We start from the raw sequence: 144179 nt of genomic DNA on the forward strand, positions 1-144179 counted from the left end.
TTTATGCATCTTGGCATGTTCTCCTCCACCAGTCTTTCACACTGCTTTCTGGATAACTTTATACCACTCATGGTGCAAAATTTTAAGCAGTTCTTTTGATCAAGGTTTTCAATTTGGTAAAATCAAAGAAACTCATAATTGTTAAATGGTCTCTTATTTTTTCCAGAGCTGTATATATTAAAGTATTGTGACAGTTATTATTTTTAGTTTCTTCTGAAATCAAAGGTATTAAGAGTGTATTCTCTTTTTTGTTGGAGTAACGGTCTTTACTGTGCAGGAAAGACTTTCAACTAAACTTTTACTAAAATTTCTTTGACAATTTGATTGCATACAAGGGACAGCACAGTTACACTGCGCCACAACGCAATAGCAACTGCTGACAAAAGGTTAATGATTATATGCCTATTCTTTTGGCAATGATTCTCTATGTGAATAGACAAGCTGTGTGTGTGCAGTTGCACATCTTTGTCATTTATAGGTGCAACTTCAAGAATTCATTTTTATGGACATGAGCTTCATTTGAACAGTATTGAAAGATGGCGCTTATATATCTAAACAAATAAAAAAATAATAAGAAATTACTTTTAAATATAATTTGTATAATGTAATAAACAAAAAATTATTACTACTTGTCTACTATTTTTGAACATTGTTATTATTAAAGGTTTTCAAAGGGGTGTCCTTACTTTTTCACATGATTGTGTAGTGTATATTTGACAATATCTGTCATCTTGTTTGGTGGTTGTGTTGCAGAATATCAAAAATAAATTGACAATAAACTGATGTCTAGGGTTTGCCAGACATAAAAAAAAATCTCATTTTAGAAAGAAGATGCCAGTGTGACTTTTTTGCCAATGGTAATGGGGTCACTGTGTCATTGTGTCACCAGGAGCTCAGGCAATGGGGCAATAAACAGACCCTTAACACACATGATTCTGTTGCCAAAGATGCCAGATGCCCCTGGCACACCCACTCCTCAACCAACCAAACAGACATGTGGGCCACAAGCAGCGCCAGGCCTGGGAGGAATCCCACCCAGGAGAAATGAGGATATTCAGCTAAATTCAGAATACATGCTTGAGTATTTTCTGTATATATCCACTTCAGAAATGTAGCGTAACCCAGAAAGCTAGGCAGCGCAACAGTGTAAGGAACTTAGGTTTACTTGTTGTCAACAGAACGTCAGTGTGACTTTTTCTGTTCTGCCGTCTTCTTGCTGTTCATTTGTTTGGTTTGGCAAAGAAACTATGATTTGTCAGCCTGAGTTTAACATGTCCATGCAATGCATAAAATAGACCAGACTTTAGTTGAAAAAGTTAAATAAAAAAATTAGGGCTGTCAACGTTAAAGCGTTAACACATGCAGTAAATTTGGAATCAGTAATGCGACCCCGACTTCCGCCAGTGCAGATTTTTTCCTGGAGTGGTTCGCTTGTGGTGAGAACGTGATCTGATCCCTATCTGACATACTTCTTTTTAATTGAGCTAAACTGCTCATAACTGCTGACATTGGAGCCAGATAATATACTGCTATGAACAAACGCTCCAGGAACACAGAGGAGGGAGATAAACTATATTGCCACAAATATTTGCTCACCCATCCAAATGATTGAACTCAGGTTCTAGTTCCTTTCATAAACATAGGTGTATAAAACTAAGTACCTAAATAAGAAGACTGCTTTTACAAACCTTAGTGAAAGATGGGTTGCTCTCAGAAGCTTAGTGAATTGCAACTTTCTGTAAGAGTCAATCACTACAGACCCTCAAACTTCATGTGGTTTTCAGATTATCTCAAGAACAGTAGAGCATAGAGAACTTCACGGAATGGGTTTCCATGGCCAAGCAACTCTCTTCATTCAAGCTTCACATCACCAAACTCAGGGCAGGCGAGCAGATACTTAATATAATGGCAATATAATGTATATAAGTGTCAGAATTAGCAGTGATATTTAATCTGTATTTAAAAGTTATCCACATTCTGAAATAAAAACAGCTGAATAAAACTAATATTTTAATAACTAATAATATGTCACCAGAGTCTGTAAAAAGAGTGTCAAAACTTATGTAGTGGTAAAAATTAAACATGATAAAGTTTCCAGATTAATTATGTATGTTAATGCATTGATATTGACAGCACCAGTAAAACCTCTTTTATTCTCAATTAAGCTCAGTGTTTTTTCTATGTTGTCCATAACAAACCAAATGTAATTTATTAAACTAAACTGTTTGTAAATGGTATCAAATGGTTTAACCATTGTAACCAAAATACAATAAGTTATAAAAAAAACATTACATTTCCGAATTAAATAGAAAACAAATACCAATGCATGTGAGCCACACTTCAGATGTAAAACAATGTATGATAAATTAATAACTTTGAGACCTTTATAAAGAGCAATCCTGTTATTATCTGCAATCAGAACCTAGCACTCATAAATCATTCTTACAACTTATTGGTTTATTAGGTTTATTTACAATTATTTCACAATACAATAAGGGTCAGGGCAAGTATTGAATGATGAATATGGTTGTCTGGGAAGATCTGAGTGTCCCATTGATTTGAGACAGTAGCTGCATAGCCCCAGGCCACAGGGACAGATACACCGTTCACTGAACTGTTGTCCAAGTAAAAACAAATTTTAAAGGTCAATTTAAATGATTGATAAGCTTTTTACGCTGGGTAATGGAGAGACCATTACTTGGGCATTTCGTGTGATGAATCAGGCTGACATTTTTGTTACAACTGAATCATAAAACCCGATGTGAAAATGTGTCCCTTATTTTCTGTTGCACTGCATATTGTTGCCAAAGACAAATAGATACGGCATATAGATAATGACAAAAAGCCACAGCTGAAATGTGAACTGATGTGTATATTGTGAATAAACAAATTATAAACAAATAACCTTACAAATTCACACAGTGAATGATTATTGAGTTTATAAGTAGCAACACACTGACGTCAAAAGTCATGGGAAAGCAGTAAGTGAAAGCATGTCTTAGAAAAAGCCCACACCTTTGTTGTGAGGTGTTATCTTGTGAATGAGATGGTAATAATCGTGACTTGTGGTGTCTGGGTAGAACAGTCAGTACAAACAGGCAAACAATGTGATGGTTCACAAACATTTGACACTATCCTGAAGTAAACAGTAAATAGTAACTGTTTAAATTCCGATTGGGAATTTTGTACCACTTTTTAGGAGCTTGAAAAAAAAAAAAAAAAAGAAAAGCACTGCTTTAGCTTGACTGTCTTGTTTCCCTGAGGCAACAAATAAAAAGCTATATAAGCTATATGAAAACAAAACGGCCAAAATAGGCATTTAAAGCCTTTCTCAGTATATTTAAACAATAATGCACACAAGGTTCGTACTATAACAGGTAATAAAAGTAATAAGGCCTCGTGTCATATATCAGCACAGCAGTGCCGATATTACACATTATAGCACGAAGCTCCAGTGCATTATTACAATTATACCACAGTTCCATTATTGCTCTTTATTGAAAGATTTTGAGTTAAAGAGGACGAGAAAATACGATCTGACTGGTTATAAACACTCCGTTTATTTTAGTTCTTTTGCTGCTCTGTTTGTAGCTGCTCTGTTTGGTTTGTAAGCGCTGCATAGTTGTGAGGTTACCTGTATGTGGCGGAGTAATACATGGAGAGCTTCAGTTACAGAGCATTATCGGCTGATAACGGCACTTATAGAACATCTCTCAGCCAATCACACTGCAGGGTCGGAACTAACTGTGGTATAATTCTTGACATATTAAAACATGTAGGGTACAGTATAATAATAAAAATGTTTTTTTTTTACCTAAAAGCAACAGCATGCCATAGAAAGTTATAGATCATTTTCATGTATTAATGTTAAACTGTTTCAAAGTTATTAACTGATCGTCTGACTGACTCTTGATAACTCTGAACCTCCGCACTTACCACTGCAACTTTTTGACTCCCAGTCTGATGAGTGCCCTGTTTGGCACCCGTTTGTGCAAGTACAAATTAAGAGCATTGTCTTGGCAAAATGATACCCTACACTGCTATGCCCCCAAACTAGAAAACGTTTCATTCATTGTAATGCAAAAAAGTAACAGATGTTGCTCATATAAAGCTAGAAAAACAGCATTAGCATGGTAATTACTTCTCTGTATTGTGGTTCTGCACTCTGTGGTCCAAGAAATATTTTGAGTGCTTAGTTGTACAACATTATATTACAAAGCACTGATCGTATGAGTGCTATAAAATCTCCTCCTGCTGTAATAAGATGCACAATTAATTCATGCCTTTTCATCACATTTGCATTCAATTCTCTCTCCCCTCTCATACCGTATGAGAGATCTCGGACTAATAAACAAACATTAATTGTTTAACGTCTCCACATATCAGCACAATTATACTTGCCTCAGCAGTGCAGGCAAACACGCAAATCTATTATTGATCTCCGAGCATAAAAGAAAAAAGGAGATAGCTGCGAGAGAGAGAAAAGAGAGAGACAGAGAGAAAGTGTGTTCTCTCTAAAGCAGACTGACGTCCCTTTTTCTTACTTTCTTCTGCAGTTATTTTCATCATTTCATGACAGCTTGGCCAAAATTGTGTGTAGTTGCTAAACATGCTCAAGGTTTTCTTCTAAAGATTCTCATTCTCATGTATCATACCTAGTGCTTTTAGGCCTACTCACACTATTTTACCCCATCAAGACTCTAATGAGTGTTTCCCCAGACCATTAGGTGTATTTGGCTATTTTTGCAACATAAGGGATTTTAACAGGAATCTTGACTGACCTCAATACAGCTGAAAAAAAACAAATGTATTTTCTGTGTGACTGATTTCTTGATATGTGATAATAATTTTTTTTATAGATTTTTATTACTAATGGACTTTAATTATAAATGTATTTTATTGTCACTTTGACTGAATTCACAGAACCATATAGAATCTTTTCAGTTTTCCAATCCAAAAAATAACATCTTTAATTAGCCTTATTAGAACTGAAGAGTGTGGTTGGAGATAATCAAACCCATATATAGCAGTGTGTAAGACTGGTGGAGGAGAACATGCCAAGATGCAAGAAAACTGTGATTTAAACCAGGGTTATTCCACCTAATATTGATTTCTGAACTCTTAAAACTCTTTCCAGAGCTGTATCTGTATTGGGAGCTTAAAAGGTTGTCCCAATTCTTAGAGGGAGGATTTCACCTTGCCCCAAGGGGAAGTGTTACACTCGAAAACAAGGGGTAGGGGTATAAAAAAGAAATGGGATTGAGCCTAAAGTTGCTTTTTTGAAAATACATGTTTTTTCATTGAACAGTGGTGATATGTGAGCTGCAGTTAGAAGCGGGAACAGCAGAGTTTCTCACAAGAGAGGGATATTCTGTTCTGCATATTCGGAGGAATTCATCTGGTTAAGTGCTTTGGCTTTAAGGTATTCAACTGCTCTCACTTTAGCCCTTCTCTGCGTTTGTATAATCACTTCAGAAGAGGGCTGAAAATATCCCCTTTAGCATTTACCCGTTTCTGACCGGTAGGGCTGGAGGCATTTAGCAGTTGCTCTTCGCTCCTAGCGAGCTACTGGGTTCGAAAGAGGAGCTGAATAACTGATAATTACAGCAAAGCTCATTCCAGCAGCTCTTCACTGAAGCTAAAAAAGCAGCATTAATGAGCCTTAGGGTAGGAGATTTCTTCCTGCTAACAGTAGGAGGAGAATTAATCTCCTACTGCTTGGAGACCTGACCTACTGCAGATATGACACGACTCTCTGGGAGATATGAATCTATATCTGATGTACTTTTCCTCCTGACTCTGATTCTACACTATTACTTAGATAAAGTTCCAACAAAATAATCTCTTTGATGCTATCACAGGAACAGCTCTATGAATAATTATGTCTCACTGAATTCTGTCAAGCACATTCACACACACATCACTATTGAACAATAATTAATACACACACGTTTGTCTTTTTTTGCTGCTCTCATTCTACTGTTTGGAATGATGCACAGTGAACTTTAAGGTCAATGCTGTTTGAACAATAAATCATCTGAAACTTTACTGTTACGCTCCTTAGCACATCAACATCAACAGTACTAAGCAATATATTTATTTCTTAATCTCTATTGTTTTGTCTAGTTAATTTTAATGCTGTTTTTCTACTCATGTCTTAATAGCTTGTGTCATTGGTGGATTAGCACATGACACTTAAAACTCTTTAATCAATAAAACTCCTAAATGTTTTAATTCCATTTATATCTTACTGCTAAAAAAAAATCAGCCCAAATATGCTTGTTTGAAAATAGACATAAATGCATTAAGAAAATAAAGGTTTGGGGGACGTGAACTGTTTGATTTGTATTCAGGAAAATACTGATTTTAAAATGAACTTCAGGAAAGAGCCAATTTAACAATTTTATTCATTATATTTTGACATTGGCAGATTTACTTAAATATATATTTTTATATTTTCTATTACAATTACAATTGTTATTTTCAGTAATGTTCCTTATCAAACATGAAAGCTTTTTGTGTAATGCTTGAATAGAAATCCTCGAGATTTAGTGGTGTGATGTCAGGCAGACAACTGACAAAAGTCCTGGCCTGTTAAGGGGTTGTGTCGTGTTTCTAGACCAGCTGCCTGAAACACGTGCTGACCTAAAATCCCTGTAAACAGGATTATCAATGGTAGTTATGCAATAGCAACACATTTCTTGTTGGATTCATATACTAAATGATGCCACTTATACTAAACTCTCAATGATCATTCTCCAGTAATTAACTTGCTAACAACATTTGTGGTCTCATGAAAGAGGCAATTCATCTCAACCTTCACATAATTAAGCATTGCTTTTTGTCTAAATGCATGAAAACAGAAAAAACATACAAATATTAATGATTGGCACTATTCAGAGCTGGATTAGCAAACAACTTTTATTGACAAGGCGAGTCAACAATTCTTAATGCACCAGCAAGTAACAGAACATGGACGACATCTTGCCAGACAAAACTATGTTGTTTCTGATATAAAAGAGAATTCAACGACTTTCGACCCTGTACAATAATAGAAATCATTGACTTTGTTTACTTAATTTAAATGTGTACATCATTTTCTGATATGTGGATATTCCAGAGTAATGCACTCAACATGGAACTGTCTGTTTGCATGGACAGTTGTAGCCAGACAGAACCAGTCACAATCATTACCATCCATTATTCTGTCCATTGTTGGAGGTAATGACCTCAATGATGTAATTCCAGTGGATTACGACAAGACTTAATGCATGTTTGATAAACCTGACCCAAATTTGCTACTTTTTTTTTTTGCTAAATAAAACTGATGCTTAAATATATTTAAATCACCATTAAAAAGACAAAACAGACAGAAGTGCAATGTTTATTACAAAAATATACTGCATCATTCAGGCATTTACATTCAACAAAAGAAAGATGTTACACTTTAGGTACTGCTATCAAAATAGTAAAGGTGAAGACGCTTAAGATAAACATATTTAAATCAATATGACTCAATATACAATATACATTTGTCAAATATGGCAAATAGTTTTCTGTAAAAGGAGCACGGAGGATTCTGCTGTATGACCAGAAAGCGTAGTGCAAAACCTATTTTGGTCTTAGCTTTATAGAAACCTTAATCTCTTATTAACTGTTAAAGTAGTGGACATTCTACAAAAGAACAGTTTACAGGCTGGTTATCTAGTCTTGTACTAATGTAAAGTATACAGCCATTGGTGGAATCAGAATCTCCATAGTGTAAAACTAGACTTTAAAGTCTTCAACTGCACCAGGAAAAGTGTCTGAAACAGTAGCTCTTCTTCAAACAAGCTTTTCTTTTCTGTCAATGAGTAAACACTACCCCTTAAGGCCTCTGCACTCCATAGTGCAATTTCACAGCTTTAACACACAATCCAGTCACATTTCAGAAGCTTTAAATTTGGAATGCATTTAAAAAACCAGCAAAGCTTATGCAATCAGTCTCACCAAACAAGTTTAAGAAGCTGCTGGGTGACTGATGCAGTGCAGTGTTTGCAGTCTTTCTTGATTTTCTTTCATTCTTCATTATTTTACACATTTATTCAAAAGAAATTAATCATTTTTTGTGGACAGAACCTAAAGGGGGAAAGGAGTGCACATTCTCAGCTGGTCTCAGTATATTAATAACAGAAAAAAGAGACCCTGTCAACATTTTATGGATACATACACGTGTAGCTAAATTTACAATTTACATTGATTGATTTTTAAAAATGTGTTTATAATCATCATTCAAAAAATCATATTTTTTGCAATTATCTAAATATCCAGTCTCTTCTTTAAAACCTTTTCATTGTGCTACTGAATACGTGCTGCTAGGATGTATTAGTAAATCCCTGCTGACAGAGTCATGTGTTTAGAGTCATATCCTAAACATTTATAACACTGTAAATCATATTCTCCTTACTACAAGTTAGATTCTGCAATTTACCTCCTTAAAAACTATGATTTCACATAGGTCTTTAAATATGCTATCAGTAGGCTAGCATGATGGATATGCACCCCCATCATCATAATTATAATCATCATTATTATCCTCCTCCTCATTCCGTACCTCTTAAATACATTAGACATAAAATGTTAATCAACAGTTCAGACACATAAATGTATATTATGGTTCCTTTACACATTAAAAGGCTTAGCTTGGCTCATTTTCTGGTCAAAAGACCAGAATTGTTTTACACTTCTACTCTGAACTCTCTAATAAAACTAGTTTCAGATCAGTACCCAAAAGTAATTGTCCCTGAATAAAAATAAGGCTTCATTTGAAACTGATAGAACCTTACTCTGTATTCCACAATTTTCTCCATTACTCACAAATCTTCTAGAACAGAGCTTCTTAAACTTCCAACCATAGAGACACTTAACAGCCCCCACACTCTTAACTCAGCAGGGGACATAATAATTTGCTAACAGGCTAAATGGCGTGTGCGAGATTGAGGAAAGAAAAATCCTGCACAGCATTCTGGTATCTAGGAGTGAAGTGAAGAACCACTGTTCTAGAGCATTCTAGACTGGCTGACTGATTGTCAGGTTCCATCAATTTGGCCCCTTTCTGTTACACTTCAAAGTGAATTCAGTGCCTATATTTCCAGCCTCCTTTTCATTTATAAGGAAGCGTCACGACCAGTTGGCTGGAAAAACAAGGAGACAGTAACGTAACATTTTGTGATCTATCAAGGCTTGAGGCTCCTAACTAATACTGTGCATACCTCTAGCTAACACAGGTTTAGAGTGGACGGGATCAGCTGGTGTTCCGATTGTCTTTCTTAAGGTATGCAATACTTTCCCTTAATTTCTTGGTGAAGATGTGACTGGATCTTCCACAGTACGTGTGCGTTGTAGTCTTCAGCTTCTCCTCTAAGGGTTGAAGGAAGTAATTGACTGGATCTTCTCCAAATGGGTACTAAAAGCAAAGCACAAACAAACCCCCTGCAAGTCAGATTCATTCAATAATGCTCATCCAATAAAATTTTAAACCTAAACATAAATATAATACTGGTGTCCTTCTACACGAATAAAACACGCAGTCTTTACAGCCCTGTTTCTCTTGCTTTAACCCATCATTTGTAAGCCATTCAATGCAATTACCATTCTGTTGAAGGAAGGGTGCTTTTATAGCGTTTACAGTAAATAATAATCATAAAAAACAGACTTTATGGGGCTTCATTTGCTTTGTTTTCTGGCCTGGCATGAGGTCACTAAAAAGTGCACTTTTTATTATCACTGATGCAACACAAATCAGACCCTGATGAAGCTGCATTTACTGTCTCCTATTGATTTTTATGGGAAGGATAGGCATACTGGATGCTGCCTTGCATTCTGCTAGTCCCAAACGAAACAACGGCACTAAAGATTTTACGGCTCTTCCGTGGGGTTTGGCAGTGTAATGGTGGGGTCTTTTATTGCCAGCCAAACTCCTGCATCTGTGAGTGTGTCTACAGGGAGCAAATACTACAACAGGATGCTGTGGGGTGTGGTGGGAAGGGATTCTTCTCTGCAGCGGGCTGGAGTGGCCTGAGGCCTGGTGCAGTCAAAAGAGCAGAAGGTTGTGAGAGAGAGAGAGAGAGAGAGAGAGAGAGAGAGAGAGAGAGAAAGCAGAGTTGGTGGAAGAAAGAAACATCAAAGTTCATGTTTTACCATTGTGCTGTCTAGCAAGGCAGCAGTAAGGCTGCTCAAAAACAAAATATAACACACTATCAGACTAAACATGTCTCTGGTATAGACAACACACAACTGCTTGTGTTTTTCAAAGCAACTCACATCAAACTTGACTGATGCTCCTTTCTATCTTCACCCTTCTTATTTTGGTGAAGCTCTATGAAGCTGGTGTTTGGGATTGGTCTGCCAAACAGACAGCACCCAGTTGAATCATGGGCCTCTACTAATGACAGACCTCATTTAGCTAATGGTCCAGAATGCTTCCTCCGCTGTCAGGGGCAAAGAGGTCTCGCCTGGCCATAATGACCGGAGACACATAGGCACACTCTCTCCCTCCCTCTGCAGATAAAATGAACAAGGGATTGACTGCTCGCCACGAACCACAGAAAAAGGGGGAGGGAGAAAAGACAGAGCGAGGAGCAACCTCAAGCCTGATGAACGAGGGAGAGATGCAGTGAGGGAAAGATAAAGAATGGAAGGAGGAAGAAGGGAGTGTTGGGCTTTAAAGATTAGCGCATTAAGAGCGATCGTTGCGTCTGACGAAGACGACAGAGATTAAGTCCAGAACACGATGGCCCTGGCAGGCCGATGGGAGAAGTTAACAGAGCTATCGATTTCTCCTCGTCAGCTACAGAGCAAACTCTGCCCCTCTCTCTCTCTTTCTTCCTTTTTGTCTGTCTTTCCAAACCAAAGTCCCTCAACAAGCCTAGGATGATACAACTACACAAATCTTAACCTTGTACCCAGAGGCATCCACTGACCACCACCACCACCACCACCACCACTACCACACAGCTGAATTAAGTACTGCAGAGACTTCTCTTCAGGGGGAAAAAGGTCAAAAATAAACAGATGTTCAACACTTTTAATTTGCTGAAGCATCCAAAAAAACCCTTAAATGAATGTCAAAGTGAGAGAGACAGTCTGAGCTGATCATGTGATGTCCAGCGGGAGTTAACGTGGTAGACCAACAAAGGTTCACAGCACCACAAGCACAGGTGTTATGTCTGAAAAAATATTTGCGAGACAACGTTCCCGTCTCGTCGCTCTCCCGCACACACTGAGCCCCTGTTATGAAGAACGAGACCGCTAGCCAAATGTGTGTCAGCATGCGCCCAAAGGAACTTCAATATGGCCTTTTCCAAATTAACCACCTCTAATTAGATTTCAGTCTGCCCTAACGAAAACCTAGCATGATGATATTTAGCACTCATGTTATTAAGCAGTGCAGCCAATTAAAAAGTTACACCTGTTTCCCCCCAACAGACTCCACTCTTTCGCTTAAAAGTGCAGAAGCATCAGGTAAATAAACTAATAAACGTATTTATTAACAACACTACAAATTCTTACTTTGTGGATGGCGTCGTACACGGCTCGGAATGCGGGTTGCTTTTCATCATGGTAAACTCCTCGATTGCCGTGGAGAATGTAAACACCATGTTGCTCAGCTGCGGCACAGTTGCTGCCGTAGATGCAGTGGTCTGGACGGTAGTTCCAGTGGCACGGAAACACAAATAAGCTTTCTGTAAAACATGACGAAGCATCAAGTGTTAGTTATACAAAAAGAAAGTGACTTGATCTTGAAGTCACATTCATATTAACAGTTTTGCACACAAAAAATAACTTTTATTTACACTGAAAATAAGGTCCAGTGCAAAACTGGGTTTTTTTGTTAAATTCTTACCTATGCCTACAGTATCATTTTATTTATTTTAAATCTTGAATCAATAATCTAACTTGAATATGAAATAAAAAAAAAATAATAATAAATTAATAAAATAAAAACTATTTAAAATATTAAAGATATTTTAAAATGAAACCGTGAAAACCCTGTTTTATTCTGTACATACATTTCTTTTTCAAATGTGACCTGAAATATCTGAAATTTAAGCACATTGTTAAAAACAGGGCCGATTATTTGGCTGCTTCTTAGGTTTGCATCCCTTGTTTCTTAAACCTTCACTTTTAGGGCCTTTTAATTTAGTTTGAACAAAGACATCAGTGCAAATATTTATTCTTGCAGATCCGTTATCAGTCCTGCCACTGAAAATCTCCCTCACTGCTGCTGCCCACTTTCCCTTCTTCTCAGCAAATGTCTCTGATCTGGCTAATTTAGCCCTGCCAGCTTATTAAACATGCAATACCATATATAAAAGTAGTCCAAACCAGAATAACAAAAAAAAAATAATAATAATTAAATATGTCAGTGTTTTCTTTCTGCTTTCAGGTTCTGAAAATTGAATTTGGGCTAGTTAAACAAAATATAGAAAACGTATCCATTTCGTTTCACATCACAAGTATGCGCTTTTTTGTGTTGGTCTATCACTTAAAATCTCAATAAAATACATTTAAGCTTGTGGTTGTAAGATGACAAAATGTGAAAAAGTTCAAAGGGTATGAATACTTTTGCAAGCCACTGTTTAACAGTAAAAACCACATCAGTTCTACTTCTGTCAGCCAAGGATGGAAAGCTGAGGCTGCAGATGACAAAGGCTCATCAGAACTGAACAGTGGAAGACTGAAAAATGTAGCCTGATCTGAAACATCACTAGATCTTCTGCGGCTCACAGATGGTCGGGTCATAATTTGGCGCCAACGGCCTCCATTCGTGGACACATGGAATGCCTTGTGTCAACAGTCCATGCTAATCAAGGAGGTGTAATGATGTGGGAAATTATGTTTGGCACACAATTAAGTCCATTAATATCAATCAATCAATAAGCCATCACTTGAATGCCACAGCTTATTGGGGTGTTTCTGCTGACCATGAGCATCATGCTCATAATTACCCATCATTCAGTGGATACCTTCGGCAAGATTATACACCATGTCAGAAAGCAAGTTGTCTCAAACTGTTTTGAGGAACGCGACAATGAGTTCAGTGTTCTGCAGCGGTTTTCTCACTCATTAGATCTGAATCCAATAGAACACGACAGAATGCGATAGAACAGGATATTCACACCAGGAAAACGCATATAAATTAGGGATGTGCCATAGTGTATTGTACGCAATAACATCGCCAACATTTTTAATTATTGTGAATGTTTTTTTTTTTTACCCTAAACTATCGTGCCATGTCACCCACCCCTAATTACTAATTATCACATGAGGGTACTTTTTTGTTTGTTTTTTTTGCTGTTTTTAGCAAATTAAAAAATGTATACTGTTCTCATTTCCCATTATATATCTACTAGAGACAGATTATATCTCTCCAGTATAATTTCTTTACTTTAATCCTGAATATATGGAGATATTTGGAGTGCTTTATTAGTATCATGACATTCTGGATCATTGACTTCTATTAAAAATCTGATACATTTTATGCATTTTTTATATCTCCGTTAGAGGGTGTGTAATATCATATGGTATGCAATAATAAAATTTAATTTTCTTATGTTTCAGTAGAGCATTCTTGAAATAATTTTTTAGTTTAGTGTTTTGTCATATTGACAAGAGTATCGTTATCGTGAAAATACCATAAAATATTGTGATATTATTTTAGGGCCATATTGCCCACCTCTATTTAAATTGTCTACAGGAACTGGATAATGCAATCTTTTATAAATTGACCAGAATTTCATTGTACTATATCCACATTGTGAAATCCATGCCACAAGGAACTGATGCTGTACTGAGAGCATAGGAAAGCTCTACCCAACATCAGTATAGTGTTCCTAATGAAGAGCTTGTTAAGTAATGTAAATGAATAATATAAATAAATAAATAAATAAATAAATAAAAATAATCTACCTGGATTGTGATAGAATATGATGTTTAGAAGGTCTTGATCTCCCCAAGTTATGTTGAGTTTGTATTTTTGCAGCAGTGGCATAAGCAAGTCCTCCCATCTCAGACGAACTGGTGTCATGTCGTTCTGTTAACACAAGACAGGAAATAGACCATTAACAAACCTTAAGGGACTAAAATGTAGTTCACAAGGTTATTAAAATTTACATTACAGATATAAACTGCCCTTCTAACTGAACAGATCCCCTTATATTGGACGAGATCAACATTAGGTATGATTGGCACTGATCCCAGATAATTGCTCAAATACAGCTTTAACTGTGCATCATTAGTATTCCACAGTTTCAAGCTGTGACGGCCCTGACGAGACCAAACGTTTTAAATAAATATTGCTTCCTCCCATCAAGCAGAAGTAGGAGGGCATGATGAAACACTTTCACCAGTCTAGAAATATAACAAGCCAACTAATAGAATAACAGTGTCCTCTGCTGGTCAGTGCTGGTAGAGTTAAGCAGCATTAAAAAGAGATCTTTCTGATCTGAGATTAATTTCCTCTATGTAAATCCCAATCCTAATTATTTCATAAAAGACAAAACAGACTTCCTGCCTCTTACTACAGATGACATGAACGTTTGATATGTTTATAATGGGCAAAATGATCACAGTATCAGTTTTTGTCTTTAACACACAGCACAGTCTTCTTGTGGAGCTGCTTCTCTCAGTTTTGAATTTTGAACTGATTTTAAAGTTATTAAATATTCTGAGCTGTGCTAGTCTGTACAAACACTCTGACTCACTCTCTTGTGATTTTTCCTGTGGTTTACCGTAAATCTGTTAAACACATCTCTATACATCATCGTTATAAGAAGAGCAAATTTACAGAACAGTAAATAAAACCTTTTAGCTAGATGTCTTATTTTAATTCAGTGGAAAAGTTCCACTCCACCTTTTTTCAAATGCTGGCTTAATGAAGTTGTTTTATTTCTCTATTTGGGAAAAAATGGATACAGGTCAATACGCTCGTATTTGGGGCTTTTTCTCAATCTGAAGGTGGATATATAAATATTTTTTTTTTCTTTACTTCTTTCTTGCTTGTTTTTGACTCTGTATCTTTTACCATAGCAATGACATGTCCTGAGTGGTGACGGCAAGTAATAGGGTGAGGGTAGGTGAGGGTTACGTAATAAACTATTGTATAAAAATTAATCTATATAATCAATATCTGTTCTGTAACCTCTTTTCGTCTTGTTACCCTAATCACCCAAACAAAATGAAGAAAAAGAAGAAGAAAAAAAAAAAGAATAGTAAACAAAAATCACAAGAAAGACAGGAGTATGCACCCTTCTATTCAAAAACATACGTCCTCTACTTTACCCTGAAGTGCTTGGCTCTGATCCGTGTCATGTTCATAAGCATGACTCCAGAGTTGACTCCAGTCTTGCCATAGTACGGGTGGCGTGCAAAACGATTATACCAGGCGATTCGGGGCTCTTCATGTTCTGGCGCCATGGCTGCCATGTGACTGCTGTTGAACTGGGAAAGAAAGTTCCAAATCTCTTCTACTGGCTGCAGGAACAGGATATCAGTGTCCACATACAGCAGAGAATCCACCTCACTCAGGATCAGCTGAGAAAAAGAACACCAGAAACTGTTAACTGCTGACCTGAAACCATTTCTGTGTGAACTGATTTGCTAAACCAATTAACCCTCCTGTTATCCTCAGATTACCTGCACCTTTTATTCTTGTGGTCAGTAAGTGAAACATGCAGATTTTTAAAAAACTAAATACATAAACGTTTTAAAAAACTTTGTTGTGTGAAACAGACAAGCTGCTTTTTATTTTCTCATCTTAGCATTGACTTTATTACTGCACTTCACCGGTCAGACCTTACTGTTGAAACTAACAAGATTTAGTCCAGTGTTAAGCTGAGCTAAAGAAGTTGTTGCTATGTGGGTCAGGTAGACCTCTTCCTGTATCAGTTCTTTCCATAGGTCTTTTAAAGGTGTAGGAAACAGTACTCACTGCTCTCTGGCTTTATGTGTAACTTACTTAAAGAAAAGACTTTTAATATACTTTTAATAGAGATACCTGTTTCTTTGTGTCTTTTTCTAACCATTATATTAAAAGTCTGTGTGAGCTGTGTGTTGTTTTAAAGCTGCAGGAGAGAGTGCACTAACATGTTTTGTTCCATTGCTGTAAGCTGTTAACCAATTAATTGTTTGCTAAAAATCACCCCCACTTTTTGAAACTACATGGTTTTTTTTTACAATATATATTTATAATGCAAAATGTTGTACATTGGATGGACCAAATGAAGAGATTAAGTGACAAAAATAAAATAATTACCCAAGTTTATGTATCAGGTGTTTATGTTCCTTTGTTGTACTATCAGTGTATCTTGCATTAATGAAAGAATAATATTGATAGATTAGGGCCTGAAGCAGAGGCAAGTTTGCTGAAGATTAAAAAAAAATCCATGCCATAGTGACCTCAAACCTATCCAACACATATGTGGATAAATCTTTTCTATTTTTTTGCTAGTTATTGTGATATTTTTTTGTACAGTTAAAAATCTTGGCCCATCAAACAACACCAGTGTGTTCAAAGTGTGTACAGGATATTTTAAAAATGCATTACAATCTTCATGATTTGTTTAACTGATTGTCTACATAAAACTTAAAATTAGTCAATAAATATGAAGCATAAAACATATGTCAATAATTATTCCACAGATGTTAAACACTCACTGGTGTCAAATTGACCCTGAAGATTATGGGAGGGTTAACACAAGTAGCTTAAAAACATTTTCTATAATCCTTAAATTTAAATGACATGGCAGTTTAGTAATAGTTTAGTCAGTCAGTGTTTCTAAACACAAGCCAAAGCTGAGCTGGCCACCTACGTTTATCTGTGCAACAAGTGTTTGTGTTTCAGAATGATTTCTGCTCTCTGGCTTACCTGCCTAATCTTTTATTCACCTTACTTTGTCCTCCCTGATCAGATAAAATGGCTTAGAGTGACATAACACATTGCATGCGTTACAGATCCCGGACGAGCATAAGAGGATTGAGGGAATAAATGTGTACACACCGGCAGGAAAAGCCTCTGAGAAGCGCAGGGTTTGAATAGCTTCTTCCACTCTTTGGCATTGTCACTGGGGAAAGTGATGGGGTAGATAGTGTAGTTAAACTTGGAATGAAATCTCACTGGCCATGACTCCAGCTAGAGGAAAGAAGACATAAACTTGTCAACCACAGATCCTTATAAATATTATGAAAGGACACTAGTGGAACGGTCCTTGCAGATGCTACTGCTCTGGAAAAAATAAAAGACCACTTAACAATGATGAATTTCTTTGATTTTTACCAAATTAAAAAACCTCTGGAATATAATCAAGAGAAAGATAGATGATCACTAGGGCTGGGGCGACGCATCGACATAATCGACGTCATCGATTACAAAAATACATCGATTTGCATAACGTGCGTCGGCGCGTCGTAAACATGGCGGCGCCTGTGGAGAGCATTAGAGGTTAGATCGGGCCCAAAAATTCCAACTGGCTGTTTTCGGGCTGTTTTAATGAGCGAAATATGATCAGAATTATGTTAATTAACACGGTAACATAGAAGCATAGAACTATTATTTAATTAAAATGATTTTTAAGAACAGCTAAACACAGTGCTGCAGGTCAAACGCGGAGGAGTTCACGTGCGAGAGAGAGAGAGAGAGAGAGAGAGAGATTTGCTTGTTCTACTCACAGGTGAAGGTTCTCTTTGATCTCCTCGTGCTCATATTCTAGTCCCATTCATAATTCTGCAGCTCCCTCAGTGTTTTCTGCCGTATTTTGCGGCTAGCGCGAGCGCTTACAACTGACACCGCGGACCGCGAGGTGCCGCCGCGTTTGTGCCGAATCCGACTCTCTGCTGAATCTGACTCCCGCTTCGTGGACAGAATCGGCACAACACCCCCGCTGTAGAACTGCGGTAGTGAAAACAGCGCTTATAAATAAATTAGTTTAGTTTCACTTTCAGTTTTCGTTATTTTTTTTTTAAATAAAAATATAATTAAAAAACAGACGCCTACATCTCGGACTATTTTCTGGAGCCCGGGACGGATTTACGGGCGGGCCTCGGGTCATGTCGGGTTCGGACCAGAGAATCTAAGCTCTAGAGAGCTTGGACTCCGGAGAGCAATCTCCAGCTACAAAAAAACGCCAGCGGGCATCTAAAGTTTGGGAGCATTTCACGCAAAAGGGCAACAATGTGGTCCTCTGCCATACGTGCAAAAGGAGCACTTGAAGCGCAAACATCCAGGAGCACTATGTCAACAGGGTCACACAGTAAGTTACCGTTTACATCAGGGTCTCCGCGGGTGTCCTTAAAAAGACTTAAGGCTGTCTACCAAAGGTTTTAAACCTGCCACAGGCAGAAATTATACATTTTTGGTTTATATTTGTGCATGGCATTTCGCAGTTTCCAGAAACAGTAGCATTATTCATAAGTTCAGGTGTTTAGCTAAGCTAGCTGCCTTAAGTTATTTTAGCTAGCGCCGTCGGCGCTGCGGTGTTACACCGTTTTCTGTCACCGTCGGAATTTTGTGACCAGTGCTCACGGTTATGAGCGTTCATTGGCAAAACGGAAGCTTTCTATACCTACACCTTACCCTCAGCCCTAAACTGAACCGTTTTGGCCAGTCGGGGTAAACATTAGAAACGAACACGTTTCGAATCGGCCAGTGCACCGGTCTGCTGAGAACTACTTGCCAGTGGTCACAAAATCTAGCGGTCACAGAAAACAGTGCAACACACGGTTGTGGTGTATGGGAGCTTATCCATTTTTAGCGTTATAGATCTAAACAACGTGCTGTACATGTAAGTGATAAGTGTGGGGTTTGGTTTAGTAGGCTTGTGTTGTTGTTGTTGTTGTTGTTATTATATATAAATATAGTAATTTATCGTTTGCTTTAAAACGTAAAATAATTATTTAAATATGTTTCTCAATGAATAGATTAGTCGACTAATCGAAAAAAATAATCGTTAGAATAATCGTTTAAAAAATAATCGTTAGGGACAGCCCTAATGATCACAAACCATCAAACCAAATTAACTGCTTACATTTTTGACCAGAAGTTGCATTAAGTTATCCAAAAGCAGTGTGTAAGACTGGATGGAGGAGAACATGCCAAGGTTCATGAAAACTGTGATTAAAAACCAGGGTTATTCCACCAAATATTGATTTCTGAAGTCCTAAAAATTTGCATTATTTGTTTTCTTTGCATTATTTGAGGTCTGAAAGCTTTGTTAGTTCAGCCATTTCTCATTTTCTGCAAATAAATGCTCTAAATGACAATATTTTTATTTAGAATTTGGGAGAAATGTTTTTCGTAGTTTATAGAATAAAACAACAATGTTCATTTTTCGCAAACATTAACCTATAAATAGCAAAATCAGAGAACCTAATTTAGAAACTAAAGTAGTATCTTAATTTTTTCAGAGCTGTAGATACTTTGAAGAGTAGTAGCTAGTATAAAAGTGTATCATTAAGCTAACAATTAAGACTTTTACTTTGAATCTCGATAAGACTCTATAGCTGGGTTACAATAAGAACTGAGTATTCCAATGGGCTGCAGTCGAGGAGTGCTACATTTCTCTTGGCATGGATTATGCCAAGTCATGGACTAGATTTTGCTTTGAATGGAAAATTTCTATTAAAAATGCTGTGTATCCCTGGAGTAGGCTTAAGCCCTGCAAACATACTTCAGAAATCCAATAAGATGCCTTGAGGCAGTGTTTCACATTCATGCTCATAGAGTGCATCAGTAGTACACATTTCATTGTTTTCCTGCTCAAACACATATGCACATAAATTACCTTCTTAATTAGATTAGGTGTGTTAGAACAGAAATTACAACAATATGAAGACTATGATCCAGGGCTAGGCTGGCAGCTATTATTTAAGAGAAAGAAAATCACAAACTTACAGAATCTCTAAAGCCAGCATGGAGCTCGTCCTCAGCGAAGATGTGAAAATGTAGTGCTCTCTGGCTAAAAAGAACAGCAGACTTCAGCATAGTCATGGTCTCCTCCAGCCTTGGTCCACATGCCACCACTGCCAACCTGACTGGCTCGACCCTGTCCACATGACTGACCCCAGGCAATGTTTTATCCACAGCAGACCTGCAGAACAGCAGAGGACTTGTTAGCTATTAAAATTGACAAAGTGAGATCAAAACAAATGAAAGGGTCATGGTTTGTTCGTTCATTCCGTTTCACGTAAAGCGCTCAGGTCTGTGTAGTTAAGCTGAAGCAATGTGAGAACCTGAAGAAAAAACAGGATTTTAAGAACACCTGCAACCAAATCAGTTGACACGAATGCAAACTAAGCACAGTCCAGTCCAAACATTTCTCCACACAGCTGATGACTACAAACTACACTCACAACCAAGGTTCAAGTCAACCCGTCCTACCTAAAAGCCGAATCCATAAAGCAGCTCTTTCCACAAACATCAGGGGGCAGTCTCCAATAGGGATTCCAGTGTGTGACACACAATGACTTACACCTGACAGAACAAGAAAAATAAGCTCTACATGAAACACTCATTTCTTTAGTGAACCCCTCATGAGTCCTCCCACTGGCAGATCCATAAGATCTATGGCAAAGGTCAAAAAGTATCATTCCAGATCAGTAAAGACAGTAGTTTGGGTTACTGCAGGGTGAACTGACATTTTACACACTCCTTATCTTGGAAGAAACTATTAAAAACAAATATGGATGGTATGAGTAATAAAAAAACAATGACATAATGACACAGGTAACTGTTATGGCATGTGACTTGCAAGCATTGACTCCACTTCAAAGGACTATATGACAACTATACAGAAAAGAAGGCAGCACTTAACACATCAGCAGGTTACACATTCAAGGACCTTACGGATAGAAATGGTCACAGCAGTTATACTTGGAACATGTAGCTAGCTAGCCTAGCTAAGAGATTTAGATGGTTGATGTCATGCAAAAGCCTTGTATCTCCAACACAGCAAATTTACAAAAGATGAATTATACTGCCTTAACCCTTAAGAGCATAGAAACATTTCTATCATGAATATTTATACCAAATTTAAAATTAAATCAGATCAATTCAGTGAGTAGCTCATTCATGTTTTTTTTATTGTGGGCACATGACTGTAAACATTTTAAAGGTTAAAATCCTGATGTAACGTAAACAACATAAAGATAACCATGTCATAACTTTTTAACATACACTTCTCGAAATGAAGGCAGAACTAGTTATCCATCCATCCATCCATCCATCCATCCATCCAGAACTAGTTATATGGAATGTAAACCATTTCATTACTTAAGCAACTGAATTGTTAAAATGGTTGCAACAGATCTGAAGAAGCAAATACCCTTTTAAAAGAGCAAATTTTTTTCTCTCAAGCACTAACTCATCACTCCTACATTCTGTCAACAAGGTCAGATGAACAAACACACATTTACACAATGCCCTGCAGTGATGTTTAGTATGTGTCACATAGAGACTAATTATATGAGTTAGAGTAAAGGACAGAGTGCTGTAAGGAACATTACACATTACACAGGATCTGGGACACATACGTCACCATGGGCTCTTTGGGTTAACTTTAAACGGACCTCACTCTAAAATTACTTTTATTCATCATTCTTATATATAAGAATAGATTTGTTGTTGGATAGGGCTGCAACGATTAGTGAATTTAATCGACAATGTTGATTATTTAAATGTGTTAACTACAAATTTTACTGTTGACTAATCATTAATTTGTAACAAATTAATTAACTTACACAAAGATTAGTGCTGGGGACAGAAGCGCAATAGGAGACGGGTAAAAATCTCACTCACAGGTTACACTCAACTTAGTCTGTGCCTAAACAAAACAGATTACATGTTTACTTACTAAATATCAGTACATATCCACATTTAAACAACATTTTAACTTTTAAATACCTTTTAAATCTCATGTTCAGCTGTTTCTATCGTCTTTAGAAATGGAGTACATGGCAGAAATAATCATAGACTAATCGAAAAAATAAATAATCGGATTAGTCGACTACCAAAATAATCATTAGTGGCCCTACTAAATAGTTTTTTTTAATTGTGGCTTAAGGGCAACATTGTGCATTTAGTTAAGCTACATAAGCCAATACATAATGTTGAATCAACGGATCATATGTTTTATTCATACATCAACAGAGACACCCAAGCTCCTCAAACGTAGGCTAAAATACTTGTTTTTTTCAACGAATGTAAATATCATGCCACCGAGTTCAATTATTTTATAAAAATCTAAATTAGCCATCTTCTGTTACTTAAACAGAGCCAAAGTGACTTTAGCTAGCCAGTTAACCTTACTAATCTAGCGTTAGGTTAAATTAGCCAAGTTAATAAGCTGTCAGGAGGCTTGTCAAAAATGTAAGATTAACGTTAACAGTTACTCGTTCAGAGGTTAGACAAGCTAGCCAGCTAAGCTAGGTTAACTAGCTAAGTTAAATACTTGAGGCTATACTGCAATACTATTAGCTATCAGCTAAATCATTAGCTTAGATCAGCTATCGTTAGCTAATAGTACTATTAGTAACAGTACGTTAACTGTCTATATAACTAGTTTAGGTTAGTAAGCTAATTAGCTATGAAGCTAACCTAGCTAATCTAAGTTACATTGACTATCTCCCGCTGACTAATACAAACTAACAGCTAAGTTAGGTTAGCTACAGGTTTCACCCAGCGCATTCTCAGTCAGAACTTTCTTCTTACAGAAGGAACAGGCCCAGGTTCCCGGTTTTTAGCAGTTACAGAGATATATTACCCGCCAGGTCGGGACTGGCTGCTCTGTGTTTACTCTCGGTAGCGAAGTTAGCCGCCTCGCTAGCGTACCTGTCCCTCCAGCCGAGGCCCAGGCCCAGGCCTTCCCTCCCCGCGGTTTTCCTGGCGGAGCGCTGCGGGCCTCCCTCAGCTCTGGCCCCGGTCCCCGAGTTCACGGTCTCCAGAGAGGAGGCGAGCTGGTTAAACACATACAGCACCGAGAAGAAGAGGAGCACAGCGCAGGCGAACAAAACACGGAGATACCGCCGCATTTTCTACAGCGAATCTCCACCGAGAGCTGTCAAACCAAAAGTCACGTCATTTTCAGACGATTAGAGAGAGGCGCCCGCTCCACAGAGACGCAGATCAAGCGCCGTGTGGATCATCAGTGTGTGTCAACACACTCACTCACTTACTCACTCACTCTACACACACACTTACTCTCATTCTCTCTCTGTTCCTCTCTTACACACACACGCACACGCACACAGAAAGAGAAAGACAGGGGGCAACACTGCAGCCCTGATAAACCCAGCTAATCTTCCATAATACGGATCTTCACACCATCAGCACTGTTTTAAGATCCTGAGAGAAAGAAGAGTACAGTATAAATAAATAAAGTTAAACCCATAGTCAAATCAAATTATCAGTTCATATCATCTGTAATCTTTATGAAAGACAACATGACTTTCATGCAACCCCAAATTAAGAAAGTGTGAGACAGTATGGAAAATCCAAATAATAATAAAAAAAAAATGCAGTGACGCTTCATCACTTTTTTTAATGTCATCACTTTGGACTTCATGTAGCTGTTACTTCCCTACTCCTCATATTTTGTGTACTTATCTTATCTATCTCATTATTATTTTTATTCTATTTCATCTATTTTAAAATTGCTCTTTGCATGTAAACTGGACTGTGAGAATACAATTTCCTTCCACCTCATGTACCACGTGATATGAAATGACAAAGTTTTTTTCTAAGATAGTGTGCCCGGTAGTTTCCTTGCTCTGTGTAATTCTTTACCTATTTTCCCTCGTGGATCACTCTTGTGGATGCTTATGGATGGCAGAGCATCCTCTACTCCCAGCGCATTAGACGACTGCACCCATTCCCAAGGAGAACCTATTTTTTTTGCATTTATAACCGTGACCCCTTTAGTGCTTCCTCTATTTGAGTTTTTATCCAATTTACTGGTTTCTGTTTTCAGTCCAGACTGCTTTTTAAATCAGGCACAATTCTGGTTAGCCAATCAGAAAAGAGATTACTTACATACAGTTGTAAAGTCGTAAAGATACAGTAACAAAAAAGTTGCAAAGTGATTGTGTAAAAATGAATACATAAACTTTAGGAATGTCACAAAGATTTTAGAGGGAAAATACAAAAAGTCAAACTTCTGGAATTGTTACGATATCCATCAAAATGCCACTTGGTTAAAACAAAGGCTCATTCTGCAGTCATTCTTGACATCTATAAAACTTACACATGAATGGTTATAAATATTTAGGTTTATTTGGAAATGCAACACACACCTTTGAGCTAAAACCAAAATTGGAGAATTCAGATTTAAATTCAAATTTAAATTATTCCATTTCTCAAAATAGCATTTTCATACAAAATAATTTTTTTTATCAAAATACACACATACCCATACATACCCACCTGCTTTACTAAGGACATCAGTGGAAACATGTTTGGCTAGATGTTTCCTGAACATCTAGCCAACAATAAGCATATTATTGTAAAAATCCTTTAAAACCAAGAAACCGGTCGAATAAACCAAAGAACATATGTAGAGATTGCTATCAAGTGCTCTAAGGGATGTAAACATATGAGAAGATGAATGTTCAAATTGCAGAAGTAGGCTACATCTTTCTTTAAAAAAAAAAAAAAAAAAGAGTTTTGCAGTAAATAAACGCTTATGAAAAGAACGCTCCACCACTTTTCAACATCATGTTCCTGCATTAAGTCCAGCATTAATATTTGTATAATATCAGGCCATTCTTAAGATATACTATATATTTAATAGTATATGCACTATCATTAACAGTGTCTTTTTCCACATGACTGTCATAAATTCACATAAATGCTGGACATGATGCACACCATGGTGGAAAGACTCTAAGTGCAAACATGAATCTGTTAAGAAAACACAAATTCATTTAAAAAAAACTTTTCATATTATTAAATATATTTTTCTCAGTAAAGTTGTAGTAACAGGGAAAATGTTCTTTTAAAATTTATAAAAATCAGTGAAGTAACTTTGAAACTGTTTCAAAAATTATATTTCCAGATATTATAACAGTGCCTGTATCCCAGTTATTTAGGGTCTACTAATAACAGTCACTATACAAACCTCTTCACATTTATGCTCTGTAAACCATTCATGAGTAATAAAACTCATACCAAAATAGTCCTTAAGTAAAATTAATAGAAACAATAACTATGTTATTTGAACCTCACAATATTATGACTATACACTGCACTAGTGGTTCTCTGTCTCAGTACTAGAAACCCTGCTCAGTACATGTTTGTTTTTACATATGTAACACACCTGACCCACTAAATAATTACCTCAATTGAATCAGATATATACAGATCATACAGGCATGTGTAGTGCATGAGACTGAGAAGCACAGTAGAATCCATAGCCTTTAAATACATTCTTGAATCATCCATTACTTCCAGGAACTTCAGCAAGTGTCTCTGAGCCAAAACATCTCTGCATATAGTTCCTAATGCTTAGGAAAGACAGAGCATTAAGACAGAAGACAGAGTATTTTTTTGTTGTGACAAACAACACGGGCATTTCCTCCTACTAAGAACTGAGAGCTTCCTATGATGCTGGAACACTCAGTCCCATCCAGTCCAGGTGAGAATGAGTCAGAGTGAATGGAGCGACTAAAGTGATTCTGTCGGTAACATCTTTGACCTTTCATAAAATTTTGGAGTTCTCGGGGGGTTAGTGTAGGTCTCCGTTCACAGACGTGCCTTCACCTCGAGGAGAGGATGATCTGGACACTGCTTTCTCTGTGGTATCTGAGCTGGATCCGTTCTGGCTGTGTTGATCTGCTGACGTGGCTGTGGAGGATGTGCTGGTGGAGGAGGACAGGGGCTTTGTTTTTTCCTTAAAGTCTGTGATGGTGACTGTCAAATCTCCCACTGTAACTTCCAAGTGCTGTGCACTGCTTCTGTCGATGTTTTTTAACCGTGGCCTGTGAACAGTGAGAGAGAGAGAGAGAGAGAAAAAAAAACACATTACTGAGATTATTCTTTTAGCTCAGATTTTCTAAGCATATCCCTTTATACTAAGCCATCCAACAACTGTCTGCCTTTTAGGAGAAATCAGATGTTCTCTTTACTCATTTTCTATAATTTAGACATTTATAAAAACATTGACATTCAAAATCAAGAATCACAGTCAAAAGTTTGGACATACATTCTCATTTATTTCTTTTCTTCTTTACTTCATTAAAAAAAAAAAAAAAAAAAAAAAAAAAATATATATATATATATATATATATATATATATATATATATATATATATATATATATATATATATATATATATATATATATAAATAAAAATACATATGGAACTATGTGATAAACAAACAAAAAAAAATGTTCGGCCTCCACAACCCCCTGACCTTTACCCAGCTGAGGAGTGTGATTTGGGATGAGCTGGAGTACAGCGTGAAGGAAGAAGCAGCCAACTACTGTTTAGAACCTCTTCCTGGTAAATCTAACTCATGAAGCCACTGAGAAAATACCCAGGGCGTGCAGACCTTTCATCAAAGCTAAATGTGTCTGCTAAATCACTATTTATCACTTCAATATTAAATTTACAATGTAGAAATCATAAAAAGAAAGAAACATACAGAATGAGAAAAGATGTGTCCAAACCTTTGACTGATACTGTATATTTCTTCATTCAAAAAGGCACTTAAAAAAAAAAAGCTTGCAATAGTAATGAAAACAACTGATTTTTAATGGGAACAGATAAAAAAAACAAACACAAACTAAAGTAGTAACTGCATACAACAAAATTGGATTCCATTCAATTTCATTTCATACTTCAAACACTGCAATAATACCAGAAGACAGTACAATCTCCTTTACCTCATCTTTTTGTGACCGTTCTTTTTCACTGCTGGCTCCCTGTCGTTTTTGTCCTTCTCCGTCTTTTCCTTCTTCTCCTTTTTGGGTTGTGTAGGTGAAGCAAATTGTGCCGGTACTTGCTGAGCCACAATCTGAGAAACGGGGCGAGGTTTACTGGAAGAGAGTGTCGGATGAATAATGATGACATCATGGAGAACTTATAGCCAAGGCTAATGGGGTCATTAGTGGTCAGAACTAAATAAAGGGGTTGTGCTCAAATTCCTAAAACCTCAAGAGCTGGAATCTTGCTAAGCTGACCACTGCCCCATGGCAAAAGCAGAAGATCAGATCCCTGGCACTATTTATATATATATATATCTTAAATCACACGCATAGGCTGATACATGTATTTCTGCCAAAGCAAAGATGTACAGCAGTCATGGTATTATATACACAGACATGCCAAAGTCAGAAATCAATGCAAGATGCTGTTTTGTAAGTGAGGTTAAACACTGGCCAGTGTGCTTGTGACGGGACTTTATTATTTATGATATAATTACTTTCTTGAACAGCAGTATCGATTGTGTACCAGGAATTTGTCAGAATTGTCTATATGAACAGAAAAGCAACTCTAGCAGTAAATGCACCCACATTCATCGCAGGAGGACCGATTGGCCTTGGCTTTCAAAACACATAAAAGTCATAAGAAACACTACTATTCCCATGTCTCATGACTTTTGGCATGTCAGTGTATTTGATGATCAGTTTAAGTGTAAATATCTTGCAAATTATAACAAGAATATTCACACAATAACAGCAAAAAGGCTGTTATGTTCTTACTACTGAAGTGATATAATAGAAAACATGAATATTAAACAAGTTCTAACTTGTAAGATTTGAGAAATTATTAATAAATTAATAATAATAATAATTAGAAGTTATTAGTTGGAACTCACATGGTATTTAAATATTTATTATATCTCAATATTCTTAACGGACCTTAGATATATTTAGTAGATCTCTTATATTTCTTGTTTTATAACATTAGATATGTATACCTATGCGTTCACACCACTCACACAATCAGCCAATTGTCTGGCAGCAGAGCAGTGCACACAATTGTGCAAATAGAGGCCAACACTAACAGGTAATTTTCACATCAGGCTAGTGGACTAGAATTGGGAAAAAATATGACCGTTGTCATATTTTTTTTTTTTTTTTGAGTGAGGCATGTATTGGTGCCAGATGGGCTGGTCTAAATATTTCAAGAACTACCAATCTCCTGAGATTTTCAAAACAACGCTCTCTAGAGTTTACTCAGAATGGAGTAACATAGAGAAAACATCCAGTGAGGGACAGTTCTGCAGACAAAAATGCCCTATTGATGAGGAAGGTCAACAGAGTATAGCCAGGCTGGTTTGAACTGGTTCCTCATGCACCAAAAACTAATAGGAATGTTTCCAACATGTTGGTGTCACCATGAAGTAAGGCTAGTTTGAAAGCAAAAGCAGGCCCACCCAGTATTTGTACATGTAAGCAATCTTGAATTATTTCTTAATCCAATTAAGTTTTGTTAGCTTCCAGGGGTCCCTGTATTATTAATCCCATTGTTAAATAATATGATGTCATGAGGGATGAGTAATCTAACCTATAAAAGCCATATAACCAAAACAGGTTATTGAAACAGAAGTAACCATAGCTACCAGCATGAAAAGGTCAAAAACAGTCTCCAACAATTGTAACATGCAATTTCCATCTTAAACGTTTTAGGCTAAATAAAAAAGCAGTGTAAATTGAAAATGACACCAAAAATGCCCTTAAAGATACTGCTATCCATTAATCACCCGTCCACACATGCTGCATGAACTACTATGGAAGATGAGGAGCATGCTAAGGTTATCCTACACTTCAAGTATATTTAAACATCATTTAAACCAATATTATTTAAAAAGCACATTAAGTTTCACTCATTTAAGTCACAGATGTGCAAATGCACACACAGCTTGTCTAGACCTTTTAAACAAGTAATGCCAATAGAAAGGATTCTCTGAAGCAAAAAAATGTGAATGTATTAGCACCATGTCCAGTGATAGTGGTGGGCTAGACTAAGTTCTCTGGAATGATATTACTCCATCCGATACTTTTGGGATGAGTTTGGGAGTTGGAATGAGGTGGGGTGGTGATCATCCAACATCCTGACAAATCTCACAGCAATGCTTTCAAAATCCCTGGACAGAAGAGACTTAACCTAAGAGTTAACTACCCAAACAAAATTAGGGTAAGCTCTGTTTTAATACCACTGATTTTTTGATTTTCTCAATATCTTTTACACAAGATGTTGGAACATTGCTTTGGTCTTTTGATTGAATTAATCCACAGATGCATCTTTGTAACGCCCTTTATTTTGAAAGAAAAATGTATCCCACTACTTTTATCCTTTTATATTATTTATGTGTTTGTAAAATGTTTACTTTTTACTTTTGTGTGTAAGAAAACATAGCACAAAAATTAAGGAAATTTGTATTTGGTAGATAATTTCTTTGTTGTAACAATGCTTCTTGGCAAAAAATCTTATACCATTGGAAAGCCGGATAATTTCCTTCTTAATAGAGCTGAGCATGTGGGTTACACCAATGGAACATTTGCCAAATCCTCTCTGCCAATGCCAAATTTATTCTGCCACTGACTCATTTGGTGTTTGACGATATTCTTGGGGTGTCATCTTCTTGGAACGCCCACTTCACAGCCTGTCTCTGACATCCCCCGTTATATGAAACTTGGCCTTCAATTTAGAGACGCTATTAGGGCTCTCCTTATATAATGTCGCAATTTGGTTTAGCAAACCCCAGCTTGAAGTTGCCCTGTCACACGGGCCCTATCCAGATCAGTCAAACATGATGCTGATGGCATGATGCTGATTCTTGGAGAAGACACCTACTGACCACTGTCGCAGGAAGCATGTTCACAGGTGCTGCACCTGGGGGTACGAGAAGCTCAAAACAAGTGTGAATGCTGCTCATCCCACACATGCATGTTCCTTACAAATGTGGCAGCATTTAAGGGGGCAATCAAAATAAACCTTATATATTTCAACGATATAAGATTTTTTGTGAAGAAGCATTGTTACAACAAATAAATAATCTCCCAAACACAAATGTTCTTATTTTTGTGGTGTTTTATATTTATTTGCAGATACACTCTGACTTTCACTTAACCCTTTATGGCATGATGTTGCCCTCATGCAACAAACCATTTTTGGTTTTTGGTTACATTTTTGTTGCTTTTAGCTCATAAAAACATTTTTTTCCATGTGTTGCCTTTAGGAAACATTATGTAGATAGTTTTGTTAGGACCACCGTGATAAAGCCGCAGTGATTCAAATAATCAGCTTGTTATTTTAAAAAAATCTCCCAAATAGGGGCTCCGAGTGGTCCAGGCGGGCTAAGTGCTGCCACTATGATCAGGAGATTGGCGGTTCGAATCCTGTTCTTTTAGCTTGCCATCGGCTACCGGAGCCCTAAGAGAGCACAGAGGCCTTGGTCTCTCCCCTCATCACTCCAAAGGGTAATGTCACTGAGCATGAGGCATCTGTGAGCTTATGTTTCGGAACTGAGTCGCTGCGCTTTCCTCCGAGTGCACTGTGATGCTTCTGGAGTTGGGGCATCACTAGTTATAGGGGTAGTCCTAATTAGCGAGTTGTAAATTATGGAGAAAAAGGGGGAAAAATTAAAAATAAAGTTTATATATATATATATATATATATATATATATATATATATATATATATATATATATATATATATATATCCCAAATAGAAGCTACCTAGCCAGAATTCTAACTCTATACTTTCACTGAGTAAACTACTGTAGTCCACTCTGAGGGTCAGTGCTGTGCTGCTGTCACTTTTCCAGCGTGGGAGGGTTCTGTGGTAAACCTAAAGGCAGCAGAGCAGTGTGTGTTTGGGGGGCTTTGTGTCGGTGGTCTTACCGAGTTGACGTCCCTTTTCGTACGTCGCACATCATACATTTGAACGCCTCGGCTGTGTTCCTGAAAGTGCACACGCTGCAGTCCCAGTAGCCCTCGTCCGACGGGGGCTTGCAGTGTCTCTTCGGCCTGCAGAGACAACAGACACACGGAGAACTGAGCTTTAGAGACCAAACAAGTCAAACAGGGACACACTTCTCCTCACAGCTGAGCGGCTGAGAGCCGAGAGCTGCTGCTAATATTGTTGAAACAAACCCATCCGCCATGTACGACAACATGAGTGATAGAGAGAGAGAGAGAGAGAGACATTCAGACACAGCTCACTAACACTCTCACCGCGGCTTATCGCCGCCCCATTAACGCGTTAACTTCTTTACCTCGTCGGGCTCTTCTTGTCTCCCATTTCAGCAGGATGTTACAGTAATTAAAGTATACAGAAATTGGACCCCAAATCCTCCCACCGAGCAGACCTCCCTGTCCAGCTGTCGCGCAAACTCCAGGCGGAAGCCGGTCACGTGGTGCGAGCTGAGCCAATCACGAGGCAGAGTCGCGCTCGCTGGGAAAAGGTTAAACAGGGAAATTCCCTGTAGAGAGCACTTTTCTCAAAAACTACGTAAATGCTGCTTTCGCAACTTCCGAAGTTTTGTACTGATATTTCAGTTGTGTAATTTGTGACAGACAACACAATATTTAAGTGAGCAAAACTGTAGGTACAGGTAGTTTTAATGTATATTAAAGTCCATAACTATAAATATGTGGTTGAAAATCCCTAACTTATAATATCTGCCAGTGAACCACTGAGACCACCAAACTACTACTCTGGTTTAATTTAATTTTTATTTGCTGTGATTTTTATTTTATTTTAGAATTTACTTATCACAGCTTCCTTCTCTTTTTGGTGTGAGGTAAGGAGATGTCTGACCTGTTTTTCTATTTACAGTGACTTGACTTTTTTCCTCCACAGAAAACTCCCTGGCTTTCATAATGTTTTAACCTTTTTTAACTTTTATTTTTTTTATCCAATTTTCTCCCCAATTCACCCAACCCAGTCACTAGGGCACTTCCCATAATTAGGAGGGTGAATACTAGCGCACATGAAGTCAGTCACTGCCACTTTTCACTTCTCAGAAGAAAGCACAGCAACCCAACTCCAATACATCAGTCAACAGATGCCTGTGCTGACCGACATCACCTTGGGAGTGATCAACCGACCCAGAGAGAGTAAGGCCAACTGTGCCTTAGTTCACCTGACCAAAACCCCTGGTTTTAATCTCTTTTAACAACAAAAGAAGTCTTTACAGGTGAGACAGAGGCCCCAACCATGAGAAGACATTTAGCTATTGTTTAAGCTATTGTTTAAGTAGTCCACATAAGAGGTCGCATTTGGGTAATAAGCTGAAATTTGTGTCTATCATGTCAAGTTTACAGAGTCCTGTTTGTGACATGCCTCGGAAGTAAAAAATAAGTTGTGTACACCAACCCAATTTCTTTGAGTCTTTCTAGGTTTGCCAGTCACTCGCTTGGCACTTGGATAACTTGGTGAAACAGATTCTGATTCAAATTCAGATTTTTATTGTCATTGTATCAAGTAGGAAGAAAAGTAAGGTGCAAGCTTTTCAGTGCAAGTGTAAAATCTGTAAATAAACATAAAAAGTGCAAAACTGTGAGTATAAAAACTGCTCAGTGTTTAAAAAAAAAAAAAAAAAAGGATGCTGTGCTGAATAGGATTCTCCTCCAGATTAGGACCTATACCAGACGGCCTGTTTTTAGAATTAATATATTTTGCTTTTGCAGGAATGTCCACAGAAGCAAATTGATGTCATTCATTATAGTATTGTGTCCCCTCTCCACTAGTAATACTACTGATTTTAATTTCTTCAATTTCTTTTAAAATCTTCAGGACCGCAGCTTTAAACTTGCACCTATTCATCCTGTTATATTTTGGATTTCAGGAACTCCCTCTGTAATGTACAGGACACATCATGTGCAGTAGGTTCACCACTGGTTCAGTGTGCTGCAGGTAGGCAGTTCTGTCTCAGGTGTTTGATCTCTTTCTGTTCTCTCTGTGAGAAGTTAGTTGGTTTGGTTCGCCTCCTGGGCGATAGGTGGTGATATAAGGCCTGAAGTTTTAATGTCAGCGCTCAGAGAGGCGTGTTGTGGTGGGCGGAGGAGCTGTGGCTGAATCAGGGAACTGCTGGCTCTTCTACTTGTGGAATTTTCGTCTAAACCCTGGACGCGTTATGGTTTTAACGCAGGCAGTTGTGGGAGCTTTCCAGTGTTAAAGCAGCGTGGGGGAGCTGGTGGTCCAGTAGTGAGCTCGGTCAGTGTCTCAGCAGCTGTTACAAAACAACTATATGCATATTTAGCTTAGATATATAACCCAGTTCTGCTTTCCAGTTTGTATATTAATGCGGTTAAAGCTGTAGAAAACTTTAGCATGACGCCATATAAGTTGTGTAGTTTGTTAACTAGCTATCTTTGTAGCTCCCTGTTTTTGAACCCTGACCCTGAATAACTGAGTTTATTCACTGTTTCAGGTGAACAGAGAGGACTTGTTAATGAGCTGATTAGCTAGTGGAGTCAGCTGTGTTGGGAGAAGGGCAGGGTTCTTCCTGGAACAGGTTTAAAGAACACTGAGCTGTCTAACACAATTCAGTGTCTAACTAACTACAGCTTTGGGAAAAATAAGAGACCACTTGAGTTTCTGAATCAGTTTCTCTGATTTTGCTGTTTATAGGTCTATGTTTGAGTAAATTGAACATTGTTGTTTTATTCTATAAACTACTGACAACATTTCTCACAAACTCCAAATTAAAATATTGTCGTTTAGAGCATTTTTTGCAGAAAATGAGAAATGTCTGAAATAACAAAAAAGATGCAGAGCTCTCAGACCTCAAATAACGCAAAGAAAACACATTTAAATTCATAAAATTATAAGAGTTCAGAAATCAATATCTTGGCATGTTCTCCTCCACCAGTCTTACACACTGCTTTTGGATAACTTTATGCCACTCCTGGTGGAAAAATACATTGAATTAAATTAAATTTGAGACATCTATATGCTTGGAAAGTGTGCAGCATAAAAAGTACAACAATATTATCTTACCTCAGACAATCTGTGACAGTAATAAAAGAGACCCTGGGCTGGGGGAAAGTAGTTCTTACCAATGTCTATCTATTTCTCGAAAGCAGTTCTAATTGTATCATGTTTAACTTATTACAGAATATAGGATGCAGAAATTGGCTCTAGAGGGAGCTCTAACTGAGCTCCACAGCAGCATAATTTGGACATTAATTAAATATCCTGATTTTGCCAATTTTAAATAATAAATAATGGCAATAATTGGCCACTAATACCAATATCACCTGTTTGTGATCTGCTGATCTTGATGCATTAAAAACGTTAACATGAAATGTACAGTTGGGTCAGTGTTCTTTAAGTACTTATGATATGCTTATGATCAATGCCATAAGAAAATGTATCACGCTACGAAAAGATATCAATATATTCTCCAGCTCTACTCTCATGCAAGTTATGAAGCAAAAATATTTGTTCTCACTTTAAAAGAGGGTAACTTTCTGGAGGACCATATTAGACCCACAGAGCTTACTTTTAGCAGCTGTGTTCTACATTATTAAACACTGAATTACAAATTCTAAAACTTTCTTTTGGTTTAAATGCATCAAATGGTTTTACATGTTGTCTCCCACTTTTTAGATTATCTTTAAGGAACAAGACAGGAAGAGCTCAGACACATAATCAAAAGTAAGTTCATTTACTTCTTTTTAAACTAGATGAACATTGTTTTGTTAGGATCCTTTGTGTGCATGTCAGACAATAGGAGAATGTTTATGAAGCAGCTTTATATAGCATGTTAGGTAAACCAATTTAATTCTGTTTGGTCACACTCTTTGTCCATTGCTGTATTTTTATTGTAAAAAGAATAAAACTTTTAAAAATTAATTTGCGAGTAAGTTTGTCCAAACATCTGACTGATAGTCTGAGTGATTAGCAAGCAGCTTTTTACAGTGTTTGACTTCTGCAATACAAACCACTTTCTTATGTCGCTATATTTACAGTGCATGTCTGTGAAAAAATTTACACTCGGAGAGTAATTGAGTCATTCTTCTTTGGTAGTTATTTAGATAGTTGTTTTGCATTAAATCTTGCATTATAAACAAAGCGTTATTGTTACAGTGGCCTACAGACGAGATCGCAATATCAGAGACCTGTATGAAGAAAGAATTATGGGACGAACAGTAAGTTGAACCAGACACTATGCAGTCTAATTTTAGTACAATAACATTTTGGGTTGGGTTCCTGGACAGGGATTATGCCTAGTCCTAGAATACATTTTCCTTTTAATTGGAAGTCTCCATACATTATGCTGTGTAGTCCAAGACTAGGCTTAATCCCTGCTTGGGAAACTTCCCCATTGTCTTTCCTGAAGCCAGATCTTCCCAGTTTTTAATCCATCTACATAAAAACAAAACTAAGTTTCCCAAAAAGCATTGTAAGATATTAACGCAAAGAAGATATTAACACTAAGAAGTTTTTGGGAAACTTGGCTCTAATGTGTATGAGTAAAAGGGTTCTGTATCAGTTTAAAATTAACAGAAAATGCTAAATCGGATATTTAAGGTCAAATTTGAATCTGATTCAGTTCTGTAACAAATATAAATGTAAGTCAGCACACAACATTTTTCACTGTAGTTTGAGGAAGAGATACAATCACACTTTGATTGCATATAGAAATTTTTATTATTTTCAGACTAATTTTTTGTCTTGCGAAAAGTATGCTTTTAAATATCAATGACCCCTGTTAGGTTTTTTGACTGGATAATGAACTTTTTCTATTCTTTTGTAACTATTTGTATTAAAATATTTATTTTTAAATTAAATTCTGTAAAATGTTGTTTTTGAGAAACTCTATCCTTATTTTTGTGCTTATATTCTGCATTGTACTCAGTTTCTTTTCTTTTTAGATATAATGAGATTTCCTTGTGTGTTGTTTTTCTCTTAGCTGCCAGCACCTTATCAGAGAATAGTTAATGTTGTGGACAGACGGCATCCCTTCAGACGGCCTGAAGATGACTATGATAGAGATACTGACGTTAATTATGGTCGTAGAGGAGGAGGTGGATTCCATGAGCACAGAGCCGGTCATGGGGAGAGAGGACCGTATGGTGGAGAAAAAAGAAGTGAACCAGCTTACAGAAGGGTGGGACATTTTATCTGACATTTGTACACATAAGTAATTGTGTATAAATAAGCAGTAAATGCCTATTTTTAATGATGGTGAACTTACTTATATGTTATTGGGCTTTTAGGGTCCTCATAGCTTGATTTCTTTAAATCTGCTCATTTTGAAACTCAGGTAATAGACATTGTTGTGTCCAATTCAATAAAAAAGGAAAATAATAAAGAACTGCCTCAAATCCTTATGGTTGTTTAACTAATGAGGCACAATCTCACAGGGCATGCAACTTTCCAGTCATCTTTTCACTGTGAATTAAATTAATAAAATTAATTGTCCAATAATTATTTTAACTGTAATAAGAAATACACAGTTCACCATATTCATAGGATTTTCAGTAGTTTGAGTGTCAGATTGGTCTGTTACTGTCCACTGACTCTGAGCACACAAGAAGTACTGTTCTTGACTTTGATAATTCATGTCAAGCTTGTTGTAATCATTCCTCTAATGAGAACACCAACCATACATTTTCTCACGCAGGAGGATCCGTATGTGTACAACCGAGGGTTTACAGAAGAACATGCATCATCAAGACAGGACGAGTTCAGGTAAATCACCCAATTGATGCCTATAAGCACAATTTAAAATAACATTACTCATTATTTATTATTTATTTGTGTGTGCCTGTATTTTAAGTAATAATATAGATCAAGAAACACACTTCATTCTTCACAGTTCCACAGCTAATATTCTGTCTGCACCAACCAGATTAAGATGAGATTTGTGGTTTGATTCAGTTTAAGGTATTAAGACATCAAGAAGGTGAATATAACCTAAAATTACATGGTACAAATGTACATCATCGAGAAGGTGAGAAAATACACAGACCTGCCATTTAGATAAAAGCACATGCTTGTTTCTACACTGTAAACCTAACAGCTCCACTTACTGTACTTCTGTAATTACAGACTGTAGTCCATCTGTTTCTCTGCATACTTTATTATCCTCCTTCCACCCTCTGCTCAGTGGAACTAATAAGATGAGCAGTGTGTTCAGAAACAAAGACATAAAGACAAAGGTTTTCATATTAAAGCTGATGGGTGTACATATTTTGAGCAAGGAAAAGCATGAAAGAAGCAAATTCTATACTTCTTCTTCAGTACAACTTTGGTTTACTCTTAACTGGTTCCATTAAAAGCTTGACTCAGGTTGAGAGGTTGTGTAATACTGACCCCCCAACATGCCCAAATGTATGGTAATCAGGATTAAATGCAGTAGGCTGGAATAAAAATGGACAGAAATAGCTAAAAAAAACTTGATATGCTGGCTGTGGTACCTGGTTAGATAAGAGACATCTCCAATTTCAATCCAATTAAAAATGAATAAGTTGAGCTGATTTAAGCATGTAGTTTGAATATCAATTGGTGCTGCTGTAGTCCACCAGGTGGCAGTACAGTACTTACAACCCTGTGCTTCTGCTTGGATGTTTGTGCCTCCTGGTTTCTTCCTACAGCTGGAGAGCATCATTTAAACTTTGTGGGTCAGTTTCCCGGACAGGGATTAAGCCAGTCACAGACTGTATTTTTGTTCAGTGGGAAATCTCCATCCAAAAAAGACTAGGCTTAATCCCTGTCTGGGAAACTGTAGTTGTATGTCTTTTTATGTAACTAAACAAAAGAGTCGGTTGTTTTGATCAGTGAGTGTGTTTACATAATCATTCGCTTACATTTACATTATGTTACTCAGAAATCCATAGATATATACATATCGTCATAGTCCAATAAAAAAACACTTATCTCCATTTTTGTCGATTTTTAGTTTACTACATAATTTGAACAGACAAACTGTCCCTTACACTGTGCCAAAATTTCTTGATGAACAGACCAATAGAAACTCTTCAAAATGACCTAAAATAAACAATTTTTACATTAACTTCCACTAAAAGTTTTCAAGGTTTTTTCTCTCTCCTGTAAAGTTGCTGTTTTGGAGATAAGTGTTTTTCATTGGACAGTGACGATATACAGCTCTGGAAAAAAATAAAAAGGCGTTTAAAAAAAATACGTTTTTTTTTAATTTACCAAATCAAAAACCTTAGGAATATAATAAAGAGGAAGATGGATGATCACAAGCCATCAAACCAAGCTGAACTGCTTGAATTTTTGCACCAGGGGGGGCTTAAAGTTATCCAAAAGCAGTGTGTAAGACTGGTGGAGAAGGAGAACATGCCAAGATGTATGAAAACTGTGATTAAAAACCAGGGTTATTCCTCTATATATTAATTTCTGAACTCTTCAAACATTTTGCATTATTCAAGGTATTATTATTATTATTTCAGATATTTCCCATTTTCTGCAAATAAATGCTCTAAATGGCAATATTTTTATTTGGAATTTGGGATAAATGTTGTCCGTAGTTTAGAGAATAAAACAAAAGTGTTAATTTTACTTAAACATATACCTATAAATAGCAAAATCAGAGAAACTGTTTCAGAAACTGTGGTGGTCTCTTAATTTTTTCCAGAGCTGTATGTTATGATGGGCTCTTTTGGGTTAATATTGTACGTTGTTTTTTTTTTTTTTTTTTTTTTTCCCACATTTATTATGAAAATTTATATTTTTTCCTTGATATACTTCAGTGTATGTGTGATGGATGCAGTGGGTGTGAGTTGTATATTAGCTTTGCAGGTGCACTATCAAGTGATCTCTCTGTTGGTAACTCAAGTCAGACCCCACACATCGCACAACACTTGATCTCTTTACCCAGTGTAGTTATCTGATCCCACCCTTGTGCATTAATTTTAAGCCTAACAGGGTGCCAACAGTTCACTGGCATGATCCCCAACTCCCTCCCTCATTTTGCTCCACACTATTCCCAGTGGTAGCCCACCAGACACCAGTTTCAGGACAAAGGGCACTACTGTCTACTCCTGGAGCCAAAATGTTAAGCCCCTGTGAGGTCCAGCAAAGCCAGCTGGGAAATGCTACACTCTGGCCTTGTCCGTTGCTGTGCGGTGAATAAGGGGCTAGCATAAGTGTGTTTTAGCTTCAGGTTTGAAACTACTGTTCAGTGTTGGTGGGTGGGAACTACAGACGCCACTTGGGAAACTGATTTGGGAAAAGTTTTAAACGCCTAATCTGAGGCTAGCTAGAATGTTAAATGGACCATACTACTAAAGTATAGAAATGATAACGATTAAGGCAGGGGTTATTATCACTTAAGACCCACACAACCCACCACAAAACCTACATGAACCTTTGAAATGATTATTTAAAGCGGCAGTCTGTATTATTTTGTTTCTAAACTCAAAGCAGATGCATTTGGAGTGGAGAAGGGATACAATATTGTGTTTAATGGCACCAGTGTGCTGGAATAACCATCCATGCTAACGCGAGTGGCTGGTAGAGCAGTGGAGACTTCAGCAGAAGAAACCCAGAGCTCAGTAGCACATTCACTCATAGTAAAAACAAAGTGTGTAGTTGAAGTGAAGTTTCTGACTGAGTGCTCTCTCTCTCTCTCTCTCTCTCTCTCTCTCTCTTTCTCTCTCTCTTCTGCTTGAACATAATCATAAAAGAATCAGATTCATCCGCTCTGAAAGGAGGCCGCAGCACACCTGCACAGTTTTAAATGATTCTTTTGCATGCTTAGTGCAATTACCCATTCACACCAGAGAGGGCCCTAAATCCCAAAGATTACGATCATCAAAAACAAAATGCCCCACAACAATCAGTGTAGCCTTTCAAGTTGATTGGTGGGCTCAGTTTGTCTATGAAAGACTCGTATTGGACAATTTAGACGATTGTTAAACGCGTATAATAAGGCTGAAGTGTTTTATTCAGACTCACAACAACTTATAAATTATGAATTATGAACTAGCCTTGTCAGTCATGTGACTGTTCTCTGCCAGACCAATCTGAAATATTTAAAGATTTTTTTTACATATAAATATCTGTATACTGTCTGTTGGAAAGGTTCACACTTTTTGAACCACAATGACATGATAAATGACATTTTTGGCTAGTGCCCCCCTAGCAGTACCATTGTGTCCCATTGGGGGGAAGCCTCAGAATGAATTTTGTTGAAGCAACATCAAAAGTTTGGCACAATTTTATCTTCTTTTTCAGCAATGTTTGCTTAAAGCTTTTGTCAACATGCATGGGCAGTACTGGGCAGTAATGCATCCTGTGTTTTACCAAAACAAGATTTCAGTTTTGAGGATTTATACTCATTGTTCCTTGCAAAATGTTTCTGAAACCTTGAGATTATTGGGCAATCTTGCATGCACTGATCAGTTGAGGTCTAGCCATATATTTTCAGAGATGGTTGAGTCAGGGAACTGTGTGAACCATGACAAAACCTTTTCAATTGGCTTATCCTGAGATCCTGAGGGCATTTTAGATTTAACTGAATGCATTCTTTCCTGTACCACTGGCTGCACATTTTTGGCCTAACAGTTGGAAAAGTGTTCTTCAAATTTGTTCTTCAAATGTATCTTTGTAACCTTTCTTTTTTTCCATTTGACTTTCTGGCAAATCCTGTCCTACAGCTTCCCTGTTGGGTTCAAGTAAGGACTTTTACTTATCCACTCCAAAACATTCACTTATTTCAGTTTCTGCCAGTTCAGCCAGATTTTGGATGGTTGTCTTGCTGTATAACAATAATATTTCAGATTCATATCATGGACAGATGAACAGACAGTCAACTTTAGGAGAAAGTAATGGATGAATTGCTACAGAGCTCTTGGGGTACATTTGGCAGACTGTTCAATACTGGAAAGATTCACCGCTGATCCTTGTTTTTTTCAGTTTATAGATAATGACTCTCACTGTGGTTTGGTGACTCTCTGCAACCTTAGGAATCGGTTTTTAAACCTTTCCAGACTAATGTATTTTGACGGTTTATTTTCAGAGGCTCTTCTGGATTTTTCTTTGATCAGGGTTGAGTGTGCTTGTTTAAAACTTTGTGGCAACTGCATCACTCTAGTGGTAAACTTCAGAATCAGTGAGGTTTACATTCAGCCTGACTGCATTCAAGATGGGCTATGTTCAATCAACTCTATCTCTTTATTAGTTAAATTGGGCTATTTGTTGATCAGTAACTAAGGTGATTTGTGTACTGGATAAGGCAACATTTGTTTTCTAAATTAAATTAGAACATTAAAAAAATGTTTTCATAAGGTTCTCCTTGCCTGAATTCTGGGCATGCACTGAAATAATACCGAAAACTAAATTAAACATTTGGCAGAAGCACAAATACCGACGATGTGTTTTTTTTTTTTTTTTTTTTTTCATTAATTTGACCACTTTTTCGCCATTGACAGATTTAATAGCCAAAATGAATTTTGTCATATTTAAAAAAAAAAAAAAAAAATTACATAACTAAAATGTAAATGTAAAATCTGTTGAACAGTTGTTTGTTATTTGGTCTATTCACGTTTTATTGGTTGTCAAATATTGTGTATCCCTGCTAATATAACATTTTGTTTAGAGCTGTTAAAAGCATTCACTATGGCAGATATGCCATAATGGAGAACACTGACCTGAACTATCACTTCTTCTTAACACTGTAAATGCACTTCCTGAGGTGTCTAACAGGCAATGATGCACATATTTCATTCCAGGACTCTAAAGGGTACCTTACACAGAAAGACCTAAGCACTTGTGGCAGGGGCTGGTTATTGTATATAAAGTCTACTTTAGGTGTTCCAAACTTGTTCATAAAGATTCATAGACTATATCCAGGATTGGACAATACAAGCTTTATTTGGAGCTAAAAGATGACTGAAATGAAATCTGCCAGCTTGTTTGTGCTTGTGCGTTAGAGCACAGTAAAAACAGTACGTGAGACCAAGAAGTATGTTACTGCCCAAACCCTGCACATATAAAACATGTACACAATGAACAGAACCACTTAAAAGTTTGGGCACATCTCTTCTCATTTAATGTGTTTTATTTTTTCTTTCTTTTTGTTAAAGATAACTTTTCTACATTTGTAACTTTTATATTAAAGTCATTAAAGCTAAACAGGAATACATAAGCAAAAAGTGTTAAACAAACCAGAATATGTTTTATACTTTAGATTATTCTAAATACCACATTTAGTTTTAATGACATATTTTCAGTGTCTTCATGAGGTTGAGTCACCTGGAATGGTTTTCTCAGCGTCTTGAAGTATGAGAATTCCTGGAGGTGCTAAACAATAGTTGCTGCTTTTCCTTCATGTTGTAAAGCTCAAGCTCATCCCATCCCATCTCAGTTGGGTTGAGGTAAGGGGATTGTGGAGACCAAACACTTTTTTTGTGTGTTTTTGTTTTGTTTAGTACATAATTCCATATGTGTCCCATGGTTGTTTTCATGTCTTTAATATTAATCTACAATATAGAAAATGCCATAAATAAAGACAAACATTGAATGAGAAGGTGTGTCTAAACTATGGACTGGTACTTTATACAAGACAAATATACTGTTTATGCAATCAGAAAAGCAAATATTTTACTATAATAATAATAATAATAATAATAAACATTTTCTTACACTCCTAGCTAGCACTAGTTCACAAATCCGTGTTTTGTTTTCAGCATCGCAGCATCTGATGGCTGTAGAAATTGTTTCTCTGTTTAAAATGTCTCAATATGCTCCTCTCTGCCTGAGAAGAAGCGAGCAGTGATGTGGGTTTCTCACGACCCACTTATCCTCACAGTTTGAAAACCACTGCAGAGGAAGAGTGCGCGGCCCTCGTCCGCTGAGCATGTGTGCCAAATAATAGTCAGAGCTCAACCACACACTCGTAATAGATCAAGGTCTGAGGTCTGCTGTTCAGAACCTGTGATGATGATGGCGTGTGCTCGTATATACTGTGGGTGTACACATGCACACACGCTCTGGGGATGTGTGTGGGTTTTGGTGGAGGCCCTGTGCTGTAAGGGTATTCTGTGTGAAGGGTGGGGGCGAGGGGGGGTGGAGTGCAGAGAGAGCCTGTGGATTTCTCTGTGCGCTCGAGCTAGGTCTCTGCGTGACCTCATATGATGAATGGCAGATAATGAGCCAAAATGGCCACCCTGTCAAGCACGTCTAAAGTGCAAATGGTTGGCAGACAGCTTCCCTTTGAACCTTGGAATCACCTCAGTAGCTCTTTAATGGGTAGTATGTGCTCTCTTAGAAAAGCAACCCGTGGCCCCAACTTTAGTGTTTAATATTTTATGTGTTGGCCTGCCGGTAATTACTGTTTACTGATCTCGCTGATGAAAGCGCTGGATGAAAGCTCTGGTGATTGAGGTAGTCGATTTTGTTGCTTGTTTTGTTGTGTGTTTTGTTCCGATTGCTTTTCTGAAATCATCTCTGTATTAACTTTGCGGCCTAAAAATGTCTAGCAGGCCCCAATGCTTAAAAAGGCTTCCTCTCATCTCGTCTGGGATCTGTCATGCACATTTGCAGGCCTGCGCAGTTGTCCGTCCTGCTGTGTCTGAAGGAACGCTGCTGTTTATTTTGCCTGCTCAGTGTTTGCCACTCTCTGTGGCACCCTGTTGTTCAGCCACTGTACTGATCTTCTGTTTGAAGTTCCCATTTCATCCTCACTGCAGGCCAGAGCTGCGCACACAAACCGAGCCACACCTGTCTCGCTGTCTCTGCACCCACTGACACGGTAAATAACACAGCTCCACATGTCAGGCCATGTTTAAGCATTAGGTCGGATCATGCAAAGTGTCAGACAGCAGTGCTGAGGCGCGATTTGCTGCCCAGGGGTGTTAAAAGTACAGAGAAGCTGTACAGTACTTCACAGAGAAAGTTTGTGTACTCACATATGCAGAAGTAGCAAATCTCTTTAAGTTTTCTTTGTTTATTGGCCCACAAGTTTAGTGTGTGTGATATGCTTGTTTTTTGCATAAAGACACTTGAGTAGTAATAGTAATTCAATATCTATATAGAAGGGATTCAGTATCTAATTTGAAACCTGTTATGGAATATAGAAGTGGAAATTGGATGGTTTAGTCCTGTCATGATAATTACATTATCGTCTTGTTAACACTATCGTACAATAAATGAACCTTACCTCAATAATATTTAATAGTTGTGATATTGTCTATTGTGTTTATTTCTATGTTTGTTTACATACAGCTCTGGAAAAAATAAGAGACCACTTAAAAATTTAGTTTCTTTGATTTTACCAAATTTAAAAATATATATAATCAAGAGGAAGATGGTTGATCACAAACCATCAAGCCAAACTGAATTGAATTTTTGCACCAGGAGTGGCATAAAGTTATCCAAAAGCAGTGTGTAAGACTAGTGGAGGAGAACATGCCAAGACGCATGAAAACTGTGATTAAAAACCAGGGTTATTCCACCAAATATTGATTTCTGAACTATTAAATCTTTATGAATATGAACTTATTTTATTTGCATTATTTGAGCTCTGCAAGCTCTGCATCATTTTTGTTATTTCAGCCATTTCTCATTTTCTGCAAACAAATGCTCTAAATTACAATTTTTATTCGGAATTTGGAAGTAATGTTGTATTTAGTTTATTAAATAAAACAACAGTTTTAAAACTGAAACTGAAATGTCCTGAATTTGGTTTGCTAGCCCCCTAATACGGGTGATCTCAGAGCCGTGTGTGAAATGCTTCCTGCACACGCTACACAGGTACCACCCCATGTGTCTGACATGAAAAATCTCCATCTGCCCGCTGTATGTTTAAAAGTTTAAAATGCCAGGGAAATGACCTCAGATAACTCATTAATAATGGACCGGATTCTCTAAACATTTTCCAGAATTTACAATATATGTGAAAATGGCTTTAGAGTTAAGTGAGCAGGGGGAGAGAGGATCTTATGTAATGATGGTTTTATTTATCCCAGCCAAACTAATCTGTGTGGTATTGGGGGGGGGAAAGAGCTTTAAAAAAAACAGAAAATATCAAACATTTAACTAATGGACACAGTGTACAGATTCAAACACCACCTTATTGTATCTATTGGCATTTTATTTTATTTTTCTATGTACTGATTTTGTCCTGTCCCATCCACAATCATACTGATTTTGTTTGATATTTTAATAATAATAACACAGTAAAATCCACAAGACAAACAAAACAATTCTGGTGAGATATGTTTTTTATTATAGTTTGTACATCTAAATGGAAATGTTAAAAGAACATTTTCTGTTGTCCTAAAAATGTATAAGTAAAAGTACAAGTACTCTCTCTAAGTACCATTTCAGTAAAGTGTGTATATTTTTTTCCAAGCTGATACTTAAATACAGTTTAAAAAGTACAATTATTTAGGTGTTTACTGTCTGTTTTTTTTCCTGTAAAAGTATTTTATGGCTGTTGGGCAAAAACCTTGTATTTCCTTTTTTGTAATTTTTCACTCTTTGATATAATGTGAATCTAACAGTTGTCCTTTACATTATATTAAGTTTACGATGATTTCTAATATAAATATTCTAAAATTACTTGGGGAAAAATATTTTTACATTGACTTCTATTTAAAGATAAGCCATTTTTTTTCTGTGTGCTGTGTAGTATATTTGCGTGACCACAATGGCCTGAAGGAATGAGAGACATTTTACACTTACATGGTTCTACAAACGCTACTAAAGCTTCTGGCTGAGCAGGTCACTGGAGACGTTTAGCTTTTATTTATTCAGTGTGACTGAATCTAGTTGGCTCTGGGCAGCAAATGGTGGATGGTGTCTGGATAGTTTCAGCCAGGCCCGAGGTCATTAAAGTCCTTAGCCACGTTAAGCCCACTCTTTGTTTAGTTTGTGGTCTGAGTTCAGTCACAGGTCGTGGAAACCAGGTGCCATTTATACCTTCATTGCGGTGTTACAGCCTTACGGCACGTCGTATAGCCACCGCTAATCAGGCTGCCGAATCAAAGGCATCAGCAGACAATGAGCTCACTAAAGCCAGCACTTTGCTTTACAGCTGTTGCAACAGATATCACTGAATGCAAATAGTTTGTGTGGAAACCGTTGAGATCCTGGATGAAGGTGGTTCACGTGGCTTTTCTGTTTAACCGAAGGGACTGAATGCATTTCTCTGTGTGTAAATAATGACAGAATTTGTTGTTAGAAACTAGTCAAGCATCAGACAAGTTCCACTGGAGTAACTAGGATATAACTCCTGGACCTGTTTTAGAGGCAAGCATCAGTTAGCCTTGACTCCATTATTTACTGCATTTGTCTTGCATACGCTGAGACTGGAGCCGCAGTGTGACTATGTGGCCTGTTCCCCAAAAGGTATAGATGTCAGGAGGTCATTTTGCAGTGTCACTGACCTCTAGCCCAACAGGCTCCAACTGCAGACTTGAAAAGCCAGGGGCAAACTCCTAAAATAAACAATTAAATTAAAAGTAAAGGAAAGATGCGGGGCTTGTTTTCCCCATTGCCCTCTGCTTAACCTGAATTAGACTGAGGAGTAGCAGTGGCTCAGCCCTAATAACTCTTTACTCCTGACTCCCATGCAGCTCTGTTCACACTGGGTCCTGTGAGCCCTTTCTGCTTTTCTTAATGCCACAATCATAACATTCATAACAACACAGTGGCAGCTCTGTATTTAAAATGTTGGAATTAGGCAGAATATGCATGCTAAAAGTAAAAGCTCACATGAAAATTAGATATGTATAGATAATGGCAAAAAAAAACTTTTCAAAACTTTCAGTGTTTTGTCTGTCAAATTGAAAGTGAAAAGACAATTTAAACCAAACAATGATTAATTTATTATTGAATAAAGTAATATTTTTTTCTGATGCAGATACAAGCTGTCCAGGCTATAGTGGGAACATGGAATAGTATTGTTAGCTGAGCTAACTTAGCATTAGAATTTGGTTGTTTACCAAAATATTGCAAAAGGCTGTCTGCCTTTTACTGTGTAAATTTCACTCACATGTGACTTTAGTAGCATCGCTGAGGTATATTTTATGAATCAAATAGCACTACTGTGGTACATTTATAAATAAAATAGTGCTGTTGTGCTAACAGTGCAATTCTCATGGATGAGGTAGCTAAATGTTTGATTAGAGTAGCTGAAATAAAGTCATTCAATAATTCATGTGGTGTATTGTGGTGGGATATAAAAATGTGGACTGTTTTAATAAATATTTTTAAAATATAGTTTTGTAATAACTTTCTTTAAAAGCAAGACAAAAATAATATAGTTTTTCTTTGTTTTATTCAGACATTAAAAAATCAATTTCATTTTAAAGTGTTAATGTGTTTTTGGTATTTATTATTTTGTAATTTGTTTCAGTTTTGTACCAGAAATTTTCATTTTGGTGTATCTCTAATCATTTCTAACTGTATAAAATCTAATTATATATATATATATATATATATATATATATATATATATATATATATATATATATTTATATATATATATATATTTATTTATTTATTTATTTATTTATTTATTTTATTTATTTATTTATTATTTTTTTTTACTCACTTTTTACTTTAAGTGGGATTATGTTTATGTCAATGAAAAACTAATTTGAATCAATTTCATTTCATGAACTGTGTAGAAACCTGACGCTGTCATATGTTGCCTGGAAATGTGTGGAAATGAAAAACTTCTAAGCTGTGTTCAGACTGCCGGTCCAAATCCGAAATTTGGCATATCTAGGTTAAAACCAGATTTGTATTGAATTTTAATAGTTTGGGAATGAAAAAAATGTAATTAATTAAAATCAAATACATTAATGCAAGTTATATCCGAACAACATAAAGAGGATAGATTGAAATGTTACTACATATTATGTTTTTTTATATTTATCTTATTCTAACAGTAGTTCTTTGGGTGGAACTGAACCGTGAGATTACAGTTTCGTTCCACCTCATGTACCATATGTGATGTGAGTGACAAATTCTCCTTGAATCCTTGTTTTGGGCTTTCTGGACACTCAGATCGGATTTAAAAGTTTAAAAGTCAGTCGCACTCCAAATCCAAAGTGACAGATTGAAGTAATGCAGATAATGCTTGTGATGTCTAAAACTCAAGAACATTTGCAAACTTAAGTAATCTGAACAGACAAACGCCATTACTTTTTTTTCTTGAACTATTTACTTTATTCATTAATAGCATCTAATAATTTTAACATTTTTTAAAAACACATTTAATGAAGCTGTATGTGGATAATAAGTTTTCAGTTTTTTTTTTTTATATATATCTTCAGTATAATTTATCATTTTTAGGAGCAGTAGCAGAGGGAACTCCAGTAGCAGGGGTCAGAGAGCCCCTCCACGACCACTCTTAAATTTACCCCACAGAGGAGACAACAGCCCTACATATGGTACTACAAATCCAGACCGAAGGTAAGCACAAGAACATGGACATATTTGAGACACAAATAGTGATCAATGTGACACAAAATGATCAATCTTAGAGAAGTGTTTAACTTAAAGGAATACCAATGAATATGATTCATCATTTACCTTAATTATAATCTATTAGATTATATGTTTGTGATCAAACTGAAAATATCTATTTTTCTTTGGGCTATTATTTGATTCTTATTTGCTAGATGTTTTCTTAAACCTTTACATATAGGAGTTATCTTCTCATATTTTACTATTATTTCCTCTTATTAACTACACTTCTTTTACACTTCTGATCCTGCTTAAGAGGCGACCGTGAGAGCCAGAAACGTAAATCTTCGTTCTCCCCTGCCCGGGATCACCCACCACTAAAGAGAGAGGAGCCCCCCTCGTCCAGCGCTCGCTCCAGTCGCAGCTACTCTCCAGAGGGGAGCAAAAACAACCAAACTCAGCCCAGCCAGCCAAAGACCACTCCCATCCAGCAAGGTCAGAGTTATTATTAGCAAAGAACACATTATTTTTCATATTTTTATTATATCCTCTTAATGTAGACACAGACAACCATATTCACCATTTATACTGTACACAGTTTTGGTCTCTGCATTTACACAACCCATGCAGTAAAAAACAACACACACACACACACACACACACACACACACACAGGGATATAGTGAGCACATGTGCCGGAGAGGTGAGCAACCATCACTGTGGCATCTGGGGAGCGGTGAGACCCAACAGTGTCAGGTTATTAAACCCGGGTATCAAACACACAACTTTTGTCATCAGTGACAATTATCAGGACCTGCCTATCAAACCCAGTCTTATTGATGGTTATTGTTACAGATGTAAAATATGTCATGTTTGTGGAAACTTTAGGTAAATAATTGTGTAGCGTGAAGAGGGTAGAGTTTGTATTCAGTGAAAAGCCCTATTTAAGGAATGGTCTAATCATAGTATGGCAACAACTACATAACTAAGTTAAGAAAATCGCTACTTAAAGAAATGAAGGTCGGTCCATACGAAATATTTTAAGCACTTTGAAAGTATCTTCAAGTGGAGTCGCAAGGACCATCAAAACATTATGGTGAAACTGGCTCTCATCAGGAAAGGAAGACCAAAAGTTATCTATGTTGCACAAAATAAGTTTATCAGAGTTATCAGCCTCAGAAACCACAAGTTAACAGCACCTCCGATAAGAGCACCTAAATGCTTCAAGTATTTTGGTTTGTTTAACACTTTTAAGTTACTACATAATTTCTTATCTGTTCCTTTATAGTCTGGATGACGTCAGTATTCATTTACAATGTAGGAAAAAACTTTGAGTAATAAGTTTTGCTATTACATACTGCTATTACTGTATGTGCTAAGAATGTGTAGCTAATTTTCAAACTATAAATGGGTTATACTGTCATATGTTTTTGGTGGTGACCAGAAGAATGCAAATCAAGGAGCCACTCCCATATTAGCTATTTACACAGAGATTTTTTATTTCGGATAAATTACTCATATATTTTTCTGACACCCTGTAGTAAAAAATACATTACTCCCACTTCTCATCTAAAACATTTGCCAAAAAATAGCACTTTCTGGGTCACTTGCACATGGACTTTCACCTAAACAAATATAGTGTGTGACTCTCAGTCTATCATTTAAGCTAGTCTGAGATCTGTCTAACCTACTTTCATGATGTGTTTCCAAGCTGAAAACTATTTCTTGCAAGGATGTTTTTGCCAAAAGTGCAATGGTGACATTTTATTATCCAAGATTTCATTTAGCCCAGATCTGAACTCTATGATTGTTTCTCCATATTGCACTTGCACTGAAAGTTCCAGATCTGTCTGCCATATTTTCAAACTCATATGTTGGTACTAAACTGAAGTGAAGCAGCTCTTTTATTCAAAAGCCAGGTTTATTAGGGCTGTTTCCTCCTGCCTTCTGCCTTTAGCCATGGTGTGGAGCAGTGGAGCTTTCAGAGCTCTGTGGTTCACTGGACATGGTCATGGCATCAGAAACCTGAGCAAGCATGTCTAATCACCCTGCTGCAGCCCAGCCAGCCAGGCCTGATGAAGGCTTTTGACTTTTAAAAGGAGGTTAAGCTGTACAAGGCTGGAATGAGGAGCTGTAACCTCCACGGCTGCAGCGCTGAGGGACAGCTGAGTGGGAGCAGACCATCTCACTTCCCCTCTGTCCTCAATCGTTTGCATTTTTTTTGTTTTTTTGCTGGTATTTCATTGTAAATATCTCACTTAGTAAATTATTGATCACATTTTTTTCTTCTTCTTCTGGGGACTCACACACGTCAACAGTCATATTTATATCAATGATGCATTTTAGTATTGTTATGGCAATGTATCATATTGTTTTCTTTTGCGATGCATTATCGATATGTGGTGTAAAATATTGATATTTTTATTGAAACATGGGCGTCCTGAACTCGCCTTGACTTTCAAAAGTTACTGCTTTATTACTCCACGTCGTGTCTCTAATCAAATAAATAGGGTACACCAGTGGTAAAGGGTTTTTGGTTGCCAAGTTCTGTGAAACTGACACCAATAAATACATAATTGCCTATTTAGGAGTGTTTATTCTCTTTAGTAACACAGATAAGAATTTAAAACCGAGAATTGTCTTGCGATATATCGTGTATCGCAGAATCTCAGTATGATGATACCACTGATATCATTGGAAAAGTATTGTGATAATATTAATATGTAATCTTCAGGCAGTTAGAGTTCACTTCCTAAATGCAGTCTATTTTTAAATAAAGAGAAAATATCATGCAAGAAAAAGTATGGGAATTCTTGCAAATAATTAAACCACTTTAATATGTGATCTGATGTTTATCTGTCACAGCTATAGACAAACACACAAATGCACACTTCTGTACTGTTCCTGTCTTTTTATTGTTAGATAAACTGTTAAGACTTAGTTGTCAGACTGTGTTTTGAGACTCCTAGAAAAGGCTACTTAAAAACCTTCATGTACTATTGATGTACAGTAAATTGTAAATATCAAAATATATTTAAAATTATATACAAGATTTAAAAAAAATTAGTTGAGTAAAGGGCTTTCTTTTATTTACAGTAAGCTTTTTTTTCCAGATTTCTCTAGCACTAAGGCTAGGTGAAGCAGCATTAGCATTAGCGTCAAACCGCTAGCCGGGGTTAGAGCTATTAAATACTGCCCAAAAGCGCTACACTGAGGAACCCTGAGTGTTCTGGTAAGCCAGTTGTATGTTTTAACATGATAAACGTGCAGACTACAGTCTGACATACTTGCCTTAAAACGGCAAAAGTGATAGTGCTTAGTGTGGTTAGCGGCTAATGGTAATGCTGCTCCAGCAGTGTTAGACAGGGTTAGCTGCAGGCTGCAGGTAGATAATACTCACCTCTGAGCAGTGAATGAGCTAGCGCTTATCGTGGTTAGCGGCTAAGGCTAATGTTGCTCCAGCAGTGTTAGATGGGGTTAGCAACAGGCAACAGGCAGATAATACTCACCTCTGAACAGCAAAAGTGCTAGCACTTAGTGTGTTTAATGGCTAATGCTAATGCTGCTCCAGTCTCAGTACTGGAGAAACTAAACTGAAATTCTTTTTTTTAACACTGCACATCAGCGGAATGACTGGTAACATGCACACATTAGGCGGACCAGATTATAAGGCGCACTGGCGATTTTTGGGGGAAATTAAAGTATTTAAAGTGTACCTTTTATAGTGCGAAAAATATGGTATATGCTGGCCTTTGACATTTGACCACCTAGATGAGAAGATCGATTACACAGTGCTTAAATGAAAATGTTTTATTGATTGATACAAAACATGTTTGGAGGAAACGCAGGAACCTCATCTTATTTGTAAAGCATGGTGTGGGTAGCTCCTTGATTTGGACTGCTTTGCTGCCTTAGTACCTTAATGCCTGTAAGGGTCAGCAGTCCATGACCTCAAGGTGAAGAGATGTTGAGTGTTGTAACAAGTCGAGACTCTGTGGAATGACCTGAAAGGGCTGACCTAGAAATGTTGATGAACTAAAACACATTTGCAGGGAACAGTAGTCTAAACTGTATCCTAAAGTTTGTACAGATTCCTTTTGCAGCTACAGGAAACGTTTGGTTGTAGGGTTTGCTGATTATTAATGTAGGTATTCTAGCCTGCATCAGAAAAGGCTGTTGATGCGATGCACTCAAAAAGACTGTGCGTCCTAGACTGTGCAAGCAGGGTAGGCTTAATTTTCATAGCCTCTGACTGTGAGGAGTGTGTAAGAAAATTGCAGGCAGCACTTTATGACAGTAATCACTCAAAAGTGAAGCATGGTGTGTTGAGGTGACGCTTTCTGCCTGATTTAGGGTGTGTGTGTGTGTGTGTATGTGTGCATGTACGTACATGTTAAGTGTTCCAGAAACAGAATGTTTCATGATAGATGTCTCTCTTTCTTGCAGCACATTTAAATCGTTCTGCTTGTCCTTTACTCCTGCCTTCTAGCTATTGAAAGTATTTTGCTCTGAAAAAGGGTCACATCTATTTATCTTTTATGATTTTAAACACGCCTGTATATGTTAGTGCTATATGCTTATGTCCTGTTAGGACTAAAAAAAAAAAGAAATAATAGATGCACTGGATTTACCCTTTCTGGCCAACACTGAATACAAAAATATTTGGCAGTTACAAAACTACAATAGAAAAATATTTATTGAACACTAAGCTAAAAAATTTTATATCCCAGCAGACATACCAGCAAAGCACAATGGCTATTTTAACCATGAATTTACTTCAACAGTGCTATTCCATTCATACATTTATCTTAGCACTGCTATTTTAAATCACAATATCTCTACAGACGTGTGGTTCCTTTGCTGCCACTTAAATATTATGAATAATATATGTATTTATTAATATTAATATGTTATTGTAAACCCTTCAGTAGGTCCCTGCAAACGCCAAAATCGCTGCTGCTGATGATAAAGATTCATGACAGCACTAAGTATGAGTATACAGGTGTAATTGTTGTCTGGAGTAAAATGGTTGGTATTTATTTGCTTTTTATGAAGAAAAGTAAAATAGTATTATACCTGGTCTTTCTGGAGACGCATTGTACATTACATTACATTACATTTGGCAGATGCTTTTGTCCAAAGCGACTTACAATAGTGAAGTACAAACGTAATAGAAGTTAAAGGTAAAACATCTTTAGATAGGGCCTAAAGGAGGTCAAAGGGAAATAATAGGATAGAGGAGTGAAGGAGGGGAAGAAGGAAATGAGATTAGAAGTAGTTAGTGTGTTAGAGGTGTTAGGAGAGTATGTGCTCTTTGAAGAGCTCTGTCTTCAGGAGTTTCTTAAAGATAGTGAGAGATTCTCCTGATCTGGTAGTGGAAGGTAGTTTGTTCCACCATTGGGGAACTCTGTATGAGAACAGTCTGGATTGCTTTGTGTGACTGTTTGTTTGGTAAAGCGAGGTGACGTTCATTGGAGGAGCGCAGCGGCCGGGAGGTAGCGTAAGCCTTCAGGAGTGAGTGCAGGTAGGAAGGAGCCTGTTCTGTCATCACCTTGTAGGCGATTGTAAGAGCTTTGAATTTGATACGAGCAGCAACTGGTAGCCAATGGAGCTCAATGAGCAGCGGGGTGACATGTGCCCGTTTTGGCTGGTTGAAAACCAGACGTGCTGCTGCGTTCTCAATCATCTGGAGTGGTTTTACTACACAGGCCGGGAGGCCAGTTAGTATGGCATTGCAGTAGTCGAGGCGTGAGATGACCACTGCTGACCGATGAAAACAGAATCAGGTTAAATTATATCCAGATACAAAATACATGTTAATGTATTTTAATGTGAGTCCCAATGTTCTGACCATGCTCATCTTTCTTTTTTATTTTTATTAACTCATTATTATAATTGACTTAATATATTCAGTCAAACAATACAAACTCTTATCCGATTTTGTCAACAAAAAAAAAAATGAAATGCTAATTTAGTTTTTTAGCTAAATAAAAGTGACATCTCAAGACTTGTAGAGATCTGGATCTGCAACTCTGGTAATTGCTGTTTTAATGTGATCCTTCCGCCTTTTTTAACCAGAGAGACTAATTCAAAGTCTTAGTCAGACCAGGGTTTTAAAGTGGATATTTATGTGGTGTTAAGAGAGTTGACTCACCAGAGGCCCCCAGTCTACCAGAGTCACTTTGCATTTTGCCAGAATTTTGAGTCCTTCTTTTGAAGAGGCTATAAAAGCACCAGCAAACAGATGTTGTTCTGTTACCCCATCACCCCTCTCCCTGTCCTGCTGGCCTGCTAATTAACCTACACATCAAAGTAGGCAGAGAACCTATGTCCGCTGTGATCCGGAATGTGTGTAGACGTTCACATTAATTCCCTGCAGAATGTCTCCCTCCCTCTCTCTCTCTCTTTCTCTGAAGTCAGAGGCTTATTTTATTTTCTGTTTCCAGCATCCAGCCTCTTCAGGAGGGCTAAAGATGAGTCAGCACCGATGTGCTCTGAGAAACGAGATGACCAAACTTGCTCATGCCACAAGGTTATGGGATTGTTAATTCCAGTTCCCATAATCTTAAAGTGTTATTAATGGTATGGTTGTGTGTGTGTGTCTTTAGCACATGTGTTACTGGCTGATTCATGTAGTCTAGAGCAGCCTAGGTGCTGAAAGCTTTACCTGCTCTGTTTCCTCCCACCTCCAGAAACACACCTGGTCGGTGAACTGGCTGTGTTAAATTGTGCCCCAGAGTGAATGTTAAAGTGAATGGGTGTGTGTGTGTGTGTGTTGCCCTGCCTTGTGCCCAGTGAATCCAAGTAGGCTCTAGACCTAAGTCGACCCTGTCCAGGAGAAAGCTGATATAGAGAGATGGTGGTGTACCTGGTAAAAAGACTACAGCTGTATCTGTAACTATTATAATACACTGCTTGACCAAAAATAAATCTCCACCTGCGTTTAGGTAGGCAAATGATATGGGGCTGCTGCAGTTGGTCAGGTCTGGGTTCAGCAACAGTATGTGCTGAAAGAATGAGGTCAGCTGACTACCTGAAGATACTGAATATAGACCAGGTTATTCCATCAATGGATTTTTTTCTTTCCTGATGAACACGGGCATATTCCAATATGACAATATCAGGATTCATGGGGCTGGAATTGTGAAAGAGTGATTCAGGGAGCATGAGATCATTTTCACACATGGATTGTTCACCACAGAGTCCAGATCTTAACCTCATTGAGAATCTTTGGGATGTGCTGGAGAAGGCCTTGTGCAGTGGTCAGAATCTACCATCATCAATGCTGCAAGATCTTGGTGAAAAATTAATGCAACATTGGATTGAAATTAATTTTGTGAAAAAATTGTGATTAGTAAAAGTAAATGTGTGCTGCAATCACAGCTAAAAGTGGTCCAACAAAATATTAGTGTATGCCCTTTTTTTTGGCAATTTTTTTATTTGGCCAGATAGTGTAACTTAGGGTAGTTTTCATGCTTGTTACATTTTCAAGGTACACAATAGTTTGTGAGTAAAAAAATGCGTTAAAGTTCTTAGTCTTAGTAATTCATATTGCCTTGCCATTAGAACAATGGCATGTGTTTAGTTTCATTTTCAAGATAACCCCTCACAACTTAAACATGTGTGGGTGTTCCCAAACCGTCCAATGGGGTAACACTTCATGATCAATTTATTATACTGCTATCCCATGACTTTTGTCATGTACTGGAACACACTTGTACTTTCACATATCATCATAGATAATCTGACAAGTATAGTTCTTTTCGGAAAGGATTAGTTTCTCAGGACGTCTGTGAAAAATATTTCACACTTCTACTCAGTGACAAAACTCTTGCATCTGGACTGCAGTTGAAAAACAGGAGGACCAGTGACTTTTTTTTGGCTTTCTAGGTCAGATGACATTGCATTCAGTAGCTCCTCTATTTCCTCTCGCTGTTGTGTTTGTTTTTGTGGACAAAAGTGTATTTACAGTGCATATTAGTGGACAAATAGCTACATTATTAAACACGAGGTGATGAAACTCAGAGATGTGCGTCCGGACGGGAATAAAATTTCTGGAGGACCACGGAGTATAGTGAAAAACAGTAGGTAACTTAAACATGTTTTTCTCAGATGTCTCCTGCTAAAATTACAGGCTATGGTTGTTCCGGACAGGAATAAAATCACAGAGAACCCACCACAAAAGAGAAAAGTACCCCAGGACCCCCTGAGAAACTAATCCTGCCCAGATAGGGCTTATGTGAAAATTATTTTAATTTCTTTTAGTTTTTTTTCATTTTCTAGGTTTATGCTGGTGCTGTTACTAAGAGGAGAAATAGTCAGCCAGAAATGTTTTAATTTTACCTCAGCGGGCCTCTTATCACCATTGGAGACTTCTGAAAAAACAAACTTTTACTGAGCAGTCGTGTTTGCTTTTTATAGACATTGGAGCATTGAGAGAGCAATATTTCGGGTCTTGACTGCTCAACCTGCTGACAGCTATTGTGCAAGCTCTCCACTGGGAGGGCAAAACATAAACAGCCTATTTGTCTTCTGCTCCCTCCCTTTCTCCTGCGATCCCACTGGCTTGACTGAAAGCTCTGCTGCATTAGACAGGAATTGGGTCACACTTGTACACTGACATTGTTCAGAACTGAATTATGTGAAGATGGTTCTAATATTGTTTTGGAGAGCTTCCTTGGCTTTCTGTATTTCAGATGTGGATGTATTTAAAGTTTAAGACAAATTGCTTCCACTTGTTTACACAAATCTTGCTCTCTCTCTCTCTCGCTCTTTTTTACTCTCACTTTCTGCCCCCCCTCTCTCTTTCTGTCTTTCTCTATGTAGAAAAAGAGAGACCACCCAGCTCTCTCACTGCTGAATCTGGAGATGCATCCCCACACAGCTCAGTATTAGCAACCAAGGTATTGCTTAACATTTCTATAAAAACACTGATTTCCACACACACATGAAATGCAGCCCAGGAATGAAAATGCTTGTTGTGATGGAATCCCAAGTTATTTTTGCAGTGTCAGAATAGCCATACTAAAATGTGTAATTTAGCTAGAAAGCGCTTAGTACTGTCCCCTTTTAAAATACAGTAGGTTACTCATAGTTGCATAAGCATGCTGTAGGTGAAACTGTTCTTCTTACCACTGCATTATTACCTGCATTCATCAATAGAACTATAGATAATAGACAGAAAACAAGTGAATTAGGAAAAGAAACTGACTTCAAAAGAAACTGACATTCAAAATAGGATAAATGGCCTCACCCACCACTGCTCATGACTGTCCACTGCAGAGCCATAGAGGAGCGTCACACTGCTGTTAGCCAATCTGAGGCTAGACGTTTGCATTTCATTATTATTCGTGAGTGAGAGCTGAAATCCTATCTTTCTTCCCCGGCCACTCCTCCACCGAACTAAAACAGCATGAAACAGGAGCACCAGAGCTGCTCACAGGATGTTCATTCATAATAGAGTCCACAGCAAAATGAATGAAAAAAAACATGAAATTAAACTTTTAAAGCCTGATCTGGGGCCTGTCTCACAATCATTTATTTATTCCAACCTCGGATTCTCTAGCTGATGATAGTAGATCTCATGTTACCATTAAACCCAGGCTGAATACGTTTTCTTTCCTTCTTTTTGTACGTCTTTTGGCAGAGGATACAAATAGTTCTACCTAGATACCAAGAACATAAAACGCTGCAGTTATTGCTGCAGTAAATGCCAGTATGGTGTCAGTTGTGACTTTTAAGTATTATTATTATTATTATGTTTTTCTCGTTTACAGCTGTTTTTCTATCCTGTTTTAGCACATTTGCTGTTTGCAGTAAACATTTATGCTTTCATGCGTGAAAGATTTTATCACATCTTGAGAGGCTCCAGGATCTAAACCAGTATTAAGGGAGAATGTTTTAAATACTCTAGTAAAAGCACAGAGCATTTGTTAACTTGAAACAGGTTTGGAACTGTATCTAAGGTTGCTTTGTCAAACAGCCTCCTGGTCTTTAAATAAAGGACCTGCACCATGGACATAGTTGGCAGAGCTAATCCACCTTTACCTTAACTTTAATAAATATAAAACACTTTGCCAGAACTATAATAACCACCTGGAACACTATAGCAACCATGTACTTTAGCAATAGCAAAACTATAGCACTTACTCTGTGATCATTTAGCAACACCATAGAAACCACCTAACAACAACAAAGCAACTACCTAGCAAAACAAGATTCATCCTTTACATACTGTGACATACCAGAGTTCAAAAGAGGACAAATTGTTGGTGCACGTCTTGCTAGCGCGTCTGTGACCAAGACAGAAGAAGGATGAACCACATCCAGCAGGATTAACTGTGGACGCAAGAGGAAGCTGTCTGAAAGGATGTTCGGATTGTATCCAAAAAATATAAAACAAGCAATTAAACACAGAACTCTATTGTATTGAAGGTTATAGGTTATCTGAGATTATCTGTGTGATACGTTTGAGAGTTTAAGCTTCAGTCTGACTCAGTGAAGGTTGCTGTTACAGGAGGAGGTGGCGGGGGCCGTAGTGGAGCAGGTTAAGGAGACCAAAGCAAAGGAGGACCCTGAACAGACTGCAGAGGCACATCGGGCACATGTCATCGCAAACAAAGCTCTGGAGATTGAAAAGGTAATTAATCAACCTTTTTAGTAAAAGGCCTTCAAAAGCTTTGCACACACTACATGAACACAAATATAAGTATATAATATAAAGTATAAACCAACCATAAAGGTGTCCTTCTACTAAAATCCACTTTTTTTGTTTTTTTGTAAAATACTATAGGACTCTGAGTTGTATATGTGTGCTGCACATGAAACTCTTCCTCAACCTCCATTGTCTGCAGTAGCTAGTAAATGAAAATGTTCAGAAAAACGAGTCGATCAGGAAAAGCCCCCGTATCTACGTCAACTCGTGAATTAGTATTCATGGTCTCACTCACCTCAGCTTGTGACCGCCCACAGGCAGCGCTAAAGCAACGTAGACGCTTTATCGTCAGACAGGAGCTAACAGCAGCAATAAACAGAACAGCTAAAAATAACATTGCTGTTCCCGTAAATTACCTGCTTTTGCACCTTCTTAGCATTAACATGCAGGTCCGTTTTCTCTGCTGAGAAGGGCAGAGGTGCTGCACTGTAAAATATCAATCCACCAGTCAGAGCACACTTGGCTCTTAAAGAGAATGACAAGTGACACGCTGATTGGTTTATTTTACGTAATTTCCAGAACACACACATGATTAGTTAAAGCAGCACTAGGTAGGATTTCCTTGATTTTTGATCTTTTTAAAAAAGTTAAATTACAGCTTGAAACTCACTGCAGCGCTGCATTGAGGTGTAATAGGAGGAATAGCGGTGCTCTCGTGTCTGTGCCGGAGCTCCTCTGAGCTCAAACCAGACTCTGTAAGTTTTCTGAGGCGGCCGCGACCAATGCTTGCGAGAACTGCGACCTGCTTTCCGACCTTTAGTTCTAACGGTTCTATAAGGACTACTGGTTCATTCTTTACAAACTAACATACAGACACTCTGGCAGAAGCTGGAAAGAGACCGAATGTGTCTGTGAAAGCCAGAAAACGAGAAAGAGAAACTAATCCGCCTGAAACATTTATTACACTCTACAACTGTATGGGGAGCCCGCGAGCAAAAAATCTCAATCCTACCTAGTGGAGCTTTAAGAGAATTAGAACATGCCTTTTGTGTATTTTCAGCTAAACGCAGTGTACTTTTCCCACTGTTACGATAGCAAAGACACGCCCTGAATCAAACTACATGGTGCACAGTTGACTGCACTTCTATATGTCACTAAAATAGGGTCCATAGTGTAATTGTACTGTGGAAAAGAAGGTTTCTGCCCTCCCATGTGCGCATGCGTCTTTTTTAAATCTCCTGAGGGTTGCTGATAGGTGTGTGGGATTTCCTGTCCTAATGCAGAGAAGATTCGGCTAAGGTCATATGTGTAGAAGCACTGAGTAGAGAATTATTAAAAGCAATAAATTTAGCAGATTTTGGTTTAAACTTATAAACGTATAAATATAGATTGTAAAAAGCTTGTAAAAATGTTTTATCAGAATTCTTGAAATATCATTACTATGGTTAAATGTAGTAGTTTTAGCAGTTTAACTTGGTCACATCTCCTGTTGTTGATGGCTGGGAGTGATTACGCAGACTTCATTCATCATTTCAATCAGCCTAAACGAAATACATCCACTCGGCCTATTATACTCTATTGAGCACTCTGCTCTGCAGCCACAGTGATTAAATAGCTCTTAATATTCCCTAATGTGTACCAGCCCTCAAATAATTATTCCCACTTCCTTGATTACGGTGGACCCCTGCTTGCTTTAGCATTCGTTTGTGCAGATCAGCTCTCCACTGTGCAGTGGCTGTGTGAGATTTGTAATGCTTTACAGACCAATGCCCCGCTCCCCCTCCTCACCCCACCCCCAAAGTCTGGACCACGTAGGAAGCTGTGGTTGTTCCAGTGTGGTTGTTAGTTGCAAAACCCTGCCTGTGTGGCCGCGAGTTATCAGCCCATGAGATCAGGTCCTGGTCTCTCTCCGTTTAGGAGCAGAAACGATGCATATCCCTGCCGCACAAGAGCAGGCACGAGTCAAACGCTATTTTCCTGTTTGCATAAGAAACAGTGGCAGCATTTTACAGTTCCCAATTCACTTTAAGGATGAACCTTCCCTGAATTCAACAGAATATCTTTGCTATAATTACTGCCCAAAACTGGGCGAGGCCTTTCCTGTAGTACATTTGTGTTTTGTTTTTTTATTTCATTGCTTTATTGTAATTACTTGCGGCTAGTGGTTTTGACGATGCCGAGATGTCAGGGGAAATCATAGTAAATTGAGTTTATTGTTCATTGCCTTCAGCGCTTTGAGAGCTTTAAGAAGTAAGTCCTTTTGAAGTGCCTGCAAGAGAGTGCATAATATTTAGCCTACAAAAAGAGAAAATTCAATCAGTGTCAGCAGAGAAGTTTGATCTAAAGGGCGTGTGGACAGATTAAAAATATATATTTATAATTTCATATAATATATCTCACTGCTGGACTGCAAACAGTCAGTCTCCTGTGGGCAGCATGCTATGAACACTGATGAAAAAACTCACTGTGCAGCAACAAACTAACTTCTGTTTCATGTACAAGGAGGAGCAGTTAGGTAGAAATGACTAATAGAATGCTTAATGATTTGACACTGTTTAAAAACTCCAGCAGCACTGCTGGTTCTGATCACACTCTGTGCATACAGTACCAGTCAGAAGTTAGGACAAACCTTAAATTCAGTGTTTTTGCAATATTGTAAAATGTTCTGCATTGTAGATTAAAAGTAAAGTCATTCATACTTTAACAAATATGTTTTATATTTTTCAAAGTAGCACCTCTTGCTTAACATTTATTTATTATTATTATTTTTTATTTTTTTGCATATCTTAATATTTTCTCAGTCAGCTTTATGAGGTAGAGTCACCTGGAATGACTCTTGTCAAGAGGTAATTAAATGAATTTCTTGTATCCTCAAGTAAAAACGTTATGATAAAACTGGCTCCCATCAGTACTACCCCATAAAAGGAAGACCAGGTGTTACCTCTTTTGCACAGGATAAGATCATCAGAGTTACCAGACTTAGAAACCACAAGTTAACAGAACCCCAGATAAGAGCACATAAATGCTCCAGAGTATTTTAATTTACTACAAAATTTTACATGTTCTACATAAATACTTATGGCCCACATTCTGATATCTTGCTACAAAAGCCATTTTGCAATCTTACAACTATTTCTAATGTTATAACAGCAAGTAGTCTACTGACATCTGTAAGCGAGAAGAGAATCCCAAGTTGCAGGATTGTGGTGTGCAATCACATGTAGCTTTGCTTTTTTTCCCCAAAAAAAGACTCTTATGTTTCATTGTCCTTCGCTGACCTACTGCTACACTATATGTCCAGATGCATGTGGATCCCTGAGGCATTGAGCTGTGGAGCTTTTGGGATGAGTTTGGGAGTTGGGGATGTCGTGGGTGGTGATCATCCAACATCTTGGCCTCACCAACACTCTTGTCACTGAATGCGATGAAAACCTCACAGCAATATATAAATCTAGTAGAAAACCAAATATACCATATATCATCTTAGAAAAAAATCCAATAAACTGTATTATTGTCATGTTAGGACTATTTAATGCCACTTATATTATTGATGTCAATGATGTATATCACAATAATGGAGTTAGATTTTTTAAAAAGCAATACGCTTTTGAATATTAATAGAATGAAATGTATGTTTTTTGGCAATCAAAAAGTGTCATTTTATTAAAAAGCTGTTGATTTTATTCAACACGACGAGCAAAACTTGTGCTACCAGTCATTCTTATGTAAACAAAGACACAAGTTAACACAGTGAGCAATATCGAGGTCTACAAAAAATATTGGGGTCATTTCCATATAATGTATGTAATTACTGTTACAGACTTATTAAATAGTTGACCAGAACTTGACCAGAAAGGTTAGCAGCAGCAGTTGGCAGCAGCGCTAGCTACGGTTAGCAGCAGTGCTAGCGGCAGTTAGCAGCAGCACTAGCTGTGGTTAGCAGTGCTTAGTGCTAGAAAATGCTGTCCGACAGAGCTACACTGAGGAGCCCTGAGTTGTCCGGTAAGCCAGGGCGCTATCAGCTAGCGGTTCGTCCCACATAGCTTGTTTTAACACAGAAAGCACACAGACTACAGTCTGATATACTTACTTATTGCTGCTTATGGCCTTAGTGCTGGAGAAACTTTACTGAAACTCCTCTATAAAGCTATTTTTCTGCAGAGTAGGTTTACTGCTCCTTACAACCTGACTGGAAAAAAATTATACAAAAAATAGGCTCACTGGATTATAAGGCTCACTGTTGATTTATTCGGGAAAATTAAAAGAATTTAGGTGCACCTTGTAATGCAAAAAATGCAGCAACTAGTTCACTAGAAATCATTTTTAGATATGCAACCTATATATGACAGACTCCAACAAAAGCACTAAACTCTTTTATTTTAAAACTTTTGATTTAAAAATTCAAAAACTTTTGTCCTTTTAGTGTATTGGCCTAAAAAAATATGACAAACTCCATCCAAATAGTGCCAAGCCTGATGTGACTACACTCCCTCTTCTTCCCTCTTTATTCTCTTCTGGTTTTAGGTTTGGAAACTGGGACAAGAGTAGATCTGTAAATGTTATAGCTGGAGGCTCTGAGAATCCTCTAATTTAGGCTTAAGTTGTAGCCCTTGAAGAAGGGTGGGAACACAGTCGTTGCATCTCTGACTACTTAAAGATGATGTACAGTCAAGGCTTTATTTTCCCAAAAGATAATGTGCCAAGCTTGTCTCCTGTAACCAGAGGGCAATGTGTACTCAGTCTTCTTCATCTTCCCATTTCTGTCTTTAGCTGCTTCTCCCGAAGTCTGCAAGTTCACTTTGTCCGCGAGTTAACCTCGCATCTCCTGTGACTAGACTTGGCCTTTAAACTTAGCCCTGTTCATGCAGAGTTTAGTGTTTTATATTTTAAACAAATATTCTCCCAGCTTCCTTACTTCCTCCTGTGACCCAACAATAATCAGCAGTTCTCTGTTTATCTGTCCTGCTTCCAACTGCAAGAAAAGGGGGGGGAAACATCAGATCATGTCGTCCATATTCCCAAAAATAATGTGACATGGCTGCTGTAGAAAATAGCTGCCATAAACTCTTGATTAAAGTGGTAGTTAAGATATGGGCCATGTTTTATTATGTGTTTTCTGAAACTAGCTCTTCAAACTCTGTCATTTTTTTGCTGTTCTCTTGATGTCTTACAAAACAAGTTGCATTTTCTTAATTATAGGATCTCTTTATTACCTTTCTGCTTTTTTCCTGTGAAAGCTCTGCAATATGCATGTCTGATGTGTAAAATGCTTGCACCAAATCAGTTCATTTAATGCTGTAACAGAAAGTTGGTGCAAAATGTGAAGCATACACTTGTAAAAAAAAAAGTGCATTTAAGTATATATTTTTAATATAAAAAAGCACATACTTTTAGCATTAAAATGTAAACGTACTTAAATACATACTAAATGTACTGTCTTGGAGGTATCATTTATGGCTTATAATTTAAGCTTATATATTTAATTATATAATCTATGGCTTATATATTTAAATTGTAATTAATTAATGCTTTTAAGTTGTATTTGAGTGCATTTTATAGAAAACCTAAAATGGATTGTTAATACAATTAAAGTATATTATAAATGTACTTCTTGTGTATTGAAGTACATATTCTGTACACCTCCCTGCCACTGGAAACAACTACTCTTAAGTGCCCTTCAAGTAGTACGTAAAGCCACTTCTAATAACTGACATATTGCTAATAACTATCTTCCCAAATGCTGCTGATGAGCCTGTGGAAGTGTCTCTTAGTGTCGGAGAATGCAGTAACTTGCTCTTATGCCCCTCAACACTGAAACCAGGCAAATACAATGCAAAGAAAGCAAGTTCATATTTATAAAGTTCTAGGAGTTCAGAAATCAATATTTGGTGGAATAACCCTGGTTTTTACAGCTGCACGGTGAGTTTTTTCATTTTCACAGTTTTCATGCATCTTGGCATGTTCTCCTCCACCAGTCTTACACACTGCTTTTGGATAACTTTATGCCACTCCTGGTGTAAATATTCAAGCAGTTCAGCTTGGTTTGATGACTTGTGATCATATATCTTCCTCTTGATTTTATTCCAGAGGTTTTGAAACTTATCATTTTTAAGTGATCTCTTATTTTTTTTCCAGAGCTGTATATGGCAGAAAATGTATGTTTAGTATTCTGTACTTAATTTAAGCATATGTTTAGTGCTCTTAAGTACACTTTCTTTTCCCAGTGGTGGTTTTGTGATTGTTATGCTAGTTCTGTCCTTTAATTACATTATTTTAGCTATTATTATCCCTGTATTATCTATCTTCTTCTAATCCCTATATTATCTGTGTTGTTCTCAGTTGTACAGACAGGATTGCGAAACCTTTGGGATGGTGGTGAAGATGCTGGTAGCAAAACAGCCTACTCTGGAGAAGCAGCTGGAGACGGCACTAAAGGAGAATCTTGTAGAGATTAAGGAGCGATGTTTGGAGGACCTGCGTCAGTTTATATCCGAGGTCAATGTCGTGCTTCAAAGTGATCAGGACAAGATTTGACCAACGACACATTGTGACAAATAAATATGCTGTTTTTTGGGGACCAGTAATAGTTTCTAGTTTCACAAGGTAATAGAGATGTGCCTTTCAGCTTGCAACAGTTCAATTGTTAAGTTGTCAATTTGTGAAGCAATGCAGCTATCGGACAATCTTGATGTGGCTGTGATGTCAGTGTTCAATGTCAAAATATTATTGGCCCAATGCACAGGCCAATTTGTTTTTAATATATATGTAAAAAAAATAGTTTCTTATACTAAAGCATTTAATAAAGTTTTTCCACAAATGTTTATGGACCAAAGGTGTGAACGTTCTTCCCAAAGCACTCGTGTTTATGTAAAAAAAAAACTATATAAAAACAAAGAATAACTTACATATGTTTTTTTATTGGCAGCATTATGTTCCAGTTTTTGCATTTATACAGATTACACTGATCTGTTTACTATGGCACATAAATAAAATTCAAAGCAACCAGGCCCTGCATAATACATTGAATGTTTGTTTGTGTTCAGTTGCTTTGATAGGACAGAAGTATGTACACAAAGATATAGCGAGGGGCTAACTGGAGTGTATTTGGTGACATATTTCTTTTTTTTCTTTAAAGCCGGGCTTCTGCAAACCATTACTGATATTTATTTGTCAGCTATTCTACTTTATCTGTCTTTTAAAAAGGGATATAAAAATATCAGCTTTAAATCAATAGTTTTTTACAGTATATACACTTTTTAATATTTGGACTGTTAAATATTCACTCATTAATATATGGTGCTTTTATAAATATTATATTCTTTCATTCTCTCAGTGACCATAAGTGACATGTTATGTTATTTAATACACATACCAGTTGTTGCAGTTGTAGGGTGAATCTTTGCTTTGTTAATTCATTATCTGTTATTTATCTATTTTTTATATATATATTGCATCTTTTCTCAAATTGTCAGTCTTGTTTATCAGGTAAAAAAAATACTGCAAAGAAAGCTACTGACCTTTAAATAAAGGCAGTTAAAATGGAGAAACTATCTACTACATTGCATCGGTTTTACAGTTTATGAAATTATACAGTTTTTGCCTTTGTGTCCTCTCTTCTTTTTGGAGTTTGTCCTTGTGCCAAAAGAAGCTGGCACTTGACTGGGGAGTTCATCAGCGTAATACTGATAGCGAGGTTGCCTGGGCTGTGGAATTGGTTGACCCAGGAAAAAGCCTTCTTCCTCCGATTCAGACGAGGAAGAGGAGCATGTAGAGCACCATTCGTCGTCGTCTCCGTAAAGACGAAAGAATCGTTCTGCGGCCTGGTTCTGCAGACCGTAATCTGAGTTTGCGTGGCCGTGCGTGTGCTGTCCGTACTGAGAGGCGGAGACGGGAGCACGCTGGTGCTGGTCCTCTCTGAAGCACATGCGAGCTCGTTCTTTGGGTACTATATGCAGCGCGTTGTCCGACCGAGACTTCCGGCTCCTCCGTCGTCTGTGGTTGTGATGATGCCGATGACTGCGCCGGTCCTGTTGTTCATCAAAATGGTAAACCCGTCTGCGCGTGCGTTCGCTCATGGGAGGCTGTCGTACTTCCACGTCATCGTAGCGACTATTGTCCACAACATCATCTGAGAACTTGACCTGTTGGGGCCTGGACTGGGATCTGGTCCTCCGAAGAACAGGTAAGTGTGGGATTTTGGGCCTTTCCTCTGGGAGAGGGATAATCTCCTCAGGTTCTTCCTCCTCAATGGCTTCCACTTGCTCTAACTCGGAGGTAAGGCTCTTGAGGGAGTTGGCACTTCTGTGCAGCATTGAAGAATTGAGAGTTCCCATGTTGCTTGTTTTCTCACAATCTTCATTCTCCAGCCCTGGGAAGTTTTGTAGCGAATAGGGTAATGGCTTCTCTTTAAAGTCACCATCTACTGATGCACCTGTAATGAAAGAGATGAGATTAGATTAGTCTTCTCAGAAGAAGAATGCTAAATTTGTGAATCTAGGCATTCCCTGTCTAGTCTATTGAAAGATTTATATGTTTTCTTTCATGTTCCCTGCAAAAATCATCTTAATGTTTCTTGAAGAAAGTTCGCGCTATGTTGTATATCTGTTGCTGCATGAGTACTGCTTGAGCAATGGCCTGAGAATCACTGCTAGTGAAGCTAGCATACTTATACTGAACATTATTAGTATGTCATCTACATTGCTTATGCCCACCTGTGATATTTGAGAGTGCCAGAGAGTCCATGGAGTCTCGTACACTTGGCTCTGCTTGTTTCAGCTCATCTGTGATGCATTCCAGTGAGTCGTCGTACCACTTCTTATCCTCTCGTTTAAAGTTAGCACCATGCTCCAGGTCTAGCTCCTGGATTTTCCGACTACTTGCAGGCCCAGGATGACTACCATAGGCCGAGTCTCCCAGTCCATCCTGAGACTGTGTCCAGTACATGTCTGCTTTGTACTTTTTACTGGCCAGACTCCCACTGCCACCACTGCTCAACATCTTTGACTCTGTCTTAATTTTGACCTCGGAATCGGTCGTCCAAAGGTCAGTCGGTCTGTTGTCCTCTGACTGCTGGACGATGCCGTGCTCTCCAAACTTCAGAAGTAGCTGGGTCATGTAGTCTTCATGCTCAGCCCATTCTTCGTGGTCCTCAGGTGCTTCCTGCTCCTCCCTGTTCCTCCAGAAATGGTCATTTTCAAAACTCAAATGGGAGAACTTGTTTGATAAGGTGTCATCGGCGTTGCCAGAAAAACCAGGGAACTTGTAGTTCCCGGCTGGGGAGAAAAGCAGAGACTGGCGACACTGGTCTGCAGATCGACTGCTCTTGCCCATTCTTACACTGCGACGGGACTCGCGTGACCTGGCAGACTGAAAGGCAGAGTCCGAGGAGTCTGAGGCGTGCACATCCTCTCCCAGACTGCAAGCTTTGGAGCAGTAGATGCGGCCTTGCCTGGGCAGGAATGGGCAGCCAAGCAATGAGCTTTTGCACTGGGCACAGCTGAAGCATTCATCTGTGGCATGCCAGTGGAGACCGTCGTATGTCATCTGAGCATGGTCGACTCCTGGATGGAGGGAAAGAAAAAAGATAGAAGCAGGATTTAAAGGTCAGCTCTTGGTTCAAAAAAGGAAAACAGGAAAGATGTTACAAAAACAGCGTTTATGAACAAGAGAGACTGGTATATTTTACCAATGTGTTCTCCACAGGCCTCACAGTATTCTGCATACAAGGACTCGAAGCACCCACAACAGTATGGCCGACCATCTTTCATGATGTACCGTTGACCGCCTAGAATGGTTTCGCATTCAAAGCAGGAAAAGTGCTTCATGTGCCAGTGACGACCCTCAGCCTCTGTGCACTCGTCAGCGAAGATAATCTAGGTAAAGGAACAGATTTACTCTTTTAAATTCTAAAATACTTAAATGTACTGATTCTTTTTATCACAGACATTTGTGTCTCTGTTTACCTCATCGCAGGATGAACAGCGAGGCTTTAACAGTTCAGCATGATGCCTCCCACAGTGAATCTTCCCCTCGTGGTAGAAGTAGATAAGATCCACAAGCAGTTCACTACATGTTGAGCATGCAAAGCATGCTGGATGCCAGCACAGTCCTGGACCTGCTCTTGAAGCAAACACTGCCATCTCTCCTCCACCGATGTTCTCCCCACACTGAAGGTTACATAAAAAAAAAATGTAAATCTTAGTTATGAAGAACACAATGCAGGCAGACTTCTAGAAGGTAAAACAAGCTTTCTAGGAATGGGAATTCTGGTTCATTGGATACCTACATGCTCACAGATAGCATGATGCATAGTCCTGGGCAGCAGTTTTAGGGTTCCACGTCCCAGTGCCTCCTTCTTTCTCTGCACACTGAACATGTGCAGCTCCTTCTTCTCTTCTTCACTGAGGGACTGGCAGTAACGCACCTAAAAGAAGAAAGGGAGAAGCTTGAGTGACAATATCAGCAAATACAGAATGAGAAGCTTTAATAATTTTTTTACATTTAAACTAGGACTGCATGATACCTGGTGGAGACTACTAAACTCCACCAAGAAAAGACAAGTCCCTCGGTTTGTGGTCATGTGTCCAGAAGTCCTGCTGGGTTGGATCACATTTGATCTTTATTACAAGAACTTTGACAAACCAATGTTACGTTGATGAGGCCCTGCAAACAGTGACCCTACCTTTCTTAATGCTATTTCTTAATGCTATTTCAACAGGACGATGCTCGTCCACATACTGCTACCGTCTCAAGAGCTTGCTTTGAAGACACAGACGCTATGGCCAGCCACATCCCCAGACCTGTGCCTGATTTGCAAATTCTCAAACCTCAACTCCTCCGGCATAATTGGCGGTAATGTTCACAGAAAACCATTAGGAACCTCTACAATGCCAAAACTCAGACCGTCTAGCGACCTCTGCCTCTTGTGTTTACTGTGAGGTTTGGTGTTAGGTTGCTTTTAATAAATGACACCCAACCACAAATTTACACAATTACACAGACAAGCTCTGTATTTAAAGGATAATCAAGAGTCAGACAGTAAGACTCAAGCTGAGACACGCATGCGATGCCATGTTGCCTTGGAAAACAATAATGGTGCATACAAAAGTGCCTCAGAGCAATGTCTTTAGCCTCTTTTCTAGTAAACCGCAGCAATGTGAGGAATCTCTGTGCCACATGTTGTGCAGAATCCCCCAGCAACATCATAAAGTCGTCAGCTCAAATATCTCATTGTGCCAACACCCACAGAAGAACAAGGAAACAAAGGTCTCCTCTGTGATGGCGGGGGGAACACAGTGGATTAGGCAAGGTACAAAAGTCCATGAAGTTTACCAGAACCCACACTGTAAAGAATTTTGAATGGGGTTCAAACCGTGTCTACCCACATTTCAGTGCAACAGAGACTCTTTTAAGGGTTTTTTAAAATTTCCGAATTGCTCTGGAGGTGGCAGTGCCTCTTTAGGTTATGGCCTTACACCAGAAATCAGAACATTCAGAGCTTGAGGTTTCTCAGTTTAATTCTAAGAAGGGCTATTGTAGGTATTATGGGGCCAGACATTCAAAGGTCCTTCCTTTGATCACAGCCATTACATTATAGCCCAGAGCAAGGCATTTATCCCAGACTCCTGTAGGCACACTGCTGCATCGTACTGTACCATGTCTACTGCACCATGTCTACAGCATGGTTGCTGAATAACCAACCACTAAATTACAGACTTGAAGACAAAAGCTTTTTCTTTCATTTGCAAGGTTTGGATTACACAGCCATGGAAAACACTGAAAGTAATCCAAAAGGTAAATTACTGAATGTTACTGAAAATAAATGCTATTATTTCTCAAGAGTTACCCAAGCAAAGGATCTTAGAAGCATTCTACTCAATGTACCTCATTATCATGAGGAGGCAGCTGATACAAGAGCTGCTTGATGCGATTTTTCTCTCCTGGGCTGTTAACGTAGGGAACCTTATCCTCTGGAAGACAGGAGAAGTACAGCTGGACCTACGAGACAAAAAATTAGATTTGTTACTCTTAGATATAGATATAGCTGCCAATGAACACTGATAATACATGGCATTCCTAGAAGTCCTGAGATAAGAGCAGTATATGAATTGATTGTGAAGAGTTAGGGTTAAGGGTTAGGTTTTAAGGTTGATTCATAGTTGACGTTAGACTTAACGTAAGGGTTAGATTCAAGGTTGAGGCTAGGTTTAGGGTTAGATTTAAGGTTTGTGTTAAGGTTGGTTAAGGTTAGGTTTTAAGGTTGATTCATAGTTGACATGCTTAAGGTTGGGGTTAGATTTAAGGTTGAGGCTAGGTTTAGGGTTAGATTTAAGGTTTATTTTAAGGTTTGGGTTGGGTTTTAGGGTTGATTCATAGTTGATGTTAGGCTTAAGGTTAGGGTTAGATTCAAGGTTGAGGCTAGGTTTAGGGTTAGATTTAAGGTTTGTGTTAAGGTTGGTTAGGGTTAGATTTAAGGTTGAGGCTAGGTTTTGGGTTTGATTTAAGGTTTATTTTAAGGTTTGGGTTAGGTTTTAGAGTTGATTCATAGTTGAAGTTAGGCTTAAGGCTAGGTTTAGGGTTAGATTTAAGATTTAGGTTAAGGTTTGAGTTGATTTATGGTTGAGGTTAGGCTTAAAAATAAGGTTAGGTATAGGGTTAGGCTCTATAGAGAATCATTTAGAATCTGTTACAATTGACCATCCAAAAAAACTAGAACTACTCAGAACTTCTAAAGATGCGATACCTGACACTTCAAAAATCTTCTTCCAGCTCTCTTCCATCGCCCACCCCTGATTAAGTAATCTCTTCTATCCAATTTAATCTTCTGTACACAACTATAAAGCCTTAATATTTGTTTGCTTTTTAATGTTTGAGTCTGTGAGTGCAAAGATGCCATCCATACTGTGAATGTCCCACTAGCTGATGACCTCTGAAAAGGGGAGCAGTTTATGAGCCCTGGTTGTAACATTCACCAGATAAAGAGAAGGACCGGTCTTGTCTCCTCCTGCCTGAGCAGCAGCGTCCTGCTGTTATTCAGCCTACAGTCTAGTGGTCTGCGGCTTAAACATGACAATGAAGGGCCTCATAAATCATGCTGATTTTATGCTAATATTGCCACCCACTCCTCTCCCTGGGGCTCCTATTTTGGAGTGTCTATGTACTTCCCTGCAATGATCACCTATAATGTTTGGGGTCATTTACAGAGAATAGCAGCTGTAAAGACATTACAGTTGCTCCTTGCATTTAAACACAAAAGCTGTTTGGATTTTAGCCGGCTCTTATGGCTTTAGACCCGGGCCTTTTCTCGCCCCTCACCCCTGATTGCGGTCGTATGTGCTTTTCAGACCAGTTGGCGGATTATAACGCCCCCGAGATAAGTGTGGTGAGGGGCTTCCCTGTTGACTTGGGAAAAGTGCCACATCACAGCAGGTTTAGGCTGTGTTCGAACTGCAGGCCAATTGGATTTGTTTCTCAAATTAGACCTGTTTTAGATCACTGTCAACTTTTATTTGCAAGTGCAATGTTTTTTTTTTTTTGAGGGCCATGTACAGATTGCAAGCCCAAAATGAGGTGTTTGGCATATCTAAACTGAATTAAGATCCAGAATCCGATTTTTGAGAGTGTGAACTGTCTGAAACCTTTTTTTCCGTATCAAAACCACATTTGGAGGTGGTTTGAGATAGGATTATAATTAAAGTTGTACTAATGAATCTCAGTCTGAACTCTCTGACTGTTCAAATTGGATTTCAACTTGTCTTTAAAACCCAACGTGACAGAAATATTGGTTAAGTAATGGTTCAAGAAGAGCGCCAAAAGTTTGTTAGGTTAGTTCTCGTAAATTCTAGCATCCTTCCACCGGTCCTAAGTAAAGACATGGAAGTAAATATAGACCCAGATTACATGCCCATGTGGAACCTGTATGGCTGGCCAATAGTTTTATTTTTTTAAATTATTATTAGTTTTATTATCATCAATATGTGATGGTTAGGTAGTTACTGACGCCTGTTGTCCAGGCATGCAAATTCAATCCAATCCAATCAGATCACTTGCAAATAAAAGTACATACATTTATACAAATGGATCAAATGTAAATCTGATTTAGACTTGCAGTCTGAACAAAGCTGAAGACATGAGAATCGGACTGTATTCGCACACAGGCAGGCCTGCAGAAAAGCAATGATCCATCGCCTCCAGCGTTGCTCACACTGTTCGTTTAGCTGGTGGTTGGCTTGGTTCTGATGGTTTTAGCTCTTTGTCTGCCAGCTTGCAATAATGACTTGCAGACTTTCCATGAAGCAGTTTGTAAATAAAAAAAAGAACATATCCTGTTTCCTCGTCCCTTTGGGGTGGTGCCTACAAAAACGCTTAGCTCCTCCACCAAATGAGTTGGCTCATCTAATTAGAATGAAATGAACAAGCTTGCTGTGCTGATGGAATGATTGACCTACTTTTGGCATGTTTGCTTTAAGGGTGCTAAAAGAGCTCTGTTCTTTCTCTCACTCTCTGGTCTTAATCCATATGGCTAACACAGGAAGAATATAACAGTATTTCTCTAAAGCACTGTGCTCATACTGTGCTTATGATGTGTTTTTTTTAAAGGATATTTTTTAATTTACATGGTCATCTGCTTTAGGTTTGGCAGGAGTTTCTTAGGTGTGTTGTTTTCTGGGCTTTGGCACTTTCACCAGTCAGATGGAATGGAAGTAAATGTAGACCCAGATAGCATGACTGTATGGGTGGCCAAAAGGGGTGTATGAAAATATCAAGATATATCGAAGCATTGCGATATTTTGTTTCATAATACTGTATTGATTTTTTTAAAACTCTATATTTAAATGTTTTATCATAAATTTAATGTAAAGATGGGACTCTAAACCCCCTGATTTCTGCGGACTCCACCCTCAGCTCTTGAAAAAGGCAAAAAAAAAAAAAATTGCAGGGGTAGTTTGGGAGGGGCACTGGATGATGTATGGGTTTAGAGGCAGGGCAGGAGGGAGGACTGATTGGCTGAGCTGCAGCAGTGTGCCTCTGATGGGTATTATTGATTGACTGATCTGCATATTGTGATGTACTGCTACCAAAGAACCTGAGAGGGCACTGCAAAGTCATAAATTACCGCAATAAAAGTGTTTTTAAAAGGTTAAGAAATGTTTATAAAAAATTTAAAGCAAGACTGGTATGTTTCATTACTTCAGAGAAACGTGTTTTAGATATTAATGGAATAAATATGGCAAATTGAATAAATATGCCAAATTGGAAGTAAGTATAGACCCAGAAAACATGAGTGGCCATTAGGGGTGTTTGAAAATATCAAGACGTTTCAAAGTATTGCGATATTTAGATTTGTAATACTGTGTCAATTTTCAAAAACAGTATTTTAATTTTTAATTACTAGTTTATATGTAAAGACTTGTGTCAGACAGTGGTTCATTTTGTGTTACATTTAAATCTCAACCACTAGAGAACAGTGTTGCTCTCGTCTGACTGCATAAAAAAGTAAACGTTTTTTTTAACTCAGATTTGATTCATATCATGATTTGGTGATATTTATACTATATAATAGTTATCTTTCAATTTTGCTTACAGTATCACAATATATTGTGATATACTGAATTATATCCTCTGTATTGTGATGCAAATGGTTTTGCCATGTTCTTGCTAATAAACAGCCCTAGTGGCCAAACTGAAACCAGTATATTTTGTCCCTCAGTTCTTCTATGTTGGCCCTACCGAGGGATGTCAGTGATGGGCCCTATCAGGGTCAGTGTTTGGACCAGAAGGAGTTAAATATGGGTTCTACCTGTGTTGTACACTGCAAATGAGGCCTACATGGGACCAATAGTGGGCTGTTACAATGGAGACCATTTAAGAAACCCAACTGACACGTACAAGCCCACCCAAAGCCCATTCCCACCAGAACCCTCCTGGAACCCACCTAGTCCACATTCCTCCCATATGAGCCCCACATGAGCATACTGTGCTTCTGACCAATGACCTCACCTGCTCAGGTCGTAGTCCAGGTGGAACCCAGGCGTACTCCTCCAAGGCACAGCCGGAGTCATCATCTGAGGTAGAGCTTCTCTGAAAGCCAAAAGTGAGCTTGCTGACCTTCTGCTCCATTTCAAACTGCCTCCTGCTCCTGTTATGGAAACCACCAGGATTTTCTAGGTTCATCAGACAGGCTTCCTAACAAAAAATAGAAGAAAGAAAAAAAAGTGATTTGTTAGTCATGAAACCACATCCTTTATGAGAGTGAGAACATTCAGACACTGCTATTCTCTTTTCTAAAGTTCTCATTTTCTCTTATTTGGCGGCTTTCGCAGCAGCTCCGGTGCCTAGTCTTCCCTCGGTGGAGAAAATGGGCTGTAAAATAGATCTCTGCTATAAAATATGACAGCTTTATTGTTGCTGCCATTGTGACTGTGCATCATTCAGGGGTCTGCCCTGATGTGGTTGGACGTATCCTCCATGTTCCACCCTATTATAGCTGGCAGATACTGACTTCTTAACAGTAAATTTACTTTAATGCATTTCTCTGACTGCTCTTCACAATGAAAATGTGTCATCATTTTCCATTTCTTCCATTTGGAGGCTCTACTTCATGTTTTTCAAAACATGCAGTCATGTAGTCATGGCAGAAGAGTGCAATATTTAACCAAGTCATATAAACACATTAATGAACATATGAAAGGACTATTTAAATAGAAGTTAAGGATCAAAACTGAAAACTGAGGAAAACTGATTCATTTTATGGTCAGTAGGCAAACTAAGCTACTACAATTGCTATTTGGGCTACATTTCTATAGGGTTACATTCAATTAAGCAATAATACACGAGAGGGAGTGCTATAATGTGTAATATTGGCACGGTGGTATATTACACATTATAGCACGAACCTCGAGTGTATTATTGCGATTATTCCACAGTTCCATTAATTGCTGTTTATTAAAAGATTTTGAGTTAAAGAGGATGAGAAAATATGATCTGTTTGGTTATAAACACTCTGAGTTAAAATAGTTTCATTGCTGCTCTGTTTGTATCTGTGCTGTTTGGCTTGTAAGCGCTGCATCATTGCTAGGTTACCTGTATGTGTCAGAGTAATACATGAAGAGCTTCGATTATAGTGCATTACCAGCTGATAATGGCACACATATAACGCCTCTCAGCTAATCACATTGCAGGGTCGGAAATAACTGTGGTATAACTGTGGAGAATCATTTTCTTTCACCGTGAAGATTAGTTGAGTTTAACTGACACAGTTAAATGTAAGTTGACTGTTAATTGATCATCTATTAAGCTTCTAAGACTCTAAGGGACAAAAATGATATGATATAGGTTTCTTCATATTTCACATTCAGTAAACCCATGACCATCAGACCTAAAGAATGTATGTTTCAGCTGGAGAAGTGAGCTTTTAAAGAGATCTGCACATATGAGCAAGTAGAAGGAAATATTCTGATATACTGAAGAGAGTACAATCAGCTTGTGCAAAAGATCCTGTAGTTACTGAACAAAAAGCTGTAGTATGTAAGAAGCCTTTAAGTGTTAAGGGGTTAAACTTGCTTAGAAAAAAAATGAAGCATTTTTTAATCTATTATCAGACGCAAAGGCTCAATTTCCCAGACAAGGAGTAAGCCTAGTCATATACTACATTTTTCTTTCAATGAAAAAATATATATGCTCCATTTAGAGTAGCCAAATCATGTTTAAAAACACAAAATAGTCAGTTTGCTGTAGTGTAAGTGTAATTTCTCAGATTTGTGCTACTCACAATTAAACATAAAAGTACCAAAAAAAGAAAGACAAGCTTTGCACATGCATTTCTGGACAAGCTGAAAACTACAGAACCACCACTAAAAGTGAAAAAAAAGATGTAACGCTTCAAGATTTTACTGCATGAATATGATTACTGTCAGCTTTACCAAAACTACACAGTGCCGTTAGCATCATTCCTCGTATTAACAGAGTATCATTGATGTTGTTGAGATGCTGTTCTTTGAGTTATAGGACAGTGGGGCATCACAATGATTTTGAAGGTGGTATTTTAAAGTAAAGTTGTTTTGCAAGTGAGATGTTTTATGTTCACATAATGGTTCACTACCAATTAACCAACTATTTAAGACACTATAGATTTTTTTTGTGGACACTGCACAGCTACCCATTAACTAAATTGTTAAATTCAGTTTGTTTTTGACACAAGTTTTTGTTTTTTTTTTGTTTTCCAAAAATGCTCTTGGTTGATGTTAATAAGTTAATAAGTGAGTAGTTGTGTGTTGTAGTTATGGTGAACTTTTTCAGTTAATACAGGCTCTGTTAACTGTGGGACTTTCAGTTAAATTCACCCTGGTCACTGACTTGCTCCCCCCGACTCCTCCTTTACTCCCTGCTGTGGTTAAATGGACAGCTGAGAAAACCAGGCGCACTTAATTGCACCCTTTGAAGTGTCCAGGCGTGATAGTTTGGCCCAACATGCTGCATATTCATGAGAGTCAGAGAGTGTTTCACTTCCATTCACACACACACACACACACACACACACACACACACACACACACACACACACACACACACACACACACACACACACACACACACACACACGCACAGGTCAAGGTGTGAGCTGAATTGTATGAACTGCTCTTTGTATTTCATCCTTTCGTTCCTTCTTCCAGAATCAGCCTGAATCTCTGGAATGACTCTGTGCCTTACTCAGCAGCCACTGGCTATTCATAAACCCGGCACTCAGGCCTCAAACGGCCGTTCCTCATTCCCCAGCAACAGCTGTGTCCTGCACACGTCTGTCGGAATTCATCACACACAATAAAAACGCAGATTGAGACGTATGTAAGTTCTTAACAGTAGCTGCCAGAACTGAGAACTGGTTAAGTGAGCAGTGAGCAGATCCTGGATCTGTAATAGAAGCTAATCTAAGATCTGGTACATGTTGATCTTTCTGATGTTTATCTCTTCTTTGATTTGTGAACCTGTGAAACGAGGTCTGTTATCTCATTCGAGGCATTTAGTGCCCCATCCCCCTTCCAAAAAAAAAAAAAAAAAAACTCAAGTAACCTGTCCTTGGTTAAATAAACAACGGCTCATTTATGACCTGCCAGCTGTTTGCATGACATTTTTTACTCTGAGAGAAAGATCTAGAGAAAATAATCCAATTTAACGATTTTTTTTTGACAGTTTTATTAATTATAAAGCCAAATTAACCTGGTTTTGCTAAATGAAATAAAGAATGAGGAACAACGGCTGGGCAATATTCAATATCAACAACAACATATTTATTGTGATTTTGTTTTTGGGGGATATTTCAATTTACATTGCATACATTATTTACACTGTCCGTCACTGACTTGTGTTTAACTTAAGTTTAATGGCTTTTTGTTCACATAGATATACGAATTATATATATTGCATCAACTGAAATAAAGAAATAAAACATATCGCAATATAAACATTTGTGCATATCGTCCAGCCCTAAATGGAACTCAAAGTTCCATTCTCATGTGCGTTTTTTCACATTATATTTAAATAACCAGCAGTTTCCTTCAGCAATTTGATTCTCTAAACAATGTTAGCTTCACAATGCACCAGTTTAGCACCTCCCATTAAAGTGAACCTCAGTCTTACATATGCTAATCGTTCTCTAATCAACATAATAATAATAATGGTGGAGCACACACATCCCTGTATTATTATACTATCCTTATGCAGCATTTTAAAAAGTAAAAAAAAAAACATAAAAAGAAGTTTATATTTGTTTTGTTGTTTACTGTGTAGCTTTTAAAGCAGCAGTCCTTAAAGACTAGTTTTTTTTTATTTTAAACTGAAAGCAGTAGTGTTGGTAAGTGCAGAGAGGGCAAAATATTATAATAAATTACATCATTGTGCTTTTGCTACCACTTCTGCAAAGCCACTTATATTTATTCTATAAACAGGGGGGTCTGGTAGGTCCTCAGACTTTTTTTTTAGCTATAAAAGCTTTTCCTGGATACCTCAGCAACCATGGCACTGCTAATGGCGCTGATACAAGAGATACTGCAAACATGGAGATATCAGAACAAGAACCTTCTTTTTCATCTGCCCTGCTTTGTGCAATTACACAGTCACACCAAAAAACACAGACTGGTACTTTAAACAATATCATTGCTGTCCAATGAAAAATAAGTATCTCCATTTTTGGAGATTTTTAGTTTACTACATAATTTTTACACACAAACTGAAATAAACTATTTTTACATTGACTTCCATTGAAAGTTAAGAAGGTTTTATCTCTTATTATATTATTTATTTTGTTACATTATTATCATATTATACAAAATCAGAGTTCAAGGTTTTTTAGATTATTACTGATACATGTTTTTAGTTTATTCTTAAAATACATAGAATATTTTTAGATATTTTTATGTTTTGTCATATCTCCAAGAATACTGTATTATAATGCAAAAATACCCTGAAATATTGATATATTATTTTAGGGCCTTTTTTCTTTTGCCCACCTCTAGTTTCCTAGTTAACACATGCTAAACTTTGTGAGCATGCTTTGTAAAGCACTGGAAAGCAGCTGAAGTCAGTTATTTGGTATGTGTGCGCATGTGGTCCCCTTCCAGCTATAGAGGACCTCCAGCAGTAAGTGTTTAACATCCCCCTCTTTTGTAGAAACTCTTGTTAACATGGCTTTGAGAGCCCAAGATGCATATCTTTTAGATCCACCCACAGAGAGCCTGAATTGCTCTCAGGCTGAACTGGAGCTGAAGCGCAGGGGTCCGGAGCAGCCGGGGGGATAGGGAGAGGGAAGAGTGGAGGGCGGGGGTATTACAGGCTTATACAGTAAGAGGGTATTTTGTGCTCAGTATAGGAGTGAGTATTAGCCAGAGATAGATTAAATAATGTGTAGTGTAGATTTGTGTAGATGGAGAAGGATCTGATCTATAGCTGTAGTCCATCATGCTGCAGGAATAACGATTTAAACCCTTAGAAGGTGAGGAGGTCAAGACCCAACAAATTACTCCATATTGATTCACTAATTTCCATCATTTTTCCAAACAGAAAAAAACCTTTGTTCAGCCGTTTGCTCAAGAAACTTAAAAATGTTCAAACTTAAAACTGATATTACATTTTTACAGTGAAATAACTGCCAAGTATTTGATATCTCTTTACTTGGATGGTCCATTAAAAAATGCCTCATAGATACTCAACTTTCAACTGACATTCAACTAACACTAAACTAAATATATATTAAGTGCAACTCTCTAATGCTAATCTTAACTCAAACTAAATCAACCCTAAATCCTAAACCTAGCCCTAACATTAAACTAAAACTTAAACCCAACTCTCAAAGTTTAAAGATAGAATGTAGGATTATGGTTGGGTGTAGGATTACAGTCAATAGAAAGTCATTTACATCCAACTAAGGATTCAGTCAAATATATACATTTATATACATTATATATACATTATATACATACAATATATACATTTTTAGAAAAAAAAATAAGAGATCACTTAAAAATGATGAGTTTCTTTGATTTTACCAAATTTAAAAAACTCTGGAATATAATCAAGAGGAAGATGGATGAGCGCAAGCCATCAAACCAAGCTGAACTGCTTGAATTTTTGCACCAGGAGCAGCATAAAGTTATCCAAAAGCAGTGTGTAAGACTGGTGGAGGAGAAAATGCCGAGATGCATGAAAACTGTAATTAGTGTGATTAAAAACCAGGGCTATTCCACCAAATACTGATTTCTGAACTCTATAACTTATTCTCAAAAATCAGAAAACATAAAAAAAAACAGCACCAACACTGTAAAAATTACACTTTACACCTACAAGTTTTAATGACTATTTAAATGAAGCCTAACACAATACATTTTACATTGAGTCAGCAAGAAAAGTTTCTTCACACATTTTTTTACAGTGTACAAAGAGACTTTTAAATCCACGCCACTTTGTACTGCTGGCTTTTCCACTGAAGTGCCAGGACCTGTTTCATTTGGAATGCTCCAAAATAGCGTCAGCCTTGGGAACCTGGCTAAGACTTTAATGTCTGGAACAGGATGTCTGGCACAGGTTCCTAAAAAAAAGCTCTAAGCTCTTAAAAGTTTCAGGATTCCACAAATTAAGAGTTTCCCTCCACTACCAGAGTCAGGATTAAAAAGTTAATCCAGCAAATACAGATTGTGTTATTGTGTTGCCTGTAAGAGTATAGGTAGACCTATATTTCCTAATAGCAGCTTTCACTGTGGTAGGAGCAGAGCGATGGGAATTCTTAAAGTTTTTCTTAAATTTTTGGTTTCTGGCTTTTATTTGAAAAAAAAAAAAACTTTCACAGTTTTAACTTAGTTGTAACTAAGGAATAGCTCAGTCTCGGTTTACATTGCATTGCATTTAGTCACTGATTAGTAATGCTTTGGGTGTAATGAAGTCAGGGGGCATAAGAGGTTAATTGAGCTGAAGTTATACAGCCAACAGTGAAGACACAGATAGAAGTAATGCATTGTTTTGAGAGCATGCTTTTTTCTATAATAATTAGCCATGCACACACTGTGCACCTATTCTACCTAGTCTTAGATACAACCAGAACAACACATTATGTGTTACTTTGAATGAAAGTTCAAAGTAAAAATTCAAAATAATTCAAGAGAAGCATTTCTATTGGTCCAAACGTCCAGAACTACTATCTACATGGTGTACAGAGCATCTAATTGGATTAAAAATGATGGGAAAAAAAACTATTAAACAGGCTAAAAGTCATGTTTTTAAACAGGCTAAGAGTCATGTTTTTCACTGGATAAACGTGTATTGTGGAAAGCTATATTATATTTCTCATTCTGTGCAAATGCATGAATCATGAGATTCCAATGTAGGACACCACTGCTGAGTCACTATAAAGAAACTTGTGATCATCTGGAATTAGTAAAGTAAATGAAAGTCAGAGAACAGTGTGTTCTTTTGATTTATACACAATTTAAATCCATGGCCAAATGGCTAAAGGGCCTGCAGTTAGAAAATGACCACCTGTAGTCAGACAGGATTTTGGTATTTAACCAGTTTTTTAGTTCAGCACTAACATGCCTCTTTTCCACTCTAATATAACACTATGTTTTATGCAGCCCTGACTGTCTGGCCTTAGACAGATGCCTCTATGCCACACTTACTGTTAAGCACAGGACAGTCCTTAAAATGTGTTAAAAATGTAAAAAAAAAAAAAATAATAATAATAATAATAAAATAAAATAAAAATAAAATAACAAAAACTTTTCACTTTTTAAACTTCCAGAACTTCATACAGCAAAATGTCTGTTACATCTTAGATACATCTTTAAAAAAAAAACATATTACAGCTTTAAAAATGTACAAAATGTGAAAATTCCAACTACAAAAAAGCTCTAACTTAAAAACTTGCAGGAATTCATACAGCAAAATGTAAGTTAAAGATAATAACTTATTGCTTTACAGATAACTCTTTTTAAAGAGCCATTACAACTTCAAAAATGTAAAAAGTAAAAAAAAAAATCAACTAAACTCTGTAACTTAAAAACTTCACTCAGCAAAACGCCAGTTAAATATTATTATTACTTATTGTAAAGTAGATTTAACTTTTCAAAGAGCCATTACAGCTTTAAAAATCTAAAAGGGAAAAATACAACTTCAAACTAAATCTTTAACTTAGAAACTTGTAGAAATTCATACAGATTGTCAACCACAACTAAAAAATAATCTTTTTAACTTTTAACTTTTAGAACTTCATAAAGCATAATGTCATTTAAAAAGTATTACTTATTATAACTGTATAGCAGAAAAAACGAGCTTTTACAGCTTTAAAATTAAAAAAATGAACTACTTTTCATTTTTAGAACTTCATACATCAAATGGTCAGTTAAACATCATTACTTAATGTATAGAGTGCATGAAACATTTAACAGACAGCTTCTAATTCACTTAGGTGTTTTTTTAAATCACTTAAGTTTTCTTGAAAATGTCCTTACCTCTCCAGACACAGAGATCCAGAAATATAAGATTCTCCAACAGCTCCCTCTCTTTCTCACTGTAAACTTCTTCCTGAGGTATAAGTCCTATAGGGTAACATGTTCCAAAAGTCTTGTCATAATCATCTCTAAATCCAGCAGAATAGATCCCCAGGCCTGCTACAGCATCCTGCAGTTACGTCCAAAAATGTCAGGCTGACCAATGTCCATATCAGCAGCTGAACACAGCAGCGTTTGAGAGTTAGAGTTATAGAGAGAGAGAGAGAGAGAATGTGAGCAGACAAGAGAAGAACAGTCCAACCAGATGGTTCCTGCACTTAGTCCACTCCTGTGGAGCTCTGGCTGGGAGCCACTCCCCCATTAAACCAGCCTCAGCCATTCCTTTTTAACGCCCCCTCCCACCTACATCACCCCCCCATCACATACTGCACATCAAACACTGCAGAGTTCTTCTCCTCCTGCTTCTTCTCTCTCTCTCTCTCTCTCTCTCTCTCTCACTGTCTCTTTCCCTTCCAACTAGCCACATATCCAATATGTTCAGGAGGCACATCTATAGATAAGAGATAGATAAATAAGATAACATTTTCATCTAAGGGCCTCTTCAGTTAATCTGGGCGAGTGTACAAATGAATGATAAAGCTATGATTACTGAGCTAAAACTCAGAACACAGTTGGAGGAATAAGCTGATTATATTTAGATGCAGAGAAAGAACCACAATTTGTAATTTATGATTAAAAAAGCCAAAGCCAAACAGAATATTATGGTCAATTTGCAATATCAATAACCAGTTCTAGCAAGAAGTTATCACCCTCCTCTCTCATGCCCTGACCACCCAAATCCACCCAACACCATCACTCTGACAATTAGGAGACACATCAACTAATAATATGACAGCAGAAAACCATAGAATACTTATAAACTGGAAAAATATAAATAATCTTTATAAACTCATCTTAAAAAAACTAAACTATTGGAAAAATCTATTAACAGGCTATCTCTTTCTAGACATACTCACATAACCAATCACAATCACAGACTCACACTCTGAGAACCAATCAGAATCACCAATTCACACACTCAGGACCAATCAGAATCACAGACTGACACTTTCAGAACCAATAAGAATCACATATTCACATTCTCAGAACCAATCAGAACCACTGATTCAGACTCTCAAAACCCATCAGTCACCGATTCACACTCTCAAAAAGGAGGGGTTGAGTGATCGGGAATCCTGATTTGAATCCTGGTCATGCAGCTTGCCATGAGCTGGCCTTGTTCTCTCTGGGTGTGTAGGGGTGCTTGATTTCAATCAGCACAGGGCGTCTGTGAGCTGATGTAACGGAACCGAGTCGCTGCGCTTTCCTCCAAGTACATCTCTGATGCTACTCAGCAATGCTGCATCAGCAGCAGTTGGAAAAGAGACGGTGGCTGACTTTACATGTATCGAAGGAGGCATGTGCTAGTCTTCACCCTGCTGGTGTTGGGGCATCACTGATGGGGGATATACAGCTGAGTAGCAGCTGAATGTGTGGGACAATTGGTGCAGAATCACTGATTTACAGTCAGAACCCATCAGGAAAACAATTCACACTCTTTAAATCCATTAGAATCACAAACAAACAAAAAATAACAATATCAATACAGATTGACGCGTCAAGAATAGGGATTAGACAACTTAAATATTTTGGCCAGAAATAATAATAAAAAAAACCCTGAATAAGTACAAAGACAATAATTTATATAGAACAATGACATTGTGTTGAAAAAGCAAAAAAAAAAAAATGGCATACAGGCTATTTAATTTTTGCAATACTAAAAAGTAAAAAAGGAATTTATAAAAACTTTGAAAAAACTTGATATTAATTACTTTTAATTAATTAGAATACTCAGACATTGGGATGGAATTAAACTTACGTTTGTTTTATTTCCCAACTACACAAAACTTAGAGAAAACAAAACAACTGATTTTAAAAAAGTTTACACACTGACTCGTTAAAGATGGGCCCTCCTCACTATGAAAAGTATTATGGCAGATATTGAGGTCATGTCCATATATGGTACAGTTCATGGATAATGTAATTCTTATGACAGGCCTACATGTTCAGTATTTGACCTTTGACCTAATGTTTAATTTTGTTGGGTTTCAATTTGGGCTAAATATTTAACGACTGTAGTCTTCTGCTCTATCTGTCTCAGTTTATTAGCCTGTGAGTCCTGGCCATAAACACCAATACACAACTCTTCAGAAATACAATCTGAACACCTGAACTGATAGCAGTTAGCAGTTAGCAGATAGACGTGATCTCGCTCAGGTCTTACTAAAAAGAAACCCCCAGGTTCAGTTTTTGTGTTCCCTCATACATTAAATGTACTAAAACCAGCTCTAGACAGTTTCCCACCCATACAGAGCTGAATAGACCCCAGCTAAAGTCAGTCTTTCACTTCTCAGTCAACAATGATGTCAACAGGTCCAGACCACTGTGCCTAAAGAAAAGCTCTACATGAAACCTAGGGGACTACTTACCATATGAATCAAAGGAGCAGTTCCTATCTAGATCAGCCACTTCCATGAGGAAGTTTCATTAGAGCTGCTGTGTAGTTTGAGATTTCTTTATTTATTTCTATTTTATAACCAACATTAAAAAGTATAAAAAGTGAATTAAGCTAAAACAAATCTCTACTTAGAGTTATTTTGTTTGTTTAAGAAAAAAACTGAAAAAAGTTAATACCCTCCCATATGATGAAGTAACCTCTCAAATCAAGACACCAAATACTTCAGTAAGGCCCTTTCATTACGAGCCGCTGTTTATTTTGAATGTTTTAAAACTTATTTCCTTTTTATAATCAACGTTAAAGTAGGAAAAGGTGGATTAAGGTAAAAACAAACATTAAGCTAATTTTGTTTGGTCTAATAAAAAAAAAAAACATCATTTTAACAATTTTAATCAAATGAGGAAGTAACCTTCCAAGTTTTAGACACCAACCAGGGCCCAGTTTCCCAAAAGCTGGAAACCCATTACGAACATCTTAACACGGAGAGAGAGAGAGAGAGAGAGAGAGAGAGAGAGAGAGAGAGAGAGAGAGAGTGCTCAGTGTGAAGCTCGTTCAACCATCTAAGAATCATCTTCATGCCAGGAACCTTTTGGTAAGCCCACCCCACTTCAGTAAAGATGTTTCATTATCATTTCATTATCAGCTCCTGTGTATTTTCATTTCATAAGCAACATTAAAGTAGAAATGGATGATTTAAGCTAAAAAAACAAAAGTCTCATTTTGTTTTATTTAAGAAAAAACAGCCTTTTAATATCATCCCAAATAAAAACACCAAGTACTTCTGTAAGGAAATTTTATTACGAGCTGCTGTGTAATTTCAGATTTCTTTATTCATCTTTTTGATAAGCAACATTAAAGAAAGGAAAAGTGACTTAAGCTAAAAACAAAACTCTGCAAGGAGCTAATTTTGTTTTGTTTAAGAAAGAACAGTGAAGTAACCTCCCAACATTTCAAGACCAACCGCTTCTTTAAGGAAATGTTATTAAAAGCTGCTGTGCAATTTGACATTTCTTTATTTATTTTCATTTCAGAAGCAACATTAAAGTAGAAATGGGTGAATTAAGCTAAAAAAACTAAATTAATTTTATTTTCCTTAAGAAAAAACAGTCTTTATTACCCTCCAATATGATGAAATAACCTCTCAAATGAAAACACTAAGTGCTTCTGTGAGGAAGTGTCATTACAAGCTGCTGCGTAATTTGAATTGTTTTTATTTATCTTTTTAATAAACAACATTAAAGTAAGGAAAAGTGATTTAAGTTAAAAACAAAACTCTACTAGAAGCTAATTTTGTTGAAATTTTGAGACCAACCGCTTCCTTAAGGAAGTTTAATTTCGAGCTGCTGTGCAATTTGAGATTTCATTATTTATTTCCATTTCATCATTAAAGTAGGAACAGGTGCATTAAGCTAAAATAAAACTTTACTAGGAGCTAATTTTGTTTTGTTTAAGAAAAAACAGTGTAATCTTAAATTTTAAAATTTAGAAACCAACAACTATTTGAGATTTCTTTATTTATTTCCATTTCATGAGCAACATTAAAGTAGGAAAGGGTGAATTAAGCTAAAAACACTGGGAACTCCACTGGGAGCTCATTTTGTTTTGCTTAAAAAAAAAACGGTCTTTTAATTCCCTCCCGTATGATGAAGTAACCTCCCAAAATTAAGACACTGGAAAAACACTCATGTGGCCAACTTCTTGACCTCAGAGAACCCAGAGGTTCTAAGTAGAGAGACAGTTGACCCCATCATCTCTATAATTTCCTGAAGAATGTGCAAAAGGTGAAGGTCTTCCTGTTGTTTCAATAAACAGAGCTTAACGCCGGGCCTCTGTTTGGAGGGTCCGAGGTGCTTGTTTCCTAAACGATGGATGATGGCGGAAGTTATGAAAACAAATTCCCCTTCCCAGGGTGGTCTTTATGAGTAACCCTGACCGTTTCACTGCTACCCTGCTAACTTGGACGTGCACGCTCGTGAAACAGAAGCCCCCTCCGAAGGCTGCGAGAGGCGTCCGATTCTACAGCCTGGGTAATGTGGATCTCTGGGATGCGGTCAGTGGTGGAACATCTCAAATGTTGGTTTCGTCCACTTTCTGTCCGGCTGTACCACAGACCAGCAGATGGAACGTCTCTAGCTCCAGCTTCTTCTGGGTTTCTGGTGTTTATGAACTGGTTGGTGGGCTTCTCGGGGTGGGTTGGGAACGTGGATTGTAGTCATGCAGGTTTTTTGGGGACAAAGCCATTGTTGAAGTCAAGGGCACAGAGGCTCAATCCCAGCAGGGCTGTGGCTGAACTACAGGTCTTTGTGTTCACAGAAAGAGAAAGAAAGAATTCACACTCCCCTGCATTAGCAAGTCTTTGAGAGATAAACAACCCCACATCCTGCTGTGAAGGAATTCATGTGTTTTGAGGTGGAGAGCTCGAAATGCTGACTTGCTTCTATCGAGGGTTGACAAGGGAAAGCGCTATGCATTAACATGCTGCAGCAGACTGCTGCACTGATACTGAATCTGAATGTGTTTCTTGTGTTAGAAGCAAACATACAGTGAAGTCTTTGAAATGTCTTTTAAAAGGAAGGTGCAAACCTAAACCTGCTGACTTTTCAATTCTGCAAAGTCACACTATAGATACGACTCCAATTATTGGTTATATCTGCCATGTCTGCTGCTATGTATTAATTATCTGCTAATCTACTAATATTTATTAATCAATAAATATCCATACATCAACTATTTTCCACTTTTGGGAGAAATCAGTTATTTTTATATGATTTTTAAATTAGTTTTTACATTACAAACTAAGATCTACTTTATTTACACTTATTTTCACTTATTTTAAGGCACTTCAAATAAATAAAGTGGTTCATTTTTGGTTGATATTTGATCAATCAATTATGGAAGCATTATGCCTTATCTCTCTTATTTGCCACTGTCACAGCACTGTCAATCATAGGATTATGAAACAATGGAATATATATTATGACATCAAATGAACATTTTAGTACAGAATATTAAAATTAAAGGTGCCACAAGATGTTCTTTGAATGATCCATAAAAAAACAGAGATTTCTAAGATTGCATGAGCTTTTAAATGTTTAAAGAACTTTCACATAAATTTCAAACGGAAGATGTCTTACATTTAATGATTTAAACTGAATAATGTCACTATTCAATTAAAAAAGATGTATATTACTCCAAAAGAGCAACTTCACAGGAGAGAGATAAAACCTTCTCAACTTTCAATCAATGTGAGTTTATTTCAGGTCATTCTGGAGAATGTTGGTCCATTCTATTAGTCCATTAAATAAGAAATTTTGACACAGTGTAGGGGACAGTTTTAGTGTTTACATTATGTAAAAATCTAAAAATTGACAAAATGTTTATTGGACATAATATTCTCAACTCGTTTACAAAAATAGTTCTTCTATTGAAAATTAAGATTCGTAAAGAATGAACATTCCAATGAAACCCATTATTGGACAAATCCCTTATTTTCTTTACTACTGTAAGATAGAGTTTATTGTAATATATAAGTGTCTTAATATATTAAGAAATATACAGCTAAATAAAGCACATTTAAATATTAATGTAAAACGGTTGTCTAATGTTTTTTATCCAATGTTTTCTTGTAGAAAAAGCTTAATTGTTAATAATTTATAGACTCTGTATGGTGCATCTCTGCCCAGTTTTATTTGAGTAAATTCTGTGGAAACAAGCACAAGTCTTTCAGACTCCCTTCAGCATGTAGGAAGAGACAGCTCTGTGTTCCTAATCCACAGTCTGTCATGTAGTATTTCTTGATGCCAGCTTTTCCATTTGAGCAGAAACCGTTTTGACTCAACGTGTCTCATTCTGTACACAGCCAAACGTGCCAATTATGTCATCTGTGCTGAGCCAGGTCTTTTTTTCCCTTTACACAAACACCCGTGGGCCCGTAAAACACTTGAGAAATTCCACATTAACTGACGAAGCCTGACCACAATACTCAAAATTAGGTGAGCGTCTGACGAAGCCTGACCACAACACACAGTAGAGATCAATTGTTCAATTGTCATTTTTTATACATTTTCCACTCATTAACCCAAATGAATCCCAAAATGCGTCAAAGTGATTTACTCATGCTTTAACTACTAACTAGCGGTGCTGCGCTCTATTGTTAGAGCGTTGGCTCTTGTTACACAATTCAGGCCTGACCTCAGATACTTGTGAAATATAAAAGACCACAAGTCACACATCCCTGACCTCGGGTTGTTCCTCAGCTCCAACAAGCCGTAAATCTCGGCCCCCTTTCTAACAGCCCCCGCGCTTACTCGCGTTCAGAATGACCCAAACAGCAGCTCACACCTGGCTTTAACCTCTTTGAACTGTAAAACAGACGCTTTGACATGACTTGTCCCAGCTCCACATCTCAGAACCGACATGCTCTGGCTCTGTTCGGACCGAAGCTATATAGTCCTGAAGTCACATTCCTCATTCCTCAGCCACCCAGTTTAAAGCGTTCTCTGAGGACCAGCATGCGTAGACTTGGATCCCAGAAGAGTGGACTATATTTGAGAGCGTCCTAAATTCTACTACATAATGTGGGTCAATTGTCACATGGACAATTGCTGTTACTTACGGTCATAAATCAGCTCCCCCTGGTGTATCTCTGGTGTGTCTTGGCTGGTCAGGCTTTCTTATTGGAAAAGTGGGCTTACAGAAGGTCTTATATATATAACTGTAAACTGATTTCAACAAACTGAAACAACTCTAACAATTTCATCAGGTTGATGGGCCCATATAAAGTAGGATAAAGAGATAAATAATATGCATGATAAAATATACTGTTCTTTACTAGTGATGGTAGTGGCAGTGATGGCAGTGATGGTATTGTATTAAGAGAGAAACACTATAAAAGGACAGCAGAACAAACTAACTAAAAGGTTTTATTGACATTCCTTTAACACTGAGTACCAAAAGCCTCGTAATGTGAGATTTACAGGTATGTACAAACTACAAACTTACTACATGAAACTATAAACTAGATTGGCGTTATGATTCTTTAAGTGCTTTAACAGTCAAAATTAGTAAATGGTGTTATCTGTATTAACTGCATGTTTTATTTAATAACTGGTATTGGTGCCATCCCAGCTAACAAATTTTAATTAGTAGAACATTTGCTAAACGTAACAATTAACACTCATAGAACATTCATTCTATCAAGTGTCTGGACATTGTTATTTAATGTTTTTAAGTGTTCTGGTAACGTTGCTGCAACCACACTTTTTTCACGTTTTGGGAATGTTACTTTTAACATTTCCATAATGTTAGTATTGCTCTAGATGGGAACGGTATGTTCCTAGAACCTTTTCAAAATGTTGCTAAACATTCTTAGAACGTTCTCTGTTTGTTGGGATACAGGTTGGTTTATGTGCTATCATCAAATAAGCACATGAATCTTCAGTGTTAGCAGTAGCCTGTATCTCTATGTGTTGGCTTAAAATGTTTCCATAATGTTAGTATTCGTGTAGCTAGGAATGTTATGTGAGAAACATTCTAATAACGTGGTGACGCCAACCATTATTATGTCATATTAATGTTTCTAGACCACTTTTTCTTAAATGTTACAGGCTAACCTTCCTAGAACTTTTTTAAAACGTTACTAAATGTTCTCTGTTTGTTGGGATACAGGTTGGTTTATGTGCTGTCATCAAATATCATTGATTAAGCTCATAAATCATCAGTTTTAGCTGCCCTGTGTGCTTATGTCTTGACTTAGAACATTTAGATAGTGTTAGTATCAGTCTAGCTGGGAACGTTATGTGAGAAACTAATAGTTTAAATAACATGGTAACGTAAACCATTATTACGTCACACTTTCTCAGAATTTTCCTAGACCACTATTTCTGTAATATTACAGGCTAACCTTCCTAGAACCTTTTTTAAAACGTTGCTAAACGTTCATAAAACATTCTCTGTTTGCCATCTTCAAATATCTTCAATTAAGCTCATAAAACATCAGTATTAGCAATGCTAGACCCAGTTTTTACATTACGTCATATATGCTACTTTAAACTGTTACCAGAAAACATTTAAAATGTTCAGAGAATGTAGAGATTTCCTCTTTTAAACATACATTTAAACAACTGCAAAGTAAGAATGAGGATAAATGTGCCTTAAATAGGTAACTGCAATTGAAATATCAATGTCAAACCTTTGAAAAGTATCATGCAACATCTCAAAAGTAACAGAGAAAGAGGAAACCCCACATTTTTGCAGGTTCTGTGCTTCAGTCCAATGGTTTTTACTGGCACTGCTTTGTAAAGGTCAGTGGTCTCACCGTGTAAGGACTGGCGGGGGTATATCACCCTGTAAATGTATGCTGCAGTGTCGAGAGTTGCGAAGGTGGTCAGACAAGGTTATGCCCCTGCATTGTTCCCCCGTTTACTGCAGTTCACAGCTATTGTTGAAGGTAGTGCCTAGTTGTGTGCTAACTGTCTTATAAAAGTAAGGCTGTTCCAAGACTTTAATGACCTGCCAATGGCCATTATCAAGACACAAGCACAACAAAAGAGGAGTCATAAAGGCCAGTAAAAGACCATCATCCTACTGTAATAACAGCCCTTTACACATGAAGAGAGTAGGAAGAGGTCAACTGATGGAGTGTCTGTTGCTCTGATATTGACTTAGCCACACTGGTGCTGACAAACCTGGCTCAGTCAACAGCGGCTGACCCCTTTTACTGCATTTGTTACGGCAGATCAGGCTGACCTGAGGGCTGACACCACAGATGGGTGCGTGCGGCAGTAGTAGTAGTAGTAGTAGTGTACTACTTTATATCCACACTAAAATGATTTAACACTTGAATTTGCTGAGAATTTTTTAGCTTCATAAAAAAAAAGATATTTAAGAATTGCTAAACTGACCAAACTAGCATGTATTCCATATAAGGCCATATAATGTATGTATAAATGTCACATTGGGCGGTGATCTGTACTTAAAGCGACAGTCTGTAAGTTTTGAGAATCTAGAGACCTCTCTGATGAGAATGTGGTATTGCACCAAGCATGTGGAAGAATACTTCCACATAATAATGTATAATATGTATAATAATATGTATAATATAATATGTATAATAATGTGAATTGTTGTGGTTAGGTCCTTCCTTTTCTTTGGTTTAAAGATGTGTTTAAGCAGATAAAGACGAGTTTTACATAAAGATGAGTTTCTGATTATCATTCTGATATCTCCATGTATGCAGTAGTTCTTGTATCAGTGCCATTAGCAGTTCCACAGATGCTTAGGTAACCAGCAAAAGCTGTTAAAAATAAAGACACGTGCCATGGCCAGAAGAACTCCAAAGAAAATCAACTCTGTTTACAGAAATAATATATATTAATGTTATTTTTTTTCTGTTCCCTTCTCATTCAGGGATACTACTGATTTTAATTTAAAAGAGAAAATCTTGAGGACTGCTGCTTTAATACAGACCAGATTTGTATATTTTAAATATAACTGACATGCTGATTATCCCCCTAAGACCCTCCTAAGAGACTTTTGTTTGGTGTGCATTTTTAATTTCTCCTATACATTTGGGATTAGTAGGACCTAACAAGTATAAAAACTAAACTTTGCCTTTGTACAGGAAGTCATTTATGCAAAAAATAATGTTCTCATGGGAAAGTAGTTTATTTTAACATTACAAATAATGCAACTTTTCCATTTGGGTTTAGAAATTTTAGCTTTCTACATTAACAAATAATACCACTTTCTACTTTACTTTCTACAGTAAGTACAAAAACTAGTTTTAAATCTAAAATGAAATGATCATTTTTACCTGGACCAGGTTTCTTACTGGACTGGCTGTAGAAACTTTTGACTGGACTGGCAAAACATTTACTCAAGATTTACATTTGAAACAATATCACTTTTTTAAATCAGTAAAAAAAATCAAACATAAAATTCAATGGGATATGTTTTCCTGTCCCATGTTTCTGTCTGGACTGGCTGTAGAAACGTATGACTGGGATTCCTGTAGTCTGGTTTTCAAGCAATTTAGTGTAATGTTGTCATGTGATCACTAGATAATACAGACAGTGTCTCTATATGAGGCCAAAGGGTCAATGTTTTAAAAATAAAGTACCATGGTGCAGAGAAGCACAAATGTAAATGTCCCCATATAAGGATGCAGATTCTCAAGAGGTTATTTTTATTTTATTCATTTTACACACATTGACTGACTGATTAAATAATTGGAAGTATACATACAATACAAATCTCCCCAGCCTCTCCTCTTCATACACTGTAATGTATGACACTCATGACCTTAACTACTCCATAACTTTACATAATTGCCTGTTCATTACAATGCCTGACATAATTTATCACCATTATCTCCAGTGAAGTTCTGCAGTACTTGTAGTTAAGGAAATGGGTCTTGTATATCATCACACACTACAGTCCAGAGTTTTTAACCCTCTGAGATGGACTCTACTGGACTTTGAGACAGGACATCGTATTTCATCCCGTATTTGACAACCTCTCACCTAGCTGTAAAGAGCGGGGCTTATTGTAAACAATGGGGAGTGGACACTCACACACATCCCCAGGCTGTTAAGGGCAGGAAGCTCTTTTATATTGGCACACTATAACCACACAAAGACTTTGTGGCAGGCTACACACATACACACTTGGGCCAAAGGGGTCAGTCCAAGTACATCCACTCAAATGAGACAGTCTGCCAACAATGAGGTGAAGTCAGGAGGAGGTTTGTGCTACTGGGACTTTAGGGACGGTGTGGGTAAGAGGAATATGACAATATGAGTTATACAGTATTTTATTATATCTTAAGGAATTTGTTACTGTGAAAAATGATGTGCTTTATTGTGGATTTTTATCAGTTTGACCAGCTGCACATTTAATTACAAACAGTGTAGTTATTTCTGTTTAATTAGATGAGGTTCAGAGTATATATTTGAATTACAAACACTGTACATTTATTATAAAAAGTGCTACATAAATACACAGTATTAATGACAATAGGACAGCATGAAGAATCACTTTCTGGTGCAGTTGAAAAATTATGCAAACACCTAAAACTTAAACTGAAATGTAGTAAAATACAATGAAAAAATGATGAGTGAAATTTACTTTAAAAAGTTTTGCAACTTTCTGCATTTTTTTTTTTTTAAGTAAATTTCATTTCATGTAAATTTAAGTAACTTCAACTCAGTTTCAAAACTTAAATGTTACATAGAAAAAATAAGTGAACTGAACTTTAGTCAATTCTTTCTTTTAGTAAACTTTACTTCATTTATTTTGTTTTTTTTGATGAATCAATCCTTTCTTTTAGTAAACTTAACTGGATTTCTGCATGCAATATTACCTAATCCAAATTACTTTAAATGTAAATATTTTAAGTTAAAACACACTTTCAAATATTTACATAATCTCAAAGATTTATTTTGTAAACAGACCAAGTCTCACTGTCTCAACACATGGGTGGCATGTTATAATTTTTTTTTTGGTATAAATTTAGTTTAAATTTCAGGAATGGTAATATATTATGTATCCTAAATTATTAGAGTAATACTGTATAAATTAAGTAATTGTAATTAGGTAATAATATATGCAGAAATTAAGTAAAGTTTACTAAAATAAAGGATTGACTCAGCAAAAATAAATTAAGCAAAGTTTACTAAAAGAAAGGATTGACTGAAATTCAGTTCACTTATTTACTCTATGTAACATTTAAGTCTTGAAACCGAGTTTAAGTTGCTTAAATTATTTTTTAATTAAATTGACTTAAAAAAAAGCAAATGCAGAAAGTTTTTTTCAGTATAGAGAAATTAAGCAAAACATTTACTTAAATAAAAAATTTAAATTTTTGCCTTGAAACAATGTCACTTTTTTCAATTGACTGTGTTTAACAAAAGCATTAAGCACTTGGAATTGACCTAAAAACTGTGCTTTTCAACTTCCCACGCATGCGAACATCTCCCCGAGCTGTGCTGTAGTTACTTCAAAAGGAATAATATAGGAGCCCTCACATTCGACAATACTCAGAAAGAGTTAACAACGCTCCCCAGCCTGGGATCCCTCTAATCATTAACATTCCTTAGAGAAGCGCTCTCTTACAGTCTTTTATAAGCAGCTAATTGAACACATGCCTCAGTGGCACTGCACAGGGAGAACACTAACTAGGCTGCATGCTGGATGCTGCAGTTTAGGCTCAGCTTAATTGGGCTCAATTTAAGTCATTAGGAAAAGCAGTAAAGTCAAAATGAGAAGGGGGGGATGAATTATACCCCAACCCAAAACCTCATACTGGCCTCAGACATGCACCGTAGATGAAGAGCATGATGAGGCTGAGGCTTCTTTGCATGTTTAATCCTTAAGGAGTAACTCTACACTATTTTTCTTTTCTGGTATTTGGTTAAAACAAGTGATCTGTCACATGCTAATGACATTTGCCATGTAAATTCAATTTGTAGTGAAGAGTTGCAAACTTACGAATGTTGAAAAAAGTGTTGATTCTTGGCAGCAACAGTATATCGTCGCTGTCCAATTAAAGGAGTATCTCCAAAACGCCAACTTTACAGGAGAGAGATAAAACGTTTTAAAATTTCAATGGAAGTCAAAGTAAAAACAATTTATTTCAGGTACTTTTTGAAGAAATTCTATTGGTCCATACATCAAGAAATTTTATCAAAGTATAAGAGACAGCTGATTTGTTCAAAATAATGTAGTAATCGAAAAATCGAGAAAAAAATGGAGACAATATCCTGTACTGTACATACAAAGTAAAAAACCCTAAACTTGGCTCCTTTCTATCTAAACTTACTCCTAACTACACCCTGCCTCTGCATACCTGTTCTCAGACCCATAATAAGCATTTTTCATATGTTCTGAGACTTGCGGATATTGAGGGTAGATATACATAATAAAAGTCACAGGTACTATATTTCATAAATGTATGCTCATTAAAACAACTACAGTCCTTTTCGGTTGTGTTTTTCTATTCTGAGCTCCACAGTGCAGTTCTGCATGGAAAGTTTTATAGCATTTTAATTTTGGTTTATTTTTTAAATATCAATTATATTATGGACATCTTAAGGGGCAATATATGGAGCTTTAGCTACATAAGCTCTGCATGATGATGCCATGGTAATGTGGCCCAGTCCAAACTCTCTATTGGCCAGTTGAGCTGAAAGATGATGACATTTTTAAACACCCAAGGATGCTTTAAAATCATGGTTTACATACCAGCATTTACACTCTGTACTCATTCACACACACCAATCGTTCACAGCGTACTCTCAACTGGAAACAACCGTCCACTTGGGCGACAGCATTCATTGGGCACTAAAGAGTTGACCTAACACAGCGTGCCAATCCATATATCTGAGAATACAGTCATACACACATACACACACATACAGTACATACTTGCACCCACACACACACAGCAATTCAATTCAGAGAAAAACAGGTCCACACCTCTTTTAAGCAGCATCACAGAAATGCCAATTTTTCAGTGCAATTTAGAGTATCAAATTGACATAATCTTCAAGTTTTAAGGCTGTGGGAGCAAGTGTGGAAACTCCACTCAGATAGGGACTTGAACCCAGAACCCCAGCACTGGGAGGTGAATGTTGCTAACCACTGATGTGTTATTAGGACAAAAATGTTTGATTTATGACTAATTTTGTGTCAGTTTAGCTTGGAAGAAGCGTTTTATGTAAAGTTGTTTGTTATAAAGATAAAACCTGTCTGTGAGACTTAATGCAGTAAAGATAATTCATCAATTCTACTCACAGTGTAATTAAATATGCAAATATTTTGAACAAATAGTTAAACAAAACAAAAGTCTGTGGCTTATCGGATAGATTTGGCTTAAATTAATACTGTGGTGCCCCCTTTTAACCCCACTCGGATTAATTCCATATTAATCCGTTTTAATTCCACCCACACAATTCAATCATCCACAACAAATAAATCACTGTATGAACTTGAGCATACGCTGAGTTTATCATACCTCAATGTCAACAGAAATGTAATTAAATTGAATTAATCTGAAAACAGAAAATGATTTAATCCTGAATTTGAACAATGTGAACCTCGTTGAAACATCAATCTGTATATTAGTAAAAAAGTAGGAAAGTAAGTTTAACAGGTTATAGTTATAACTGACCCTAGTCTTCATACTGTTGTTTGAACCTACTGCCCCTTCTTAATTTTTCACAATTTTGCACAACACATAAATAGGAAGGGCAACAGTGGGATGCCATGTCCCAAATAGTAATTCCACATTCGTTTCATATACTAGTAAACCTTAGATCTTACTAGATCTTACTTTTCCCAATGTACTTTTTCTATCATCATTAACATTTCTGTTAATAACATTATTAATTGAGCTATAATAAACATAAAAATGACTAAACTGAATTTTTATGTTATTTTATGATATATATGTTTTAAAAAAAGAATTGTCACTGTTGTTTTTTCTATTTATGTGTTATAAGTGCTTATTAATGTGAACTTCGTTAAAACATTCATCTTTAAGTAAGTAAGTAGGTAAGTAGGTGACTTTAACAGGTTATACTACAAACTCATACTGAAGTTTGAACCCATTGTCCCCTTCAGTCAAATTTTTCACAATTTGACTACTGCATCTAACACTCTCCCACTAAAGCACTGTGGGCTTTATACTGCAGGTGCTGATGGATTTGACCCGTGACGTTAGAGCACTGGGATGGTTTGTCTTCCCTACACTGACAGGCTGGATGACCATGGCAATGGGCTGCGGTGACCTCTGCATGTTGCCTAGCCACCTCTGACGTGCAGACCCACTGCCGCCCAATAAAAGAGAGTTTTGTTGTATCTTATACAAGCTCTGTGTGGCCACTGTGTCTCTGCATGTGTATTGTAGCACTAAACTCTTTTATTTTACTCGGCTTCAAATGGTCAGCCACCTTTTTTATTCTGGCTTCCTGTTGTTCTTTCCAAAGCAAAGCAAACACTGCAGACAGTTGACCTAAAAGGTACTTCTGGAGACTGAAAAAAGTTTTCAGTGGAGGATGCTAATGTTTATTTGTATGCATTTACATTTACAGGCTTTCAGAGGGTTAGAGGTATGCATGTCTTCTTCTGTTATTCATGCATTTTTTTTTTACAGAAAACTACTTACTTGTTTTTTTGTAAGTTGTTTTAATAAATGAGTGCATTAAAGCAGCAGTCCCTAAGATTTCTATTTTAATTTCAAAGCTGTAGTATTCCTGAGTTAGAAATGGACGAAAAAAATCTATTTAATGGTATCAGTGTCCTGGAATGACCATCCCAGCAATGTCTAATAATGTAATTCTAAAAATTAAAGGGGTCTGGTAGGTTTGTTTGGATGTAATTGAAATATGTGGTACCGCTTTAAAAAAAAGGCTCCTTTATGAAGGGTTATAAATAGTGTACAAAGGTGTTTATTAATTATTATTAGTTATTAATTAGGTTATAAACCATTAATAAGCAGTTAAAACACATAAACAGTCCCAAAAAGTGATTCCACATTTGTTTATACTGTTGAACCTCAGATCTTACTAGATGCTTATCTTACTTTGTCTTTTCCATCAGTCAACATTAACATTTCTGTTAATAACTTTATTCATTGAGCTATAATAACATATTAAGTGACTAAACTGACGTTTTAAATTATTTTACAATATATTTATATTTATGTGTTGTAAGTTCTTATTAATGTTTCCAAAACATTTACAACTTATGACAATTTATAACCATTAACAAAACTTGTTAATGGTTAAACTATTTATAAACACTTCATAAAGAAGCCTTATTTAAAAGCGGGACCAAACACCAACAGAACACATTCTCTTACACAGTCTCTAACTCTCCAAAACTTGGCTTTAAAGGAAATATTGAACATATACTGTAATTGGGAACAGATTTGGAGATGTTGGATAATGTTTCTTTATGGAAGCAACAATATATCTATATATATAGTAACAGTCTATCAGAGATCGAATACACTACATTTAAAGCACTTATGGCTTAACATCAGTGAAAAAAGCTAAAAACATAATGGGTGTGCCCATGTACAGTTTTTTTAAGCTAAGAGCGTGTGTGTGTGTGTGAGATCATGCACATCTGGTTGTCTGCCGTTCCACTGTTTTCATTCAGCCTACAACAGGAAGACAGTGTGAGCATTCCAAACAAACACACCCCTCTTTGAACCCCCACCCCTCCCTCCATGTGGGCTGGAGGCAACACACTCGTCTTTGTCACCCTCCCTCTTTTGCACCATTGTGGGCAGCGGGTGACACTGGGAGGTATGTCCTCGTTTCGCTTCGGTCAATATTGACCCACCTGTATGCTGACCCTCGATTCTACTGACCCTCACTTCTGTCATAAACCTGTAGGGATGTCACTACTGCCAGAGGACGGGATACACAGAAATGCAGCTGTATTTTTTAAGAGTAGTTTTAAAAAGGAAAACTTGTAGATGTTTATTGACCCCTTAACAGGCAAGCACTTTTGTCAGTTGTCTGCCTGATAATACACACCTTAATCTTGAGGATTTCTATTCAAGCTTTACATTAAAAGGCTTTTATGTTTGATAAGAAGCATTACCGTAATTTTACTAGAAAATATTTTAAAATAGTAAAGTAAATATGCAACTGTTAAAATATAATGAAAAAAAAATATAACATTGTCCATCAAATATCAATATTTTTCTGAATACAAACCAAACATTTCATTTCCTCCTATCCTTTCATTTCATTACAGTTGTATAGTTTTTCTGTTTTGAAATTCAAGAATTTGGGTTAAATCCGCTTACTGATCTGAATTATTAAGTAGACAGGCAGCTTTTCCAAGTGTCCTGTAGGAGTCGCCAATGCCTTCAAAGTTTTCAGAATGGAAATAAGTTATTATACTTCAAAGAAAAAAGTTTTTGTATCACCTACACTTGTAGCCCATATATGGGTCAAGACATGTTGAAGGGTTAATAAATAATAAATACATTTCCAGACGCTCAATGGCTCTCAATCACTCTCAAAAATAAAGCTGAGAGAAATCAGTTATTTCAGTTTAGGGGAATTTCTGAACCTTTAAATAAAGCACATTTTATTTTATTTTTGTTTTTTATAGAACAGCAAAGAATATATGGTTATTTGTTTGGAAGGGCCATATTAAAAAAAAAAAGAAGCCATAGAGGAAACACTTCTGGTTATCATTTGTTTGACAATAAATCACTAAAAAAAGCTAACATATTGTTACTTGATCAGTCCTATTATTTTAAATGGTCAAGCCTAGAAAGCAAAGAAAAACAATGACTTTGCATCAGCAGGAAGGAAAAGATTGGGACACAGTTGAGATCAGCTGTGTCTGAGCAGACGTAACTCTATTTGATTTCCTGCGTCTGATTATTTTACCAGGCAGCAGGAGAGACGACAGCTTAAAATATCAGCACAACACTGGGCTCTGTAAGAGAGCCAAATGTCACTGGATCTTAGGACTGCTGTTTCTTTCAGTCAGTCTTCTCGGTCATTAGGAAAGATGGACACTTTTAGAATGATTCAGAAGATAGTAGGATATAGAAGATTTCGTAAGTAGCTTGTTTTAAAATAATATTGTCTTAGATGATTCACAATGATTTACAGACCTCTAACAATTCTTCTTAATTCAGGCCCTAAGACGATCTCGTTTAACCAGCTACTTAAAGGAGAGATCCAGTGTAAAATGGACTTGAGGTGTAGTGAAACATGATAACGTGTACAGACTTTTTGTCAAGTAGTCCACCTCCGTTCACTTCCAGCCTTTTGAACAACAGCACTTTTAGCTGATGCTCCCCACAGGCTTATAATGCTAGTGATAGGGGCATATCACTGCCCATGCAAAGAAATCACTATTTTACACCATTAACAAGCTCAAAGTAGCTCCACACTTCATTGGTAGAATTCTGAGGGTCCTGACATTAAAAATGAGGCATTGAGAAACTTTGAAAGTGCACAGATAGTTTATTAAAAAACACTGTTTATACACACAGTACTAGTTTTTTTTTTTTGTTTTTTTTTTTACAAATAGTAAGCTATTCAACCTTACAAGGAACTTTTATATTAAGCACAGTGCAAACATAACCTCCTTGTATTTCAGTCTACTGAGATACCTCAGGAGGCAGCTTGTATATATAAAGATGTACAATCTTGATTATCCCATTTTGAAAATTGCATTAAAACTTCAATTTAGTGAATCAATCTCCCAGCCCTAGTACTGTGTGTATAAACTCTGTATCTTTTTAATAAACTACCTCTGCACTTTTAATGTTCTCAGTGCCTCAGTGTTTTAAATGTCTGGACCCTCCGAATTCTACCAATAAAGTGTGGAGCTACTTTAAGCTTGGTAATGGTGTAAAATTAGTGGGGTTTTTTTTGCATGGTCAATACTATGCCCCTATCATTAGCACTGTAAGCCTGTTGGTGGCACTGGCTAAAAGTGCTATATTTCAGAATGCTGGAGGCAAATGTAGGTGGGCTATTCCACAAAAGTTAGTACTCATTATCATGTTTCACTACACCCCAAGTCTCTCACACCAGATTTCTTCTTCAACTGTTCCTTACGTAAGTGTTAAGCGTTGCATAGCAAGCACATCTGAAATTCCAGCCCTAATTCAAGTAATCAGCATTGGGCCTTATGACAGACGAGCCCTTATTAGCGCTGAGTAACAGGAGCATGTGCTCTTCACATAAGGGAACCGTGATCTTTATGTGATTATTAAGAACAACCGACCTGCTGTTTCCCAGAGTGCTGCAAATAGGCTGTGCCTGACTTGAGTCTAGCTCCACCGGCAAAAACATCCCATCCCTCCGTGCATTACACATTATTTTGGCGTATGATTTTGCTCAGTAATACATTTCTGGCTTTGGCCAGAGCTTGGCCACAGAGACGAGTTCTGAGTTTGCAGCTGTACACCACATCTGATGTTAACAACATCGATCATGGCGGTGGTCTGCCCACTTGTGCTCAGTGCAATTACCATTCGAGAGGCCTGGCATGGTGTTTAAATGAACTAGCAGGCTCTTTTTCCAGCAGCATTATGGTTCAAGGGCTAATAAAGTGAGCGCTGTCTGGAAGTGCTAAATCACTAGCCACCTCTAATCAGCTCTGAACAATGCTTAGCATGTGTTTACAGCACTTAGCCAGAACCAAGCAAGCCTCTTTAACAGGCTGGAATGCCACGGAGCGAATGAAATGAAAACTATTCCACTGCAGCTGCTGTGAAGACCTTGACGGACTGATCCAGCAAACACCTACGCACAAACTCAAACACGGGGTTGTTGGAGGCCAACCATATTGATTGAGAAACTCTAGAAGGTTGGCTTTAATTTGTCAAATCCATGATTAACCAATAAAAGTTAATTGTTGATAAAGACTCATTTTAATCTGATTAATTCATGTTGGAACTTTCATAGTTAAAAAATTGTTGCCACCTATCCACTGAAGACCAAAACCTAATCAGTTGATTTCTCTACCTCTTCATTGTATGTAGCAGGGCTCTCAAGTTTTAAAGTCAGTTCAGAGTTCAGAGATTTTGTCGGGAACTGCAGGGGTGGTATTGGTGAGGGGTGGTGTCGGCACACAGGGGTGTGGAGGGGGTATTTTGGGTGGGTTATGGGAGTTATTTGTTGGGTTTAAAATTGTTTTTTTTTTTTTTTATCAGAAATAGCTGTAGAAATGATCAAGGACTTAATATTAATGTGGCAAGAGGAATTCACAGCCTCTGGTCAAACTGGTAGTTAACATTAATATTAGCTGGGGACAATATTCCCCAACATAAGCTCTCATTATTTTTATGATGCAACTAGGCCATGTGCTGAGCTCCTGAAGTCCTAACCATGACAAGAACATGGCTGTATCTAAGTACATTCTATATATGAACATTTTCCATTAGGACTTTCATGATTTTAGGTATTTTGTTTCCAACAAACTTGCATAATAATCCTATTATATACAATATATATTGTGTAATATCTGTAAAATATAGGAGTTTCAGTTACTATACACTGGATAGAGCTCATGCGGATTGCCAGATTGATACAGAGTGGCAAGCAACGATAAATCTTACTCTGTAGTTGATCAGTGAATATATATACGTTTCAATATCCAAAATTCTCGTTTCTGCTATGCTACAGGTGGTGATAAATTACCTAGCTATGTTAGTAAACATTACAGAAGCTCAGTGATTACCTGTTCAGCAGTAAAAGAGATGGCTACAGCACGTATGTACATGTTGTTGCCTATACCTGGCAACCTGGAGGCTGCAACCTATATAGATTTCTGTGATACATCGCACAGTTAAAATAAGAAAATACTGGCTAAAGCTCTTCTGACACCAGCAGCCAGTGCTTTAATTCATGTTTCTTAATATCTGATTATTCATTCTGATCATGTTATGAGTTACTACAGAAAATATATATATCATTCTTAATGGTCCTTTCAATGTTATAAAATGGCACTATGCTTATTTTAAACATTAAACATACCCTTTTATTATTTTCTGAAACATCATTTAAAGTGTACGTTGCTCTGGGTGAGCAAAATGCTGTAAATTTAACCTGAATTTGTTTAGTTAGTGTGTTTTATCATTTATAATTTTTAGGTTGCTTACGAACGGCAAAATGAGACAAAACTGCCATTATCACATTTATGTACAGCAATTTAGATTGATTGCAGTTTTGTCTCTGAATCTACAGAGACCCTGCATGACACAGCAAGAAACACAGTGAAGAACACTGCCGATCTCTGTCTTTCAGGTCAAAGAATGTTTATTAATGTTTATTTTCATCTCTGGTTGACTGCCAACACTGCGATAGCATCTGCTCCATCCCAAAGTGATTTAAATGGCACCCTTGTGGCCAAGAGCACAAGGACCACCATCGGTTCAACAAGCTGCATATTTTAGAGCATCCTGCTGACAGCGTGCCACAAGCCGGTTTATTGGCAGCTGGAGCCTGGGCCCAAGGTCTGACATGAGCAGCGTGAACCCAGCTCGCCCTGCTGCTTCATGTCTTGTCTATGAAAGGCAGTGTTATTCAGTTCTACATGTTTCGTAGCCCACTCGCCCCACCCACACCCCTCCTCCTTCTGTTCTAGACTCCCCAATGCAAAAAAGACTGGCAGACAGACTGGGTTTGGAGCAGTTAGCACGAACGAGCCGGCCAGTGGTGATTAATTCAGGCTCACACAAACACACCTCTGTGCGCGTTGCGTTGGTCCAGGCATTAAATCAACAGAGAGACGTACACACACTGGCACTAGGGCTTAACTCTCCTATGGCAAGCGCACACACGCGGCATGTTCAATCTGTTTACATTTCAACGTAGACATGTTCCTATAATCTCGCTCCAATCTCACACCTAGCAAAAACATGCACGCATATTAAAGTCCTCCTGTGTGAGGGCGTCAGGCTAAAGCTGCACACTAATGCACTCATGTGGACTTGAGGAGCTCATGGAGTCACTCCTGCCCTTTGGCATGGACACAAGGAGGCAGTCAGAGAGAAAGAGAGAAAGAGTGAGAAAGAGAGAGAGAGAGAGAGGATGGTGGTCATGAGAAAGATGCTCCTTTTTTCATGTACATAAACTTGCTTGATTTAAATAGCAAACTACTTAATTTGTTAGATCTAAACGGAAAATAAAAATAAGAACTAGAAATAGAAAGAAGAACATAAGAAACTGAAGTGTACTATAGAGCTCTGACATACACTGACACAATGCCAAAAGTCATGGGATGCAGTATGTAGAAACCTGATAATACAGTGTTAACTCTATGAAATGGAATGGGTTGGGAACACCCACCTGTATAAATTGTGAGTGTAAGTAACTTGTGAGTATGGTTGAACACTAATTGAAGTAAGAGCTCTTGGCAAAGGAAAGTGTGAATTTCCAGAGTTTAAGTGAGACCTGATAGCGTGGACCAGACGGATGGGACTTTCCATTTTCATTTTCATACGTCATAAAAGGCATTACCACCTACAGTGGACAGCACAGTGGATAAGGATGATTGTGACCAACGGTGTCTGGCTGGAGCTCTCCATGCAATCATACTAGCAACTCTAGCAGAAACCATGTCACATTAAATGCAGGAGGCCCCACACACATATCCAACAGGTATGCACTAGTGCAGTGTTCTTTAGCTTCCAAACATTACATGAAAAGTCATGGGACATAATACTCGTTAGTCATTGTATATTCCCGATAAGTAAAAACAAACAGCTTAGACCAGCTGCTTTGTGCAGGTTTAATCTGGTCTGATGCTGGTTTTAAGATAGCTAGCTAGTTCATACTAATGTTTAAGTCAAAACGCACACACCCAAAATAAATGCTTGTGCGTCGTTGATAATGTATGCTGTTTTATTTTAGCAGAAATGAAACTGTTGGGAATGTTAGTAAAGCGTTCACATAAACGTACATAAGGGTTGCTTTTAAGTTTTTAGTTTCATCTAAATACAGAATTTCAAAGTAGAAAGTCCAGAGAAAGAGTTGAACATTTAAAAATGCACACAACCAGAATTATGTAGCACTAATGCTAACTAAGGCTTTAATTCCAGAGTTTAAGTAAAACTCGTTTAGATGTTAGGGATTCTCCAAACATGTCTAAAGAAATATTCAGATTGGTCTACACACACACACAAAAAATAAATAGTACAGATTTGTACTTAAAAGAGTACAAAGCCTGTTGCTGGATATGTGTCAGGAACTTGATAACTTAAAATTGTCTGGCTTTTAAATGAAAATTGCATAGTTAAAATATATATTGTTCATTAATAACAGTGGTACAGAATACTGAATGTGCCTTTTGGCTGATTAAATGGTACAAATCTGTACTTCCTGCTGTTAGGAAAGACTTTGTACCTCAGATGGAACATATGTGACCCTGTAAAGACCAATATTATACCTTTGAGGGTATAATTATGAAAAGTGTACCTTTGAGTACAAGAAAGTACTTTATATTGTACCTCTTTTATTTAGTGTACAATTTCTTCACATTGACATCAGTGTCAGTTTGACTTTTGAATGCTATTTTAACTAATTTGTCAATTATTGCTCAACGGTGTTTTTTTTTGCCAAAATCTTCAAATTCCTCTATTCGTTCTAAAAAATTATAACATTAAATTATATAATTTAAGCTTGATGTCATTTAAACTTGAAACTGTTGTGTGACTGATCACCACAAAACAAATCCTCTCAGTGACAGACAGCGGCATAGCGGCAATGGCTGCTTTCACCACTAGAGGGCAACACCACATTGACTTTAGTGTTAAACGGCGTTTCAACCAATTTCATCAATTTCTCCACCAGATAGAAAAGAGATTTTGGCCAAATTCAGTTTGTTGTGTTCTCAAAATATGGATAAAAATGACAACAGAGCTCACACTCTGTTACACTTACACAGTTTAAGGCTCACTAATGGAGGACAAGTCTCGCCCTGTTTACAGTTCTCTCAGTCAGTCAGTCAGTCAGTTAACTCACTCAGGTGAAGGAACACAGACGCTGCTGCTGCTGCTCTCTGATCTGACAGCCCGTCCCGGGGTCAGCAGAGGCTCTGAACAGCGGCCTTCAGTGGGCAGACGTGGCCACAGAGGCTGATCTGAGACCTGTGTGAACGTGCTGATGCCAGTGAGTAGACGGGTGAACACATGGCACCGGAGGAGCGGCGTGTTGACACTCTGCAGACTCCCCGCCGGGAGCTCCCAGCGCCAGGCTGAGCGGGGCGAGCCGGCCGCCCGGCTACTCACTTTAACCTAGTGATAATGCTAACCTAACTAGCTAACGGTGGTTTGGGCGACTCAGAAGAAGTGGGAATTAAATTAACTTCACTGAAATGAAGTGCTGAATCAAAAAGAGAAGTTTTTAAAGCTGTGTTTGATTCCAGAGTCATGTTGTACCACACTGTAAACCCAGGAAAGCTGTGTTTAGGCTGGGTCTAACCGTGAAACCACAGCAGCAGCTCCACTGGAGCTCACCTAACCTGAGCGAGCGAGCTAACAGTTGTCACTGAAGTGACAGACAACAGCTGAGCTCAAGGAGAACCAGACCATGAGGTGAGAAGTATTAGCTAACTATCTGAGTTAGCTAGATTTAACAAGGTTAGGTAAAAAATAAAAATTTAGAAGAGCTGATACTCCTGTATTAAGGATTCAGTCAGTGTTTTTATACATTATACAGTTTTCTGTTGTTTAATAAACTTAAACTGCTTAATTTAGCTAGCCAAAACTGCCACGCTTGTATGGAAAAGGTAGCTAGGTTAAATATGAGGTACAGCATAAACTGAGGAAATCACATCCCCTACCTAACTAGATGAGTTAACTAATCTAACTAGTTAACTTCCTTGTCGTACAAAGGATATCAAATATGCCACTTTTTAATTACCCTTTTCTTGTGAATGAATGTAGTTACACTTGTATAGCAGCTTTCTAAAATCCCAAGGACGCTTTACAATTTACACATTTTACACTCAGCACTCATCCACACACAGATGAAGCAGCACAGCATACTCTCAACCGGAAACGGCTTCCACTTGGAGGACTGCATCAGGCACTACAGCATGTGCCAATCCTTATCTGGGCATGCATACCACACACTTACACATACATACTCGATTAATTTAGAGTAATCCAGAATTTTCTTCTGGTATCAATAAAGTATCGTTCTATCTAGATATCTATCTATTCATTTTTTCTCAGCAATTAAGAGTATCCAATTTACTTGATCTCCATGTTTTTGGACTGTGGGAGTCCCTGGAGGAAACCCATGCAGACACAGGGAGTACATGGAAACGCCACCCAGATAGAGACTTGAACCCAAGACCCCAGCGCTAGGAGGCGAACGTGTACTAACCACTAAACCACCGTGCTGTCTTCCAGCATGGTGGAACTAGTTAACATGGCCTTACTAATTAACTTCTGTGGCATACAAAACAAGATAACAAATATGCCAAAATTTAATCACCTTTTCTCCCATTGTTTATTTGGCTAGGAAAAAGTAGCTAATATGTAGTCAATATAAGGGATTGGGCTACAGCTTGCTTTTCATTTCAAAAGGCTTAAACTGATGAAATTATGCTTTCTAACAGCCAAAACATGCACACTAATATACACGACTTTCATCACAATTTACCTCACAATTGGCTTTAATCTGTTTTAAAAAGTTACCATTTGTATAGGGGGTTTGTCTATATAAAACAGTGCCAAGTTGCCCAAAAGCATCTTAGCATAAAGTACATCTTACCATGGAGAGAGAGAGAGAGTACTAAGTATGAAGCTTGTTTGACCATCTAAGTATCTTCTTAGTGCTGAGAACCGGAGAACTCACCACAGGACAACAAATACATCAAAAATATACATATTTTGTCTTCCACTGATATGAAAAAACTTGCACAAGATAATTGAAGGATTATGCTATAGCTTTCTTTTCTGTCTAAATTCTGTTACAAATCCATAAAGTGACGAAATGATGCTTTCTGACAGAGTTAACAGACATGCACACTAGCTAATATGAACAACTTTTAGCACTTTTTTCAGCAGAATTGTGTTTAATCCGTAAGAAAACCACTGTACAGAAAAGCTAACGTGTATGGGGTTGTATGGGGAATCAGGCTTGCTAAATTAGATATACGGACATATTATGCTTTTTTTTTTTTTTTGAAAAGCATGAAGTGATGGAAATTAGGCTTCTTAACATCCTTTACAGTCATAACAGACATGCTGATATGCAATACTTTTTGCACATTTTCTCCAAAGCATAAACGTTTTTATAAGTATATATAAATAAGAAATCATTTGTATGAGGGATTATATGTGGTGAATCATCATATTTGGCTATATGTTTGTTTTCTTGAATATCCTTAAACAGATGTAAATGGCGTAAAATGATATTTTTTCTTACAGTTTTAACAGCCAAAACATGCACATCACTAGATAGATAGATTCAGTTTTTTATGCATTTCTATTACTAGAAGCCCACGGTTTACTTCAGTCAGCTAATATGCACTCCCTTCCTCCCCCAAACATAAATGTCTTTATGTAAGTAATAAGTAAGAAACGCATTGTTTAGGAAACCTACCATTTGTTTCAGGGATTATGTAAGGTGTATCATTATATTTGTATCTATACATTTTTTCTTAAATAAATATTAATTGGTGTAAACAACGTTAGGGGTTTTTAAACAGCGTTGACAGCCAAAACACGCACATCAGTGATCACTCTGCAGATTTTATCACTTTATTCTGCACAGATTGACAGATTAGTTTTTTTTTATGCACTTCTTCTACTAGAAGCCCATTGTTTACTTGTCAGCTAATATGCACCCCTTCCAACCCCTAACATAAATGTCTTTCATAAGTAAGAAATCCACTGTTTAAGAAACCTAACATTTCTTTGAGGGATTTTATGAGGTGTGTCACCATATTTGCCTATATTTTTATTTTTGAATAATCATAAACTGCTGTAAATAACGTTAGTTATTTTTTTTTAACAGCGTTGACAGCCAAAACATGCACATCAGTGATCACTCTGCAGATTTTCTCACTTTATTCAGCTCAGATTCACAGATTTGTTTTTCTATTCATCTCTACTTGGAAGACTACATCGTCTGCCTCAGTCAAGGTGAGTCAGGGCGGACTTATTAACCCTCAAACAACCGAAAAGACTTACCTGAAAGTTTAACAAACGACACGAACTCCCGAGCCGATCCGAGTAACTCCTATAATAAGCGTTAAGCCCGGTTCTGGTCAGGACTGTCCACAGCTGCGTGTGTTACTGCGCGGCATGGTCCGGATCAGCGCGGCGGTCCCGCTGCATGTCCAGGCTGGGCTGAGCGAGTGGTGCTGCGGCTGTAACGCTGAGCCAGCTGCGCTTCTCCTGCTTTATCCGAGCAGCATTACTTTCTCTAACGGCCTGAGAGTGGCGCCCAGTGGAATGACACTCTCTACTCTGCTCTGCGCCTATTGGGATGGATCCCCCCTCCCACTACCTCTCGCAGCCCCTCCAGAGAGGCACACATTCTTGGTAGTCTGGACTGGAGCAAGTCAGAAATGTTGGCTGTGTGTGTGTGTGTGTGTGTGTGTGTTGTGATGATCATGCAAAAGGAAAAAAAAGTGCATATGTTACGTTCAGCAGTTTACATTACACTACTTAATTACATTAGAGTGCATTCAGGGACAAGATAGGCTGAAGTGAGTACACACAAAGTACCTCAATTACCATAAGTACCTCAAATACAACTATATTATAACCATATCCATGCCCTCCCCCATCTCTCTCTCTCTATCTCTCTCTCTTGCTCTGTCTTTCTTGCTCACTCTCTCCTTAATTGCGTTGGCTTATCTCTACAGTGGCCAGCATGCTGTGATCCCCTTCCCCAGCACTGGCCAGTTGTAGGCGTGTGGAAACCTGATCAGCTTTTAAAGAGTCTGTTAGCTGTTAACACTGCTTGCTGTGCTGGAGAAGCTTTGACCAGAACCAGTGACAAATCTGTTCACCATACGCCCACTTGATCAGTCAGGTCTGAAATGGTAAACCTGCATAGCAATGAATAGTATACATTGGATAGACTGATTTCATATACTGAACATTGGATTGACTGATGCTGTTTATGTTGGCACATTCCAAATAACATGGGACGGAAACAAGTATTGTGTCCCCTGACTTTTGCAATGTCTAATAAAAGCTAAAGAAAGCTGCCCTAACCTGAGTGATATGCATGTGGGATCTTGCAATAATTGCAATAATTCTGGATGTGATTTCATCTAGGGTTGCTTTTTTTCTTTGCACAGATAATTCTAATTAGTCAAGATGATTACCAACCATTACTACAAAACTTGAAATGGATCTATGTAGCGCCCACCATCAGGCTACGGTCAAAATGAAGGATTCATGTCACCTTGCCATGAATACATCGGCCAGTGTAAAACCTCACATACAAGATAGCACCTCACAGCTTATACTGGTGTGGGTGTTCTCAGGCCATTTTTTATGCAACACTTTGTGAAAACTTTTTATACTGCTCTCCCATGACGACATGATTTTGATATTTCTGTGTATGTAGGAAAATCAAATAGATTGTTGATAAAGTCTAATAAAAAGGTTAATTGATAAAAGAAAATAAAAAATAATATAAAATGTAACAACAAAGGGAGCCCAAAGCCTGTACTTCAAATCTGGGGTTTTATTTATTTAACATTATTACATAAAACAACACATTTTTAAATATAGGGCAAAACATGTTAAAATCTAGAATAGAAATAAAATGTGTAAAATTAATATTCTTCCCCTTTTTTGAGGTAATTTTTTTGAGTATACTTTATAGCATAAAGTTCAATACTAAAAAAGTTTTTTTTTAGTATTATCTCGTTCATTGAAGCTAATATAAATAAAATAATCAAGGTTTAACTCAAATTAGACAACCAACTCAATACACTTTTATATGTTGATTATGTTTATTAAGCCAATCAAGTGGTTTATATTGCGTCTTGCTGCTGTCTTACTTTCAAGTAAGATTTATGATGGCTCAAGCCATGAGTATTCGACTAAAAGCAACTATGGCAAGTATGCAGGAGTCACATATTTGTTGGTTTTACACTGATAATTATGAGGCCGTAAATAAATAAAGGTCTACATCTGCAAGCCGCCTGACCTGTGGGTTGTTTTCAGGCATCGTGAGTGAGGTTGGCTGAGGTTGTGACCCACTGACCACTCTGTATCTGCCCATGTCAGGGTAGAATAAGTGGGACCAGGTTCTGCCATCCAAAACCTGTCAATCACACACAAGTGTGAGTTTACAGCACAAGGGCCTGGCAGATTGTTGTGAGCCCATTTTATTTGGACCAGATGGAGAGCAGCTCCAGGTACTCCAAAGCAAAATCCTTCTGTCTGTTTTGTTAAAGCAAAATTGGCTTAAAAGGATCCTTCACTACAACCCAAATCCTGACCTGAAACACTCTTGGTGAAAATATGTAGCAGGTGTGGAATCAGCTGCAGGGAAAATATTTACCAGAACTGCAGTGAGAGCACTATTACAATACATATCAGTACAGATCAGAACAACAAACCAGCCATGCAGTCAGTCAACCTACCCTCCTCAACTTGTGTAAGACAGGTGATACATCAGAACAGACCCATTAGAACAAGGATAAATATTACTTCTGATATGAGAAATTCATTAAAATGCTCAAAGATATTTTTAAAAGCCAGTAAAATGGTACAATTTTCCAAATATTTTAAAGGTGAGGCATCTCAGCTATGTTGTTACTCTCCTGAGCATATGCTGTAAATAAGTCACAGCATGCTTACTGTCATGTAGTGAGTCCATTGTTCTCTCAGTAATGGCCACAGTAACAGTTATCATATCTACCAAACCCTGTGATTTAAACAAAGAAGTGTGCCTGAAGACGTGCTAACCCATTAGCCAACAGCATCGCCTCTTTCACCCGCTCTTATCTGCTCTTTGTCTGGAGTTTATCTACACTTTATCTCACTCAATATTTATGGCAGAGGGTTGTAAAAATGCTTTCAACAACATGATTGAGCTGTAAACTAGAGATGGCCTCATTTAGACCCACTTCACTCTACAATGGATGTAACATAAAGAAGGTATAAGCTATCAGTAGTTTTATGGTAGGTAGTAGCGAAGGACGGTCTACTGCAAATGTATTACAACATCCACAAAGTAAGCTGTAATTTGTCAGATTGTTGGCACCCTTGGACTAATGACTTTTTTTTTTTTTTCTTTTTTTTTTTGTCCAAAAATTACAGCTTGAAATTACATCTTTTGTAGCAGCTATAAAAGCTTTCCTGTTCTATTTTTTTAAATTGTTTTCCCAATCTTTTTTTTCTTACATTTTTTTATTTCTTACATGTTTATATGTTATCTTGCATGTACAGCTTGATAATATGTGATCAGCTATCCACAAATTTTCTATGAACTCAGATCAGCGGACTGTCAGGGACATTTCATGCAGCATCTCCAGTGACACTGTTAGCATAAAAAAAATCATGATGCATCCATCCCCATGCTTCACAGCTGGCAAGGTCATTTTTGATAGAATTTCATAGATGACTTTCATTTCCTGATGTTTAGACAATTTCTTGAAACCCATGTTTGATGAGTCTCAAAGACATGGAAAAAAATCTATATCTAGACAATATTAGATTAGATGTCATAAAAGAGAGTCTTTGCAACATTTAGGGTTTCCACATGTTTGCACAGATCACATTTGGTGCATTTATATGCACTTAATAATCTGATAACTGCAGAAATATCAGATTTCAGATCTGAGTAGAGTAATCCAATCCAATCAGAGTAATCCAATCAACATCATTTCATGCGGGTGGGTAGTCAGATAATGAGAAAACTCTGGGTTTACAAGTTTACAAGGGTCAAGCAATAACTGGATTTCTACATTGCAACCTGCTATGGCTTTTTTTTGTAAACAGGAACCTCCTCTTATGGTAAATGGCTTATAGTTTTCTTAATATTGCTCCAAGGACTGAAAAAAAAATTGTGGTTTGAGGAAAGAGTGTTCAAAATGAAAAGGAACTAAAAGAAAGCAGATTAGTGGAGTTAACATGTGTTGAAAGATGCTGAGATGTCACTGAAATATAATTCATCTCTCTTAATAGAATTAGAGAACAAAATAAATCTAAAAAAGCAAAGTATGCTGTTTACATAACCACTTGAATAACCTGATAACTGCAGAAATCCGACAATGTGCAACTGCAACTTAGAATTTGCTAAAAAGCTTTATGTTTTATTAACTACAACAGCTTTCTTATTGCTTCTTAATTCTTATGGCAGCATGTTTTCAATATGCTGGCAGGCCAAGTCTTTATCTTTTTGTATGGATTAGATGAGAATTTGCAGAATCCTTACAGGAGAAATGATCAAATATATAATGAGAGTAACATTATTATTAATCCGATCAATTAACAACACATTTTCCATTTCTTAGATTCAAGTACACAGCATCAGAAACTGCAAACTACCGACACACTGCCTGACCAGTGCTCTAAATGTATAGCACTGCCCGTTATGTTGAGACATGAGAGAGCTTGCAGAGGTATTTAATCATCTGTCATTCACCTTGCCCCAATATGCAAACAGAAGACCTGAGAAATGAATTATGAGTGCTGGTCTGCAGCCCTACGCTGACATTTTGTGTGCTGGAGCAGTTTTGATACAAGATGTTTTATGTAAATCAAACATTGTGACCTTTTACAGGCTGGAATATTTGTCTTTCTTTTCACTTCTTTTCTGTGCACGGCTCAGCTCTAATGAATGTGGGATGCTTCAAGCCCATTGTAGCATTGAGGTGTTTTCATCACAGTCCTTTTCTTAAGGGCTTTAACAGGTCGCTTTAAGGGCCAGGCAGCAGGAAGAAGAAACTTTTCTTAACGGCACACTTTTGTTTGCATTCAGAAACCGTGAGTGTGCGCTTCCGTTACTGTCGGCCCATGACAGGAGCAAATGTGTTGGATGAATCTTTAATCCTGCTAATAAGATTGGGAGCTCAGAGCAGCTCCTGCAGAGCAAGTGCTCCAGCAAACCAGCGCTAATTAGGCAAAGATGCCATTTCGCCACTGAATACTTCTTGCTTCCCTTTTGCACTTAGGGGACTTCACATCCTTTCCTCTCCTTCTCCATCTCAGAGTGAGCTTTGCCCTTCAGGAAGTCCGCTCAAGTTTGCTTCTCCTTTCTTTATCCATTCTTTTTGTCTTTCTTTCTTTTTTATTAATTACATGAGTGTACGAGAGAGGAGTATCCAGACCCACAGGAAGCTGGAGAACATGAATATTTATAAACAACATGCTTAACCTGGATATGGAGGGGGTGGAGCCTCAACCAGCCAAAGACAACAGAGTTATGTCTATAAAAACCTTTACTTCCAAACAGAGCAGGAAACAAGGGTTTGTTGATTTGAGTTTCGTTACGGGTCTGATATCCGATAAGATTAGACACACTGACATTCAGGTTCAGTGGACACTACATGACCGTTCCAATTGTAACAGAAATTGTAATAGAAAAAGCAGGTATGTGCGAAAAGCTGCGTTTTCTTTTCTTTTTTTGAGCATATGACAGCATTTTGTTCTTTGGAAATTATTGCAATATACATTATCAGAAAATGTAACTTTAAGAGTATCTTAAAGTTGCTATATCTTTAAATTCTAACATTGTCCTTTAAATGTAGGGGGAGGGGGGAGTACAAAGGTATATAGTACGAATATGTTCCTTAAATCGACAGTTAGTAAGTTTTGGGCATTTAGAGACCTCTCTGTTGAGAATGTGTAATCGCAGAGAAGATGAGAAACATTTGTTTTAATACAGTTTAATGTAAATTAATTGCTGTGTGAAATTCTTTGTTTTTAAGTATATTGGTTTTTTTTTCATTTTGTTTATTTTTAAAATGCTATCAAAATATAAAAAGCTATTAAATTCAACAAACCTACCAGATCACTCACGTTACTCATGTTTTTGAAATTAATATATTAGATGTTGCATGGATGATCGTGCCAGGACACTGATACCATTTATAAAAATATTCCGTGCCCTCCTAACTCATACTACTCCCATACTTTTGCTTTCAATTTAAAATGAAAAATCTTGACATTAGTATTTAGACGGGATTCGTTTTATCTGAGAGTTATGGTCAAGTAATTATTAGGGGACATTATAAGTGATTTTAGTCCTGTCTGAATGTGCCATCTTATTCAGTTTGTCAGTGAAGCTTCCAAAGCTTTTGACCTACTATAAATCTAACTGCAAAAATAACCTCAGGTAAAGCTAATTCTGTGCAAATCGAAATGTAGGTTGTTGCTGATTTTTCTAAAAGCATAGATTAGAGAAGATGTTTAGTTGTTTTGTGTGGTAAAGATACCTCGGGTCGGTCGAGTCTGTAATAAACCTCAGTCAAATCCAGAAACAAGCCAAAGGACACCTTTCCATCACAAAGCTTTAGGCAGGTCTCTGTGTAGCATCGCCTTTAGCCTATGTATTATAAACATTAGCTGCTCATTTTAAAACAAAAATGTATTACTAGTACAAAATGGGGTGACAGTAGTGCGTAAATCAAGTAGCCACTCCCATCTTAGTAATTTATGCTGATGTTTCTTATACCATGCTAATCAGTCCCATATGTTATTACATTACTTCACCCCCCATGTAAAACTAATCCTTTCCCGATAGGGCTTTGGCGACTGCTGCTTTAACTTAAGGTGCTGGAGGCAGGAGTGGTACCACCCCAGTGACCGTTTTTTGTATTAAGTTCTGCTAAGCGTTGATCTAAAACTCCAAGACTGTGCACTGATTTCTCAGATTTCAGCTGAATAACTTCTCCATGCACCGAGAGCAATAAAATAAACTTGTGACTGGATTCGAAGTAATTGAGCAAATTCTCCTCGCAGAGACAGGGATCTTGTTGCCCTGAGTTTACACAGGAAATCTCTAGAACAAACAAAGGCAGGAAGACAAACAAATAGAGTGCGGCAGCGGGACCGGGCAGCTGGGCTCATGCGGCAGTCACCTGGCTTCACTCCACGCTCAAACATGGGCCAATTAGATCTGACTGCCCAAAGCAAAGCCCTGAAAGGCCTAAGCTTTCAGTGTGTTTACCCGCCTTGTTAGTATAGAGCTTGTCACGGAATGACAAATGAGTTCGTATTACTAAAGCAAACTCGCTAATGCAGTTGTTTAATAACAACCTCTCTGTTAGCTACTTTCGGTTGTGACTCTTGGACATCTTAGCTTGCAAATGAATACTCGGGCGCCTAGCTGCGGTATTAGCACAGTCAATGCTACGCGTTCACTAGTCAACAACTTACGGTTGTGAATGGATGATTGTGAAGGGCTGTTGTGAAGCAGTCAGGCTGGATGCTGGTGCTAGCTAGTTTGAATAAAACAGATCTTTCTGCTCCAGCTGCACTCTGTGAACCTAAGTGACAGGGGTTAGCTCTTTGGAAGCTGCTCTGGTGCTCCTCAGCACTTTAGAGTTTCAAGTTGAAGGTCAGCAGGCCTGAGGGGAGAACTGTTACCTGTCATGTTAAATTTATAATAATTCTCCAGCATTCTGTACAGGCTGTAAACAACAGTCTGTAACAGTTTTGGAATTATTGTTTGAAGATTTTATTTCTTGACTCCCTGCGATACTACTCAGAAGAAAGATTCTACAGCTGCCCAAAGTTGAGAAATATACACATCACTCCTGACTACAATCACTGTTGATCCTCCAGGGATGTGAGCCGAAGCATTGCAGAAGTGCTGCTGAGAAGCTGTCACAATGGAGAAACATCAGAACTACCATTCACAGTCACATGGACTGCTTCTTAGAGAATGGCGAAGTTGTCACTCACACTGACAACTTTCTAGGAACCAACTGCCTGTCAAGAAGTATACTGTCTTATGCAAATGCATGGGCACCTCTGGTCAAATAACATGTGTTTTTTATTTTTTCTCAGAGAAAACGTGAAAAAGTTCACATTGTCTACAGAGGACATGCTTTGACACAAAAGTAGTGGCACATTAGATACTTTGTTAGTTAAAAATTTCCAAGGTTCGACCCTGGAATTCATTTTTTAAGAGCCAATTTATGGTTCTGCATCAAATCTATGTCATTGACTACTCAAGACAAAACAAGACAACCATAAACACCATACTTGTGCTGGAAACGAATGGAATTTGGCCTCTGCCTTTAAAGTAATATTGTGAGAACAGTGATATTGTGCCCAGAGTAGTGGGCAGCCATTGCTGCTGCACCCGGGGAGCAGTGAGGTTTAAGGGCCTTGCTCAAGGACCAAAAAGTGGCGGCCTGCCTAACTTGACTATTGAAGCCAAAAGCTTATTGTCAAAGTCTGGTGCCCTAACTGCTGACCGCTGACTCACCAGTACCCCACTGCCCCTTTCTCATACCCTACATGACACCCTATGGTGTAGCCTGGTGTGCACCTTCCCAAAAATGTAACATTGTACACATTGTACAAAGCAACTGTGATTTTGGTGCAGGATTTGCATTCCCATCTACCCGCTCACAACAGTGTAGACAATCTGCTCAGGCTATAGAATCTGCAGAATCTGCATTGACTCAATGATGTCAGTTATGTCAAGCATCATTTATGCAACCTGTTTGAATCTTACTGTACTGTCAAGAGGACATCCTTGGGGTTTGCAGGGATGGCAGACACTGAGGCATTGAGTTCACATTTTAAAAGGGGCAAGTGATCAGTTTTCTTGAGATTCTCAACTTTGTTTTTGTTTTTTATTCATTGCCCTCTGTATTCCACAGCAGGACCTCCTACCTTCCATTCATACCCATTTTTCTTATAATGAAGGAAGCAGAGTGCTGAGTAAGGCTGAAAGCATTTTAGTCAGGATTGTGGAAGGGCTAACTGAAGATAAAGTAGAGGAGGGTTGGACAGAAGAGCATAAAGGAAAAGTTTCTATCTGTGTCTCAGAAGGATATTTAAAAAGTTGCTTCCTGTAGAGGACTTGCTCACTTATTTTCACTTACAAAATCAAGAAAATTCATAGTCAAACTTCTCAAGCAAAGCTGACCAACCAATCGGAGGCGATCCAACTGAAACGGCAGTGGAACATCTTCACACATACATACTTCTCTTTGATCTCTAGCACTTCTTCTAATTTTCTGCCAGTTTTCTGACATGCATGCGGCCTGGTTGCTGAAGGTGTGTAGGAGGACAGGGAGGTAGGGAGGTGTTCAGTCTAGACCGGAGGAGATACAATGCTCTCCCTATACCAGCCAGACGTGGCCCAGAAAGCCTACGGAGAAAGGGGGGAGGAGGGAGACAAATTAACACTGTTTTACTTGTGACAGCCCAGTCTGTTAGTGCTAAAAACTGTTCCCACCAGGCTTCCCAATGTATCGCATCATTGTTAATTGCTTCAGACCTGGGTGGTGCAACAAAAACAGTTTGGAGGAGATTATCAATAAATTCACATCCTGAATGAGCTGCAGAATGAACCATGAAGGAAATTCAGCCCTCAGGTTCAACTTAGTGTTGAAATGAATGGGATTCAATTGATTTCTAATTAAGCAGTTTGCAAAACTTTAATAACAAATGGACTTAATTCATTACATTACATTACATTTGGCAGACGCTTTTGTCCAAAGAGACTTATAGTCAGGTACAAAAGTAATAGAAGTTAAAAACATTTTTAGATGGGGGCTAAAGGACGTTGAAGGGAAATATTGGGATAGAGTAGTGAAGGAGGGGAAGAAGGAAATGAGGTTAGAAGTAGTTAGTGTGTTAGAGGTGTTAGGAGAGTAAGTGCTCTTTGAAGAGCTCTGTCTTCAGGAGTTTCTTAAAGATAGTGAGAGATTCTCCTGATCTGGTAGTGGAAGGTAGTTTGTTCCACCATTGGGGAACTCTGTATGAGAACAGTCTGGATTGCTTTGTGTGAATGTTTGTTTGGTAAAGCGAGGCGACGTTCATTGGAGGAGCGCAGCGGCCGGGAGGTAGCGTAAGCCTTCAGGAGCGAGTGCAGGTAGGAAGGAGCCTGTTCTGTCATCACCTTGTAGAGGATTGTAAGAGCTTTGAATTTGATATGAGCAGCAACTGGTTTTCTCTCACATGTGACAGTGTGAATTGAGGAACATTAAATACTCACACAACTTTGTAAATGAAATGTACCATCCATCTGCTAATTAAAATATACAGTGGCATTAAAAAGTATTTCCCCCCTACTTACATTTTTTGTTTTATCAAACAAACTTTAATATCAAACAAATATAACCTGAGTAAATATTAAAGTAAATATTAAAGTATTAAAAATGATGATTTATTTGTTAAGATAAATAAACTATCCAAACCAATCTATCCCTTTGAGAAAAGTCCTCTTGATGATCCCCAGGACCTCAAGCTCAGGTGTACTTGGGTTCTGCAGAAGGACAATGATCCAAAGCACACAAACAAGTCCCCTTCTGAATGGCTGCAGGATGATCTTAAACAGGACATTTATGCTCAAAAAACCCTCCAGTGTGGCTGGAAAAAAATTCCTCCAGAGAGATGTGAAAGGCTCATTGCCAGTTATCAGTAAAGCTTGATTGCTGCCAAAGGTTGCCACAACCAAGTTATTAGGTTTCAGGGGCAAACACTTTTATACACATGGCTATATTGGTTTGGATATTTTTTTCTTTTTCCTTTTGTAAATAAAATTATCATTTAAAAAGGGTTTTTATATTTATTCAGGTTATCTTTGTCTGATGTTAAAGTTTGTCTGGAAAATATCAGTATGACAAAAAAGCAAAAACAAAATAAATACTTAGAGGAGCAATTACTTTTTTATGCCATTGGAGAGGTAGTGAGGTTAAGAAAATTAGTTAAGAAAATAAAAATACATGAGTATGTTTGACTGGTAGCTACCATGGTAATTCATATTTGATCACAGAGAAGCGTATTGTCGAACTGTAGTCAAAAAGTGTTGTCTAAACAAATGTCCCATGTTGCCAAAACAAATATCTCACATAGTGGTGTATGCCTAGTGAGACATGTTGACTGGTAGGTTCCACTGCCTTCCAGCAGTACTTTCCGTCTCGCTGGCTCCTCTTGTCTTTCATGTCTATCCCAGACACGGCAGTGTTTCCGCTCTTAATCCTGATCGCTGAGCTGAGACTGCACAACGTTCTCACTGCGCAGCAGCCTGGGAGAAAGCAGGCAGACAATTAAGATTCCTTATGCTACGCAGATAAGCAGCGTTCAACGACTCCCCTCAGTTTTCTGCTCCACTGTCCTTCTTTTAATGCTTTTCCCTCTTTCCCATTCTCCCCCAACAGCGAGGCGAGGAGAGGACAAATAGAAGCATCTACATTAATAATGTGAAGTGAAACGTCCGGCTGAAATGCAAACATTCGCAGCAAGAGCAGAACTTAAAGTGCACCCAACCCATAATTTCTAAAAGAAAATGGCGAGTTGTAAAACAGTGCAATAAAATCTTTGAAGTGGTGCTTTATTCATGACTACAGGCCTGACATGTGTGTGTCTAATGTAGTAAATATGTCATGTACTGCTGGAAGGATTATAAATCTCTTAAATATAGTCATGTATATGATGATGTACTCTATACTGTGGCTTTTATACACTTTTTTTGCTTTAACAGCCAGAATTTGAGAAGGTTAAAATACACATATCATCAAAAAAATGGTTGCAAAAATAGTTCACCCATGTGCAGGCCTGTTGCAACAAAGCAAGCAAACCAATCAATTGCCTAGGGCCCCGATCTGGCCTGGGGCCTCCAGACAATGTGTGGATATGAACTGAAATACAAAGACAAACTGTATGAGTGCCCCTTTAAATGCTGTGACAGTCAATGCAGGAAAGTACAACAACACTGTTATCAGAATCCTCCTCAAAAGTGACCCCTCCCACTAGTTGCTGACAGTAGCCAGTCAGCCAGGTTAGTTATTCTTGCAGCTGGCATAATATGAAAATTTAGGAATCATGAAGTGGAGTTATCCATCAGGAACCCAGAAAAGAAAGAAGAGACAGGAAGAGGAAGAAAATAAAACAAGACAGTGGTAAGTGACAATTTACAATGGATAAATTAGGCCTTGTACACCATGTGTCGTGTACACATGGTGTAACTTATTTGGTAGCAGCAGGTAGGCTAACAACACAATATACGGCTAATGCTAGTAACAAACCAGTAGGTGTAACTTTTTTTTTAAAAATGTGATTTTGGCTTGGGGCCCTCAAGTGCCTTAAAACTACCCACCAAGTTTTATTCCTGTTGGTTGGTTAGCAACTATCTTCTTGACAATGATTGTATTTTAATTCAAATATGTTTCGAGCTCTGACGTGTGAAAGTAAACAGGCTAGTTCTTCCCCTGCTTTCCCCAGTGAAATTGTCTGTATATCTTTAGTGGAAATCATGTAGAGCTCTCAGCGCTTGTAGGCTGTAATTTAATGTGTGCCTCTGGAATCTGTGCCTCGGTGCTGGGTCAGACTGCTGCAGAAAATACCATCAACAGCTTTGTTCCGGCACAGAAATACCTCTTATATCAAACGGGTGCACCAGCTCTACAGGACAGTGCTTTAGACAGCATGAGAATTATATTAACCACTCTTTGGAGGGAAAGCCAAATAACTGGATTTATTGGATGGCATAAACCTTCTCTATGGTGGGACTAAAAGGAGAATATGTTTCTCAATTTATAATAAATAACAGGCTAATCTTCGTCTGCATATGGGGTTTGGAGTAGAAAAAAAAGCTCGCGTGTTTCTGAGTTTCTGTAGGCAGATTTGGTGGAGGTTCATCAGCTTGGCTTCTTGCCCTGCTCTGTCTGCACCTCTCTTATTGGGCGGGTGAGGGTATTTCAGACAGAACACTCCCAGAGGAATCTACAGTACTCCTGACGTTCCAGCTTATGGATCTCAAGGCCAAACACATGGTGTGAGCCAAGTAACTCCTCAGACAGAGTAGGAGACAGAAGGGAAAGTGGTCTTGTAAAAAAAAAAACCTTACAAAATGCATATGATGGGTCAGAATCAGAATCTGTTTCTACATTAGCCATATCTTTCCATTATCTATTATGTTCCCATTACATTTTTACATTCATAAATTAGCATGTGTTACATTACCTTTAGCTCCACATTATCTCTCTGTAGTGTTGTTTTGTTTTGTTATTTGTTTGTTGTTTGTTATTTGTTTGTATAGAGTGGGTCAACTCGAGTAGGATGGGTTCCTCTGACTGAGTCTTGGTTCCTCCTAAGGTTTCTTCCTCTTAAAGGGAGTCCTTGCCTCTGTGGTGCTGCTAATAAGAGGCGTGGACCTGTTTTTCTCTGTAAAGCTGCTTTGTGACAACTTTTGTTATAAAAAGCATTATAGAAATAAAATTGAATTGAATTGAATTATGGGAGGTAGATAATTTATTAAAATCACTACTAGCTGTGAGCATTTACACCATTTCAGCATTTGTGTGCCTAGATTTATAAACACTGCTGGGTTGTTAAAGCAGTGAGTGTTTAAGTAAAGTTATCCAGCCATCAAGTTACTGATTTTAACATGAACTGCAGGAAGTCGCAATGGAGAGGCAGACAGGCCACAGCTGTTTACTACCTCGACTGCAACCAGCTCGAAATAAATATACATATTATATATATAACATATATATATATTAACTGATTTTTTATGAATTTGATCATATATTGCCATTGCAAAAGTTCTTAAACTCAACTTTCATTCGTTTGTAGGTTCAGTGTTCTCAACCTGGCAACCTGGCAAAAAGAGTTTATGTCTGGGAAAGAGGGGTGGAGCAGATAACTCTCTTCAGTGTTTTGAAATTGGATAGCCAAAGCCATTTTAAGTGCTTGCTTTAATTTCCACATATTGTTTCTTTAAAATTAAAAACAAATTGTTGAATTTTTTTATAGTAGACCTGTAATTTGTTTTTTTTTGTTTTTTTTACGAATTGTTTAATTAGTAATCATTTATGAATACAATACTTTGGAAGTTAATGTGAGGTACATAACTGAGCCTGTTTATCACGTCCCAAATAGAATATCCATGAAAAATATAGTATACAATAATAAATTACAATCTTGCAGTTTATATAGTTGCACAGCTGTAGTTTACATAAACGTTCGAATATCCATGTAAAAGGGAGGGCCAGGCCATTAATCTCATACAAGTCAATGCCACAAACAAACCTGTTAAAAACGGAGGGCAGCAAATCATCTCCACCGCATGGCGAGCCCTGACCTGTCCTGATTGATGCTCTCCACTGTGTGGAGTGGAAAGTATGTCAGTGATGTATAAAACATGTTGACTGGAGCTCCTATGGGCCTGGTAGTGTAGTGTTACACACACTCGCATCTATTGGACAGCTAGCTATCTCATCCTAAAGGGAGGTGCTCTTGAACTCTGCTGAGGCCTTTCTGATCCTGCACTCAGATCATGAATTAGGTCAAATAAAATAGAGACACAGTGAAGTTTGGGTTGAACTCGATTGTATTTCACAAGCAAACATGTACCTCAAAGGCATGACTGTGATGTTTACTGGCTTTGTAGTTTGCCTGTGTCTTTATGTTTGGACTAGCTCACCAGAGAGATATGTGAGCTGTTCGCTAGGGGAGGTGCACATAGTGGTGTGCAGCTCACCAGCTGAGGACTAATGACCAGATGTGTGCGAAACCTGACTGTGCCTTACACTGGGGGCAGGTGGGACCTGCCAGAGGACCCATGTCTCACTAGCTTGCTATCCCAGAACCATCTGGCCAATGCTGGGCATGATGCTGACATGCTCCCTAATCCCTCTGCAGCCAAATGTGGCGACTGTATCGATTAGACCCTTAAAATGCAATAATAAGAATTTTAAGGTAGGATACCCCACATTTATTACTAATTAAAATGTGAAAATCAGATTTAGGTGCAACACCTGAGCAGCAAATGATTAGAGCATTGTAGAGGAGGTTTCTGGAGGAGCCGGTCTTATTAAAACTTTGCTGTTTGGTTTCCTGTTAAATGTTAAAGTTAATGGTTTATTAACATGCAGAGATCAGAAGGACTCTCTGAAAACCTTTAGAAGGAAGGTTGTAGATAAAGATGAGTCTAGTAAGATTAAAAAAATAATATAATATATATAATTTTTTATCTTACTAGGCTCATCTTTATCTACAACCTTCTTTCTAAAGGTTTAAGAGAGAACTTCTGATCTCTGCATGGGAATAAACAATTAACTACAGTTTAGATTGGGCCCAAAAAATCCAACACGACCCGAGCCTGTGCAGGTTATTATGAGACCAAGCCTGATTTAAATCCCCCCCTTTTTTTAAGTAGAGCACTAAAAGTGACCTTTTTAACTATAATTCTGAGTTGTAAATTTGTGAAATCTTTTAAAAATGATGTTAATAAACAGTGCAACATGTAAAAAGCATAGACCTATTATTAAAGAACACTGTAACTCACAGCGCTGAAGGTCAATGGTAAAAGCTGGTTTATGCCACTGTCCACATCAAGATCTGTGTAAAAGGTGGCGCATTTCTCGCAACAAAAACGTGTTTATGCTCATTTGCAGAATGTATTTAAGGTGCTTGTAGTGATTTCTGCCCCACAAAAGTTTCCATTGTCTTGTCCTCATACTTTTGTATCCCAAGATATTCCTCCTGGCACTCTTTCCATGTAAATTAAGCTGGTGTAGTCTCTTTCTGTTGGTTGATGTTGTACTTTGGCATCAATTGATTTTTCTCCAGTTTTATTTGTTCGTTTTAAATCAATGGTTCAAATGTCTATGTATGTTTAAATATGTAAAAAAATACAAATGTTTTTAAAGGATGTGCTAATTGTTTTATATGCTACATTTTGTGATTTTATGTGTCTGAATGTGTTATCCTAACCATTTCAAAAACCTTGCCTTAAGGACACCCAGTATTTTGGGTCAGTACTGTATAATATACAGTGCAAGCTCTGTTCTGATTGGTTGCCCTTTATTGCGACTCATTCAAAAAGCAGTTCAAGCTAAAACACTTTTAAAAGTATAATATGGTGGAAAATTTGGCATTTTACATCAACGGTGTTTACCACACACACACACACACACACACACACACATATATATATATATATATATATATACTAACTTGAATTTCATACTTGCTGTTTTATAGAAAGTCAGAAAGTCTTGTAACTCATTCACATACTGCAAAAAAAATTATCTTTGCAAATGAATTCTTCCTAAATGTATTCTGTATATGTAAAATTTTACATTTTGAGATAATATTAAAGTAAAATTATAAGAATTTCTAACTTGCACTTGTTTAAGTGGTTAATACAAGCTTTGTTTTCAAGAAAGAATGTTTAAAACAAACAAAAATATCTGATAAAATGGTTAGAAATAAGTGAAATGTTATTCTAAAATACAGACAACAATAAAAAATGAAAAATGTCACATTTTAAAACTAGATTTAGGAGGATTTCTGCAGTTTGTGCAAGGCAGTGATTGTTCACCTGGTTGTATTGTATCCAGTTCAAGATATTAAAAGGTTTCCTTCCAAAATGAATGCTCACTGTTGACACAAAATCAGCTTGGACCTTTAGAACAAGTTCCCTGAAGAGCCATGGAGATTGGATGGATATGAAGTGGCATATGCTAACCTGCTCTAGTTAGTTTATCCCTTTGATTGAAGCAGTGGACCTTTTGTTTTCATTGTTTCCATGTTTTCAGAGAAACACACCCATCAAACTAATAGAATTTGTTCCAAATTCAGACACTGACAAACCAGACATGTCATTCAGACTATTAAGTCGCCACTAACTGGCCATTTGACTTTATAATCTCTCATTAAAGCCTCATTACAGCAAATATGCCAACTGACATCCAACCTCCATAATCCAGTTCAGTGTAATGGTCATCATTTATAAATTCAGAAACTTCCTTCTGTGAATGTGACTCAGTCCCTGGAGGCTGAGGAAATGTGTATTTAGATGCTAATACTGGGGCATGTTTTGCCACAGCTGACTCCTTTCATTGTCTGGACTGCGGACAGAAGCAGCTGCCCTGTGTGAACCTACTGCCTTCAGCTTATCTGTGAGCAGTTCAGACGAGTGGACACCGGCTCTCCAGCATGCCATATGTGGTCAGAGGTGTTTTAGGTGAACCAAAATGACCACACTTTAAGGTCAAAGTAGATATCTGGTGATAAAGTCAAACCAGTGCAGAAAGCAACAGAGCGTGTGCTATGCAAAAAAAAAAAAAAAGCAAAGCAAAGCCAGACGTCGGTTAGACAAAAAAGAAATATGCAAAGAAGTTTGGATCTCATGCGTATTATGGAAAACCAGTGCTGACTGAGTGGAGAATAAGAATGTTGCTGTTAAAGGGCAAGCGAATATACAGTTATCGTTGTCTGTATGTTAGTATTAATCATCCTTAAGTTTACAGAAGCTTCACATCACCTAACATCCAGTAGTCAGCTACCACTTACTGTGTCCTATGAACTCATTTATTTTACGAGGGAGGTATATTTAAATATCTGTATCTGCTGCAGGATAATTATAATCTAGACTCACCCTAACTGGGTCTGGGGATACATTTATAAAGCTACTAGTAAGAGGAATAGTATTGCTGATCTGGGATAAGATCCCTCTCATTTATATATATATATATATATATATATATATATATATATATATATATATATTATGCTGGAGTCAAGAACGCCGAACTTAACTGAGGCAAGTGAGGCCTGTAGTTCTTTGGTTGTTGTTGTGGGGTCTTTTGTGGCCTCTTGGATGAGTCGTCGCTGCGCTCTTGGGGTAATTATGATCAGCCAGCCACTCCTGGGAAGGTTCACCATTGCTCCACTGTTTTGCACATTTCATTTGTGGATTGTGGATTTGCTAGAGTACCAAAACTTAAAAAAATATCTTTATAACTTGTTCCAGACTGATATATCTCAATTACTTTCTTTCTCATATGTTCTTAAATTTCTTTGGATATTGGCATGATGTTTAGATGTTGAATATCTTTTGGTCTACTTCGCTTTGTCAGGCAGGTCATATTTTTTTTTCTTGATTGAAAAGGGGTGTGGCAGTAATCAGACCTGGGTGTGGCTAGAGAAATTGAACTCAGGTGTGATAAACCACAGTTAACTTTTTAAGGTTTTAAATAGGAGGGGGCAAACACTTTTTCTTTTAAATTTGTTTGATGATCTGAAACATTTAAGAGTGTCAAACATGTTGAAGATGTTTGTTTTAGGGGCTTTGAACTGAATGTCTACTGCTTTTAAGGTGGAACAGAGCATTTCAAACAAGCAGTGTCCTTGGTCATTACCGCACAGCATAAGCAGATGTGTATAAAACTCATAAAGCACTGAACATATGATAAAGGCTAGATGTAACAGATGCTACATTTTAAGGTGGAAGGGAAAGTGTGAACAATAAACTAAAATACTCTGGTGGCTGTAGTAATTAGATCATTAGTCCTCTTCAAGTAAGAGGTTATACAGTATACTCAAATGTACTCTAGCAAAAGCTGAGCATAATGACAAAGGGTTACACATGATCCCTGCTCAGCAGAAGATAGATAAGCTATTCTGTAAGAGTTGCTAGGCTGATTTAACTGTTAACCCTCAAACAGTCAAAAGGGGCAAAAACTAAATGAAACTACAATAAGTGATACATGCTTAGGAAACCCTGTAGAAGTTTAGACCTAGAGAGAAATCAACCACTGAACTGAATACCCAGCAACATGCTTTAATGCTTGATGTAGTATAATATAATTGCATAATGTAACTCATTTAATCTAAGACAATGCAAAATGAGGCTGAAAATGAAAGCTTTTTAAGTAGTGATTGAGACCATTCTTTAGGCAGTCATCAAAGCACAGGACTGTATCCCATCAGTGTCTGTGAATTCTACCGGGATTTGGCTCCAGTAGAGTGATTACACAGTATTGATTAGTGATAATTGCTTGGATAACTGACCTAATGATCTTGTATTTTATATTCATCACTTATTTGAAATCAATACGTTCTGGCTTGTCCTGTGAACTGACAACAAAGAGCAGCAAACTCCCAGTTCTTTTATAGTTCCTTGAATTTAATGTGGAGGTATTAAATCAGTAACATAATGCTTTATTTTTTTATGCACCTGGTTCATTTGTTGTCAGTTTCTACAGACAGACAGTCATTTGAAATGTGTTACAGGAGCCTGGAGATCTGCCACGGGGGAACAAAAGGTGTTATCCTTTTGCCGGTGTAGCATAACGTTTGTGTATACAGTGCTGTCGACTGATGTCTTTCTGTTCTTAAACCGTCCATCCGTCATCCGAGACGTCCACGCCAGCTCAGTCACTGCTGGGCCTCGCGAGGGGGGGGTGGGGTGGGGGGGCGTCGGTGCACCTGCTATGATAGATGGTGGCAGTTCAGTGGAGGGCTGGGTGAGGAATGGCTGAGTAAGGTGGGGGACAGATAAAGAGTTGGACGTCGTGTCCCTTTGGGGGACAAATTCTTGAGACTCTCAGCTGGGTTGCAGATCACCCCCCATCCACCCAGTTCTCCTCCTCCTCCTCTTTTTCTTTCTGTATTACTCCATCAAGCGTCAACAGCCCTTTCGAAAGGGGCGTCCATCATACGGAACGCAGCCTGTCAACAACATAATGGCCTGGCGAACACAACTACAGCAGCGGTGAAAAAAAAAATCACGCAGAGGGGCTCGGCCGAAAGGGCTAGCGTAACTAAACCGTGTCTGCTTTCACACCACAGCTCTTTAATGTGGTCCGCTGTCTCGCCCGCATTCAAGGCCAAAACAGACAAGAACAAAAGAGATAATATATTACATACTGTATGGCTGTGTGGGGGCGAGCCAGAAATATCGCTCAGTGTCAGGACATGGTCATTGTGTGAGCCCCTTTTTTAAGGTGCTGCTTTACTCTACCGACGAATCACACACCAGCTTAATCCATAGGGAGAAGAGAAAAGTCAATGTATCCTTTAAAAACGTACAAAGACATACAACAGCCATTTAGGAACACTATGCTCCCTGCATAGTGCTCCCTGCTCTGCTCCCTGCTCTGCTCCCTGCTCTGCTCCCTGCTCTGCTCCCTGCTCTGCTCCCTGCTCTGCTCTCTACTACTCTGGTCTGCTGCGGTGCTGGTCTGCTGCTGTGCTGCTCTGCTGCTGAAAGCTTGCTTTAATCTTCAGCTTCTACACTTTTCTCTGTTTTCTTCTCTTTTACTCTCTTCACACTTACTAATCCACTTTTAGTCTGCTTCCTCTTTGCTCTACACACCTATTAATCCACTCTCAGTCTACTTTTATAGACTTTTTCCTCAGGTTTGCTGGATTAGCTGTTTGCTGCTGCAGTTTGTTTGTGTAAGTTTCTAATTTCAACTGAAACAAGGTGAGTGCTTTTTTTCTCCATGGCTTCTGCTCAGGTTTACACCTGTTTAGAGTGTGGCATGTATAGCTTAGATCCCTTATCCACCGATACTGGTAACAATAGTGGTATTTGTACTAAGTGTGAGATAGTTAGCTCCTTGGTGGATAAGGTGAATAAGTTAGAGCTGCACGTCCGGGGTTTAATAAGGGATAGACAGCAGGATTCACTGTTAGCAGCCCCGGGTGTCTCAGGGAGAGTTAGTACCCCCTCGACTCCGGCCTTAGAGCCCTCACAGCGGGGCGAATGGGTAACGTCTCGGCGGCATAGTCGAAAGGCTAAGGCTAATGCTACCGCAAAGGCCACAGCCAGCCCACCTAAACACCACGCTCCCCCAGTTCACGTGTCAAACAGGTTTGCCCCGCTCAGTGAAGCACCAACTGAGGAGCCTGTTAAAGGTACTCTGGTGATAGGAGACTCTATCGTCCGACACGTGAAATTAGCTACTCCTTTAGGGGCACCAGCGGCAACAGTTACTTGTTTACCGGGAGCCAGAGCACCGGACATTAGTGGCAACCTTAGGTTAGGGAATAGGAGATATTCGAGGGTAGTAATTCATGTAGGGGCCAATGATATTCGTCTGCGGCAGTCTGAAATAACTAAGGCTAATATTAAAGAGGTGATTAAACAGGCCCAGACGCTGTCCGAGGAGGTAATCTGCTCTGGCCCCATCCCAATGAGGCGTGGTGATGAAGCTTACAGCAGGCTTTCTTCGCTGAACCGCTGGATGTCCAAGTGGTGTGCAGAAAATCATGTGGGCTTTATAGATAACTGGCTACACTTTGAGGGCAAGCCTGGTCTTTTAGGTAGGGATGGTGTCCACCCCACGCGGGAGGGTGCTGCCTTACTTTCATGCAGCATAGCTCATAGTCTTTTAGTTAGTCGGCAGAGTAGTATTAGAAGCTGCTGACAATCCAGAGCCGGGACCAGGCCGCAGACAGAGAGGCTTAACCGACCGTCTGCGAGCTGCAAAGAGACGTTACCTAGATACCAGTGTATTCAGACTGTGTCTGTCCCCCGAGTCAAACAAAAACATCAAAAAACTAAAACAGTAAATCTAAATAACTTAACTTATATTAAACAATCATATCCAGACTGTAGTACTAACACTTCAAGCCTAAAGATTGGTTTACTTAATATTAGATCTCTAAATTCAAAAGCAGTTCTGGTGAATGAAATGATAACTGATCAGAAATTCGATATTCTGTGTCTGACAGAAACCTGGATTAGGCCAAATGAATATGTAGCATTAAATGAAGCCACCCCTGCAGGCTATAATTATATACACAATCCGAGATTGTCCGGTAGAGGAGGTGGGGTCTGCATATTTTTCCAAAGTACCTTAGTTAGCAATCAGAAACACTATGAAAATTTTACTTCTTTTGAGCTTCTTTACACCAGTATAATTAATCCAGTTACAAAAAAGAATGCATTTTCTTTAATTAACATCTACAGACCACCAGGGCCCTATTTAGAATTTTTAAAAGAATTTAGTGATTTTGTCACAGACTTAGCAGTAAGTAATGATAAAGTGATTATAGTTGGAGACTTCAACATTCATTTCGAAAAATTGGATGATCCATTAAAAAAGGCATTCACATCGATTTTAGACTCAGTTGGTATTATTCAAAATATAACAGGACCTACTCATTACTGTAATCATACTCTGGATTTAGTTTTGACCCTGGGTGTGAGCATAGATAACCCGAATATTCGTTCTCAAACCTCCGCAATTTCAGATCATTACCTTATTTCATTTAAATTACATCTTAGTCATAATATACGTACATCCCCTAGCTACTCTGTAAAACGTTCAATTACGCCTTTTACAGCCCAACAATTTACAGATAAGCTTCCAGACTTATCAACTCTAATATATTCTCCTATAGACCCAGTAGAACTAGACAAACTAACCGAAGGTTTAGAAAATACCTTTCGCTCTACCTTAGATGTTGTAGCACCCCTTAAACACAAAATAGATAGACAGAAAAAGCTCGCACCGTGGTACAATGATCAAACTCGTACCTTAAAGCAGTTAGTACGAAATTTAGAGCGTAAATATCGATCAACTAAACTGGAAGTGTTTCACTCTGCGTGGAAAGACAGTCTTGTTAAATATAGAAAAGAACTTAATAAAGCCCGCTCAGCATATCTGGCCTCACAGATCGAGATAAATAAAAATAATCCTAGAGTTCTCTTTAGTGTTATTTCCAAATTAACTAAAAACCAGGCAGGTACTGAACCTCAGATTCCAGCCATTTACACCAGCAACGATTTTATGGACTTCTTCAATAGTAAAATTGAAAACATTCGGGATAAAATTAAACAGATAAATAGCACATCCTCTCTGTTATCTGGTCTGGCTGATCTAGAACAAAACCCTGTTACTGAAGTTAGGTTGGAAGTCTTTAACCCACTTCCACAGCTAGAACTAGAGAAAATTATCTCCTCTTCAAACAGCACAACCTGCACACTTGATGCTGTTCCCACAAAATTATTAAAACAGGTACTGCCAGATATAATTAAACCTCTGTTAATGATAGTAAACTCATCGCTCGCCCTGGGCCATGTACCCAAAGCCTTTAAAACAGCTGTAATAAAACCTCTGATCAAGAAACCAAATCTTGATCCTAGTGTACTGTCTAACTATAGACCTATTTCAAACTTACCGTTTATTTCTAAGATTTTAGAAAAAGCTGTAGCCCAACAACTTTGCTCTTACCTGCAAAGAAACCAGATCTATGAAAAATTTCAATCTGGATTTAGGCCTTATCATAGCACTGAGACAGCTTTAGTTAGAATAACAAACGATCTACTTATAGCCGCCGACCAAGGCTGTGTTTCCTTACTCGTACTTCTCGATCTGAGCGCAGCCTTTGATACAATAGATCATACTATCCTTTTAGAAAGACTAGAGAACATGGTTGGTGTAACCGGAACTGCCTTAGCATGGTTTAAATCGTACTTAACCGATCGCTATCAGTTTGTGAGGATAAATGATATGTCTTCCAGTTATACCAAGGTAAGATATGGAATTCCACAAGGCTCTATATTAGGACCGTTATTATTTACATTATATATGCTCCCACTGGGCAAAGTTATTAGAAAACACAATGTGAATTTTCATTGTTATGCGGATGACACGCAGCTCTTCATATCAGCCAAACCTGATGACAGAGTGAGATTAAAGAAAATCGAGGATTGTGTAGAAGATGTAAAATCATGGATGTCGCACAACTTCCTCCTATTAAATAGTGATAAAACAGAAGTTCTCCTATTAGGCCCCAAAGCTGCTAGAAATAAATTATCAGACTTAATGCTAAATCTGGCTGACTTCTCAGCCACCCCTGGTTCAGCAGCTAAAAACCTTGGAGTTATCATAGATTCAGATCTAGCATTCGATAAACACATATCTAATGTTACTAGAACAGCTTTTCTACACCTCCGTAACATCGCCAAGCTAAGAAATGCCCTATCACTGCATGACGCAGAAAAATTAGTACATGCCTTTATTACCTCAAGGCTAGATTATTGTAATGCGCTACTGTCTGGATGTTCCGGCAGTAACTTAAATAACCTTCAGCTAGTTCAAAATGCTGCAGCCAGGGTCCTTACTAAAACTAGAAAATTTGACCATATTAGTCCAGTACTATCAGCACTGCACTGGCTTCCAGTCAAATTCCGCATAGACTATAAAATTCTCCTGTTAACGTATAAAGCCCTACACGGACTCGCTCCTGAGTATTTACAAGACCTCATCTCCTGTTATGAACCACCGCGATTACTCAGATCACAGGGTGCTGGTTTATTAGTAGTGCCTAAAATTCAGAGGAGCTCTGCAGGAGGAAGAGCTTTCTCTTATAAAGCGCCTCAACTCTGGAATAATCTCCCCGAATATGTTCGGGACTCAGACACAGTCTCAATCTTTAAGTCTAGACTGAAAACTTACTTGTTTAGTTTAGCTTTTGGTAATTAATGTTTTTCCCTTTAGATAAGGCTGCAGATTCAGGGGTTCATGGACAGAGGGAATTGTGGTAAACTGAGATGCTGGTGCTGTTGTTCTCCCACTGCACACGGTCACTCAGGTTTGTGGACGGTGGAGTGGGTGGATGCCAGTGTTTCAGGGTGCCTCCATGTCTATGTTACCTTCTGGCTCTCTGCCTTTAGTTAGGCTGTTTTATTCAGTTCTGCCGGAGTCATTTGCCACACTCTGATAATGTTTTAATATTCTCAGTTTTGCATAAATCCAGTCAAAACTAATTCCATCTCTCTGCCTTCCTCCGAGTTACTGACTGCCCACCTGTCTGACCCGATACCGATGTTGGACCCTCAGGCTCTCGCGTCTCCTGTCCGGCCAGACTGATGGAAGTTTCTGAAGTCAGCTCTTCTCCACCACCACCACAGATCAGCTGCTCATCGACCATCTTACTCTCCACTACAGATTACATCCAAGCCATTAGTGGCGCTATTACACTCCTGAGTACATAAAACCTATATAGATGTATAAAAGACTTTTTAAATTTCTATTTAAAAGCCGTTTGACCAGTGGTAGGATGGTCCCCCCTTTAATGTGAGTCTTGGTCCTCCCAAGGTTTCTTCCTCCTCCTGCAGCTCTGAGGGAGTTTTTCCTTGCCTCCGCGCTCACTGGGGGTTCTGTATTCTGTATTTTCTATGTGTAATGTTTTGCCTGATTCTTTGTCCTGTAATCATGTTTCTGTAAAGCTGCTTTGTGCCAACACCTGTTGTAAAAAGCGCTATACAAATAAATTTGATTTGATTTGATTTGATTTAGCTACCACTGGCCTAAAATGATCTTTAATCAAGCTCTACTGTGTGCTGCTTGATTAAAGATCATTTTATCAGTTTATCAATTTTATCACAACATAATGCACGCTTATAATTGCACAATATCAAAAAACACAGAGAATTTTACACTTTTACACCCCAAATAAATGAAATAAAGTTCACAGCCAGGACCGATTTTGTGTGGATCTTATTATGTTGTCACATACAAGAATGGGTCTTAGTTTAGTGATCTATAGGTGAGCCATCAACCTCACACTGTGCAGCTTGATTTAGGGAGTGTTTGTCTATGTCTTTGCTATCATAACAACGGGAAAAGTACACCTTGGGCTACTCGAAGTGCGCAAAAGGCATGTCCTCATTCTATAAAAATTAATAATGGGTGTGATTTGGGCGTAATGTAAAAAAAAAAAACAATCAATGTGTCACTTGCGATTACCTTTAAGAGCCAGGTGAACTCTGACTTTGGTGAATTGCTATGTTCAGCATTTCTCAGCAGAGGAAACGGACTTGCTCGTTTACGCTCGTACATTTCTCACATGCGCCTTCCAAGATAGCAATACACTCGTCTATCTTGGCAGTTACTGTCTGTCTAGGTTGTATTCAGTCAGTTATGTATTCAGTTCAGGATGCATGTTCTTTGTTGCCAAGATCGCAACACGCCAGAAACGTACCTGAACTCAACTCATTTTGAGAGGACAATGCTCTTTAGCGTAGATTGTTGGCAGGGGGTGTAATATAGCAATGAGCACCATGATGTGCCCTGCACAGGGTGTAAGATAGGGGCCAAGAACTCCATCTAAACTGTGGATCACACCTATGTGTCACTTGTTAGTATGTAGTTTTACATACAAATTATCTGATTAAAGCTTTTTGATCATTTTATTGAATGCAAACTGGATGAAAACACTCGAGTGTTGAGGATCAGAGCTTTTGGAATGCTCAACATTTCACTGTGTAGGAGCTCCTTTAAACCACCAGCGGCTGTTCTTATATTACAAAAGGCATTTTTTTTTTTAAATATTGGGACTTTTATTCAGTGGAGAAAACTGAACATTAATGTAATTGTTTTATATTACATTTAATAGGAATTTTGTTAACATTTGTTCATTTAATTGAACACTTTTTAACGTTTTTAATAGCTACTGAATAATAAAATTTAAACTCAATAATACTGAATAATAAGCTAAAGAACGAGTTTACAAATCTGCATGTATTATGTTTAAGCACAATGTGTGTGTGAGTGTGTGTCTTGTTTAGTGTGCTAAGGTCAGCTTAGGTCTTTAGTGCTGTGCCTGCAGCTGGAACTGCCTGAGAGAAGTAGACTGAACTAGAAAGAGGAGTCACTCTGTGGTCATTGTCTCTATATCATCTTCTTCTTTCCTCATTTATACTCCCTTGAGACTGATCTAATAATAGGTCCTCTAATTAAAAGGGCTGTGTTAAACTAACCTACCTGCTTGATGATGAAAATAAATGAATAAAAATGTGTGAATGGGTGAGAAACAATGCTTCTAAAATGGAGGTACTTTAATGGACCTTGGCTTAGATACATGAATTTGAGAAAATGTAAAAATATGCTACACTGACACATTTAATTAACAAAAAAGGTCCATCTTTTCTTTGATTAAAATGTAGGTTCATTTTTATGGTATCACTCCACTAGTATCACTTTTGGTAGCTTTATTTTAAAGAGTTTGGTATCTATTTATGGTAGAAATAAGTTTATTTAAGTCTCCATTCAAATATTTTATAAATGATATATGCAATTACAGAATTGAAGAAGTTTTATAAGACGTAGGATATCGTGATTTTACTCACAGCTAGAACTGTAGTGAATTAGACTGTGGTCTTTGTCTTTATATCAATGATCTTTCCTTTTTTTCTCATTTGCACTCATTTATATGTAAAAATAAATCTGTACATTTTTTAAATGTCACAATCATACATTTAATTAATGAAAAACATTATTATTTACCACCTTTTGATTTGCTCTTATTTAGAGTAAAAACTTTGCCTTAACATATCAAACTATTTATTTAAATGATCAGTGATTAGTATCCATGTATTGGTAGGGCTATGAGTATCAAATGGTAATCAAATTACCATCCCGAATTTTTACAAAATGTCCAATCACAACGTTTGACAATAATGGAAGAGGCTGACACATTTCATTTACAAGCACTAGTTATTTACCCCCTTTTGATTGGATTGAACTCTAATGAATCACTAATGGATTTATTAATAATGTCACTCCAAAGAACTTTGGAAGTATTTTTATTTGGTATCTTTATTTTAAAGAGTACAAACATTGCATTCAGCATACCAAACATTTATTTTTATAAATGTTATATCAAACATTTGTATAAAATATCAGTGTTTGGTATCCATCTATTAGTAGGAATAGGATAAATAAAATAAAAAAATATAGTATATCCCCTCTTCCATACAGTTCCAATAATAGCTGTTTTAGTTCAGCTGGTATTTTCTTTCTTTGTTTTTATTTGGACAAACTTTTTATATTATAAAACTAAAATTGCCTCATTTAGAATTATATTTCTTAAATCATTAAGGCACTTAAAATAAAACAATGAACAGTATTTCTCTAAAAAGAGGAATTGTTGATGGTTATTTTTTTGTAAGGACGTAAATGGTATTATTTACTGCCTTTTGATTGGATGAACTTTTGTTAGCTTAATTTTAAAGAATAAAAACATTGCATTTCATATATCACACTGTCACATAATTATCTAAAATATCAGTATTTGGTATCCATCTATTGGTAGGTATAAAATCAATAGAAGACAAAATAAATACAGTATATATGATCATATATATACCATCTATTTTTAGTAATTGCTGTTTTACTCTAATTAAATGGTGTAATGGATTAAAAGAAAATAAAAAAAATCATGATATTTATGTTGTCACTCAGGTCTTTGAGGAATAAACAGAGGAACAAATGCTCTGGCATTGTAAAACACAGGGAAAGCGTATATGACCAAATGGCTTATCAGCGCTTCTTGCTGAGACATGGAGGCTCTCCTATGCTAAAAACAACAAACCCCCTGAAGGCAGATCTGCAGCATCTGAATGGGGGCGGATGTGGGTATTACTACATGGATGGGAATGTGACGATGACAAATTGAATGTCACCTATGAGTAATGATGAGGAGCTTTTCCATGCTCTCAGTGTGTCATGCAGGCCTATAGACAGCGACGTCCCTGAAGCGCTCAAGTGTGCGCATGTCTGCGTGAGAGTGCTTCTCGGTACAGTAGTTTATTTGCGTTTGAACTTGAACAAATACACTGAGACAGGCCATGTTTTACTGCAGAACGAGAGTAAGAAACGCTCCAGACTGAGATTAAGCTATTCAGTTGAACATGTTTCACGTGTTGTTTTCTGATGTATGTAGTGCAGATGTCTCGTACAAAACCCATGTTGATCTAAAACAGCAACCTTACAGGATAAAAGAAAAAAATACAATTTCAATAAAATTCAGTGGAAAATAATTTAATTCCAGGTAGTTTTCATAATAATATATAAATATATAAGTATACAAGGAATACATGGCAGTTTTTTATTCATTATTCCAAAAGTGGACAACAGTAAAAATGTATACACTTGTTTTTTTCTTGACAGAAAATACAGCTCTGGAATATAAAATAAAGAGACTACTTAAGTTTCTATATCAATTTATATGATTTTGCTATTTATTGGTATATGTTTGAGTAAAATGAACATTGTTGCTTTATTCTATAAACTACAGACATTTCCCCAAATTCTAAATAAAAATGTTGTCATTTAGAGCATTTATTTGCAGAAAATGAGAAATGTCTGAAATAACAACAACAAAAAAAAAAACATGCAGAGCTTTCAGACATCAAATAATGCAAAGAAAACAAGTTCATATACATAAAGATTTAAGAGTTCAGAAATCAATATTTGGTGGAATAATCCTGGTTTTTAATCACAGTTTTCATGCACCTTGGCATGTTCTCCTCCACCAGTCTTACACACTGCTTTTGGATACCTTTATGCCACTCCTGGTACAAAAATTCAAGCAGTTCAGCTTGGTTTGATGGCTTGTGATCATCCATCTTCCTTTTGATTATATTCCAGAGATTTTCAATTTAGTAAAATCAAAGAAACTCATCATTTTTAAGTGATTTTTTTTCAGAGCTGTAAATGCATATGAAGAAAAACAACCATAAAAAGAAGTAATAAAAAGAAGAGTATCTCTATCATTCCTATTCCAGGCCTGGAATCTTTTGAAAAGCAGGCAAGAAAAAGCTTGTGAGAACTGTTTTACACTTTATAACCATATTTGCGTAAAATAATACTTACCTAGCATTACTCTACCACCTCAGTCTATATGCTTCTTTTACCTTCACATTCCAGTTCTGTAAGTATGTATATCACAGCTTGTCCAGAAATGCATGTGTAAAGCTTATCCTTTAGGGGTTTCTGAAAGCATTGCATCCCAGCAGCAAAGAAATGCGAGTTCTTGCATAATGTTAACCTAAATCATTTTGAACTTTGCAAGAAAACATATGTGAACCTTTGGATCTAATAACTGGTTGACCCTCCGTTGGCAGCAACAACCTCAAACAAACATTTATTGTATTTGCAGATCAGACCTGCACAACAGTCAGGAGGAATTTTGGATCATTCCTTTTCACAAAACTGTTTCAGTTCAGCAATATTCTTGGCTGACACCTGGCTCCAATTAGCTTTTAAAAACCTTTTTCCAGCCACACTGTGAATGTTAACATGTTGTGTTCAATAAAACCATGCAAACATATATATTTTGTTGCGTGGTATTAGTTTAAGCAGACTGTGTTTGTCTATTGTTGTGACTTAGATGAAGATCAGAAAACATTTAATAACCAATTTTTGCAGAAATCCAAGTAATCCTTAAGGGTTTGCATACTTTTTGTTGCATCTATATGTCGGTAATTTTTCACATTTAGGCTACTCTATGTTGTTTTTTTATATTATAAAACTAAAAGTTGCTTTTTTTAGATTTAAAAGTCTGAAATCATGAATGCACCTAAAATTTAATAACATATATTGTTCAAAAGAGAGAAATTGTTGATGTTTTTTTTATTAGAAAGATGTTAAAATGATTAAAGTAGGCATTTTTGTAGCATTTCAGTTTTAAATTGAACCCGATGGCGCATAGGGCTTTGCAGGAAATGATCAGTGAGCAAACCGCGCCCCTGCCGGGGTTGATGCCTCGGAGCCTCTAGGGGACGGTCAGGCATTTCAGAGTTTCACAGAAGCATGTAGGCCTGATCCCCGAGGGCGTGCAGCAGTCATGCCAGCATAGTGGCTTTAGATTCCCATATCTTCTGACAGCAATCTGTCAATGGCTTCACAAGTATGTAAACAGCGCACCAGGCTGTGGAGCAAGCTGAAAATATAATCTCTCTCCACACTGAGGGGGATATCATATTAAAATACCGCAAAGCCAAGGTGCAATTCACCACCTTACAAACGAGCGGAATGTCATAACAGAGGACTCGACGTGTGATCATGTCAGACTGGTCTATGCAGTGTGGAATGGATTGGTATTTGTATGTGATGGCCTATCTGAGATAGCAAAGTTAATGCAAGAAGAAACTGTTTTTCATCACAGCCTAATTTCATATTTTTTCATTTAGCAATAGCCAATCACATCCATTGCAATATGTTTTTGTGTGTTCTCTTTACACATAACAGTAACTCTTTACAATATAGTATGGCGTCACATCAGTTTCAAAAGTCAGGGGTGCAAAAATACCAGGTGTAAAAAATTAACCAGCGAGTTTTAACATTTTGTAAATTAAGTTCTTGTGAGCACAAATGTGAAACAAAAAAAAAGGGAATCGTGTGCGCGCTGAAGAAAATGTTGCGCTCGAGTTTTGAAAGGGGTGGTTTTGACAGTTTGGGGGCGGGGCCAGGGTCACCAGTGTTGTTTGGATGTTAGCATAGCCAGTTAGCCAACTCTCCTGCCGTCCTTCTGTCCCCGCCCTCCTCCGGCTTGTGGAGGTAGGCGGTCCGTCACAAACCCTGGAGATATCAGCCAATTGCGTTCGCTGAGGGAGCTGACCCCGGCCCTACCCCGCTGTAAAATCCACCCCTTTCAAAACTCAAGCACAAAAAACTCATTCGAGCACAAATTGCTGCTGCAGGTAAATCACACAGCGCGTGAGAAAAAAAAAAGCACCCGAGAGGAGAAAAATTAAGCTTGAGAGCAACATTTTCTTCAGCACGCACACGATTCACCTTTTTTTGGCTTGCTAGTTTCACATTTGTGCTCACGAGAAGTTCATTTACACACATTTAAAGTGCCAGTTCATATATATTTTTTTCTAAACTGAAAGCAGAAGCATTTCTGAATGAAAAAGGGATAAAATATTGTGTTTAATGGTACCAGTTTGCTGGAACGACCATCCCTGCTAAGCATAATATATTTATTCTAAAAACTGGCGTGTCGTTCACTTTTCATAGGAGTTCTTCTGGCTACGTCACGCATCTTTACGTACTTACGCCACACGTACAGCCTCTGAAAGAGGATCCGGCTTAGTTTTACTGAATGCGAGCGGTGTATATATATATATATATATATATATATACACCTTATCTGTTTTTTGTTTCCTCTCTTTCTTCCCTCCAGTTTGGTCCAGCTGGATACCCAGGGGTTAGCTCTGCCCCCCTGCCTTTTACATACAGCAGGATCTGTGAAAGTCCAGATGTTGCGGACCAAGGCCGAGGACAGGGCCTACACCCAGCATAAGTTCTACTAGGAGATCTTAATGCTGTGACCTCGACCAATCATCAGCTTCCATCTGTCTTTAAAAGAACTTTAGAATCACACCTGTCTTCCTGCTTTCAGAGGCGTCCGATTCACAATTCTTTTTCTTGCTATAAACGTATCAGCAGTAACACAGGACCCCAGAGATACAATTAAAGAGCCTGCAACTACTTATTTATTTATTTATTTATTTACAATCGTATTTAATATTGTCTGGGCCATTCTTTAGGGTATTGGCATAAATAAGTCATGTGAAGCCTGCATGATTTTGCTTTCAAAAGATCAATACTACTAAAATTTTAAAGAGTGGCATACGTATGACCACTGAACCACACAAGTAATTTCATTCGTATTTGTATTTATTTAATTCAGTGGTTCTTTTATTTCATTGTTGTGTAACATAAGCCTTAATTGAAGACTTCATTGAAAATACCTCACTTTTGTCAAATTAAAGTTTAAAATAATCACATATTATAGGCTTAACTGGCCTGTTTAAAATGAATGTTTTTCTGTTTATCTTTAGCTTTAGCTTTCTAGGTTTAGCTTTAGTTTTTCCAGTTTATCTTTATCTTTAGCTCTCTATGTTTAGCTTTAGTTTTCCCAGTTTATCTTTAGCTTTAGCTCTCTAGTTTTAGCTTTAGTTTTCCCAGTTCATCTTTAGCTTTAGCTCTCTTGGTTTAGCTTTAGTTTTCCCTGTTTATATTTAGCTTTAGCTCTCTAGATTTAGCTTTAGTTTTCCCAGTTTATCTTTAGCTTTAGCTCTAAAGGTTTAGCTTTAGTTTTCCAGTTTATCTTTAGCTTTTGCTCTCTTGGTTTAGCTTTAGTTTTTTCCAGTTTAGTTTTAGGTTTAGCTCTCTAGGTTTAGCTTTAGTTTTCCAGTTTATCTTTAGCTTTTGCTCTCTTGGTTTAGCTTTAGTTTTCCCAGTTTATCTTTAGCTTTAGCTCTAAAGGTTTAGCTTTAGTTTTTTCCAGTTTAGTTTTAGGTTTAGCTCTCTAGGTTTAGCTTTAGTTTTCCAGTTTATCTTTAGCTTTTGCTCTCTTGGTTTAGCTTTAGTTTTCCCAGTTTATCTTTAGCTTTAGCTCTCTAGGTTTAGCTTTAGGTTTACCTGTTTTATGTTTAGCTTTAGCTCTCTAGGTTTAGCTTTAGTTTTCCTATTTTATCTTTAAATTTAGCTCTCTAGGCTTAGCTTTAGTTTACACAGTTTTTATTTAGCTTTAGCTCTTTATGTTTAGCTTTAGTTTTCCCAGTTTATATTTAGCTTTAGTTTTCCCAGGTTTATCTTTAGCTTTAGCTCTCTTGGTTTCGCTTTAGTTTTCCCAATTTATGTTTAGCTTCAGCTCTCTTTGTTTACCTTTTTTAGCTTTAGTTTACCCAGTTTATCTCCAGCTCTCTAAGTTTAGCATTTTTACCTGCAAGTTACCTATCCCTCCAATTGTTTTGCTATTCCACACCTATTTGACTCCTAAATTTAAACCTGATCCACTGTCCTGTTTTTTTACTGATTTGTCGTTTACTCTGCGTCTGTGAACACTCGCTAGTGTGAACGTATTCTAGTCTTCTCTCACTGCAGAAAGAGGCAGGCTCATATGTTTCCACTCAGAGCGTATGTTCTGCAGAAATGCGCTTCGAGGAGCTCCTGTTTCCAGCATGCGTAGGTGCAGCATGTATTTAGGTCAGAGCGGAGCGGAGCAGGCAGGCCGGAGCAGCACTGTGCTGCTGTTTTCCTCCCAGACCGAGAGCAACTTTATGAACTGCGCTCTCTCACTGGCTGCAATGAGCCGTGTCAGCTTACATTTACATTAACACCCGTCTCTGAACAGACCCTCCTGAGAACTGGCCAGACCCTCTGGGGAATAATCGAGTGTTCCACCAACAGTCAGATGCAGTAAAAGAGTGAATGAAAAATGTGTTTGGAAACACTGTCACTAGCATCTTTCATTCATTTCATAGAGTTTATCTTAAAGGCTACTGAGGACAAATATGAAGTCAAAGAAGAAACATTCTTTGCAACATTTTAAGCCAGATCCATGTATTTATTTTGTTTAATACTGACTGCAAGGACTTCTTTTGTTTTCCA

The 144179-nt window shown here is 37.7% G+C and overlaps 5 protein-coding genes across 8 annotated transcripts; 2 read left to right on the forward strand and 3 right to left on the reverse strand.

Moving 5' to 3' along the window:
- Positions 1 to 6903: 6903 nt before the first annotated feature.
- On the reverse strand, positions 6904 to 23268 carry gxylt1a (glucoside xylosyltransferase 1a). Of its 3 annotated transcripts, none has more exons than XM_007244328.4 (8): positions 22862 to 23261; positions 20414 to 20506; positions 19928 to 20123; positions 17039 to 17170; positions 15322 to 15573; positions 13951 to 14074; positions 11551 to 11723; positions 6904 to 9445 (listed from the first exon to the last, which is right to left on the reverse strand). In XM_007244328.4, the coding sequence occupies exons 1-8, from the start codon at positions 23059 to 23061 to the stop codon at positions 9284 to 9286; spliced, it is 1332 nt and encodes a 443-aa protein (XP_007244390.1). In that variant the 5' UTR covers positions 23062 to 23261; the 3' UTR covers positions 6904 to 9283. The 3 variants fall into 3 exon arrangements, with proteins under 3 accessions (XP_007244390.1, XP_049330485.1, XP_049330486.1); XM_049474528.1 differs by lacking the exon at positions 6904 to 9445 and adding an exon at positions 9464 to 10063 and having other exon boundaries at positions 22862 to 23268; XM_049474529.1 differs by lacking the exons at positions 6904 to 9445; positions 20414 to 20506 and adding an exon at positions 9466 to 10063 and having other exon boundaries at positions 22862 to 23265.
- Positions 23269 to 24668: 1400 nt separating this feature from the next.
- Positions 24669 to 31383, reverse strand: LOC103022337 (YY1-associated factor 2). The gene is made up of 4 exons (XM_022672331.2): positions 31254 to 31383; positions 30880 to 31005; positions 26913 to 27065; positions 24669 to 26004 (listed from the first exon to the last, which is right to left on the reverse strand). Exons 1-4 carry the CDS (start codon positions 31277 to 31279, stop codon positions 25752 to 25754), a joined length of 558 nt encoding a protein of 185 aa, XP_022528052.1. The 5' UTR covers positions 31280 to 31383; the 3' UTR covers positions 24669 to 25751.
- A 1622-nt stretch (positions 31384 to 33005) lies between these two features.
- Positions 33006 to 65854, forward strand: LOC103022647 (periphilin-1). Its single transcript, XM_015604495.3, has 10 exons — positions 33006 to 33196; positions 34595 to 34642; positions 35075 to 35136; positions 35901 to 36098; positions 36615 to 36682; positions 48266 to 48385; positions 48696 to 48874; positions 57206 to 57282; positions 58896 to 59018; positions 65373 to 65854. Coding segments are annotated over exons 2-10 (1023 nt in total). The 5' UTR covers positions 33006 to 33196; positions 34595 to 34641; the 3' UTR covers positions 65568 to 65854.
- A 76-nt stretch (positions 65855 to 65930) lies between these two features.
- On the reverse strand, positions 65931 to 110579 carry prickle1a (prickle homolog 1a). 2 transcript variants are annotated; one of them, XM_022672329.2, is made up of 8 exons: positions 110278 to 110579; positions 75033 to 75218; positions 70917 to 71030; positions 69319 to 69456; positions 68996 to 69199; positions 68719 to 68905; positions 67745 to 68593; positions 65931 to 67464 (listed from the first exon to the last, which is right to left on the reverse strand). In XM_022672329.2, exons 2-8 carry the CDS (start codon positions 75204 to 75206, stop codon positions 66611 to 66613), a joined length of 2520 nt encoding a protein of 839 aa, XP_022528050.1. In that variant the 5' UTR covers positions 75207 to 75218; positions 110278 to 110579; the 3' UTR covers positions 65931 to 66610. The 2 variants fall into 2 exon arrangements, with proteins under 2 accessions (XP_022528050.1, XP_007244386.1); XM_007244324.4 differs by lacking the exon at positions 110278 to 110579 and adding an exon at positions 83027 to 83313.
- A 19537-nt stretch (positions 110580 to 130116) lies between these two features.
- On the forward strand, positions 130117 to 131417 carry LOC125799015 (uncharacterized). The gene has a single exon (XM_049474530.1). The coding sequence runs from the start codon at positions 130482 to 130484 to the stop codon at positions 131406 to 131408; it is 927 nt and encodes a 308-aa protein (XP_049330487.1). The 5' UTR covers positions 130117 to 130481; the 3' UTR covers positions 131409 to 131417.
- The last annotated feature ends 12762 nt before the right edge of the window (positions 131418 to 144179 follow it).

This window comes from Astyanax mexicanus, chromosome 2 (genome assembly GCF_023375975.1).
Source record: "Astyanax mexicanus isolate ESR-SI-001 chromosome 2, AstMex3_surface, whole genome shotgun sequence".
Classification (NCBI taxonomy): Eukaryota; Metazoa; Chordata; class Actinopteri; order Characiformes; family Acestrorhamphidae; genus Astyanax; species Astyanax mexicanus.

Excerpts from the sequence above, each read along its gene's own strand:
- gxylt1a (XM_049474528.1), bottom strand. The coding sequence starts at position 23,061 with ATGCGGCGGTATCTCCGTGTTTTGTTCGCCTGCGCTGTGCTCCTCTTC. Across the intron at positions 11,724-13,950 it reads CATATTCTATCACAATCCAG|AAAGCTTATTTGTGTTTCCG; the intron begins GTAGATTATTTT and ends CATGTTTTACAG. Across the intron at positions 10,064-11,550 it reads TGTACGACGCCATCCACAAA|GCCTCAGGCCACTCCAGCCC; the intron begins GTAAGAATTTGT and ends TGACTGCACCAG.
- LOC103022337 (XM_022672331.2), bottom strand. The coding sequence starts at position 31,279 with ATGGGAGACAAGAAGAGCCCGACGAG. Across the intron at positions 31,006-31,253 it reads GACAAGAAGAGCCCGACGAG|GCCGAAGAGACACTGCAAGC; the intron begins GTAAAGAAGTTA and ends TTGTCTCTGCAG. Across the intron at positions 27,066-30,879 it reads CGAAAAGGGACGTCAACTCG|TAAACCTCGCCCCGTTTCTC; the intron begins GTAAGACCACCG and ends ACTCTCTTCCAG.
- prickle1a (XM_022672329.2), bottom strand. The coding sequence starts at position 75,206 with ATGAACCTAGAAAATCCTGGTGGTTTCCATAACAGGAGCAGGAGGCAG. Across the intron at positions 71,031-75,032 it reads CTGGACTACGACCTGAGCAG|GTCCAGCTGTACTTCTCCTG; the intron begins GTGAGGTCATTG and ends TTTGTCTCGTAG. Across the intron at positions 69,457-70,916 it reads TGCCTCCTCATGATAATGAG|GTGCGTTACTGCCAGTCCCT; the intron begins GTACATTGAGTA and ends TTCTTCTTTTAG.
- LOC125799015 (XM_049474530.1), top strand. The coding sequence starts at position 130,482 with ATGGCTTCTGCTCAGGTTTACACCTGTTTAGAGTGTGGCATGTATAGC.
- LOC103022647 (XM_015604495.3), top strand. Across the intron at positions 35,137-35,900 it reads AAAGAATTATGGGACGAACA|CTGCCAGCACCTTATCAGAG; the intron begins GTAAGTTGAACC and ends TTTTTCTCTTAG. Across the intron at positions 59,019-65,372 it reads AAGCTCTGGAGATTGAAAAG|TTGTACAGACAGGATTGCGA; the intron begins GTAATTAATCAA and ends TGTTGTTCTCAG.